At 37.3% G+C, this 144,179-nt stretch overlaps 4 protein-coding genes across 7 annotated transcripts in view; 1 reads left to right on the plus strand and 3 right to left on the minus strand.

Moving 5' to 3' along the window:
• Positions 1 to 6,258: 6,258 nt before the first annotated feature.
• On the minus strand, positions 6,259 to 49,938 carry GFM1 (G elongation factor mitochondrial 1). The gene is made up of 18 exons (XM_036122404.2): positions 49,716 to 49,938; positions 48,325 to 48,477; positions 47,282 to 47,414; positions 46,639 to 46,843; positions 44,584 to 44,700; positions 41,674 to 41,824; positions 37,677 to 37,834; positions 36,990 to 37,074; positions 33,912 to 34,049; positions 32,271 to 32,372; positions 30,631 to 30,687; positions 27,384 to 27,521; positions 26,412 to 26,494; positions 15,816 to 15,978; positions 13,663 to 13,807; positions 8,268 to 8,428; positions 7,452 to 7,505; positions 6,259 to 7,306 (listed from the first exon to the last, which is right to left on the minus strand). The coding sequence occupies exons 1-18, from the start codon at positions 49,803 to 49,805 to the stop codon at positions 7,175 to 7,177; spliced, it is 2,265 nt and encodes a 754-aa protein (XP_035978297.1). The 5' UTR covers positions 49,806 to 49,938; the 3' UTR covers positions 6,259 to 7,174.
• On the plus strand, positions 19,955 to 26,384 carry LXN (latexin). Of its 2 annotated transcripts, XM_036122422.2 has the most exons (6): positions 19,965 to 20,313; positions 21,643 to 21,705; positions 22,831 to 23,008; positions 23,287 to 23,423; positions 25,751 to 25,813; positions 26,089 to 26,384. In XM_036122422.2, the coding sequence occupies exons 1-6, from the start codon at positions 20,185 to 20,187 to the stop codon at positions 26,203 to 26,205; spliced, it is 687 nt and encodes a 228-aa protein (XP_035978315.1). In that variant the 5' UTR covers positions 19,965 to 20,184; the 3' UTR covers positions 26,206 to 26,384. The 2 variants fall into 2 exon arrangements, with proteins under 2 accessions (XP_035978316.1, XP_035978315.1); XM_036122423.2 differs by lacking the exon at positions 25,751 to 25,813 and having other exon boundaries at positions 19,955 to 20,313.
• Positions 49,939 to 57,523: 7,585 nt separating the features above from the next.
• Positions 57,524 to 88,922, minus strand: MLF1 (myeloid leukemia factor 1). Of its 3 annotated transcripts, XM_036122415.2 has the most exons (8): positions 88,740 to 88,922; positions 72,408 to 72,555; positions 68,218 to 68,259; positions 64,594 to 64,677; positions 63,334 to 63,462; positions 61,235 to 61,394; positions 59,319 to 59,457; positions 57,524 to 57,820 (listed from the first exon to the last, which is right to left on the minus strand). In XM_036122415.2, exons 1-8 carry the CDS (start codon positions 88,784 to 88,786, stop codon positions 57,715 to 57,717), a joined length of 855 nt encoding a protein of 284 aa, XP_035978308.2. In that variant the 5' UTR covers positions 88,787 to 88,922; the 3' UTR covers positions 57,524 to 57,714. The 3 variants fall into 3 exon arrangements, with proteins under 3 accessions (XP_035978308.2, XP_035978311.2, XP_035978313.1); XM_036122418.2 differs by lacking the exon at positions 68,218 to 68,259 and having other exon boundaries at positions 88,740 to 88,920; XM_036122420.2 differs by lacking the exons at positions 68,218 to 68,259; positions 72,408 to 72,555 and having other exon boundaries at positions 88,740 to 88,913.
• Positions 88,923 to 113,465: 24,543 nt separating this feature from the next.
• Positions 113,466 to 144,179, minus strand: part of RSRC1 (arginine and serine rich coiled-coil 1) — a 406,629-nt gene continuing 375,915 nt past the window's right edge. Inside the window, exons 8-10 of the mRNA XM_078069970.1 lie at positions 122,719 to 122,825; positions 114,774 to 114,926; positions 113,466 to 114,117 (exon numbers count right to left, since the gene is read on the minus strand). Of these exons, the coding sequence (XP_077926096.1) occupies positions 114,025 to 114,117; positions 114,774 to 114,926; positions 122,719 to 122,825 (353 nt within the window). The 3' untranslated portion in view covers positions 113,466 to 114,024. The remainder of the gene's footprint in view (positions 114,118 to 114,773; positions 114,927 to 122,718; positions 122,826 to 144,179) is intronic.

Consider the following 144,179-nt stretch of genomic DNA (forward strand, 5'->3'; position numbering starts at 1 on the left):
TCTCTCTCTCTCTGCCCCTCCCCCCACTCATGCTCTCTAAAATAATCTTTAAAAAAAAAAGTCCACCTATCATAATGAGCACTGAGTATTGTATAGAATTGTTGAATCACTATATTGTATACCTGAAACTAATATAACCCTGTATGTTAACTATACTGGAATCAAAATTTAAAACTTAATTAAAAAAAAAAAAAGGTGGGCTTTAAAGACTTCTAGAGTTGCATTTCTGGTTTTGTAATGCTTTGTAAGACAAAGACGGTTGTTTCCAATTTCCCCAAAGAAATGGATTATAGACTGAATATTTATGGATTGCTCTGCCTTTTTAATTAAACTTATTTTTTTAAAGATTTATTTATTTTAGAGAGAGCATAAGAAGAGGAGGTGCAGAGGGAGGGGGGAGAGGGGGAGAGAGAGAGAAGCAGACTCCACGCTGAGGGTGGAGCCTTGTGATGCAGGGCTCAACACAGGGCTCGATCCCACGAAGCTGAGATCATGACCTGAGCTGAAACCAAGAGTTGGACACTCAACCGACTGAGCTACCCAGGCACTCCAAAAACTTTTATTTTTTTTATATCAGGGAGATTTTCAACTAAAAAAGGAATCAAAAGATTTATGCCTTTGTAAAATCTGTATCAAGCATTTTAACAAAAGTCTTCTTTTCTGAGTACAGAATTTAACCTTGGCTTCCGTTAGTGCCTGAATATTGGCCTTCCCCGGTTCATTTGTAGGAGGGCTAGGAGACATTGTGGTCTTGTTTTCACTCTGTGAAGGGAGGGTTTCTCCAAGGGCCTGTCTGGCCAAATAACCACAGTATCATCATGGGTGGAGAAACTCACCTTAGCAGCCAATCAGGGTCTCTGTGAGTGGGCCTGGGAATAGCCATTAAGCTAATTCTTCTCTGAATTTGGTGGGATCTTCTGAAAGTGGAGGAAAAAAGGCTTTTACAAGATCTGCTGCTGTTCAGGAGACATGGGTTTTGCAGTGGCGGGGTCTAGGACACATCTACGAAGGTACTGCCCACAAATTCCTGAAGCTGAAAGGGCCTGATTACAGCAAAGCAAGCCCTACTGCCTGTCCCAGGTGCTTCTGCTACATGCACTTTCTGGCTTTCAGAATGTACATGACTAGCCTGAGTAACCTGTCTACTTTGAACTGAGAGACTAGACCAGAGTGTTCTCTGTAAATCTTCCAGGGAAAGTTAAAATAGGCAGATGGGGCTGGATTTTAAGAAGGAATTTATGTTAGATGTGGACATTAAGTCTTAGGTCTATTTTTTTTTTTTTTTTCATCTCATTCGGGGCATCCCTAAGTTTAGTGATTATACTAATCAGACAATTGAGAGCTCTCCATGTTTCCTTGCAAATACAGCCAATTTAAAGGACCTCTCTTCCAGCTACTGACAAGTAGGATCTTATTAATTCCAGTAGCAACTCAAACCAGTAAGCCCTTTGATGGCGTAATCCAAGACGCAAGAGGTGTCCCTAGAGAGGGAAGATAGCGTAGCCGCTATCATACAAAAGTTTCCCTCCAAAGACTGTCTAAGCAAGCAATGGACTTTGTTGCATAGGCCATAAGGATGATGTAGCGAAAACGGTGTTGTCAGTCTCCCACAAAAGTAAGTAGACCCGCTAATCTCTGACAGCTGCCAGACACTACTAGACTGGGACTTTCCAACACTACCAAGCAATGACGGATAGCTGACGAAGGCCCCTTATGGGCTAGGACCTTTTATGACAAACTCCCTTGAGAACTGGCATGCCCAGACGAAGCGGGCTGCTTGTAACTGCAGGTCTTGGAACCCCAGGCTCTTTGGCCATCAAGTTGCACACCAGTAAGTGTACCGTCCAGAAGGTGAAGACCAGAGAGAATATTCTTACTGATCACAAAGCCAAGCTCTTAGGACATATGACAAGATGAAAGGAAAAAATCTCATCTGGTTTTTCTGATGTACACATTAACAGCTTTAGCTATCTGCTGGGTCTCTCAGAGCCAAACTAATTAATAACTACGAGGGATGTGCCGTGGGTTGCAGATTGTGTGGTGCTAGGCAGGTGACCTATTGTTAATCTAACCTGTTCTGTGACCAACTTATCCTAACAAGGGAGTCACTGAGTTAGGCAGTAAGCACTCTAACAGCCTTTAAGTGCTCACCCCATGCCCACCAGTTTTAGGCTCTGGCTTCCAAGATTTCCCATGGCAACAACCTTTACCTCATGTGCACATTAACTCACAGTCAAGTTTGTCTGAGCAGACACCAGTCTGACGAGAGCCATTAATTCATCAGTCTGTGAGGCTGGCTCAAACAGGGGGCTTCTAGAGCCTACGCCTGCTTTCTGCCCCATGGAAATTCCTTTTTATGACAAACAACACAAAACACAGAGACAAAGGAAAACAAAGACCATCTCTGGGAGGAAATGGATCACTAACAGTACTCAACCACATTTTTACCAAGACTTGCTAAGTCCAATGTATTAGTTCCACAAGATTGTCTCTTGCTAATCTAAATTTAGAGAGAGGAAAAAAAAAAATGATTCTCATTACTCTCACTCCACCAGATTCTGCAGACATTCTGGGAGGCAGACATGGAAAGAAATCTTACCTTCTGCTGGTTGTATGTCAGACGTCCCAATATCTTAAAACTGCAGAATCTTCGGAGTAACTATCCTGTGGAAGCTGATCCTGCAAATATGCCAACTATAGGGGAGGAATCTAAATTTCATTCTACCCATCAAGGTTCTTCCAGCTAGTCTAAGAATTAAATTGATAGGTGACAGATTTAACAAGAGAAAAAAAAGTTTTATTATATGTGCAGAGAGGCCCAATAATGCAACTGAGACCTAAAAAAATGGGTAGTTTTTATACTTTATAGACAGAGACAATCTGTGAGGAATTGACAGGACAAAGAAAACTTAACTTTGATTAACCTTCAATTAGTAAAGAATTCTAAATTAGTAACAAGTTACAAGGGTTGTTTATACAGCTTTCTTGGCTCTAAATTTCCTCTCTCTGATAATAAGGATGTTTCTTTACCTTGTGGTACAGAAAGGGTGCCTTTTCACCTCAGAGATTCATTTCCTGCTTTCAGGGGCATAGAGGGTGTGATCCAGGTGTCCTTGTGCAGTCTTGTCTCTTATGCAACTTTTATTTAAAATAATCAATATACTGAAGTGGGACATTTTGGGGTGGCCTGCCCTTGGCCCCTACACATTTAATGGAATGCTTATGTCAGTGTCTCAAAACCGTTAACCAGGATCCTTGGCCAGTAACTGGTTAGGAAGCATCAGCCTTAAAATATCCCAAAATATTACTCTTAAGTCTATACTGTAAGAAAATTAGAAAAGTTTATGCTGAAGAGAAAAATTTTACAGACATGGACTATTACAAAATAAAAATGAACAGATACTTTTTAGATCTAGTTCTTATATATCTATTTTAAAGCCCTTTGTTTCATCTTCCCAATATCCACCTGATTTAAAGAACTGTTAAGCATCCTGAAGCACTGGAAACAATCATTTAAATGAAACACCAGATCTCCCACCTACGTAATAACGCAAAGAAAATACTTTTTCTAAAATATCCATCTACAATGATTAAATTATGTCAAAACCAAGCAATAAGCTCCTTTAAATGAAGTTCCCTAAATAATCTTAATTTAACCTTAACCTTAATTTAACCTTAACCTTAATAAAAAGGTGCCAAGAGCATTATAGTAATAATGTCAATGTCCTGTGATCTTTAATCAACTTTTTAGTATCACATTAAGGGCTAGAAAAGGGTTTCAGCTTTCTACTGTCACTTATCTCAAAGTCCTCTTCCTCATGAAAGCCTTTTTTAATTAATGAGATTAGGCTCACAAATATGACCATTATTCAATTTACAGATTTATTTCAGTACAGTAGATTATGAAGAGGAATTCTACACATAAACAAACATAATTGTCTAAATTTATAAAACTCCCAAAAGTTAAACCAAATATTTCTCACTAATATCACAATAAGAACATCTTCTCTAGCACAAACTCTAAAATTGCTGACCTGATTTTACTAATATTGATTTTGCCAGCTAACAGCAGAGAAAAATTACTTCATCAGCTTTGACATAAAATGAAAACTCTAAATTCCCTAAGTCTTCTTTTCATTAGGAGCCTAACTTCTTCTCAACCACTGAGCCAACGGCAGGTATATATAGCATCACATTTATCTTCCTAATCTCTAGAAGTTTCAAAATTTTAAGACATACAAAATAATACCAGGATTTTGTCTGCATCCCATTGCCTTCTGTTTCATTTTTCCTACCTGAATTATGAATTGTTAGAAATTAAACAAATTCTTCTCAAAGTCATTTGGAAGTTTCTATATTTGCCCTTGAATGATAGTTCTTCATGAAATGAGTTTATTCCACCAATTTCTCTCAGCTTAGAAAATTCTATGACCTGTTCTGTGACCTTGCCTAGCTTTCAAAGTGCTACAACCACCTAACTTGCTGCCTGGCACTTATTTGAATGGATAAACGAATAAATGAATGCTCATAATAAATTGTAAATACAACAAACTGTTTCAAGGGTGCATTCCAGTGTTATTTATTTGAAGACACTTTAAGCAGCAATTAAAGCTCTCATTCACCAATTACAGTTTTAGCAATGCAAACAGTTGTCTTCTTACAAAGGGATATACTTCTACATGGTCACAATTTACTACTACCTGATGGCTGCCTACTTTCATTGGCATCAATTTTAAAACTCATCCAGATTTCAAAAATATTAAAATATGAAAAATCCTAACACTTCAGGATTTAATTTTGATGATTTTACAACTAAATAATCTAAGAGTGAGCAGGGAGGAAAAGGAATAGACAGAAAACTGACCCTATTTCTTTAAAGACAAGATTGTCAAACTAAGAACCCATATAGCCCAACTCTAACATCACACAAGAGAAAATGAAAAATGTGACACAAATAAATAAATCTTCCATTTCATGTCTTGGAGGCGCAGGGAATACTGCTCTTTAAACTTTCCTGTATATTAGAATCAAGTGGAAAACTTTTGATCTTGATCCAAAGAATCCAAGCATCTAGAGACAGGACTGGGCAATTCTTTTTAAAGCTCCCCATGTGATTTTTAAAGTGCAGCCAGAATTAGTGGGTCGGGAATCACTGCAATACTGCCTGCCTAGTGCTGTTACTTTTCTCCAACACAATACTGTCTTTCTTTAAATTAGCCAACAATTATCCTTCGTAAGAGTAATATAAAAAAATCCTCACTTATGAATATTCTCGTTAATTTTTTCCTTGCTACAAACCTTGGTTGCTACGTGGTCTTTACCAGTTATAACCAAACTAATTAGCAAGAGATGGCAAGAGATGCAGGTTCTGGTCCTCGATCTATCCCTGTGTCATCGTACTCTTGTTACTCCCACCAGCCAGGCCTGTGTTTTTGCCTATGAAATGCTGGTGTTGGATTAAATATCTAGGTTTTTTTCTGATGCTCTGTCTTTATAACCAGAATGTTTAACAAGTTAAAAACACATCAAAACTTACCCGTCTTAGTTCCAATATTCCTAACTGTTGGCAATAGCCAGAGAAACTGTACTAAATTCTGGGAAGGTATTTCCTCATCAGGAACAATTTTCAAAGTCATTGTCAATAGCATGAGCTGCTGATGAAATGCCACAGCCAATATTATTCAGGCTGGATGCTACCATAGCAACAGACATATTCATGGGGAAAATGCATGCGGTTTCATGAATACAACTAATTACCAACTTGAAAATTTAACAAGCTGTGTGGTCTTGGACAAGTTATTTACCTTCTCCGTGCTTTTGCTTCTTCTATTTCAAAATGGTAAATAGAAGTGGCTAATAGTACCCACTTTCATAGCTTTGTGACAACTAAATTAAATGCACTTAAAGCATTTAGCAGATACTTCGAAAACATGCTCAATACTTCAAAAAATCTTTTAATAGAAAGCTTAAGTTATAAAAGCCAAACCTATAATCAAGAAAAAGAAAGGAATTTAAAACTGTTATTTTATCTCTATTATCCACTAAGAGAAAGGACCAGGAAATGCCTCTCCCATCAGATGATTTGGGATGAAGTAATCCTAAACAATATGGTAGTACCGGTTCAGGAAAATCCAACCTATTCTAGAAACAAAAACTTAACATTTGTTCTTTCACAATGTCAACGAATACAATATATGATATTCCAACAGACTCAAATTCAACTAGCGTTTACCAGGTGAATGAAACTGACCAGGCAGCAACTATGTAAATTATGTTTTATTATTCAGAGTTGCAGAAACATTAAAATGAACATAGGTAAGAATAGCAATATGCAAGGATCTGCTTTTCATTTTAAAATGTCCACAAGAAACTAACATAAAAATAGGCATTTACAAATTTGCAGAAGCCACAAATTGAAGCAATCACCTATACATAAAACAGCTAGAAATTTACTAGCCATATTACATAATATTCCAGTGAAGAATCTGAAAAATGTTCTCTATTAAGAACATGTGAAATCCACTCTTAAACAAAAGTCTTGTTCAAGTGTGTGTTGGTGGTACGGTGGTGAGCACAGCTGCCTTCCACAAAAGCCTGCTTATTGAAAGAGCACACTCCTAAGAAGTGTCATGATATAAGCAATTCACTTTCAAATTACTGTTCAGCAAAACAATAATTTGAAAAAAATTTAAATACAGAGGTATGAGACAAAGACAGATAAAGCAAATATGACAAAATAAATTATTATGTGATGAACAAATTGTTAACAAGATTGTTCATTACTGAGTCTAGATGGAAGGTATAGGCCTGCTCTCTGTACTGCCTTTTTCAGCTTTTCTATATGGTGAAAATTCTTAGCATAAGATATTCGGAAAGGAAGTTTACATACCATTCTACGCTTAGAAGTATAACTGAAATCCGTCTCTTCTTCCCTTAGATATTAAATGTATTTCAGTAATAGTCATATTTTATTTGATGTTTTTCAATGAACTGTAAAACCAATCCACAGAGTTGGGATACACATAGAATTATCTTTGAATATGACAGAAGCTCCTGAATAGAATAGGAAGGGCTTTTAAAATTTGTTTCAGCCTGAATTCATTCCACCAGAATCCATTAAAGTATATAAATCTCGCAGATTCAGTTACAGCTAGTCAACTTAAAGTGAGGAAAGTTAGTTCTTGGCTTTTCCCTTTTTCACAGGAAGCTGACCTGTAGCTTCTAAGTACTTATTGATGAGGTCTTCTTGTGCGGACGGTGAACAGGGCTGATATCTGCAGTACTCCATTGTGTATTCTCCCTTTCCCTAAGGAGTTAAAAAACAACAGATTTTGTTTGTTTTGGTACATCTACCAAGGAAAAGTCATGCAAAGACAGGATTTCACATATTTAAGCACTGTGTAGGGCGGTTTCTTAAAGAGCACTTGAATAAAGTTTAAACACCTGCTTACCTCTGTGCATGACCTAAGTTCAGTGGAATAACCAAACATACCATTTAGAGGGACCTGAAAACAAACACAGAGGATATTTTAGTATTGCTTATTGAAAAATATTTGAGAAAGTACAGAAAAGCCTTAGGCATTTAATTCCTTTAGTCTTAAGTTTCTACTAACTACTTTTGATTTAAAAGAATTAAAAGCCAGAGAAGTATATTTTTGCTTTACTGAACATCTTATTTAAAAATAATTTAATGTGACAGTCACAACTAGAAACCAAATCTTTCTGTTTCACAGGGTGGACAGCCCTGACAGCCTTCCCCCACCCCATACCTACTCCACACTCTGGCTGAAGCTCAAAAATGGACAAGTGCTTCTTCTGCGAAGATGTTAATACAACTTTCCTCTGGACACCTCAATAATATGCTGATAGTAGTGTCTTCTAGGAGGCCTTATGTAACGTGACAGACACTTTCTCCCATGAGATTTAAGTACAGGCAATGGAACTCAGTGTTACCCAGTAAATCAGAGATAACATGATAAAGCAGCTATACAAAGGAAACTTGTAACAAGAAAGAAAGATAACTTTTATACATCTAAGAAAATGACATATTCACAAAGGCCCACATAAATCTTATTTTTAGCTTTTACATTTAAGAGTTGCTCTGACAGCAAATTATAGAAACTGCCAGAAATACAACACTCAAATAGCTAAGAAAAGTGTCAATTTGCTCCACACTCTCCAAAACAAACTCTCCAAAAACAAAAACTAACTCTCATTTCCATCTGTGGTTACTAAAAGCAAGTTTGTCAGTGACCAATAGTACTTACATCTGCATACAGTGTAAAATAGTCCTCAATCCCATCTTGTCCTGTGATTACCCCATGGCGCCGGTTAATTCCCGCAATCACAGGTCCATGAAATTCATTTGGGGCTATAACTTCCACAGACATAATAGGTTCAAGAATACATAATGTTGCATTTGCCAAAGCTGGGTTAAAAAAAAAAGACACAAATCAGTTTATTAATCTTTAAACAAATGGGAAATCTTCCTTACCCAGATATACAAAAGGGAGAGTGCTCTCCAAAGGTACACACATGAGTGATGAGGTTAAAGTATTTGACCTGGACTTTTTTTTCTGGTAGCAGTAACAGTCACTCTCCTAAATGGAAATTCCAATAAGACAACACATGATTACAGTATTCATATTTCTATTACTATATTTTTATCCTTAAACATTACTAAGCTGCAGAGAATATAAAAGGGGTCTTCAAGCAACATTCAGTCAAGTTCTTTACCATCTAAATTATCCAGTTGAGGGTTACTTATTCTCCCTCTCTGAATACTTCGACGAGTAAGGACACTCACTGTTAAGTCTTTGACCAGGTAAACCAATTATTTCTGGTTGGTCCCTAGAAGATAGTTATTTTTAACTGTAAGAGAATAACTTTTATCATATATTTGGAGACAATAATCAAGTCACACTTGAGTTCTGTCTTTCCTTTTCTAGGCTAAGCAATTTCAACACATGATTAAGAATCAGAAGACCCAAGTTTCTAGTTTCTGTTCTGACCCTAACAAGTTATATATGCCTTTTAGAAAATCAAAATGTGTCCAGCCCTCAAGTTTCTTCACCTACAAAATAAGACACTGGATGTGAAGAGACATCTAAGCACGAAAACGTTGTGTGTCCAAACATCTTTAACCCCCTTAATACCTAACCAGAACACTTCTTATTGTGACAAATGCTGACTGAGGGTTATATTTAACAATGTGGAGAGAACAGAACAACATTTCAAACATTCATATTTAATTTGTATGTTATGATAGTGTGGAATAATATTTCAGCCTCAGACTGGATGAATTATCTCTAAATAAAGATTTTAAGCAAAACAGAGAAAAGATGACAAAGAAAATATTGTTTTAAGATAATCACAGCTTTCCAGGCATCAATTTGTTTATAATAAATTAATCGGCAATCATTCCTGTATATTCATTAAAGCACTTCTCTTAAAGACACTATTAGCCTAAGTGCAATAATTAAAGAACAGCAATTTAATATGCTTGGATTTCTTTGAAATACTTTCTAATTCAAATCATAGCTCATACCTTTGACTACTTAGTCTCAGTGAGTGAATTCTGTTCTAAAAAGAAAAAGAACTGAACTTTGCAGACTCCTAAGTTTTCTCAGTTAAGCCCCGAAGAACCCTGCACAGACATCTAAAGCAGCAGACTAACAATTCTGGACTGTAGGAACAGCTCCGTTTCTTGTAATGTCGTGGGTTATCACAATACCAGAGCTTCCCTGGCTCTAAATAAATGCAATCAATGCAGAAGACACCCAGACAGACAGATGTGAGCAGACATATTAAGATTTAGTACACATTACCTAGTGTTTTCAATAGGTCAGTAATATAAAAGAGCTAGATTGTGAAAGGGTCATATTTTAAAGGGAAGAAAGGGCCAGGTATACAGTGCCCATCACTTAATTGCTGAGGATGTTCTGTCCAGTTCTCAGTTTCATATTCTCTCATCCTGCTCCTTTCAACTCCCCCTTTCTCCCTAAATTCACCTCCTGACTCACTTCCAAAGAATCCTGTCCTTATCCATGCCTTCTTCTAACCCACTGTGACAAAACTCTGGAGAGAATTCACCCTGCCCTATTCAACAGTCACATGGCAGCCCACTCCTAAAAGCTAAGTTTCCTTAAGCAGATCCATGTGGTCTATGGCTTTTTAAGATACCAAGTAAAAATACCAACATCATCACAGGTACTCTTAAGCCTGAAGTGATGAGAAGAGGTGGTAACATTTTTATATCAGGCCACTAGGAATGACGTTGATAACACCAGGCCAGGTGTTGAAGAGGTCGTCTGAGGTGGTGTTCAAGGGCTAGGACTCTGGGCTGGGTTTAACTCTCAGCTCCACCACTATCATGTAATCTTGAGCCATTCAATTAACTACTCTGAGTCCTGATTTTCTCAACTATAAGGTCACTGTGAACATAAGATATGATAATTCATGTACTCAGCATAATACATAGCACATAAGTGATCAATAAATGTTATTATGAGCACTCTGAGACAAGAAGTTGGGAATGGTGGCATGGCACAGTACCAGGTCAAAGGTAATATGAAGGAAAGAGTGACTAGCATTCACTGCCCAAGTATGCATGTGCAAGTGTTTTCAAATACATTCTTATATTTAATTTTACATTCTCTCATATATTATTATGGAATTACTATCTCCAAGCAGCTTGGGGGAAATTCCTATGATTTGCACATTTCCACACAGTAAGTATGGAGCAGAGCTGGGATTTAATCTCCAAGCCCATCACATAACAGGGCAGAGATCAAAGGGGTGCTGTCAAGTTAAATGAGCTACCCTTTACTTCTAGGCCTTTATTTCTCTTATGGAATGGCTACAAGTTTGAGGTTTCTGGGGAGACCAAGCATAGTGCTCTAAAACCTGGCCACAGAAAATGATGGCAATGGTAACATTCGTAAGGTGAAACATGCCCAAACAGAACATTCAATTCTAGATTCAGTTTTAGTTACATCACTGATTAATCTCAGGGACAAAGTTTAAACTGTGACCCAACACAGTTCCAGTTTTCATTTTTTTTAATGAAAAAAATGAGAATCTGAACTATTTTTCTTCCAATTTTGATAACAGAGAATGGCTCATAAGTCTAAACTATTCTGATACTGGGCTCATTTATCAACATTTTCACCCCAAAACTCTCATATGGCACTCAACAGAGGCTTATGCATGAAAAGCTGATTTTCTTACTGAACTAAGGAAAACTTCCTTTCACCCTATACATTTCTGTCTTTCAATCCTGGATGACTGAATAACAGATGAAGAAACAGCAAAGTAATTCATTTTTCATGCTAGCACGCTGCTGTTTTGTACATGTTTATCTGGCAAAAAACAAAAAAAAATTCTCAATTACTATCTAGTACTTTTCCTTTGCACACCCACCAGGCAGTTAATCATACTTAATGTCTGTACACTTAAATAATTAAAAAGTAAATGGCACATATTCACCTGTTAATATTAGTAGATATACAGACTGTTTTCATGGAATCATATGTGTAAATTATGGGCATATACATCTACATTTAATTATATTTCATACAGGAGCAACTAAAAAAGATAATGAGGCTCTTTGTTAACTGACAACCATACCAATTGTCTGGCTTTGTGTAAACTCTATCTCCAGGAAAGCTACTAATTTCCAGTCAAGAACCAGATAGAACAATTGGTGATTTCTAATTCAGCTGTGCTTGTAGAAAGTATCATAATATATGTATATAAAATCATCACATGTACACTTAAAATATCTCACAATTTTGTCAATTACACTGCAATAAAGCTTTAAAAAAAGGTACAAAAGTGATTACAACTAATTTGTCTAGTTTAAGATTTACTGAAGTGGTAAACACCCTAAAGGGCAAAAGAGGCAGGTGTTTTAATGTGAATCATGCCTAAGAAAATCTTATTTTCTTTGTGACTTAACTTCCCTTTTTGCTATTAACACAATCTTCAGATTATGACAAAATTTCCAGATCACAGATTTCAACTGCATTTTTAACAGAGAGCTGGCATACAGAAAATGAAGGATTTTCTCTCCCTTTCACAACTGAGAAACTAAAACACAAATTACTAACGGTTGCCATTAGTTTAAGTAATAAAAAGAATTAGCAACCTGGTCAAGAAATGAGCAACCTTTTCCAACCATTGCCCCACACCTGATGACAGATGCAAACAGAAAAACAACACAAAGTCCAAAATTCATACAGAATCAATAAAATCGTGATTTACAGAATGCTTAAAAGATATGATTTATCTAATTTTTACTATCCATCTTGACCCTCTCTTTGATAAAAATGTTTCTGAAATGTTTTATAAATCATAATTCTTTTCTTTTCATAATACAATTCTCCTGTGTAAAGATACTTATGGACATTATTAATAATGAATATGGAAGACATGACAAAGAGAATACATTTTCTGGGTTCAGGACACAAGTTTCAAGTTCCTTTGTTGAATAACCCTGATGTCAAACTGCTGTGTTATTTGCTTTTCTCTTTTAAAAGCAATGAATCACATATACTTGCAATTGTTTAGGTTTCTGGTTCATCAGGGTTTTAATACACCGGTTATTCTGTGTGGAAAAGGTTGACAATTCCAGCAGTTTAGCAAGGGGTCTGTGCTGTAAATAAAGTTTACTGAGTTCCTTCAAAATATGTTGCCATCCTCAAAATGCCTAAAAGCCTACAATGTCATACATTACAAAAATTACTTACAAACTTATGGATTTCCTGGCATCTGAATAAGTCACTAAAAATAGCATGACTGTAATGTTTCTATAAAATATTTCTTAGTACTCCAAGCACATCTATCTTATTAAAAACACAACAGCCAAAATATGGAAAGAGCCCAGATTCGACAGACGAATGGATAAAGATGTGGTGTGCGCGCGCGCGCGCGCGCGCGCGCGCGCGCACGCACACACACACACACACACACACACACACACACACACAGGAATACTCTCAGTCATCAAAAAGAATGAAATCTTGCCATCTGCAACGACGTGGATGGAACTAGAGGGTATTATGCTAAGTGAAATAAGTCAGAGAAAGACAAATATCATATGATTTCACTCATGTGGAATTTAAGAAACAAAACAGATGAACACAGGAGAAGGGGGTGGAAATAAAATAAGGAGAAATAAGAGAGGGAGATAAACCATAAGAGACTTAACTACAGGAAACAAACAGGGTTGCTGGAGGGGAGGTGGGTGGAGGGATAGGGTAACTGGGTGATGGGCATTAAGGAGGGCACTTGAAGTGAGCACTGGGTGTTACATGCAACTGATGAATCACTAAACTCTACCTCTGAAACTAAAAATACGCTATATGCTAATTAATTGATTAAAAGTGGCAAAAAAACAGAACTTACAGATTATCTATAAATTTAAGCATATGAAAAATACTAGATAATTTAGGACACAAGGTAGTTTGTAAGAAAGAGAACACAGTAATCTACCCTCACTTCAATTCTATAAATATTTGCCCAAAACCTGCCATGTTCCCTGGTGGGCTGTCTAGTACTCTGGGGGGACAAGACTAAAACACTGCATTGCATTCTGAGTCTCTGATGGTCTATCAGGGAAAACAGACACAGTGTTGCAGCAAGTGCCAGGACTCAGAATACCTTGTTTAAGAGCACCTTCTCCTGCGCGGATGAAAGAGATTTCATTGGAATCCACCATGTGGTGCGCCCCATCTTGCAGGACAAACCGGAGCCCAGAGAGCTTGTGACCAGAAAGAGGGCCTTTCTCACAGGCATCCAAAAATCCCTGTTAATGAATAAACACAACTTCTGGAGTCAGTGGATTTCACTTGCACATGAATTAAGATGAATACTCACACATTTATACTGTTCAGAAGTTAAGCATTTTTACGAATACTACATTTCACCCCTCAAAAATAAGTTTTAAAAAGTCGAACAGCTTAACTACTTAAATTTTATTACTGTGGCATCTAGATGAAAAATCCCTTGGAAAAGCATATCACTTAAAGATGTGAGCTGGTTTGAAAGTGATGCTGAGAGTGCTAACACTTAACATCTTCAGGAATTACTTACCTCTTCTAACCTATTATACAGATGGGATGCTCTTAATTTTATAAGGAGGAAACAGAGGAAAGGCAAGTAAGAGTATCTCCATCGAACTTGGCATTGATTCAACAGCTATGTCTTGAGCTCCCACTATACACCCATCACTGCTTTGCCTCATGGCAGACCACAACATGATAGCTTTGGTGTTACACACGTCAGTAAGAACTGGAATTCAGAAGTAATTTCACTTTTCCTAATGCAGTTCTTTTTTAAAAAAACAGCTTCATTGATGTATGACTGACACACAATAAACTAAACATATTTTAAAAGTACAATTCTTTTCCAGTCCCTTCAACATTTGTAGAGCTCCCACAATTCAAGTTAGTATTTCTTGGCAAACAATCAGATTGCTGACATATAGTACAATATATTTCTGACACTGCAAAACTATAAACTCTGTATGTTGAAAAATACACAAGTTAGCCTTCACCTACATTAATCTTGGAGAATAGAAGATAACTTAAAAGTATGAGTGACAAAATACTGTCCTGAAATAAAGTATAATGAATGAAATACACTAATCACAAAAAATGCTACCACCACTAAAACCAAAATAATCTATTAGTAAAGATTTCTAAGTTAAAAGGGTAAATGAAAACCTAAAAATTTCAATGTATGAGAACAGACAGTTGCTGAAGGTTTACAACAGTCTTAAAGCCAGTGACCTAGAAAGCAAACAAAACACTAACCTCTTACATGTGCAAAGCACTTCACAATTTACAAAGAAATGTTACAGAGTATCATCTGATACTAAAATTGGTGAGGGGTTCAAGTTTAGTCTCCTATTTACTCATGGTTTACAAATGAAGAAACTGGCTCTGAACAACATGATTTACCAAAGAGCACATTAACCAGTAGCAGGGATGCTGGGAGTCTTGATGAATGATCATGCTACTACAATAGTAAACTTGAAACTTTCATAAATTCCTAACAACTGCTACATATTTTAATTGTTGATTGCAACCTACAAAGTAGGTTCAATTTATCAAAAGAAATAAAATAACTATGATTAAGAAACAGAATGAGGGGTACCCTGAGTGACTCAGTTGGTTAAGCATCCAATTCTTGATTTCAGCTCAGGTCACGATCTCAGGGTTGTGAGATCGAGCCCTCCATCAGGCTCTGCACTGGGCACAGAGCCTGCTTAAGATTCTCTCTCTCCCTCTGCCCCCTAGAAGAGTGCTTTATATATGAAAAGTGCTTTATAAATATTTGCTAAGTGCATGTCTTTAAAAAGCTGGCTACGATTTTGAGATGGTTGGACTATGAGAAAGCAAATAAGTCCTCTTAGAGAAAGAACTACTGCTTTGTTTTGGAAAAAAGAAACAAACAAACAAAAAGAAACAGAATGAATTCCCCCTCGTTGTCATAGTATATATTTATAGCTCTTCAACCTAATGCACGGAAGATTCTAAATCGGATGGAAAGTTTAACAATCAGATAAAGAAGCAAGACTGTAACTAAAATGAACCATGTAAGACAATGTGATAGAAATAGGATTTGAGGGGCGCCTAGCTGACTCAGTCAGAAGAGAATGAGACTCTTGATCTTGGGGTCATGAGTTCGAGTCCCACGCTGGGTATAGAGATTACTTAGATAAATAAAACTTAAAAAAAAAAAAAAGAAAGATGATTTGATACCTAATAAACTGGTTGAAAAAAATGTAATAAAGTTATTTTTGTTGTTACCTTTTCTACTGCAGGCACAAACTGCTTTGGAATATTAGCCCCGAATGTTTCATCTAAAAACTCCAACTTAGTGTAGTTCTCTGGGTCCAGAGGCTCCAGTACACCGATCACTTTTCCAAACTGGCCTGCACCACCTGACTGTTTTTTATGTGTAAATTCAAACCTGAAAGTGATTTAGGAGGGGGAAAAAACAATATAGCATTATGTTAATTCACAAAATGAAATAATTCCTACTGATTTAAATGAAAAACCACATTTCACCATTATTACTTGTTCCTTTGAATACCTTGCCATAAAATTTTATTGTAAAATTTATTTAAAAAGTAATTCTTTCTTTCATGTTTTTACTTGGAGGTGAGGGTGAGGTACAACACCAAAGTAATCCACGGTTTTCTTTAATTCTGCCAATTCTTTACTTCACAAGTAGAAAAGTAAAAGTGTTAAAAGTCAGTCTAAGGTTCGTGCTCTAGTAACCTACATTCCAAAGAGCTCACCCTCTTCTTTTGGAATGCCTCCCTTCCCCAGGACATAGTGTTGTTCTCTTCTTAAATCTCTACAACTAAAAACAGTTACTTGAAAACAGGAGCTCTGCAGTTAATTTATTCAGATCTGAGTTTACTACTTGGACTTTATGGAGTGATGCAAGATGAGGGAAGGGAGTTTCAGGTGGATTAATACCTGAAAACAGTAATGGCAAAGTGATGACTAACATCAGTCAGTCATTTAAATAGACACATATACAGACAGGTCAGTGTTTACTTCGAACCACGAATGGCAACATAAATAGAATAAGCACTTTATATAGATATTAAACATTTGTAAACATACACTATTTCCCTGAAGAAAACATTTCATGAGTGTCTACTACCTGTAAAGCATTTCTTCCTTTAAACCGAAACCTTCCTCAAGACCTCAAGAGGAAAGAGGCCAGCCACTTTCAAAATTAGCTCAGGTAACTGCAGGTAAATGGACATTAACAAGCCTGTTCCTACCTACAGATCTGTGCTAGTTTGGAATTAGTAAATATTCATTTTGGTAGGAGATGCCAGCTTGTAATATGCGGATTTCATAAAAAGCCTAAGTGTGAATGTGCCTGATGAGCTGCCTTTAAATAATCTTCCAGCTGCCAAGAGATTCAGGACCGGCTGAGGAAAACAACCGCTGAAAGGAGAACTTTCTCTCAGAACTAAGAGAACGAAAGTAGAAGGGAAACAACTGGCAAAGCGCCACAGAACGACTGCAGGGGCTCCACAACCGTGTCTGGTGACCAAGTCGTGGGTACGCGCAAGGTCTCCGAGACATTTACAGTTTTGTTTTCAATTTGACAAGAATAGAACATTGATACAAATACACGCTCCATCTGTGCTATCTCTAGGGTAGTCACTAACCAGGGACGTTTACATTTAAGTTAAAATTTTGAAAAAATTTAAATTCAGTTCCTCAGTTGCACTGGTCACATTTTAAGTGGTCAACAGTCAAATGGGGTAAGTGGCTACAGGACAGGGCAGCACAGAGAACATTTCCAGCACTGCCCGGCAGGACCAGTTCACAGACCAGTAAGTTTCAGGGGCCACGTCTGAGTCATAATCAAGTGGATGCTGAATAATGAAACACGTAGGTGCCAGGCTTGTGCTAAGCAGTTTTTATGGATCGTTTTGTTTGTTCTTCACCACAAACTATGATGTGTGTACTATTTCTATACCATTTTACAGATGAGAGAGTAACTGGCCAAACATGATGCAGGTAAGTGGCGGAGCCAGGATTTGCACCAAAACCAATGCTCTTCATCAAACATTTTTCTAGAAGGCTAATAAGAACATAAGCTGACGCAACCTGAAAATGATGATTTCACTGGAAAAGCTGTTAGAGGGCGGTACGTGAAGATAGATTTTACAGTCGTTTAGACAAAAGGTAGAAGAACTAAGACATGGCTTGGTAGGCAGCGAACAGGAGTGCTGGAGGTAAAAGGACCCGTGCCCCGGTCATCAGACCACTAGCATGTTGGAAAGGCAATTTCATTTTGAAAAAATATCACCTCTCACGATAAAACTAATGTTAATTAAAATGGTGTTGGGTTGTTGGTGGTTTTTTTTTTTTAGATTTTTTAAATTTATTTAAGAGAGAGTGTGTGAGAGAGCATGAATGGTGGGGAGGGGCAGGGGGAGAAGGAGAAGCAGACTCCCTGCCCAGCGGGGAGCCCCATGTGGGGCTTGCTCCCAGGACCCCAAGATCATGACCTGAGCCCTAGGCAGACACTTAACTGACTGAGCCACCCCGGCACCCCATAACTCTATTGGTTTTATCTCTATTTTGTAGATTTATTTTGATTTTATAGTTGTACCGAAGTTGCAAGCCACAGACCTTTTTAGTTTTATGTTCATGCAAGTTATATAAAATTATAATAATTTACCTGATCCCAGAGACCCGTAATAATTTTGTTACTTTAAAGGTAACCCATACATTATTCAAATTTGAGGATAACAGACTTTAGACTAACCATTCATAAAGCTTTAGTAGATAAGATTTCAAGGACTCAAGTATAGGAATAAGATTCTCTTAATGCAGTTTACTTAACATCTAGATAGGCAGTTAAATGTTTTAATGTAATAATTATACTTTGAAAAGAATATAAATTAATATGTGTGCTTTTAGTAAATGCCTAATATGTCACAACCTATTAACTAGCTTTGACCTACAGCGATGGTATTCATAAAGCTTCAGTGACTTTATCTAGGAAGCTCACATATTGTATTTCTAACAACTCTAACTGGAAATAACCAGGAGATGTTAACTAGCTATTTGTAAAACTTAAAATTTCATTATCAGCAAAAAGCTCTTTCAGCATCATCAGAAGGTACTCAGCCACTCTTTCCTGGACACTATCAAAGAAACACGTGATTCGAACAATTCACACACACACACACACAATGACAACCTACGAGGTTGGCTGATACATGAATGACTCACCCTCTCACGCCCAAAAAGAAAAACCTACCCTTTTTTTTTTTTTTTAAAGAAAAGCCTTAAGGGGAGAAACTAACCCCTTCATCCTCTTACTTGACAGTTGGTTGGCTAATATAACTAGAAAAGACAGAAATGCCTTATTCCTTACATTTAAAAAAAATATACTTACTCCAAATAAAGACTTTATTAGTAAATTAAAAATTTGGGGAAGAGAACACATTATAAATACATTTTAAGTTTATTTTTTAAATCACAACACATATGCCCACCCAAAGAACTTTCAAAAATCCATTTTGAGGGAAAAAAAAGTTAAGAAGCTCTATTTTTCCAAGCCAAAGAGCTAAAGGGAAGGTTTGGCCATACAGATAAAAAGGAACCTTAGCTTCCTGATCTAGAGCAAATCCAATGCCTAAATTATAGTCCCTTCAAAGGTAAAACGAGAAGACAATTAAGAAACCTGGAGAATGGAAATGCACTGCCTACTAAAAGTTTGTGCTTGCTTTAAGCAGCTTTAAAAACTCTTGTCTTTGTTAGAAGTTACTTCATGTAGCGCTTGAAGTTCAGTTCTTAAATATGTTTTAACTCTTAAAGTAAAAATTTCAAAGTGATTCAGAAGGTTAGAAGCTTGGTTTTTACAGCAAAACCTCATTTTTCTAAGATTAGTAAAGGGAGAGGGGATGAGGTGTATTTATTTCTCCTGGTCCAAATTACATAATCCTCCAAATTAATGCTATCCTTTGAAGTTTCTCATACCCTGATTTGGGCATTGGTCCAATCCCACAGAAAGGGGCATTAACCAAGCGCGTTTCTGCATCTCACAATGGGAAGGAGAAAGAAGTAACCAACCGACCGACTCACTATCTAGAGCTCCTTTGCACTTTGCCCTGTGCCTGACACTGCGCGGTGTATAAGGAAGGTGTGCTGCAGACTGCAGGTGAAGCAACCAGATTTCTTCCACGGAGAGCAAACTGCAGGCCCCAGAGGCACTCCATAAAGGAAAAAGCCAGAAAGCCCCTCCCTGCACTTCAGTAAAGGTTAATGAAAGGATGGATGAAGTCCCAGCCAACCTAACCCACCGACTCCCTCCCTACACCTCCACCCCCGCCTGCCGGAAAGGCCAGGGCTCACTCCTCGCAGGAACCGGTCGGTAAAGTGGGCGGCAGCAGGGCGGGGCCACAGGAGCAGCCGCGGGAGCCAGCGCCCCTGCGGCAGCTTCCTGATTCGGAAGGAGGGAAGGAGGAAGAGAGGAGGGTGGGAGCCGCGATCCCGCCTACACCCAGCCCGACCTAGGCGTGCCGACTCTGCCGACTCTTCCGTCTCAGCCACCCAGGAGGAGGCTGAACCGGCGGCGCACTGGTACCGTCTAGTCCCTTTCAACGTGAGCAGCCGTAAGCTCCCACCAAGAATGGAAATCCCCCCGACCCACTTCCCAGCCTCCAGGGCAGCCTCGGTGGCGGAGAACTGCATCAACTACCAGCAGGGGACCCCCCACAAGGTGTTTCTGGTGCAGACTATCAAACAAGCCAGCATGGAGGTGAGTCCGGCAGAGGGCAGTGGGCGGGAGCCGGCGTCTACTTGCTTGCCCTCCACTCCCGAGGGTCTCAGCCTCGTTCTCAGCGCGACTTCCCTTCCACTCCACCCTTGCCTGTTTTGGGACTCGCTGCTGACGTCAGGTCTAGGGAAGTTAACATTTCTGGGGATAGCTGACTCTCCGGGACAGCCAGGGCTGTTTGTTTTTTCTTGGAAAGGCAGAGACATAGACACAGTTTTTAATGGGCACTATTACAAAGAAATGGGAAAATGTTCTAAATGTGGGGCGGCATTTTACCCTTTTCTGAGTGAAACCTGTAGAACCATTCAAAAGAATCTCAAAACTGCTACTACGTTTCTCATCTACTACTCCAATCTGAACCAACAAAACCTCCCATCTTCCAAACAATACTTCTTTGCCTAAATTTTAGGAACAATCTTTATCAGACCCTTTGACCAAAATGAAGGGGGAAGCAAACAGACAAACTGACAACCAAAGTCAGAGAACAAAAGCATTGTGGGCTGAAGCTCTGCCTTAACTACCCAAACACCACGGCCCCTGACTCCTGTAAAAGATATGCTCCCTCTGGCAAAGGGTTAAATTAAATGCTTAAGGCTACAGCTGTCACTAACCAGGCTTGTTTCCGTTTTACTAAAATGTAAGATTTGAGACTGTGGCTTAGTTATCTGACATAAATTTAACAGTCTGTAAGAGCTGACAGGGAGTAGATGTTACTTCAAAACTGCACCAGATAATTAGGTATACACTCTTAATTATATCTTGATTCAAAAGTGAAATACCTAAACAATTGTCTTACAGTTACAAAATTTGTTAAAGTATCATTTTGCAGGTCTGCTAATGGACAAGTAAAAACAGTACTTAACATCTCTAACCACTTCGCAGTAATCTGCCCCCAAATGGAATTCACCTTCATTGAACAGTGTTTGGAAGGTACAAAGGGCTTTTTGAAAATGTTTTCAAAGGTATATCCTGTTTTTCGTCTTAGAATCAAAAGGTGTTTCACAATTTCTTTTGTAGAGAATTTAGGATCACAGATCCAGAGGTTGAAGTCCTCTAATGATTGAAAGTGAATTATAACCCATTTTATATATGCTTTTATCCCACTCTTCTGTTCTCATCCAAAATAAATCTCATAAAGGACCTCTTGAATTAGATGTTACATACATGGTGACATGCCTTTTTCAAGGTCTAAGGCTTTAATCATTTATCCTCACCAGTCAGCCCTCTGCCCCAACCAAATGAGAGTGTATTTTTCTAACAATGCAAAGAACCGAGTTATTCTTGTAATAACTCACCACATTTTCTTAATAGGATATTCCGGGAAGAGGACACAAGTATTGCCTTAAATTTTCTGTGGAAGAAATTATCCAAAAAGTAAGTGAAATGTCTTTTATTATGAAATAAAATCTGACTCTATAAATATTTTAGATCACCTTTGCTGATCAAGTCATAGGATTAACTTGTATTTTTTTTTTTAAAGTTGTGAAATCCCTGCCTTGAAAAAAAATAATGAACATACAAGGGTCAGATTATACGCTTTTAAAAATATATTGAGATACATGAAGTAATTCTATTGAGCTATTTAGAAGACACTACACATTTCAGTTCAAATAAATTCCCTTAAAAATGTTATATATTCTTAGGGCAGTCTGAACTTATGCCTAATATGACAAATGAAGTAAAATTTACTCTCCAGTCATCATTACTTTCTTAGGTCTGCCTTTCTCATTCTGTTTTTGATTTCTTTCATTTAAAGAAAGCCAGTGCTTTTAGATATTTATGAGCAATAAAATGACCAAATGATACCAACATGTTCAGAGGAATCTTTCAGTAATGGGGCAGGGAAATTTTTAAATATTATATACTTGCCAAATTATTAGTGAGACAAACTTTGAAAAAAAAGGAACTGCAGTCTGTACCATAACCATCTTAAAATTTAAAAAAAAGCTTGCCTTTTGTTGAGCATAATTCAGAAGAAACACAAGGCTAACAAGAGATTTATTAAAAGATTATCTGAGCTAGTAGACAGCCATCTTTCAAAGAAGAACCAATGCTACTATTTTCTAATTTTACATCTAGATACAGATTAATTTATCCGGGCTTGAGAATATTTCTGTTATTTCAGAAGCAGACGGTAGAGTAATAGACTTAAAAAGTAACCAAAGTCCAGAGGTAGTACATAAAGTCAGACTAAAATCTGGCCTTACAAATGGGACACCCCATTAACACTGAAATAATAAAGTTTTAAGATGAAATATAAGATTATGATACTTTATAAGTTATAAAATAAGTTACCTATTTTAGATACCTTCAAGAAAACTGTAGGCCACACCCAATTAGATACCTCTAATTGTCAAGTATGTCAAGTAATAGACACTTGGAAGTCAAGTTTGAAACACCGTTAGGGGGCCAACACTTTAAATGTTGTATCTCAAGAATGATAATTAGGAATGGATGGCCATTTACATGTAAAGGTATTTTGCAAAATGTTTCAAACAGCAAGTTACACTGAACTGCACAGCTGAAGTACTTTACCCTCTAATGGGACAAGATACTGCACCAGAAGTCAACTTCACATTTGAAGGAGAAATTGGAAAGAACCCAGATAAAGAAGATAACACATTTTATCAAAGACTCAAGTCCATGAAGGAACCACTTGAAGCACAAAATATTCCAGGTATATAAACATGGCATGGAAAACATTTTTTCAACTTTAAGATCAATATTAATTATCTGTGCTCAAAACTATTAGATGTTAACAATATGTTGGAAATACAATGGTTTTTGCAAAAATATTCATTACTAGTCTAATTCAACAAAAAAGGGCCTTACTTAAATTATATTCTGTACACATTTGAAGGAAACAAAAACAGGACTTACAATTTAGATTTCTCAAAGGTTAACACTGTATGTATAATATAATTCCATTTACCATATAAATGTTTCCCTCACCAGACAGTTTTGGAAATGTATCTCCAGAAATGAAGCCAATTCGACACTTAGCCTGGGTTGCCTGTGGTTATATAATATGGCAGAATTCTACCGAAAACACATGGTATAAAATGGTAAAAATTCAAACTGTCAAGCAAGTGGTAAGTGATTTCTATAAAATACACTATTAACGGTTTTATTTTACTGAAAGTATGATAATTCATAATTGGATAAACAGTGCCCCTTTAGTCATTTTATACTTAAAATAGTGAACCTGGTATTTTGAAGGAGAGGTCAGTTCCCAAGGCTAAAAAAGTTGAAGCTGCAGTTTCAAGAGAGTAAAGTATTGAGTTATAAACAATTTGGCATTCCGTTTTTGTGCTCAGCTTAATACAGATTATATCCTTTGGTGATCTAAATTTTGTATTCAAGTTTCTACAGCTATGCGAATTAAACTACCTGTGCTTTTTTTCCTCTATTGAAATGGTGGTGCCAGAGCTACTCAGAGACGGGGCTGGCATTTTTTTGCCCCAAGGATCAGCTAGAACAAATATCTTAGCATCTTTTAATCTTTGTGAAGCTTGCTGTATGTCATTTTCTTTTATAACCCATTTAGTCATAATCTACAACCTCATATCTCACTGCTAGCCTATTCTTTTAAGTCTGATATGACTGTTTAGAACCGCCTCTTTCTGGTCTTTAAAGACATAAAGTCAACTTCACATTTTAGCTTTATTAAGAGGTTAGAAAGAAAAAAAAAAAAGTCAACCGTTGATATCTAATGGATATGTAGAAAAACAGTGCAAAGAAACCACAACAAACAGTTTTAGTTCTATCAGAGGAAAAGACTTTCCAAATGACTTGTTTCAACTTTGCTGGAAACAAACAGCAAGCTGGAGCACCTTTACTCCACAGGCTTTGGCAACCACTTATTAGACACCTGCGGGCACTGGAGGGCAGGATACCCAATCACAATAGTTAGAATATGAGGCCAATACCTAACATAAATACCATAACAACATTTTAAGAAACAGAGCCCTTTTTTTGTTTTTTAAATTTTTAAGTAGGCTCTGCACCCAGCGTGGAACCCAACACAGGGCTTGAACTCACAACCCTGAGATCAAGACCTGAGCTGAGATCAAGAGTCAGATGCTTAACAGTCTGAGCCACCAGGTATCCCAACAGAGGATTTTTTAAATGCATTTCTGTAGACATCAACTTTGGTTACAAATTCCTATTGGGGTACTGAGGCTCAAATAATCGAGTAACAGGGCCAGATTACAGAGGTTATACAATCATAATCATGGTTTTCAAGGCAAGACTTTGTAGCAAAATATGCTCAAGACAGTGCTAGAAGTTTTATGACAGAAAACTCCTATAACCCTTCATCAAAGTTTTAAAGCATTATTAAAATTTCAGCGGAAAGGTTTACTGCTGTTAACCAAAAGGGCCACAGCAGCTCATGCTGCCCCTCGGAGGCCAGGGCTTGTTGCAACACATTGATTATAAACCTTAAAAAACCTTGTACAGCAAATCTCTGGTGAATGTAGTTTTAAACTATGTGGATACAGGGGCGCCTGGGTGGCTCAGTTGGTTAAGTAACTGCCTTCGGCTCAGGTCATGATCCTGGAGTCCCTGGATCGAGTCCCACATCGGGCTCCCTGCTCGGCAGGGAGTCTGCTTCTCCCTCTGACCCTCCCCCCTCTCATGTGCTCTCTCTCTCTCTCATTCTCTCTGTCTCAAATAAATAAATAAAATCTTTAAAAAAAAATAAAATAAAATAAACTATGTGGATGCAGCAGTTCTGTGGAGCTGGTGGTATAAATACTTTATATGCCCAAAACAATAAGCAGCACAGATGAAAGCTTTAATTGTAAAACCATATAACTACACTCATTATGTTTTCCTACTTTCAGTTTTTAAAAAGAGAATTTCTATTATAAAATTGGTTCCTTTAATGTAAACACTCATTTCAGTAGTTTATCCCTTAAAATGATGCTTTTCTGAATAATGGAAACATTCAGGAATCTTAAATGACAAACTTTAGATCATAATGCTCTGAAGCAGCTATCACAACTCAGAACCTAAAAAGGGTACACAACTTTTAGAGTAACAGGTGAAAAAAATCACGATTTTAAAATGTAGTTTGAAAGAAAACTTTTTTATAAGAACATAGTTTTTCTTTTTTGGGGAGGTAGGAAGGGCAGAGGGAGGGAGAGGGAATCTCAAGCAGGCTCCATCTCATGACCCTGAGATCATGACCTGAGCCAAAACCAAGAGTTGGACACTTAACTGACTCAGCCACCCAGGCGCCCCAAGAACACAGTTTTTCTGATCAGGCTAAATAAATTATAACATTCAATTTTTGTTTTTACTTATTAATTGGAAGTATTATCATCTAGTAATGAAAGCTGAATTTTAAAATGAACCTATCATTTTTGCCAAAGATACTAAGTTTCAAACACCAGGTTTTTATTTTTTATGATAGCAAAGAAATGATGACTTCATTGAGTTAGACTACACCATTCTACTTCATGACATTGCATCTCAGGTAAAGTATCATTTACCTTTATTTGATGACACTTTGAAAACTGAGACGTATTTTATAGCCACAGTGTATGCCTTATTAATTTTGACTCTAAATCAGAATTCATATAAATTAATATAGACACCAGGTTGAAGTGTATTATACTGGTAGCCATTTAACTTCTTTTTTGCTGTTCTTTGTAAGACTGTTTTGTCACTAACAAAATCTAAACCCAACGTTGTTTTCTTAAATGTTTTCTCAATTTTATCACAGCATTAGTTAGTTTCCTTTACTTGCAGGAGATGATTCCTTGGCGAATGCAAGTTCTCTGGCATCCACAATATGGTACTAAAGTCAAATATAATAGCCGTCTGCCAAAGGAGGCACAGCTGACGAGTGAACATGCTTATCAATGATGTGTGTATGCCGATCTTCATCAATACCTAGTTTATGGGGCCGAGCAAATCCCAAAATGTCACTTTGTATAAATGTCTTCATTACAGTATAGAACGATACAGATTCCCTAATAGACACTATCATGATGTAAAAGTGGTGTGTATATCCCATAATAAAAAGCTTCAATTCCGGCCTCACAGTATGTTTAATTGTGTTGCATACTTACGGGACGGGGGCAGTAATGGTCTCTCTGAAAGCAACTTTTGGCTTTCCTGTGACACAAGGACAGCCATATTCTCTTTCCATCCTCTAAAAAGAAGAGGGGAGATAATTTTTTGGTATACTTAAAAAAAATAAACTGAAAGAAGAAAAATCATAAGAATCTTAACTACCTTTGAAGCACTCATTTAAATATGATAAAAAATGATAAATCTTCAATCATTTAAGTATCTTACAAAGTACCTTAAAAAGGTTAGATATATGATATCAAGTAATATAAATGACTTTTAGAGATTTTATATAAATGAATTCTAATTTAGACTGTTTAACTTACACTTACCTCTAATTTATCTATCCACTAAAACTTCACCTTTATTTCATATTATTACATATTCTCTGGAATAAGTTTTCTACTATCTTAACTTCAAAAATATGATCACAACCAGAATTTTTAATCATAAGTCAAATAGCTTTTGTTTTCATTCAGAGATACAGAAGACCTTTCCTAGGGAAAATACAGCCCATCTACTCTTTCTATTATCTAAATTCTAATGATCTTCAAGTACTGACTTGAGAAGAAAACAGGCAAGAAATGGCCTCAAGAGTTGGGCACTGGTGGGCCAACTTCCTCAGCAGGTCTCTCCCTGCAGGTTCTCTCCCTAAGGTTGAGACCAGGATTTGCTTGACCCAACTAACCACTACCTAGGGATGGATGGATGATCTTATTGCAAATACTTGGGAGTCTTGATTCTAGGAGTCTGCAAATGTTTTACAAATAAAAGGATTTAGAAATCAAAAATAATTAATTTGTAAGAGACCGTAACATTTGTAACACAGTATGCCACATCTGGATATAAGCCAGAATGAAGTCTGAAGAACCACTATTAGTTTACAGTCATTAGACTGAGAATTACTGACTTGTAACAAAACACAGACATAAATAAAATGAATTTAAGTTAACTTCCTTGTTATTCATTACCTGAGCATAGATTTCTAGGTGTAATTCTCCCATTCCAGATACAATTGTCTCTTTGCTCTCAGTGTCGAAGTGGACTTTAAATGTGGGATCTTCTCTTGTAAACCTGCCAATACCTTTTGAAAATTTTTCCAGATCATTCTGGAAAAAACAAAGTCATTACACATTTTAGTAAGCATGGTAAGCAATGGGATTGTTGAAAGAACTTTACTAAATGAAATCAAGTACATTAACGGTTAGGAAATAACAATGATCCCCATCTAGTTCCTAGGCCATACATACCCTTTCAATATGTGAGCTTGGACACCACACAATCAAGAGAGCAGGGAATGGTTGGCTGACAGAATTTTCTGTCCACAGCAAGATACAAAACAAGAGTCTAAGGCTTAACTATGCCCTTTCCTATTTTATTCTTGGATATACATAGAAACTGTCCATTTGTGGAAAACTATCCATTTGTGGAAAACTTTCTCCAGTGAAGAAAAAGAATCCTTGTTACTCTATTACATTTTAGAAATTCTATACATAATCAAAGGAATCAGCACGTTTACCAAGATTTGATTGTAGATTCAAGCAGGACAGTTAAGACCAAGAGTAAGGCAAATGTCACACTGAGACTTCTCCCTTTCAAAACAACCTGCTTGGATTTGATTGCATTCACCTTTATTCTCCTTAGATATAATTCCATATGTGGTAAGTAGAATTATGGTCCTCTAAGGATAAGCCCTAATCCCCCCAAACCCGTGAATATTACTTCATGTGATGAAGGGGATTGTGCAGATACGATTAAATTTATAGACTCTGCGATGGGAAGATTACCATGAAGAATCTGGGTTGGCCCAACGTAATCACATGGGCCTTTAAAAAGGAAGAGGAAAACAGAAGGGTTAAGTTAGAAAGATGGAACGAGGGAAGAAGAGGCAGAAGATATATGAAGCACAAAAGGAGTTGACTGTGTGGTTGACAGCACCGAAGACAAGAGGAGGGGCCAAAGCCTACGAAAATGGACAGCTTCTAGAAGCTAAAAACAGGCCCCAGGTGACAGTCATCAAAGAAATGGGGACCCCAGTCCCAACAGCCACAAGGAGCTGAATTTTGCCAACAATCTGAGTAAGCAAAAATAAAATGTCCCCTAGAGCCTCCAGAAAGGAACAGTCCTGTCAGTCCTGTCAGTATCTTCATTTTAGTCGATTAAGAACTATGTCAGATTTCTAACACTGTAAAATAATACATTTGTGCTACTTTAAGCCACCAAGTGTGTGGTACTTTTTTTTTTTTTTTAAATATTTTATTTATTTATTTGACAGAGAGACAGCTAGAGGGAACACAAGCAGCGGGAGTGGGAGAGGGAGAAGCAGGCTTCCCGCTGAGCAGAGAGCCCGATGTGGGGCTCGATCCCAGGACCCTCGGATCATGACCCGAGCCGAAGGCAGACGCTTAACGACTGAGCCACCCAGGCGCCCCATGTGTGTGGTACTTTCTTATGGCAGCAACAGAAAAAAACGAACACACCCTGAATCACCAGTATTTAACAGTTATCACGTGTGCATGGAACTGTGCTATATACATGTTTTGAATATGTACCTCAAATTCTAACCACAATGCTGCAAGACAGAATTATCCACATTTCACAGGTGAGGAAACTAGGTCTAGAAACGCTGACTGACCTGCTCAAGGCCACAGAGCTAGTGCATGGCAAAGCTGGGACTGAAACCTCAGTTAGTCTATCTCTTAAGTTTTTGCCTTTTCCCTACATTAGCCAGGTACTCCCAACTTACTAGAAGATCATCCCTGCCCCCACTATCGAGATTCACAGCTTTATGCAGTGACTTCATTATTTGATTTAAATTAATTTACTCCAGCAAACAGACAAGCCTGAAACACCAAAAAAACCTTTTAGATATTGATGCCTTTGATTTTCCTCCACTGTTGTGAACTATCAAGAGTTAAATATCTTACATAAACTCTGAATTAGGAATGAAGAAGCACAGTATCTTTAACTTCTTTCCCTGATTATTCAGAAGGGAAAAGCAAGCAATTTAGCAAAGCACCTGGAACTGTGGCATTTCGCTGTGTGGTAAGATGCAAGGTTTGCCTTTCCTCAAATTTCTGAGATGGTATGACATAATGTTTCTTGCTCCCTAAACATTCTCTTTTCTATACTGAGAAGGGTCTGGAAAAGCTCATTTCCTCAAAATAGAGGAAGAAGTACCTGTTAATGTATCCACAAGACAATACATCAGAGTATGTTCTCTAAACAGTAGTTCCCAGATGACAAGAGGTCATAAAATATTCACTCGATGCATGAATGAGTCCATTTCAATTTACCATACTAACATGACTGTTATGAATGTCAAAGCAATTTAAGAACTCAAACAATATGGCATTAATACAAACGAATTCTAATGGCAGTAATGAGAGTAAGAACCTATTCAAGGAATTCTGGTTTCATAAAAAGCAAAATGACATCAAATCCAACCATAAAACTATTATATTTGAAACTGAGAAAGGGGTGCCTGGGTGGCTCAGGTGGTTAAGTGTCCGACTCTTGATCTCAGGGTTGTGAGTTCAAGCCCCACATCCACACACAGCATGGAGCCTACTTTAAAAGAAAAAAAAAGTGGAGGGGCACCTGGGTGGCTCAGTCGTTAAGTGTCTGCCTTCGGCTCGGGTCGTGGTCCCAGGGCCCTGGGATTGGCCTCGCATCGGGCTCCCTGCTCAGCGGGGAGCCTGCTTCTCCCCCCTCCTCGTGCTCCCTCTCCCTCTCAAATCAATAAATAAAATCTTTTAGAAAAAGTCTAGTTTGCAGGCTTTCCATGTTATAACCAGACATATACTTCATAACTACCACAAATCCAGAGATGTAATATAATCCATGAGGCAATTAATCTATGTAGTAATCTAATGTACCTCAGTGAGGTTTTACTACAACTTAGGATAAATGTCCCTGTTTCCCCTTTTCCACTCCTTTATGATCTGAACATAGGAAAATATTCTTACCACTTTGGAGCCAATGATATTAGAAAGAGTTAGAAAGCACAGTCTTGTGCCCATTTTAATACCATCAATTTTTTCAGGTATAGTGAAAACTAATTACTACCAAGAGACTGGTAGTTTTAGAAGGTGATCTCAATACCAAAAGAAGAAATAGAGACCGTAAGATTGCTGGTTACCACAAGATACTATGTGCATTGTGCAGAAAGATGAAAAAGAGCTCAAGTTTTTATTTGGATTGAAACCAAACTCCTACCTTGTTAGAAGGCTTCATTGCTATTGAAATGACAGGATCAGGAACATGAATTGACTCCTAAAATATTTTTTAAAAGAACAGAGAAGAATTCAAATACAGCACTGTTTGGGTCAGGGATGGATTACTTTTAATGTGGTACTTACAAAAGAACAGAGGACAAATACTAGTCAACACATTTAGGCTAGACAATATATATCTTGGTCTGTTTTGTATTAAATATATTAATACATTAATAAATGCATACACTTACATGATCTCCTCTCCCAAAATAACAAAAATAAACTGTTTATTAACTGTTTAAGACCCTCAAGTTGATTGACACATTCATTTTAAACATAATCGTAATGAACCCAAATGCCAAGATTTGAGTTCTTATTGGCTAGTGGCGACATGTGCTATTGCTGTCTTTTGATAAGCTATTTAATCAAAATATGCCATGACTGATAAAACAGAGAAAGGACACTAGATTCTTTACACATACGATACCTCATTTAATCAGTCACAACTCTGACAAGCAGTTATTATTATCCCCATTTTACAAATAAAATCATTAAAGTCTTGGAAAGACAAAGTAACTTGGCAGAGGGGAGACTGTAATCAAGGTCTATTTGCTTCAAAGCCTAAGCACCTCCCACAACCTCCAGTCCCTCATACACTAATTACAAGTATTTAGAGAAGGCCTTATCAACAATATCTGTTTATAAACCATGCCCCTTCTCTAGACCCCCAAAGACCTGTATAGATTTTGATTTTTTGTAGTATCTTAAAGCAACATGTAAAACCATAGACATTAGAGAATATCTTATACAGAAAAGCTAAATTGTAAAATTATAAATTCACCACATAATACAGGGACTACTACAGTGCTCATCTGCTAGGATTGGACCAGTTCTTATGTAAATGACCCACTGTAAATTCCTTCACCTCAAATTACCCATCCCCCTATGTACTCATATTCTTGCTTTACTGAAGTCAGGAGAGGGACCACCCTCATGAACAGATGTCATACTGTCGGAGAGCCTATTCTCCTACAGGGGCAAAAAAGGGAAGTGAACGAAGGGGATTCAAAGGCAGGAAGTGCCCAAGCATGCTCTTCCCTTTGGGATCCCTCAGTCATGAAAAGGGACCTCTGAGTTCCACAGGGCAGGCTGTGTGCGCTAAGTCAGACTGTCTAGTTGCACCTTGCCTTCGAGCAAGATTCCATTCTGTTATCCCTAGTCTACATGTTACAGTTCTCTGGGGGACTGAGGCAAGGGCCCACTCTGGCTGTTAAGTAAGTGGCCGTCCACCAGGATTAGCCTGATTCTGGTGACAGGAATTAGAGAGGAATCGGCAATGGGGAAGAAGATCTCAGAGTAGATGAGTCAGAGCTACACAGTTCAGGTGTATCTAGTGAAGATTTTTCCCTCTATGCTCAATCTTAGAGGACTGTGGAATTATTTTACTAAGAAAAACCAGGTAAGTTAGGTCACACGGCGCGTTTGTCTAACTGACATCCAAAAAGCCACGACAAATCTATACTGATGCCTGTGGCAATAAATGAAAACTGTGACTGTTTTTCTGAAGTACTAAATATACTACATAAAAACAGACTTCTAAAACCCAAGTGCTATAAATAGCTTTGAAATTAAATGACGTACCATAGAAAGGCCACTACTATTTTTGTTTGTGAATGTGTCTCCACTAGCACAGTCAATGCCAAACAATGCACAGATGTCTCCAGCGTACACTTCCTCAACATCCTAAAGAAAGAACACAAAATAATACTTGCAAATAATACAAATCAGGACATGCTAGCTGAAAAGTAATCACACAATGAGCACGTTGTACATAAACGAACATGGCAGAATCTCACCATGAATTCTACAGAGAATGAATTAGCTAGAACAAATGTAATACCAATAATCAACCAAGGCAAGTATACCTTGAATAGGGCCTTTATTTAAACCACATCTCAACTGACAAGATTTTACTTTGTACGGAAACTCAGAGCTATGGCATCATTAAGTTGGAAGATCTGTAGTACCGACAGAACACAGAGCCGCACACTTCTAAAGTTATTTCTCTGGATTAAAAAGGATATATTATATGTGCTGCCACAGTCCAACAATGAGATCTGTATGACAAAGATGTACAAGGAAAAACTGCAAAGGAAGTTTTGAAAACAAAGGCAGGAGAATTCAGCCCATTGTACTTAAAATAATCTTAATTTCTCACCGTGCAAGCAGTCAAATAAACACAGGAAATCTAAGAACAAAGCACTGGTGCCTCTTAAGCTTCCTAGGTTTTGTCCATTTATACTGACAGTTCATTCATAACAGCTGTGGCTGTGAATGACCAAGTGTGCCTGAGTCTTTAACAGTTCCACAGATGTAAACATCTCATAGCCTCTGGCCCATAGAAACATGTGTGACAATCACTAATCCCTGTATTATGCCCCCTGCTGCCTATCTCACAAAACAGCAATAAGATCCAATTTTGAAAGACTGCTTATTCATCTTTCAGAAGAGACCACAAATTTCTGAATGTCATAAGATTTTGCTCAGACTAATAAACGTCTCTAGGAACATAGAGCTGACTGGGGAAAGAGCGGGAGTGGGAGATAATACCACACGTGTGGCATTTCTACTAAGGCCTAACCCTGAAAGGCCATATAGAAGGCTAGAAGGGATTCAGAGCCAATTCAAAAATTCAAGCCGTAAGCCAAAGTTTATTTCCCAGATATGACCTTGAAAGGTTCTAAATCTTCACATGGATTCTAGCACCAATATGGTCCTTCGGGGGGTGGGGGGGGGGCACTGGTTCTATAACAGGAATAAAAAACTCTAGGTTAAACAGGGCTTTCACATGGGGCCATACTTGCGAAAGTAAATTCACTGAATAATGTGGGACACTGTGTGTGAATTGATTACTCTCAATTACCTTTGAGAACCACAGTTCCACTGTCCCAACACCTGTTATACTCTTTGTAATGACAGCTCTTGAGAAAGGTGCTGAATCTTGGGTTCTAAGTCAAGGAACTGTCTCTTCTCCTTAACCTTGGCCATTGAGGAAATACAGCTAATCACAAATAGTATATAAAATGTGTCCTTAACATCTGCTAATTTAGCCCATACCAAAGAGCTACATCAAAATTATAGCACATCTAAGTAAAAAGGAAGAAGCTAGTGAAACATTCAAATAAAAGTGATTTTCTTGTGGGGCTCGGGGTACCAAGAAGGTAGATCTATCTCACCTGCATTAGAGAAATTTCTGATCTGCCAGGAAGGACCCATACTTGCCTCCATCATGTCGGCATGCAGGCGAACCAGCCGCTGCACCCGCACTTTCTTTCCTGTCCTCGTGTTATAGATGGTGTCACCCTTCTTCAGCTCTCCTTGATAATTGCGGACATAAGTTAACTGTCCAAATCGCCCAGCCTAGAAGTCAAGATGGGGTAAGGCGGAAAGATGAAAAAGAAACGTAAGAATCAAAATTAAGAGAAAAACATCAGGGTGCCTGGGTGGCTCAGTTGTTAAGCATCTACCTTTGGCTCAGGTCATGATCCCGGGATCCTGGGATCGAGCCCCGCATCGGGCTCCTTGCAGAGCAGGAAGCCTGCTTCTCCCTCTCCCTCTGCCTGCCACTCTCCCTGCTTGTGCTCTCTTGTCAAATAAATAAATAAAATCTTTAAAAAAAAGAGAGAAAAACTTCACAACATCCTCCAATCATTCCCTATCAATTTTAGTAGTACACTTTATACACATTTTGGTTGACGGTCTAAAATACTTAAATACTAGCTTTGAATATATATGAGTTAAATGATTGTTTTTGATCTTTCTGGTACTACTTCTGATTCCTCTGAAATAAAAATTAGAAAATAATTTTAAATTGTGTATGCAATAAAGAAATATCCTTTTGCCTTCTATTATTATTTCATAAGTTTGGTTTAATACAATTAAGATATAAAACACAAATAAATTATAATTATTGGAAAGACAACAAAAATATAATTAGAAATGGTAAGAATGTACATCTAAAAAAAAAAAACCTTTGATAAGCACCTGGAAAGCTATATAAATAAGCATTCTTTAAGGTAACTGAATATAAAATAAATAACCAAGGATCAATTCCTCCTCAATACTAACACTAACCAACTGGGTATGTTTTAAAAGTTGCCAATTCTTCCCATATTAATTTATAGGTTTAACACAATAGCAATAAAAATCCCAAGAGGAATTTTTAATGATTAATGATTTTAAAGTTCATTTAGAAGAATGGATAAAAATAGAAATTTCTGAACTATTATGGCAATGAGAAGAAGCTAACCATGACTGATATAAAAACATTAAATACTCGAAACTTAAAAAGTAAAGAAGTAGCACAAATTAAACTGAATAGCACACAGAGTAAAAAAATATCTAAAATTCAGAATACATTTGTCAACAGACAATGCTGACAAAAGACATGACAATGAAAAAGTACAGCATTGTTCAAAAACTGGGAGCTGGACAACTGGTCCTCTATTTGGAGGCAGAGGAGATACATTTAGAGTCCACCTCACAGCACACAGCAAAACAAATTCCAGCTGGATTAACAATGAAAAAAAAAACCATCATAGAAAAAGTAGAAAACATTTATGAAATATATATAAAGAAGAGGATTTCTAAGGTTAAAAAATGAGAGAACTAAAAAAGACTGATACATTTGACTATAAATTTAAACTGTTGTTGTTTTAAAAAATAAGATTAGAGAAAGATCATTTAAATAAATAAACACTTTGACACTAATTTTTAAAATAAGAAATGAGACATTTGCAAAAAAGGAATTATAACTGCATAATCAATATATGGAAAAATGTTCTCTACCATTAGGAATTAAAGCAAGGTATAAAATAACATTTACAAAAAAGGAACTAAAGCAAGAATTATTAACTTTCACTTATAAAACTGGTAGTAATTTTTAAATAATACTCAATGCTGATAAAGATTCATTGAAATAATTTAATACATTAACTCTGAGAGTATGAAAGAAATCTGGCAATAAACCCATTAAATATTAAAACATTCTATTCCTTTAATTCAGTAATCACCATTCCAGGAATCCTAAGAAGATATTCCTAAATGTATACTTTTAAAAGCTTTACCCATAAAAATTGTCACCACAATGTTATTTGTACTTTTTAACTTAAAATTATGTTTTTTAGGGCGCCTGGGTGGCTCAGTTGGTTAAGCGACTGCCTTCGGCTCAGGTCATGATCCTGGAGTCCCGGGATCGAGTCCCGCATCGGGCTCCCTGCTCGGCAGGGAGTCTGCTTCTCCCTCTGACCCTCCCTCCTCTCATGTGCTCTCTCTCTCTCAAATAAATAAAATCTTTAAAAAAAATAAAAATAAAAATAAAATAAATAAAATAAAATAAAATTACGTTTTTTAGAATAAGTATATTGTAAAAATTTTTAAATAAAAACTAAAAGCCCCCAAAATATAATCCCATCCCAGAAATAACCACTTTTTTTTTTTAAAGATTTTATTTATTTGATAGAGACAGCGAGAGAGGGAACACAAGCAGGGGGAGTGGGAGAGGGAGAAGCAGGCTTCCCGCAGAGCAGGGAGCCTGATGTGGGGCTCGATCCCAGGACCCTGGGATCATGACCTGAGCCGAAGGCAGACGCTTAATGACTGAGCCACCCAGGCGCCCCAGAAATAACCACTTTTAACACTTCTAACTTAGCCACCTTCTTTCCCCCTTAAAATAGTATGAACAGCAGCAACAACAACCTAACAAAAAATACTCCCAGGTACCCAAATCTTGATTTCTAATACCATTCTCGGTTAAAAGGAATGGAACCAAGGCACCTAGAGAAGTGACTGGTTCTAGGTTCTAGCGTGGAGGATCCTGCAGTGCCACAAAGTCAGGAAGGATTCAAAAGAACCAAACATTGCAGAATGTCAAAAGGACCCAGGAGCAACTAAAAGAGCTCCAATGGCCAAACCTGGCCAACCTGCACAACAAAATAAATAACATACTACTCATTGTAACAAAATAAATATCCATGAGGCCAGGCTGATATAAAGAAATGACTGAATAAAAAGATAAATGGGGGAGAGAAGACAACTCTCCCATATAGAAGAATCCCAAATAACTGAATAGTAGATACTGCTCCCTCAAGGGGGTGGAACATAATTCCCCACACCGTAAGTGTGGGCTGCATACAGTAACTTCTTTCTAAAGAGGCAGTATGGAAAGAGGAGAAGGGAGAGTAACTTTCAGCAGAGAAATTCGTAACAAAGTCATTTTGTAATAGGAAGAACACCGTAAAAGAACACCGTAGAAGAAAAATTTCCATGTACAGCAATTAAATACATTAGAAAGCAACTTACCTCCAGTTTAAAAGCCAGGCCTACAAATGGGTGGGAACTGCTTCTCTCGGAGTTCATTAAGATTTTGTTTTTCTCTTTTGAGTCACTTAAAAGAAATATAAATCTGTGAGACACATTATTTGATATTTCTTTTATAGCAATTTGTTTCATCAGAGTATTATCTGAGAAAAAGCATATACATGCTAAACATTTCTGACCTCACATAAATGAAATTTCACTGAAAGAGATTAGTAAGAATAACTTCTCAGGGCTTAGTTACTACATTAGGACAGGACCAGAGCAGACTAAAAACACAAAAATGGCAGAGAAAGAAAAGAAAAATAATCAATGAGAACTTAAAAAAAAGTCTGTGTTTCAAAGTTTAAGGGTTTTTTGTTTTTGTTTTTTTTTGGTGTGGCTGAAAACAGCTGGTCCCAAATGAAAAAATTTACTAATGATGTAAACCTTGGTAGATAATAAATCATACTTCTAACTTACAAACAGGATATGGCAAGTGGTATAATAAATAGTTTTCTATATGTCAAAAGTGTTACCCAAACAGAAACTGGCAACTGATTTTCATAAATTATGGGGAGGGAAAAACCCCACAAACACAACTTAATCAAAAGAACCATTCTTAAGTTCTTTCATAGTGCATAAATGTTAAAGTATTTCTGCATAAACTAAGATTCAATTTCCAAGACTTACTCCTCCTGATTGAGAATAGCATAATTTTGGACTTCAGATGGATTTGGGAGGTATTCTAAAACAGCATCTAAAAGAGGCTGAACTCCTTTGTTCTTCAACGCACTTCCCAAAAGGACAGGAGTAAATGACCTATTTAGAGTAGCTCTTCGGATTGCACACTACAAAAGAAAAAAATTTAATAATTACTTAACCTTAAAAAAAGTTTTGTATTTGAGATCAATTACAAACCAATAAGTGAATAAAAGGAATTGACACTTTTTTTTTTTTAAAGATTTCATTTATTTATTTGACAGAGAGAGACACAGTGAGAGAGGGAACACAGCAGGGCGAGAGGGAGAAGCAGTACTCCCGCTGAGCAGGGAGCCTGATGTGGGTGCGGGGCTCGATCCCAGGACCCTGGGATCATGACCTGAGCCGAAGGCAGACGCTTAACGGCTGAGCCACCCAGGCGCCCCAGGAATTGACACTCTTTGGAGGACAGGCTATAGTGGAGACTAGAACCAGGTCCTCTATAACTTAACATCAAAATACAAGAAAAAAAATCGGTTCCTTCTTCAGGGCTAGGAAGCTATTTACTGTATAACTGCTTTCGACACTCTTGGAATGTCACTAATTTTCAATATGACAAAGAATATATATACACATAGAAAATAGGCACACACATAGAAATGTGTAAACAGTAGGCTAACAATTACGTAAAACATAAGGAAAAGTAACACACACACACACACACACACACAAAATGTCTGGAAAGATACACCAAAAACTATTAACTGGTAACCTGTTTTAGGGAGGAGGCAGAGAACTAAGCAAATAGGAGACACACAGGCGATTTTTTTCCTTATTGTGTACCTTCGAATACTTTTAAATGTTTAAAACCTATGAAAATACCATCTATTAAAAAAACACATTAACGGATGTTTTCTTTTTTTAAACAACACACATACAGGAGCCAAGTAGTACAAATCAGTCATAAATTAAGAGCCATGAGAGTAACAGGCTCTAAAATACCGACCTCCAGGCCCCACCCCAACCCCGGTGCAAGCACTATGAATGCGTCCCAGCTGCGTGCCACAGGTGCTCCTCCTGGCTCAGCAGGTCCGAGAGCAAGCAGTGGCACTTCAGGCCTTCACAGTGGGCAGAGGTCAACAGCAGCGCCGTGGCCACAGCCTGCCACAGCAGCAGTAGGGAAGCAGTGGACAATTAGTTCTCTAGAAAACTAGTTATCCTTAAAAAAGCTTAAAGCAAAAACTTACAACCACAATTTCGAAACATCACCACAATGAAAAGTAGAATAACAGCTGCACACAATAAAGGGAGTATAAAAAGGAGGAAAATGTGCATGGCAAGAAAGCAATTACTATTTGAAATTATCCTGAAAGCTTGCTGTTGCTAGGATCCAGAAATGGCTAGGTCACCAACCACTTAACAAGCTACCTTAAGCCATAGGACCGCAACTCTGCCTTACCACCCCTCCCTTATATGCAGGTAGGGACATAAAAGAATCCTACCACACTTACTTTACAATAGAAAAACAGGAGGGTGGTAGAAACAGAAAAAAAAAAAAATTACAACTATCCTAATACCAGCCTAACAAAAGCTTTATTTTTCCAAAAATTTCCCTTGTTTTCAGAAGAATCATTTTCACACTTCAAAGGTGTTGCCCTTCCACTGTCCCTAATGATATATCCAACAGTACAGAAAGTACACCCATGTATCCTCCGCAGAAAACAGCAGACACAGCAGCACTGAATCGGCCATGCTCAGAAACGCCTGTTTACAAGGTTGGCCCCCTGGCTGGTGTCTGGGAACCTGGATTTCAGGAGGGTTCCCAGCATTCCCAGAACTGAGAATGGTTCACTGTGCCTACAGTCTACACAATGAGGTGGATGCTAACACCCACTTTCCTCCTGGGAGTCTGGAATCTGGGTACATGCTAGGCAGGGATGTCTGGGACTAGCCCCTGACAGAACCAAGGGCACTGAGTTTCTAATAGATGAGATTCACAGGTACAGTCACAACTCACTGCTGGAGGAACGAGGCATGCCCTGCCACGACTCCACTGGGAGAGGACTCTTGGAAGCGTATACATGGTTTCTTCCAGACTTCACCTCATGTGCCTTTTCCCTTTGATTTTGCTTTGTATCCTTTCACTGTAATAAATCATAGTCAAGAGTATGAAAATGTGTTGAGAACTCTTGAGTGATCCTTGTGAATCACTGAACCTGGGAATGGTCTAGGGGACCTCTGACATATGACCTTTAATAGGTTAAAAACCTAACCCCTGTTGTGGTTCCCAGGACACAATGCTTGACCAAGACCCTCCTACATAGTTTGTGAAAGCTAAAGGACTCAAGTTATGAGATAATATTAGTAAGCATCCTCAGCTTGGACAGGGTTCTTTCCTTGTGCATTTGACCTACTATAGACTCCATTGTGCAAGGTCTTACACACAGTAATCATTTATCTGATCTCTGCTAAGTGTACCACATGGTTTGGCAAAATATCAGTTTTTTTAATGGTAAAATAAACATAAAATTTATCATTTTAACCATTTTTAAGTATACAGTTCAGTGGCATTAAGTACACTTACACTGCTATGCTACCGTTACCACTATCCATCTCCAGAACTTTTTCATCATCTCAAATGGCAACTCTGTACTCCTTAAACTCTCTATTCTGTAACCCACCCCTCTGCCACCACCCCTGGTAACCACTATTTCTGTCTGTAAGAATTATGACCATTCTGGGTACCTCATGTAAGTGGAATCATACAGTATTTGTCCTTTCGTGTCTGGTTCATGTCATTTAGCATGTCTTCATGGTTCATCCACGCTACAGCATGCAACAGAATCTTCCTTTTTAAGGCTAAATCACAGTCCTGTGTGTGTGTGTGTGTGTGTACTAATTTTGTTTATCCATTCATCCATTGATGGGCATTTGTCTCCAGCTTTTTGCTACTGTGAAGAGTGCTATCAACACAGGTATACAAATACCTATTTAATTCTTTTGGATATTATCCTGAAGTGGAATTGCTGGATCCATATGGTAGTTCTAGGTTTAATTTTTCTGAGGAATGGCCATACTTCTTCCACAGTGACTGCCTCATTTCACATTCCCATTAGCAATGCACAAGAGTTCCAATTTCTCTACATCTTCACCAACACTTGTTATTTTACTATCAACAGGAAAAAATTGTTTTTTTAAGTAATAGCTATCCTAATGGATAAAGTGAAATCTCATGATTTTGATTTGCCTTCCCTAATAATTAGTGATGCTGAGCATCTTTTCGTGTGCTTATTGGCCATCTGTATGTCTCCCATGGAAAAATTATCTATTTGAAAAATAAATACCAGTCTTAAGCAGAGATTTTTTTATTTTTAAAGAGCTAAATGAACAGGGACGCCTGGATGGCTTAGTCGTTAAGCGTCTGCCTTCGGCTTAGGTCGTGGTCCCGGGGTCCTGGGATCCAGCCCTGCAGCGGGCTCCCTGCTCCGCGGGAAGCCTGCTTCTCCCTCACCCACTCCCCCTGCTTGTGTTCCCTCTCTCGCTGTGTCTCTCTCTGTCAAATAAATAAAATCTTAAAAAAAAAAAAAAGAGCTAAATGAAAAAGTGAAGAAATCTATACAGGCTTCTAAACAGTACAAGTATCAACATTTAGTCTGTAAACATTTAGCAGCCTCGTCACTTAATCTATCTTACTGCTCTAACACTTGTGTATTTATTTTCTTTCTTCTTAAGAAGATATACCCAAGAGGTTGGATATTTAAATATCTTTTTTTTTTCTTAGAACAAACTATAACTCCTTTCCCATACTTAAAAAGTAATATGCCATAGCAAGTATTTTTTGAAAAAACCAACAATGTTAAATAAATTTACTCAGATTTCATTAATAAAACCCATGCATAAAAGCATCATGTCTCTTACCCACAAAAAAAGCAAACAATAAAAAACCCCACCCTCTTTTCTTGTTATGTAAGACTTATTTTGTACTTGCCTTTAAATCGGAAACTGAGGGGATTTTTTCCTCCAGGAACATCTCACCAAGCTGCTCATCTGAATTGGCAACACATTCAATCAGCTCTTGCCGGTGGTCAGCTGCTGCTGCCCTGAATTCTGCTGGAATTTCCCCATATCGAACAACCTGACTAAGAAAAGAAATGCTTTATTTTACTACTGTAAGGATATCCAGTTAAACAGTATAAAGCACCAATGAAAAAGATAATCCCTAATGGCTAAATTTTTTTTTTTAGATGAGAACAAGCTCTGATATATTTGCATTAAAATGGCAAGTGAGACTAAGGTAGATCTTTAAAATGTAGACAAGAGGGCGCCTGGGTGGCTCAGTTGGTTAAGCGACTGCCTTCGGCTCAGGTCATGATCCTGGAGTCCCGGGATCGAGTCCCACATTGGGCTCCCTGCTCGGCAGGGGTCTGCTTCTCCCTCTGACCCTCTTCCCTCTCGTGCTCTCTGTCTCTCATTCTCTCTCTCAAATATATAAATAAAATCTTAAAAAAAAAAAAAAAAAAAAAATTAAAAAAATAAAATAAAATAAAATAAAATGTAGACAAGAATAGCGGGCAAAAATACTTAAACAGGCAAAGCAAACTGCCAAGGTTATACCACTAGTAAATGTAACAGCCAAGAGTCAAAGCCAGTCTGACTCCAAAGCTCATATGACTCTTGAACATTCTATTAACCAAATTTATCAGAATATCACAGTCACTAACAAGGAAGAATAGAGATCTGACTCTATTCCTTTCCATTAATAACAAACCCAATCACACAATTTTAACACAGAATACTTAATAGTAAAAAAGGTTACTAAATATGACACACTCTTCAACCTTAACCCCAGCGCTCCATTTCTCTAGGGGCTAGATAGGTAAGAGTTACAAATAAAATATACACAACTGAGAAATGGGTATACTTGATATTTAAAAACATCAGTCTTGGGGCGCCTGGGTGGCTCAGTCAGTTGAGCGGCTGCCTTCGGCTCAGGTCATGATCCCAGGGTCCTGGGATCGAGCCCCGCGTCGGGCTCCCTGCTCAGTGGAGAGTCTGCTTCTCCCTCTCTCTCTGCCTACTTGTGTTCTCTATCTCTCTGTCAAATAAATAAATAAAATCTTTAAAAAATAAAAAAATAAAAATAAAAAAAATAAAAACATCAGTCTTAAAGGTTTCAAAGTATTTCTTTAAAAATGGAAACTAGTATCAAAAAAATAAGCTTTCCAGAAAACACGTTCCTAAATTAAAAAAGTAAAAGAAGCCAACTGCACATATTCAGAAAATAATTCTTATTATCCCAAAAAGTGCTCTTCACAGCCTTCAGATCATAATTTCATCCTTCTTGTCAGGCTCCCTGGTTCTTAGCCTTTTATGTCAGAATCAGCTGTGGGTCCTTTTGAAATTTATATACCCAGCGGTCTAGGGCTGGGAAAGGGGGCAGGTATATTAAGAAATTTCATCTGTGGTTGGGGCATACAACAAAGTTTAAGAGTCTTTACTTTAGAAGACAAATGTGTGCCCTGGTAACTTTGGGAAAGTGGATTTATTCATTCATTTACAAATATTTTTTGAGTCCGTATTGTGTACCAGCAAATTCTAGGGCTGGGGACAGCACTGAATAAACTTGATAAAATATCCATATCCTCTTGGGCCTTACATTCTAAGAAACAGTAGATAAACTATAGTCACTATTGTCACACAAAAAGTGAGAGAAACACCTCATCCACAAGACAGCCTACATCCTTTCCCTGCCTACAAGACAGCTGATGAGGGGCGCCTGGGTGGCTCAGTCGTTAAGCGTCTGCCTTTGGCTCAGGTCATGATCCCAGGGTCCTGGGATCGAGCCCCGCATCGGGCTCCCTGCTCCGCGGAAAGCCTGCTTCTCCCTCTCCCACTCCCCCTGCTTGTGTTCCCTCTCTCGCTGTGTCTCTCTCTGTCAAATAAATAAATAAAATCTTTTAAAAAAAAAAAAGACAGCTGATGAGGATAAATGATGGTTAATTGAACACAACACCCTTCACCCACCTGCCAGACTAGCAATCCCAGTTTCACAGCAGAGAAAGGAAACCTCTGAGGAATTGCCTCTGGAGAAACGGCTAGGCTATTGAGGCCACTCCTCATAAGGAAGGGTCATTTATGACTTCCCACATTGTCTAAAACAGTGCCACTCAAAATATGGTCTGTAGATCTACAGTGGCCAGCATCACCCGGGAGCTTTCCAGAAATGTAAATTCCAGGCTCCAGATGTACTGAATCAGAATCTTCTGGAGGTGGATCCAGGAATGTGTTTTAACAAGCTTTCAGGTAATCTTTCTGAATGTCAAAGTTTGATAACCGCTGGGAAATTACAGTGTTTTGTATGTAGAAGTCACTCAAAATTGATTGATGGATCAAATATCATGTCATAAAATTACCAATTTGCTTCTTATATTATCGAAACCACATCTGTACTATTTAATTGCTTTTACATATTATTGTTTTTCTCTGTAATCTCAAAGTAGATAGAGCAAATATTCATGATCCATATTTTCTTCCAAGTTTTTATCACCATACCCAGGACATAGTAGCGGCTCCATAAAAGTCTACAGAATGAATCAATAAATAAATGAACAAGGAAAAAGAGATACATTATTAGCCCAAGCTGATGGCCTTTTACCATACCATGCATATCATAACATGATCTAAATTACCCAAAAAGTAACACACTCTCCCTTGGAATGAATACCAAGCAAAATGGGAAGCAACTAGCATTAAAGGCATTAAAACAAAATCATTTTGAAGTATATTCCTCCAGCCACATTTTAAAAAGATGTTTTCTCTATATTTAAAGAAATCATCCTTTTTCTTCTCTTTGATGCTTTTTAAAATGTAAGATATTAAAAATATATTTTTAACTTACCCAAAGTCTCCATCAAAATAGATGGCTCGTTCCTCAATAAGATCTATTATACCTCTAAAATCACCCTCCAAACCAATGGGTATCTGCATAAATGCTGCATTATGACTCAGTTTAGACCTGAAAAATAAAAATACATATGTCCTCCCTAAATCCCTTTGAAATGACAAAAATAAATCAATGGCAGATGTTGTGGAACTGAGAGGGGTATAATCAGGAACTCAAAACAGAAAACATAAAACAGCTGGGAACAACCAAACTCACCATGCTCAGGAAGCCAAAACCCTATTTAGGAAACAAAAGAACTCTAAAATTAGTGTTTTCCCATCAGATCCCCAGAATATCCTGGATCAAAACATAAGGGGGAAGAACAAATCAAGGGTAGTTGGTCAGGAAATTTTTAAAGGACAGTGGGATCACCTTGCCCATCTCTCTTTCTTAGATCAGCCAACTCTAGCAAAGCTGAGTACAGCTATCTGAAGAGGAAGTTCTTACAGGAGAACTCTTAGCACGCACGTTAAAAATCAGACACTCATCATCAGCCTGTTCCCTCAATCAGGCACAATCAGTGAAGGGATTCACTGACAAGAATTCTCACTCAAAAAGAAATATGCTCTGGCTACCACTGTTTAGTCTAGACTCTAGGCCTCCATCTATAACTATGGATAGATAACTAAGCATCACCAAATATTTGAAGGTTACCAACAGCCTGAAAGAGAGGTGTGAGCTCCAGAAACAGTATTAACTTCCAAGTAGAGAGTTATAAAAAAAAAAAAAGTAAAGATCTGAGAAGTAACTACCTCTCTATTAATGAAGACGTTGCAATAAAAGAGAAAGTTTAGGAAAGCAATTACATAATGGCAGAAATTAAAAAGAAAAAAAAACAGCCTAAATTAATAGAAGGGACACAGGTAACTATCAGATTAGTGAGCTGGAAGACCGACCTCAAGAATTCTTTCATTACCCAGCCCAAAATGAGAAGAAACAAAATGTATGAGAGTGTATGGTAGAAAAGTTAATACACGGAGATGAGATCCAGAAGTTCTAAAATCTGTTTAATAGGAGTTACAGAATGTGGATAAAAGGGAGTAGAGCAAAAAGAGAACTGCAGTAGTCAAATAAATGCTAAAAGAGAATTTTCCTGGAATTCAGTCAAAGACTTGGTGGAAACAGTCCATCCACTGCCAAGTACAAGTAAAATATAAATAAAAAGGACAAAAAGTGAAAAGGTTTTGTTTTGCCAAGAAATTATTAAAAGCACCGAATAAAGAAAACTTTCATGCTTATATTCCCAAATACATCACTTCTGTCAGTGCACACAGCAATACTGTCGCTTGAAGTTCTTCAACACCATATCCTTCGTCATCGGGCACATCACTCTTGGTCTCTCCACTACCACAAACTTTACTATTTTCATCAGCTCTGCCCTGGGCAATGTGAATAGGAACCTGATAGCTCCATTTACACATCTACCAAAGCTAAAAAGTGAAACTTCCACTCTTTTCAAAGGCTATGTAAAATATACAGTATTGGGCAAAGTGTAAAATGCTACAACCAGACTTAGTTACATCTGGTACAGAAAGGGAGTGTTACTGTTGTCTTAGCAAGTATGTTACCATATGAACTCAAGGGAATACACCATACTCCTTAAGGGCATTAATTAAAATTCCTTAAGTAAAGGTTAAAACAAAAGGTGATCCTCTAGGTTTGTCTAAACATATAAAGTACTTTTAGAATCCACACTAGATTATTACTTCTCCAATCACAGCAAAGCAGTGAACTGCCAGATTGTTTTCTGAACTCACCTTAAACCTCCCTACAATTTCAGTCACATTTTCCCCATTTTACAGAGAAGGTAGCTGATGAGATCACACCACAAACCAAATACTGACCTCAATGTTTCTTTTACTAAGACAAGTCACTCACATAAATAAATTTTTTAGAGAAAAAAATTTTTTTTAGGAATAAAGTTAATGACACTGAGTTAATTGTCCTTCTGTATTAAGGTTTCTTATCCAAATCATCACAGCCCCTCATGTTCTTTCTAAGGCTCAGTACCTCATTTGCTGCAGGGCCCTGGCGGGATTGGAGCCCATTCGGTCCAATTTGTTAATGAAAGTTAGAAAAGGAACGTTGTAGCGCTTCATCTGACGATTAACAGTCATGGTCTGGCACTGCACCCCTCCAACAGCACACAGAACAAGGACTGCACCATCCAACACTCTCAGGGCCCTTTCCACTTCTATTGTGAAGTCCACATGTCCTAAATGAGACAAAGAAGTGTGTGAGGGTCTCAAAGTATGAATTTTTATAACATGCACGATTACAAGCTTTTGTATCTCTGCTCATGACATAAGTCTTCTAATTAGAATGCAGATTTCTTAAAACACCATACTGTTTACTCACCAGAAGGTCCAGGGGCCCATCTCTTCAAAAAACTATGACGGCATGGGCACCTTTAAACCAGTGACAGTTTTCAAGAGGCAAGAACCTTCCAACTCACAATTTCTTTACACTATTTTTTAAGGAAACCACATAATGATGAAGTGCTCTAGGTCCCAAGTCAGATTTCTCCAAAAGGAATTCACAGTCACACTTTTGAGTATCATCTGACACTCAAAAATGAGCTGGCTCATAGTGAAGAACTAAATGTGCTTTTGTCAAAACAAGCTGCAACAATAAAACCAAGAATTCAACTCACCAGGAGTATCTATAATGTTGATATTGACATCTTTCCACATGGTGTAGGTGGCTGCTGACTGAATAGTGATTCCTCTTTGTCTCTCTAGTTCCATGGAATCCATAACAGCGCCAACTCCATCTTTACCTTTCACCTAAACACAAGCACAGCAATTCAGAGTCCCCCATCCCTGCATCCCAAGAAGGAAAGAAATCTTTACTGAGATGGAACTAGAACACAGATAGTTAACTGATGCAATTTCCAGAGAAGGCTATCGTCAGACCATACCATATCATCTTGTGAAACAGAAAAGTGATTACAAGTTTTGCCCTCTATTTACTGTCTAGCCCTCTTTTCATTGCTGTTCCCAGCAACAGCTAACATGGAGCAATCACCTCCGTCTTGTTTCCTCTGCACTGTTCCTGTCCACCAGCCTTGTGGTAGCCCATGAGCAGAAGCTCAAAGAACAGATTTTCTCTGCTCTATGACATGTGGATTTTGAGGCCTGGGTGGGAAGGATTCAGCTTTCAAAATATGTGATTTAGCAGATGACCTTCATCTGAAGAGTTAAGTTACTCAATGATATGGTAATTTCTTTAGAAGACTTTCAAGTTAAAAAATTTTTTTCCTGATACATGTATTTTGTAACTATTAACATCATACTATAGTTTTAAAACCCTTTTCCACTTAACATTATAAACATCTCTACATAATATTAAAAAATATGTAAATAACACTTTAACAGCTGCTTAAGAATATATCATATGAATTAACTTTCTAATTGAAGTATAATTGACAATGTTATATTAGTTTCAGGTGTAGACTTACCATTCCTAAAAGACAATCTACTGAGGATACTCATAGTGATGGTTTCTAGAAAGATTCCTCACAACAACACTGCAAGCCAATTTGAGCTATCTACCCCCTTTGTGATATGACTTTGATAAAGATCCACTGTAACCATTCTTTTAATCTTTCAGGTTTTGTGATGTTTATTAAATCATAACTACTAAACAATTAAAACCAAGCTCTAACTAGCTCGGAATCAACCATGAACCTCATACCTCATGCATCTTTGCAATTCTGCCAGTGTAGTAGAGCACTCGTTCTGTTAATGTGGTTTTCCCAGAATCAATGTGAGCTGAGATTCCAATATTTCGTATCTTTTCATTCGGAATCACTCCTGATGAACACCATCGGTGGACTTTCCAATTAACCTGAAAAAATAAGAGATCAAATCAATGCACTTTTTATAAGAGATAACAGGCAACTAGAATTGGTTTGGTTGGTATCCTTCCACCAACGAATCTCAATGGACACAAAACATGTGAAATAGCCTGGAAAGGCAAAAGAGGGAATGCCTCAACCTGCAATTCCTGTAACTAAAGCAGAAACTGCAAGAGAGGGCAGAAAGGACATACACAATCTTAAAAATAAATAAATCAGAAAAATATATTCAAATAAGCTAGTTAAATAAAAGGGAACAGATACTTCTCCGAATGTCACAGGTTTGAAAATATATGCTGAGGCTGATAAAACCAGAAAGACAACTTCCAACAACTACTTTAATAGGAAACACAGTTTTTGTTTAAATTTCACTCCACCCCCCCCCCCTTACTGTAGTTCACAGCTAGCAAGGATGTTTTCAAACACTTATGCTCTGTGCTGTGGTGCGGATAGCTCTGAGGTAGCCCACAAAAGGTTTCCAATTCCTTCTGCACAAAAACAATCACTTTTTAAAAAACTATTTCATTTTGGTGGAGGTGGGAGAATCTTGCATTTTACGGAATCAAGACACATTATAAACTTCTCCCTATTGGACTGCACATCCAAAATGTACTGCAGCACTTCTGGGGAAAGGGACACAGAAGAACTTGGAAAAGGTGGGCAAATACTAAATGGATTCTAGCGGACAGGCACTTAGATGAAATTCCATGAATACCAGCAAGCAAACGATGCCTGCATACTAGCAAAGGCTCAACTCCTACCCAAACCTACTCCACTCTGCAACCCCCGCAAAAGGAGAAATACGATCAAAGAAAAGTACAGAGAAGTTCGAACGCCAAAACAACCCAGGGTTTGCCCAAAGAGGGCTGTCCAAAGCCCAAGGACACTGTGCAGTAAAAAGAGCACTTGATAATGAGTCAGAAGCCCTGGGTACAAACCCTGAACACACTAATTTTTCAGCTGTTCTGACCGTCACTCCAGTCACTTCCCAAAAAAAGAGGCTGAACCATAAATTGGTGGCCCGTCCACTCTCCCAAGGCACCGAGACGCAGCTCATGAATAACGAGAGGATGTGCAGGTACCGAAAAACTTTTCAGCACTGAGGAACATCTCGCATCCGGAGCTGTCAGGAGGTCCCACGGAAAGCATCACTGTTCCCTAGCCCTGGAGGGACAGCAAGGTCCCGCATGCAGTCCCTGGTTCGTCTCGCCTCGCCGGGCTCTAGTACCTGCTTCCCCTGCCAGCCCAGGGCGGCGGGGACCCGCGGGAGCGGCCCGCGCCCCAAAGCTGCGGCGGCGGCTGCTCCCAGCAGTCTCATGGCAAGCGCAGAACGGGCGTAAAGGTCCGGTAGCTGTGGTTCTGCTCAGCAACCCGACCCACCCCTCGAACCGTTCAAAGTCACGCCGGCAATCAGTGCGGGAAGAGCGCTTCCGAGTCGAAGGACGCGGGAGAGGAGAGAGGAAAGAGGAGGGACTTCCGGACCTCAGAGCAGAGCAGACCTGTCCGCTGCTCTAGCGCCGTCTGTGGACTTGGAAGAGAAAGTGCAGTCGCTTTGGCGAGCTAATCATTTGTATGCTCCCGGAAAGATGCAACCTTTTAAACGTGGTTATTTTGCGTATTCATTGTTGCTGTCATGTCTACTTTTGTGTAGGTTTAAAATTTTTCATAACTTTTAAAAAATCTGAAATGGCTTCCTCTCCCCTTCAAAGTGCCTACGAGGCCCTGCTTGAACAGCCACACCACTATAGCAATGTAGAGAAATGTTTATATCAGAATTTAAGTAAAAAAAAAAGAAAAAAGAAAAATTGTTATCTGTGTTATTACAAATAGGAAAAAAATAATTATAAGACATGACCTGAAGGGCGCCTGGGTGTTTCAGTTGGTTAAGCAACTCCTTCAGCTCAGGTCATGATCCCAGGTTCCAGGGATGGAGCCCCACGTCCGGATCCCTGCTCAGTGGAGAGCCTGCTTCTCCCTCTGCTCTGCCCTCTGCCCCTCACCAACACCCCAGCCGCCGTGCCCCGCTCATGTTCTCTCTCTCTCAAATAAAATCTTTAAAAAGAAAAAAAAAAAAGACATGACTTGAAAAGAATATGGAAAAATGATCAATTATAAGTGTTTTTTCTCATTTCAAAAAAGTTCATTGTTCGATGTTAAACGTAACATATTCAGTCCATATGGAAGACAGCAACCTTGAGAATTCCAGTTAGATCTCAAAGTCTTTGGAACTCAGTATGTCCAAAATGGAGCTTCTCATCTTCCTCCCCAAAACCTTCTGCAGTCTTTATTTTGAAAATGGAAACTCCGTTCAAGTTGCCCAGACCAAAAATGTTAGTGACTTCAACACCACTCTTGGACACCTCTGGTCGAATCTGTCGGCATATGTTATAGGCACCACCTTCAAAAATAGATCAGGACCTGCCCTTCTCCTCGCCTCTCAACACTGCCATCTATTTCCTTTATTTTCAATAGCTTCATCAATGAGATGTTCCCTAAACAACTTTTCTAAACCAGCAGGTTCCTCCCTTTCTATCTTCTCATGCTGTTTCATTTTCCTTCAGAACACTTCTTAGATATATCCAGACATTTCACATACCTGTTTATTGTCAGGCTTTCCCAATGGGAATGTAAGTTGCATAAGGAGACTGATTTGGTTTTGTTAATTTCTGTATCCCTTTGCATGTGCTAGGTGCTCAATAAGTATTAAATGAATGTACGAATGAGGACAAATTAATAGAAATCAAAGTACAAGGGACAAGAAAAGAAAAATAAAAGTTCAATGATGAATTTCAAATTTACTTTTTGTATGTCATCCATGTATTAATTTGCAATAAACGATTTGTAAACTGATTTGAAGAATAAAGCCGTTAATGTTGAATATACCCAATAAACTTTTTTGCTAATAGACTTTCAAAAATTTAATCTTTATAAGCCTGTTATGTATTTGTTTAAAATATATAAATATATGATTATGCAAATGATAATAAAATTAAGATTACTTTAATTTTAAGATATAATTATGTCAAATAAAACAGTATATCTACTACACTAAAATCACCACTTTTTTTTAAGATTTTATTTATTTATTTGACAGAGAGAGACACAGTGAGAGAGGGAACACAAGCGGGGGGAGTGGGAGAGGGAGAAGCAGGCTTCCTGCGGAGCAGGGAGCCCAATGCGGGGCTCAATCCCAGGACCCTGGGATCATGACCTGAGCCGAAGGCCGACGCTTAATGAACTGAGCCACCCAGGCACCCCTAAAATCCCTTTAACAAAGTTTCCTTAATTAAAAACTCATGCTCATTATCTTGTGTGTATATATTCATATTTTTCTGTAATTATTATGAATATATTATTTTTATTAATCACTTTTAACTTAAGTAATCCATTTTTCTTTACTCCAAAAAAAACTGGAAGACAGAAAATCAAGAACTGTCTAGCTAAATTTTTATGAGTACATATTATAGATTATCTCTGTTAAGGTTTTGTGTGTGTGTGTGTGTGTGTGTGTGTGTGTTTAGAGAGAGCTTGCTGGGGGCACAGAGCAGAGGGAAAGAGAGAATCTTAAGCAGGCTCCATGCCCAGTGCAGAGCCCTATGTGGGCTGGATCTCACAACACTGAGATCATGACCTGAGCCAAAATCGAGTCAGACACCCAACCAACTGAGCCACTCAGGTGCCCCTAATTCTGTTAAGTGGCAAAATACACATATACAGTATCATCCAAAACATTTCCACACTGTTAATTCATAGTCAGTCATTTTATAATCTCTAAGAAAATTGGAACTATCTTCGGTGACCAAAATCTTGTACCAGTTTTTACTTAGAAACTGTCCAAGTATCCAAGGACTAATTTAATATTTTCTAAGCTCTGGAAAAGTTAACTAAGGATTTGAAAAATTACAATTTTAGCTAACACATTTAGTCCTTATAATTAATAGTATTATCATAATCTTATAAGATTAAAACCCCTTTTTTTTCTTTTGAGAGAGAGAGAATGAGTGGGGGTGGGGCGAGAAAGAAGCAGGCTCCTCGACGAGCAGGGAGCCCGATGCATGACTCGATCCCAGGACCCTGGGATCATGACCTGAGCCAAAGACAGGTGCTTAACTGACTGAGCCACCCAGGCACCCAGATTAAAACCCCTTTAAAAGACATCTGTATTTCAATTTTATTTAGATAAACACCATTTTATATTCTGTAATCTTACACAATTGATGGAGTCAATAATAAATTATTTGACCCATAAGATATAGGAAATTTGGAAAGTTTAAATCATGAGAAGTTCAATCTTAGTTTTATATAAACTAGATTTTATTACCATTAATTTTATATAATAAAACCTGGAAGAAGACATATAGTTATATATTCATTCCTTTACCCAAATCCACCTATTTATCAGAAATATTTCATAAAACTTTTTAAAAAATACTTCATAAACTTTATATTCATAATCATTAAATCATATTTAAAAGCTCCTTTTATCTTGAAACCTTTCTTCTTATAATCATACTAACAAAAGCTATTATTTAAATGCACTTGTCCACAATTTTATGCAAAAAAGCACAAATAGTTTGACTTTTTCTCTTAGACATTTTAGACTATTTGGACTAGATATTCTTAGATTACACATATGCCAAATGACTTTTTTCTTAATTCATCTTTAAAATTTTTCAAGTGCGGGGTGCCTGGGTGGCTGAGTGGGTTGAGCATCTGACTCTTGATTTCGGCTCGGGTCATGATCTTACAGTCTTGGGATAAGCCCCATGTTGGGTTCTGCGCTCAGCTCGGCAAGGAGTCTGCTCATCCCTCTCCCTCTGTTCCTCCTCCGACTCACACATGTTCTCTCTTAAATAAACGAACAAATAAAATCTTTAAAAATTTTCAAGTGGGAGGAAAAAATTGGGAGGAACAGGAAAAACAGTGAGCTAGATTACATATTAAAAATTTTGAGTTTGAGGGGGTACTTGGCTGGCTCAATCAGTAGCACATGTGATTCGATCTCAGGGTTGTGGGTTTGAGCCCCACATTGGGTGTAGAGATTACTGAAAAAAATTAAAATCTTTATAAAAAAATTCCAGTTTGAGGAAAAATCGATTGCAATCAGGCAGTGGCCAAACAGGAAGTGGTGGTTAGGGGGTCTCCACCAACTAGAGCTAAGGGAGACTTTTATAAAGAAGAGGCAGAAGCAAAGCAAGGAAATTATTTGATTATTTGATTGGCTGGCTATAGCTTAAATGGTTGCCTTATATGGGAAAGCCTAGTTGGCTGTTTGTGATTGACGTCTTTAGGTTTCAATTTCTTAACCTTGAGGCATAACAGGCTTGTTTTGGTTTGTTTACATGGGCTACTAAGACATTAAAGCCATCTCAGTCTAATGGCTTCCTTAATTAATTATACAAATATTAAAGTATTCCTGTAAAAGGCTAATTACCTTCCCCCTTTCAAGAAGGGAGGAGAAAGTTTAAATATAAACCATACAGTTACAAAGCTCTAAAGTATGGGGGCACTTGGGTGCTTCAGTTGGTTAAGTGTCCGACTCTCAATCTCAACTCAGGTCTTGATCTCAGGCCTGAGTTCAAGGCCTGCATTGGTCTACACGCTAGGCATGGAGCCGACTTAAAAAAAAAAATTCTAAAAAGCTCTGAAATATGGAAATAAAAGACAGAGAGTCTTTTACATAAACAAAGTGGTCTCTTTTAGACAAATAACACAAAGGCTCTCCTGAGGTTTTGTTTGTTGTTTTTTGGTGTTGTTCTTCCAAGGTGCCTCTCAAGGCAAGTGCCTTGTTCAAGTGCAAGTTTTTTTCACATCCAAGTTCCCCAAAATGGTCACTACAATTCCTTGCTAAAGTTGTGCCAGGAGGTAGTACAAGTCTATTAGCTGACAAACCCATGAAAAACTGCCTGATGTTCTATCAAATGTAAAACACTGACTGCTTCTGTCTGTCTCAGGCTTTAACATTAAGCCACATGACTACTGACCTGAGACACATGTGGTTAGAAAGCAACATGGGTAGATAGAAGGTCTCTCCCAAAGCAAACTTCTCATACAAGTGACAAGACTGAGGAAAGTTTTCACAGACAAATAATATAAGATGTTGGGCAAGTAGTCAGAAGATGGGAGATGGTGCTTAAAGTCAAATTCACCAGAGGACACCAAAGTCTGATCAGAACTCCTAATCCCCAAGAGAAAATAAGCATGATCCTGGGGACAAAGAAATCATCAGAATGCAGATTTACTGCAAATTCCATGTAATCAGGGACAGAGGGGACTCAAGAGGTCTCAGATATGTACATTATTACTAAATTGAAGATCCTAATTCACTGCAGTGAGGGTCTATGTCACACTTCAGTAGAATCTCTAAATTTTCCTAGCCCTATCAGCCTAAGACCACTGTCTTAGTCCATTCAGGCTGCTATAGCAAAAAAACCATAAACAATATAATGGCTTATAAACAATAGGAATAGAAAGGGTAAGGGGGGGGACACCTGGGTGGCTCAGCTGATTAAGCATCTGCCTTCAGCTCAGGTCATGATCCCAGGGTCCTGAGATCAAGCCCCATGTCAGGCTCCCTGCTCTGTGGGGGAGCCTACTTCTCCCTCTCCCTCTTCATGCTGCTCCCCCTCCTTGTGCTGCCGCTCCCCCTGCTTGTGCTGTCTCTCCCTAATAAATAAATAAAGTCCTAAAAAAAAAAAAAAGGTAAGGGAGCTCTCTCTAGTGTCTCTGTTATAAAGGCACTAATCCTACTCAGGAGGGCTCCACCCTCACGACCTAATCACCTCCCCAAAGCAACATCTCCAAATACCATCATCATCATATACCACATTTAGGGGACTATCTGATTCTTTTTTTTTAAATTAACATATAATGTATTATTTGTTTCAGAGGTACAGGTCTGTGATTCATCAGTCTTACACAACACACAGCACTCACCACAACACACACCCTCCCCAATGTCCATCACCCAGCCACCCCATCCCCCCACCCCCCTCCCTCCAGCAACCCTCAGGTCCAATGTGCTCCTGCCCTTGCCTTGTGACATAAGGGATAATGGAGTCATAAAGGTAGAGTAACGGAAACCTATCACTGAGACTGCCAGGTACCAGGAAAATCTCTAATGTAGCAAGGAGTGTTAAGTATGCAACTTGGCCTCATTGCCAAGGCCACATTCCCCAAATTGTTACTATCTTCCCATTCCCAAAAGATCCAGGGTTCCAGAAAGATCAATGGTTGTCCACAAAGGAAAAATAATATGAACTGTATACAAGCTACAGAGAACCTTCTTTCTTATATGGTTGACTTCAGCAGTATGGTAAAAATAATTCTGAAAAGAGACAATTTCAGCAACATTGAATATGAAGAATTGACATTTAATCTATGTCACGGTTTTATGAGTGTCCCCTTATGAAGCACTGTGGAATAAGAAGAAATATATATTTAATTCAATTTTTATTTACTTTCTATGGTAAATAAATTGGGAGAAAAAATAGCTGTAAATGCTCTAACTGCTATATGATGAGTAGAAGTTATACTGTTTTAAATACAATTATTTATTAAAGTATGTTTTCATATTTGAATATAATGATTCAAATTATCATCAGTGTAACAATTTAGGCAGAAGAAGAATATTGTCTATTGGGATTTTGCTCTATCAAGTAAATTTATGCAAAAGTATTATTTAGAATTTATGCCTTATGACAACTTCCCAATATGTTATTAGTATATTAAAGTATGCATAAGAGGAAAATGTTAACATCTTTAATTAATACGTGCTCAATTACTTTTTCTTATAAAAATAAATTGACATGTATGTATCTTATTTTGGTAACTAATTACAGGCATGAAACACACTGACTAATAAAATTAACAGGATATAATATGGAAAATTAGGAAAGTATAAGCACAATAACATAGTTCTATTTCCAAAGTGAAGAAAGCAAGATATTAGGATTATAAAGTGATAGTGGATTTTATGTTCTTTTTCCTCCTGTAAGGGTTAAGATTTTATATTCTCATAAACTTTAAACTTTCTAAAAATGGATTAATGCTTGAATTCTAGAATAAAAAAGCTAAAGCTGAATTTTTAAATGGTATAAAAGGAACAACTGAATTATTAAGTACCTTGCTCAAACACACATATCACCTGTCTAAGAAATTTTGAGACAATCAATCATTCAGGTTTACAGAATACCAAATGCATTTTTCTAAATGTCACAAAAAGGCTGAGCAGAGTTTCTCCAAGGACACTCCAACTTTAGAATGTTAACTGTGGAGACAGATTAAGCTGTTTGTGGGAAAGGAGAGGAGAAATATACTACCTTAAGAAGTTAAAGAGAAAGGTCAATGTGAAGTCTGATGAATGTTAAGAATGTAATATGGAACAAAAAATAATACAGTGTATAAAGAAATTATAAAAAATAAAACTCATATATATTAGCAATTTAAAATCTCCTTAAAATTCAGAATTATTTGATTATTCATTATTACCAAAATAATAACTAATTTCTCATAAAATAGTACTAGTATAATTTTGCTTTATTTTTTTTTAATCTTAAAGCTAGCTGGCTGGGGCACCTGGGTGGCTCAGTTGTTAAGCGTCTGCCTTCGGCTCAGGTCATGATCCCAGGGTCCTGGGATCGAGCCCCGCATCAGGCTCTCTGCTCAGCGGGAAGCCTGCTTCTCCCTCCCCCACTCCCCCTGCTTGTATTCCCTCTCTCGCTGTGTCTCTCTCTGTCAAATAAATAAATAAAATCTTAAAAAAAAAAAAAATAAAGCTATTGGCTATATAACACATAAAATCTGATTTAAATAATTTTATCTTTATTAACATCACTGTAGTATTGTGTTAGTGAAAACAGACTATTTTTTAACATTTTACTTTCTTATAACTAATACATATGATAAAACTAGCTCTACAATCGAATATATAAAAGAAAACATAGCCAACAGGAAGATAATTGGGAAAGCAAAATCAGCTTTAAAAATTAGTATGTTTTAAAGAAAAGAGTTTTATAGAATGTTTAGCAACTTAAGTTGTTGAAAATCAAAGTTTTATTCCTAAAGTATGGACAATATAAAGCTAGCACTTCCAAGAACATTCAGATATCAGAAGAAAGTTAAGTACAGTACTGATTTAACAAGAGATTGGTCTTATGTGTATTACCCAGCACCATTACTTTCTCTGTTAAAACAATCAAAACTAAACAAATCAAATGCAAGGCTATTTATTTTTTGTTGATTTTCACAGGTGATCCTTTGATGTTGAGTTTGTCCACAAAAACATTTGATCTTCTTCCACGTTCAATGGCTGGACTTTGATGAGGTTTCTCCCTGAGAAATATAAAATGAACATAAATACCATTTTTTAAATGGCCAGTAGTTTACAAATCAATACTAACATGATAAAAAAAAAACACTGTAATTTATGGAGAGTTTTATCTAAAACTTCCATAATAGCTTTGAAAAATATATGGGAGATTATTTCATTAACATTTAAGAAAGCAACAGCTGCTTTCCTGAGATAGATTTAACTGTTTAACCATGTCATCCAACATGGCAGCCACTAGACACATCATTAACACTTAAATTAATTAAAATAAAGTTTAAAACTCAGTTCCTCAGTTGCATCAGCCACATTTTAAGTGTGGTTCAATAGCCACATGTGGCTAGTGGCTGCCATATTGGGCAGTATAGATACATAACTTTTTCTTTATTACAGAAAATCATTCCAGAAAGTTCTAATGGACAGTGCTGGTTTATAGAAAATGCCACTGATAGGGCCACAGATTTACAGATCATCTATAAAGAGCATGCTTTTTCTAACAGGGACCTGGATTTCATAGTCAAACTTAGCACTGTAAGGTTTTTTATCAATAAACTTTTCAAAGATAAATATTGTCTAAAAGTAATACAGAACCTAATTTTCTACAGAAATTAGGCTTCTAAGTTCCTAAATAAGTATTTTAAAATAAAAGATGCTAGCTCATGAAATTCTGCACAAGGCTTCTGATTTACTTGACACCCACTTGTCCACCGCTGGTTCTGTGAAGGCTTCCACCTTCTGCAGCAATCCTCCACTCTCTTATGGCCTAGAACAGATTTCTGTTTTAAGGCCTGGTGAGGCCTCTCTCTCTCTCAAGTGTAAACTTAATAGGAACTAGGTATTGTTTTCCATTTTTACCCCAGAGAACCAAATTAAATTCCAACTCTAGAATATACATTAAATGTACAAAAATCTCTATAATCTTTAAGATGTGGTTTCAGCACAGCTATTCCAAAGGTAATCTCAAAGGAGGCTAAAGTTTTAGAAAAAGTCTTCCAAAATAGCTAGTATCTAATGCCTAATATAGGTGCAGATAATGTTATATACTATACAAGTATCTAAAAATGCATTTACCATTGACTTATGAGGAGAGTTTTGTTAAGCCTTTCAAATAGAGCCCCTCTCTCCTTATCATATCTCTAGATACCAATTATCTTTACCTGGCATGAAATGTATGCCTACTATATCCAGATTAAAACCCGCTTTACAAGAATAACTACATTATGGTATTTCACTTTTCCTTAGAAGGATTTTAGCCCCTATCTTTTGAAGCATAATTTGCTAGTGAGTTACTAATCATACAATCTTAAAATATTATTTGTTTTTAGATACAGATTTAAATTTGTGTGGAATGCTCAGATACAATGTAAAATCATTACATCCTTCACAAAAGATACTGTTGATACAATGGATGTTAATAAAAACTTCCTGATACAGAAGTAAAATTATGTAATTTTTCTCCTAATTCTTCTTAAAAAACACAATTTATTTTAGAAATAACTTTACCTTCTTTTAAGTTCTCGGCAGCCTGAATTCTCATGACCAACACTTCGCATCCTAGGGTTTTCTACATTGCGCCAAGGCCCCACTGGTTTGTACTTCAAAATCTCATTTTGCCACTCATTGTCAAAAGCATGAGCATCACCTACATGAAATATCAAAATAAAGGGGCAAGTATTAAGATATTAACTGTCAGTAACTGCCTTGGCTCCCACATACTTGATTTTGGCCTTGTGCTTCCATCAGCCTAACCTCAAGACAGAGGCAGGGAACTGCTCCAAATATAAAGGTCTTTGATTCAGAGTAATATTTCCTTTTTTGTCTGTTCCTCTTTTATTCCTATTGATAATTTGATTATTGATGATCTGGTTTTTCATGCACCTGCTTGGATATCATACTATTCTATCCAATGAACCCTTTGACCCAATTACACTTACAGTCTTTCCTCCTGGGTCATCTTCCTGGTGATCATGCTTTTCCTCGGTACTTGGGCACTTCTACTGTAACTAACACGTCCTATTAACCTCACCGTTTTCCTACATAATAACTTGGCCTACCTCGCAAGCTTCTGTTGTCAATTTCCTAAAACAGGTTACTCAACTGTCAATTTGTTATGAAGTAGGCAATCTAATTTCAATAACAATAGGTAAATGGTAATACTTGTTCTATCAGATGGCCTTTATAATAATAATGTGCTTCCTCACTGAATTTTTCTTCAACATGTTAATTATTGTGAAGTACTCTGTATATATTTAACTATGACAAAACTACAAAGATTAAAATTAAAGAAAGGTTAAGATGTTGTAGCTTCCATCTCATTGCATAAAAATAATTTTCTCCAAGCCAACCCTAAGAGAATTTCTTTTTCTGAAATGATATGATAATTTAAACCATTTCCATTTAAATAATTTAAATTTAAAATGACAAACACTTTTATTCAAAATACTTTTTGAAAGTAGGAGATGAATATAACCCAAAAACTACAATGAGAAGAGTTAGGCCACTGGAAGGACTTAAATGCATTGAAGAATGAATATAAAACCTAGAAAATGGAGGGGCGTCTGGGTGGCTCAGTCGTTAAGCATCTGCCTTCAGCTCAGGTCATGATCCCAGGGTCCTAGGATCAAGCCCCACATCGGGCTCCCTACTCAGCAGGAAGCCTGCTTCTCCCTCTCCCTCACAATCTCCCTCTCTCGTATGTCTCTATCTGTCAAATAAATAAATAAATAAATCTTAAAAAAAAAACAAACCTAGAAAATGGAAAGACATACTTGATACAATACAATACAAGAAATTAAAATCTTATCTATACAAAAACTTAAGTGCCCAACAATACAGAATGATTTAAATAAATTACGGCCCATTCATGAGAACTTTTAGGTAACCATTTAGAATGTTTTTGAAAAACAACATCATAGGTGACTGTTTTCACAGTTATAATGGTGAATTAAAATAGGCACAATATAAACTAGATAGTAAAATACTAACTGAGAAAAAGTATATGTGTTAATATATACATAAAACTATTAGGAAGAAATACATTAAAACATTAATAGTTATTTTGGGGTGGGATTATGGATAATTTTAGTTTTCTTTATTCTTTTTTATACTTTTCAAATATATCTTAGAAATATTTAAAAACTCATTTTGCCTACTGGCAGTCTTACTAAATGACAATTCCAAAAGATTCCATTTTCCATGTATAAAACAAAAAATAAGAAACATTACCAAAAATCACTATAAAAAAACAAATCTACTATGAAACAATGAAACCACAATTTTATTACTTTGATAAGGTAGTCCCTACATATTATTCATAAACTACCTTGAAATGACATCTTATGGAATGTTTCTACAAAAAACATTCATCAAGTTCTACCAGTATTTTAAGAGGAAGAATGCTATTTTCTGTGACAACTTACTTTCATTCATATTGATGAACTCTTGATTGACCTCTTCATCTCCAGTCTTGTTGTTCTTTGACTTTTTAATGACATGAGCTCGGTCATGAAGATGATGACCAACAGCCATTTTTTCTAGTCCACTATCAGAATCTCTCATCGCTTTCCTAGTTTCCTTTATCTGTAAAAATGAAGAAAATAAAAATTAGTTATTATTTAAATATATAGAGGATGGATGTAATTCTCAACTCCTCAGGACCTGTTTACTTATAGAGGTAAGACCATAAATCTACAGCTCTAAAAAACTGGGTACTCAGGTCCACTACCAACTTGCAGTAAAATTGTGGTAATAGTTCTCTTATATTTTAAAAACTGCTTAAAATTAAAATGTCTAGGGCAAATAGAACCAATACAATTTAAACTTTTTCTAAATTGTAATCAAATGGCATAACAAATAATAACCTAATTATATAAAACTTAGTGCCTTCAACACTGTCCTTAATCGTGTAATAGTTGGGAGTACATCCCTCTAAGTAAGGGCAACTGATTATTCAGCAGTCATGTTGATGGCCTTGAATCTCATGGCTCCTACATATCAACTCTATGGGTTATGAGAATATTCATGATAGCCAAAGACTATTAATATTAGCATGGTTTGCTGTGGGATGTCAACAATTAAATTGTTTACATTTAAGATGTATGTTACTTATAGCAAGTTAAAATGAAAATGTGTGCACTATGGCAAGAGCATCATTAAAAGGTATGTCTTTATATGTAAAAACTAAAAAATGGACTATTCACATGCATTAAACAGGCAAACCTAATTTTTTTTTTACTATAAGTACTAATGAGGAAGCGTAGAAATAGGAACTCTCATACTAGACTTCATGGGAGCTAACTGTTTCAATCACTGTGTGATAGTAACTTAGTAATTTTTAGGTAAAGATGAAGACATCCACCTCCTACAAACCAACAATACCATTCCTAAACCATTTGCACAAGGAGACATGTACAAAGATAAATGAAAAATTAGAAATACCTAAAAATCAATCAACAGAAAAACAGATTAAAAACTGTGGTGTATCCATATTTTGGTTAATCTATAGAAGTCAAATAAACAGAGCTGTATGTATAAACTTGAATAAATCTCAGAAACATTACTGAGCAAAGTCAAGTTGCAGAAGACACATGCAGCATGAAACCATTTATATAAAGTTTAGAAACCCATAAAATAATTCATTATATTGCTTATGAAGCATACATAAATAATACAATTATAAAGGGGGCCTGGGTGGCTCAGTCGTTAAGCGTCTGCCTTCGGCTCAGGTCAGGATCCCAGGGTTCTGGGATCGAGCCCCGCATCAGGCTCCCTGCTCCGCGGGAAGCCTGCTTCTCCCTCTCCCACTCCCCCTGCTTGTGTTCCCTCTCTCGCTGTATCTCTCTCTGTCAAATAAATAAATAAAATCTTTAAAAATAAATAAATAAATAAAATAAAATTATAAAAACATACATAAGAATGATAAGTTCCAGATATAGGAAAATGGTTCTTTTGTGGGGAGGGAGTAAAAGGGAAAAAAGGAACCAGGGAGGGAAGAGTGCACTGAAAGCTTTAACTGCATCTAATATTTTTGCTTAAAAAGAAAAAAAAATAAGGGACAACTTAAAGCAAATAGAGAAAAATGTTATGAGTTGACTAAACTGGGTGGAAGAAATGTGGGTATTTATTACATTATTTTCTGTATCTTTTCTGTACACGAAGTATTTCATGAGTTAAAAAATTCATTTACTTCAGATACAAATTAAAAATAGATATTTATTTCATGAGACAAAGACTTCTTTTAATGTCTACTTACCTGGTCAACATGTAAAGGTAATAATAAACATCAATAGATATTTACATGAAAAAAGGCATCTAAGGTGGAGGGGGAGAAAAAAATGCCTTAAACTAAGTAAATACAGTTAGCATTATTGTGTTTCACAGTGATATGTGTCTTCTTCCCTCATCTCTACCCGCAGAGTACCAGATCAAGCTTAAATAATTAAAATCCGATATAGGTGATTGATAAGATTTCACATTCCACAACTTTATAAAGCTCCAAAAATGCTCAGAAAATACTTACTCCTCCTGGAGCCCTACGGGTTTGAGTTGAGGCCTGGAAAACCTTTGGTGGTTCATCTCCTACTTTGGAATAAGTCATAACTGAGGAAGAACTAAATGAATGTCCATTTGGATCCACTGAAAGGTGACCCTAGAGATAAATATAAATTGTCAATCCAGAGAGTTTAGTCAAATATGAAGAATTGACTTTAGAGGATTCAAATAAATAACAATACTAGCTAAAGTTCTACTAAGGATACCATACTATCAATATGGTATATCCAAATGGCACCCCCAGGAAGGTCCTCACCTCCTTCCATTTTAGGTACCAATTCTCACTCTTCTTGTGAGGAATAATAGGAAGTGACTCACTCAGAGATCCTTAAGTCTTTGTGATCAAAGACTTGCAGCTTAGATTTAAATATAGATACTGTGCCCTGAAGCCTATGATGCTTTTATAGTCAGTGGTTGACCCTTGTGTGCAATTTTGCCAATGCTGAGCCAATTAGCCATATACCAAGAAGTTTTATACCTCCTGTGGGTACCAGATTGCTAGATTATGAAAATCATTAATAATGCCCTAGATTTGGACATTCTGAAATGATCCTTAGATTCTAAACTGGATGACTAAAATGAGTCTTCTTCATATTGAATCAAGTTAATTTTTTAATGTTAATATTATGAGTAGAAAAGTAAGAGTATTAGCACTAGTTTATAACTATTTGGACTTTATGGATCTAATCCAATGCCTAAACATCATTCCTGAAATTTCTGTTTTCAGCTTTTTTTAAGAAAACACTAAAACTTAATTTCCTAGATGCTACAAATCCTTTTAAGTAGACAAGCTAAAAATAATTAAAAAGTCTAAATTCATATAAAATGTGCATTTACAATAGTGACCTTCAGCAGGATAAATGTTTTTGAGGTTGTGTTTTTTTTAATTTTGAAAGTTAATTAATGCAAACTCATAGGTTGTGAAATCAATTCGGTGGGTTGTGACTAGGATTTTTAAAATATGAACTAAAATAGAAAATATAAGCACACACTGTAAATATGTGTTATATTTATACTTACTATTTACAGTATGTAAATAGTATGATCATTTTCTCACAAAAATTGTTTCAGGTTTATTTACACAGTACATAAGTATTATGTACTGGGTCATACTGTTAAGATATATTTTCAACCACTGTGGACCACGATTAAAAAAAAGTTGAAAGCCACTATAATACAGGGTACCAATAACTGAAAATAATGTTCTCATCAATTTTTTAGTACTTACAAAGTTTCTTTGTAATTCCTGCATACTGTTTCGCATATTTAACATCATTCGGTCCATTGCCTGAAAAGGGTTGACATCTGTACGCTACAGGATATTAGGAAGTACGTTATTAACTATTAGTACAACACAAAAGAAGCAAATCAACCTTCCCAAAACAGCTGAAATTTTTTTCTTGATTTATGCAGTGGGAGCTCATGCAGCAATCGACCAGGCAAAGATAATTTAAGGACTATACAAAAAAGCAATTTGTTAAAGAAAAAATGGAAGTATATACAAAATCTCAAACAGTCAACATATAAATGAGTAGGGAGTTGCAACACTATAAATACATGCATACATACATGTGTGTATATACACACATATATACATGCATGAACATATAAACACATTTATCAACTTTCTCAAAACACAATTTAGTTAATATTTAAATACTGAATGGTGTATTCTGGGCTGGGACAACTCTAGCATAGACTAGTTTTCAAGTTTTTCCTTCTTTCCTCTCAGTAGAATCTCACCATGCAAATCAATAAAACTTGGGTATAAGATACCAACGTCACTTCCACCAGTACGACACAGCTGATAGAAACTGCCTCTGAGATCTTCAGCTCTCCTTTACATAAAAGGATCCAAGTGAGAGAGGTTAATTCACTCTACTGGTAGGCCTGGAATTTGCTGCCTACCACAGAAGGCTCAGTAGAACATTCCCTTGAGGCACAGCATATGCTTCTTTAGAAGAATAGTTAATTCTTCTAGAACTGTGGTTTCTTAGTCACAATTGATTTTGACTCCCAGGGGACATTTGTTCATAATTACATGCATTTTTGTGTGTCACAACTGAGGAGGGTGTATGACTGTCATCTGCTGAGAAAAGGTCAGGGACACTGCTAAAATCCTACAAAGATTGGACAGCCCCCCTAGAACAAGAATTATCTAGTCTAAAATGTCAATGGTGTCAGGGGCTGAGAAGCTCTGCTCTAGAAAAATCTCCTATTGATTTTAAGTTTTACCATTAGAACACTCAGGAGAAATTAAAAAGTGAAGCACACATTTTAGTGTGCCACCTGATGCATTGTTTACTATTATAAAACAGAAGGAGTGTTTGATTCAAGGAACTCCTCTACTCAAACAGGAGTCTTTTGAATCCTGTAAGGCACTGTAGTTCAATGCCAGTATTTCAGCCCCTCTAGAGATTCTTTTGCTGTATGCCAAGCTGGGACTCAATAAAGAATTATCAAAGGCCTGTCTATGTCTCTGCCTTCCAATGGGTTTTTATTACTTGTAACAAAGGGAAACAGATGGGAAAACCAAATTCTCCTTTAGAACCTGCATTTAACACCACAGGGAACAACAAAGGCACATTTAGGAGATACTGATAAATCTTTGGGCACACAAAGGACTGCAGTAGAATTAATCTGCATTTCAGAGATTCAACCCAATTCAGGAAACATTCTGAACACTTTGTTTCAACACCAGGTTGAGAAATCAGGGCTATATAAGAGATACAATTCATGAGAGTTGGAAGGGCTAGCCCAAATAAGAAGAGGAGAAAGACAGAAGAAAAGATCAGATGTTTGGGTATATTCTGCCCTTTTCTCAATTCACTGTCAAATCAAAATGTATCTGTACTTGCTGTGGGGTGGCCCAACACCTTGGGGTGACAAAAAGTGTGGGTACAAATTAGAGGTAAGATTCCAGTGGGCTCCTAAGGTCTTTGGGAACTTTGTACACATGCTCTTCTCTCTGTATGAATGTTTTTATCCTGACTCTCAGCGTAGTTTCTTCTCATCATTCCAGTATCACCTCCTTAAAAAGGCCACCTGCAAAAGTAATCTCTGCTTCACCTCCTATCTGTCATTATATCTTGCCCGGCTTCATCTCCTTCAGAGTACTTTGAAGTACTTTATCTGAAATTATTTTGTTGTTTATTGCCTGTCTTCCCACTCTGTAGAAATCATCTTTGTGAAGGCAGGGCTATCTTCTCTGTCTTATTCACTACTATATTCTCAATACTTTTAAAATAATTCCTGGCACATAAGGAGGGCTCAATAAATATTTGCTGAATGAATGAACAAATTAGCTCTAGCTCAGCTCAAACCCATATATTCAATTGTTCACCAGATAAATCCACCTGGACATACTATGGATGCCTCAAATGCCCAACACCCCAAACTGAAATGATCCTTTGACCGCCCCTGCTCTCATTCTGTATGAATGCACTGTTCCTTAGCTCAGTGGCATTACCATCTAGCTAATTCCTCATGCCAAAAAAATGGGCATAATACTTTCCTTTTCCCTCTTTACTTTCCTTTCAACCCAGTAAATCCCAAAGTTTTACCCGTTCACCTCTTTAACTCTCAAATGAGACACCACAGCCATTGCCCAAGTAGAAGCCATTACTAATATTTCCCAGAACACTTTAACAGCCTCCTGGCCTCCCTGCCTCAACTATGGTCCTTCCTAATCTCTCCTTCCCTTGAAGGCACAATAATATTTCAAAAACGAGAACCTGCCTCTATTACCATTTTGGTGAAAATTCATCAACTGCTTCCCCTGTTCTTAAGATAATGTCCACAGTCCTTACCAGGACAAAAGAAGTCCCTGGTTACCATCCATCCCATCTTTATCTACTCTCCAACTCATGCTCCAGGGCCAAGTGATCCTAACATCTTTGAGCTCCCTAGCCACCAGGTCTTTGCACATGCTGTTTCTTCTGTGTTGAACACTCTTTTTCTCCTCTCCCTTCTTTTCCTGGCTAATTCCTATTCAACCTTAAGGTTCCAGAAATCTTCTCTGATTAACCTCCACACCACCACCCTAATACATCAAAAGGTCTGGGTAACAGGTTTTTTTCTATCTGTGCTTCCATAGCATGTGGAACTTCCTGATCATTTTACTGAGAACTCTGTGCTACAACTGCTTTTTTAATTTGTCATTTGTCCCACTGAAAACTCTGGTCAGAAAGGACAAATGTGGCATGTCAAACTTTAAGGAGACAAATGGCTTAAGTCTAACACAATAAGAAGAAACTTTTTCATAAGAGAATAGATGCATCCATAGGAAATGTTCCAAAGTCATGTTATTCTCTGCTACTCCTCAGGCTGCTGCTTTTAAGTGTATTAGAAACTAGCATCACAGAAAAGAAACAGGAGTGGGAGGAACGCTAGTTGTAGAATAGCCATACTTAGATGTGGGAACGGAAAAGCAGCATGAACAAACTAACTTTAGAGTCCTAGAAAAAGCAGAAAATCTGAGCTTCTCCAAATATGCTCCTCTAGCTACAGTTTGGTGCTTTATCATCTTTTGGAAAGTCATCATAAGCATGTGGAAGTGTCCAAACTTTCAAACAAACTATGGGGATCCCTTTTGTTAATCAAGTGAATATTCATCTATTAAACTGTATTTTTTCTTTTTTGAAGACTGATTTTATATATGCTGATATGACTTAGTTCAGAAAAAAGCATGCCTGAATACTCTAAGATTAATACATAAACAGGTTTCACTACAAATTCTAAAAAGCTATTTTGAAAATAAGTGAAACTGCATGCCAATTCACTTTGCTTGAGTTAATGAAAAACAAATATTTGTCAGAAAATATTGCTAAAATGGTTTGTGTCTGATACGAACCATACCACCAAAACTGCCAAAAGGCACAAGAGAATTCATTGCCTAGAAAAAAAAATCCAGTTAATTTTGGTTATGATATTTATTATATAGTAATCCCCAAAAAAGAAAGAAATACTCCCCCAAAAAGAAACATAGTTCAGAGCTGACAAAGTTTTAAATCATTTAATAAAAAAATCCTCAACATATATTTTAAAAACTATCCACTTACTATTCATCATAGAACCTGACAGGAGCCTGGCAGACAAATGGGGAGACCATATACCACTTTTAAATATGACTACTGTAGTATTTACCAAAGGTAGTTGAAAGAAAAAGTCTTTGCTATAGATTAATACAAACATTTCTCAAAGGAAATGCAAATTCACACCAAAATTAATTAAAACATAAGGTACAATGATTAAGATCTCATCTTTCCTTTGCTCAACTATTCCATATTTTTAAAAGATGAGTTAAACTTATTTATAACTGATTAAAAATAAGCAATTATCTACATTAATAACATTTCAAAAGTAGAGATATTGGGCAAAAAAATTAATGAATACCTCCTAAGAACTAATACATGGAATAAAAAAAAAAAACTTCAGAAAGGATCACACACAGATTTAAAAATATGTAGGGTCTTTTTTCTTTTTTTAAAGATTTTATTTATTTATTTGACAGAGACACAGCAAGAGAGGGAACACAAGCAGGGGGAGTGGGAGAGGAAGAAGTAGGCTTCCCGCGGAGCAGGGAGACCGATGCAGGGCTCAATCCCATGACCCTGGGATCATGATCTGAGCCGAAGGCAGACGCTTAACGACTGAGCCACCCAGGCGCCCCTGTAGGGTCTTTGATAGGCAAAAGAATGTTATAGAATTATCTAATAGTTCACAAATTGTATTCCTCAATAGGTACAGATAAGTAAAAATAAAATTTTAGACAAACATATATACAAATTAAAAACTTTCATTACTTGGAAGTTTCAAATATTGAAAATAAAATTTAAATTTTTGGGTAAATGGTATATATAAAATTTTACCATCATTCAATGATAATTTTCTCCTTGTGTAAATTTTGTTGAAAAAGAGAGAAAACTGTGTGTTTATATTAAATTTTATAATAAATTATATCAGATGATATAGATTTATACTACATATTTAGAACAGTAATCTCCAAAGTGTATTGGACGCATCAATACAATTTCTCTATTTCTTTTCACTGAAAATAAAAACATTGTAGATTGACTCTGGTGCCATCACTCAATCTAAATGTTAGAAGGTCGCATGTCATACCTTGAATTATAAACTGCTTAATATATTTACAGATTAAATTAACTAGTTTTAGGGGCATCTGTGTGGCTCAGTTGGTTGGGCAGCAGAGTCTTGATTTCGGTTGGGGTCATGGTCTCAGGGTTGTGGTATCAAGCCCCAAGTCTGGCTCAGCACTCAGTGCGTAGTCTGCTTGTCCCTCTCCCTCTGCTCCTCCCCCCTCTCATGTTCTAACTCTAAAATGAATAGGTAAAATCTAAAAAATTTAAAAATTAAAAAAAAAATTATCTAGTTTTAAACAAAACTAATCCTCCCAAAATGGACAAGTGGCTTAAAAATATCCCCATAAAGAAATCGTGAACTGAAGAAAATGCTAATAATATAAACAAGAAAATAGCATAGCTGATGTTTCCCCTACTTTTGTAGGAGTCTTTGTTTTCCTTCATAAAATGGCTGACAAAGATGACAAATGTCAGAGGGCCTGGGTGGCTCAGTTGGTTAAGCATCTGACTGTTGATTTCAGCTTAGGTCACAATCTCAGGGTCATGAGATCCAGCCCAGCACCAGGCTGTGCGCTGGGCGTGGAGCCTGCTTAAGATTCTCTCTCTCTCCCTCCCCCCCCCCCAAAAAAAGACAAATGTCAAGTAATGGGCCAAAAATAAAGAAAAAATTATCAAGATGTCTATCTGAAAAAATTTTCATCCACTATGCTTAAAGTCAACAGCATAATGGCTCACTGCTTAATCAAAACACTCATTTAAAAACTTGTAGCTTAGGGCACCTAGGCGGTTCAGTCGGTTAAGCTTCGGACTCTTTCATTTCAGCCTCTTCATTTCCACTCAGGTCATGATCTCAGGGTCCTGGGATCCAGTACCGTGCTCAGCACCAGGCTCCACACTGAGTCTGCTTAGGATTCTCTCTCTCCCTTTCCCTCTGCCCCTCCCCACACTCACGCGCACACTCTCTCAAATAAGAAAAATCTTTAAAAATTTTTAAGAAAACTTTACAGCTTCACTGGAGGGAGAAAGAAGCTTTCTATGAATTTTTATTAGTTTAAATGGACTAGAACAGCTAGCATGCAAAAAAGCCTATTGTTCTCTTGGCTGTGCTCTTTTCAAATAGCGGCAGTCTTTCCATCTTCTGCAGTCAATTTCTAATTTCTGTTCCTACTTTCACATCTAGTTATAAAACACTGACTTAGAAAAGTTCAAGTTGGCATAGAGGTCTTTTGTTGCTATTGTTTGTTTGTTTTTTTTGTTTTAATTTATTAAAAAATTTAATTATTATTAATTTATTTAAAAATTTTTATTTATTTATTTTTGCTATTACATTTAGTCTTTCACATTTAGACATACACATATCCCATATCACACCCTATGGGATAAAAGAAAAGCCATTTCTCACCAGTATAAATTATAAAATGAGTTTTGGCTAAAAGAGAGGCTGCATGTTCCTTGGAAAATCTGCTGTAACTCTGCCGTAAATCTATATTTTAAAAATTATTACTGCCCTAGGACAATACTCAGTACTCTTGGCTGGCAAAGGGTTTTCATACAGCTTGAACAAGAAAAAAGTGCATTGGTGTTAGCATTCTAAGATAGTTGATAAATATAATGTCTTTTTTTTTTTTTAAGATTTTATTTATTTGACAGAGAGAGAGACAGCGAGAGACGGAACACAAGCAGGGGGAGCGGGAGAGGGAGAAGCAGGCTTCCTGCCAAGCAGGGAGCCCGATGTGGGGCTCGATCCCAGGACCCCGGGATCATGACCTGAGCCGAAGGCAGACACTTAACGACTGAGCCACCCAGTCGCCTCTAATGTCTCTTTTTCCATTGGGAATAAAATTGTCACTTCTTCCTTCTTCCACAAAAGCTACAAGTAGCTCATTTACGCACATAAATACAAAGTACTATATAGAGCCTTACTTCTGCCCTGCTATGGTTATAGCAGACAGACAAAATATTTCAATGCTCATGTGAAAGATAACATTTCAGAATGTCTTTATAAGTGATATTTCTGCCCTTGATAATTTTTCCTTAGATCTTGATTTTAGACTTTGGAAATTGATAGCCCTAAATGTAAAAAATATATATATATATAAAAATACCACTATTCACTAATTGAAAGAAAACAATTGGAATATGAGTAATACATATTGGAATAATAAGAAAAAGAATGTGAAAATTTCATTTATATGATAAATCTAATTTTATCCACCAAACTTCTTAGGAGTATTTGAAATATTCAGCCTCTCTTTTAGCCAAAACTTATTTTTTTCCTGTATATTTATAATTTATAATGGCGAGATATGGCTCACCTTTTCTTCCCTAGGTTGCAATACATATGACATATTTATGTCTAAGTATGAAAGACTTAGGTAATAGCAAAAATTAATTAACTAATTAAGAGAAAACAAAACCAGAAACTCCTGTGGATTTTATTCTAGAACTGCCATTCCTGAGGCTGAAAAAGCAAGAGAAATAAAATGAAAAGAAAAGAAAGTAATTAAGATAATATTAGCATCCTGGATTTTTTTTAGTTGAATATGCTTATAACCTTCTAGTTTTGCTCTCAGATAAAACTTACGAAAATATTCTGTAGTTATGCAAGGATTTAAATACAGTTAAAAGTTAATCTAAGTTTTGAAGGTCCAAGGTAGCCATGTAGAACAAACTTACAGACACGTATGAAAAATAATGCTTTAAGTTTGGCTTATAATATATAACTGTATGGTCCTAAAGTTTTGGTAGTGCAGTGGAATTTCATACAGCTAACAATTCATTGTTAAAGGATTCAGCTTTCCAACAAGTCCACCTTTTTATATAATAGTTATTTCTATAACATAAGCATTATTCATATCCTAACATCATAGATATATTCTTCTGTAATAATTTTCTTCAAATTCTATAGGACCTTCTCACTAACTTAAAATAAAGAACTTACAGTCAAGGAATTTTCGCCATCATCGTGTCTCATATGATTATGAGCTCTTCCTCTACCATCAGAGATGCTGAGCAAGTCTCTTCCAAAAGGTTCAGAAAAACTTCTCATCATCTGTCGCATACTTTCTCGGTGTGCAATAAAAGAATCACTGTTGAAAATACATATAATCATCCAAGAGTAAGGGTTGGAATTTAAATAATAAGTAGGCAGCTAAATTCTACAAAGAATTATTTTGGGTTGATATGCTTGTTAAAGAGACAAAAGAAGAGTTTAGGTGAATGGAATTATCTCACAAAGACCCATTATTCATGAATACAAAAACTGTTTCATTTGCTATCTACTATAATTAATCTATGTATAATAAAAATACACCTTTATTTATCCCTTACTGTATAAAAATGACAAATACAAAGTATCACATCTCAGGTAGCTTAAGCCAGCAGTAAGGGAAATGGCAAAAAAAAAAAAAGGACTGAAAAATACTGCTACCAGGTAGAGGTCATTTTAGGCAGCCAAAAATATAAATTCTAGTAAGAACCAATAAAGAATGCTAGCTTATTTATTTTTTAACTCTTATTTATGGAATATGAGCATTGTATTTGTTATTTGTTTCATTTCTCTTGCGTAAAATAACGAGGAGTGGGATTGTATGATTAACTTTATAAAAAATGTGAACTAAGAGTTCTAGTTGTGCTACATTCTTACTGATAGTTGGTATTGTCAGTCTTTTTAATTTTAGCCATTTGAGTGGTGGTGTAATAGTATCTCATATTTTGTATGTCATTCATAGATCTTCTTTGATAAAATATGTGTTCAAATTTTTTCCCTATTTTAAAAAACCGGGTTGTTTGTCTTATTGTTATGGACTTATAAGAGTTCTTTATATATTGTAGACATAAGACTTTTATCAGATATTTGTCTTGCAAGTATTCTTTTCCTAGTCTTGGTCTTGCCTTTTCATTTTCTTAACATCAACTTATTCAGCCACATAGCTATGGATCTTCAGTTTTCACCAGACTATGACCTTTGTGTAGTAGTTTTATTTCTGAGTTTTCTCTTTCATCTTTGTTTAATTTCAATTCTTATAACATTTTACATATTTCTATAAGCCGCTTTCAATTGTTTTTAGGAGATTAGGGGAAGTACAATTTTTAAAATGAAGGGACAAGTTGGAATAGGAAGTCAGAATTAGACAATCTGAGGGAAGTATGGTTAAAAAAAAGTAAATTGTGTTATTTTAATGTACCTTCTGAATTTACCCTGTGAAAGTTAAAAGGCTTCCATTTTTATTTTATATCTTCTAATGTGAGAAATTTATTTGCGGTTTCCTCACAAAATGTTTGATATTATTAAATTTAATTTCAGTTAGGAATATTATAAACATGATTATCTAGTCTCTGGTAAACTAATGAACTCACTAATTTATATGTGTGGTAGCCAGCTTCTAAGATGGCCCCCAATAATCCCCTTCCCTTAAGTATGGGCTGGATTTACTGACTTGTCTCTAATAGACTGTGGCTTCTGCTTGGGCATTGTCTTAGCAAGATGACTCACTCTGGGGCAAGCAGCTGCTATGCTATTAGGCAGCCTGGTGAGGCCTACGTAAGTCAGCTTAGAAGCAGATTTTTGAGACCAGTCAACAACCACATGAAAGAACTTGGAAGTAAATTCTCTCTCAGTCAAGCCTTGAGATGACTGCAGCCTTGACTCACAACTTGATGCAGCCTCCTAAGAAGCCCTGAGTCACAACCACCCAGGTAAGCTGCTCCTGGATTTCTAACCAATAGAAATTATATAATAAATGTTTGTTGTTTTAAGCTACTAAATTATAGCAGCAATAGATTACTAATACATATTACATCCCAAGGAACAATGCATAACACATCTAAAACTGTTCCCATTCTAAGTCTTCAATTTTACTGGTTTTTATCTAAAGACTGGGAGGGAAATGAATGCAAATCTTTAAAAATCAGTAGTTTATCTGTAGGTCTGTTTCAGCATTGTGAGAAAAATTTTTTTAGATTTTCACCAAATTTTGAGACTGTTTGGGATGGTACAAATTAAAACATAAGCTTCTATAAACTTCAGGAGGATGGGGTTTCTCAGACAGGTAGTCTTACTTTAGAGCAGTTGAAACTAAGGCACAAGAAGCCCATGAAACTGTTGATTAGAAGATATAAGTCTCATGTATTAAAACACTTGAGCCAGAGAAAACCAACTGGTTTAAATGAGTACCCCTTCTCCAATCAAAAGTCACTAAGGAAGAGGTTCAGAACTGCAGGTACTGATTGCAATGCAGCTGCTTCTCTATGTAGCATGTACCCAGGTGAGTAGAGACTTGAAGAATGGCAAGCAACTCTCCCCAAAAATGATGGAGAGACCATCTGATATATAGAATGGTTCAAATTCAATAAACATTTATCATGTATACTGTGTGTCAAGCACAGAAGGTGATTACTGGTCTAGAGGAACTTATAGTCTGACAGAGAAATGAGACATATGTTTTAAAATTAAGATTATAAAACTTGGATATTAATTTAGCTAATGTAAGAAATTGCCATAAATTTAGTGATTTAAAACAACAAATTTACACTTTTACAGTTCAGGGGGTCAGAAGCCCAGAATGGATATCACTGGGCTACAGTCAAGGCGTTGGCAGGGCTGGTTCATTCTGGAGGCTGTGGGGGAAATCTGTTTCTTCCCTGCCTTTTTTCAAGCTTCTAGAGACTGCCCATATTCCTTGGCTTGTGACCCCCCCTTTTTTTTTCTATTTTCAAAGCCAGCAGCATAGCATCTTCAAATCTCTAACTCTTCCACATTTAAAGGACCCTTGTGATTAAATTGAGTCTCCCTGTGTACTCCAGGTTAATCTCTTATTTTAAGGTGATTAATAATCTTAATTTCATCTGTAACCTTAATTCCTCCTTGTCATGTAAATTAACATTCACAAATTCTGGGGATTAGGGGATTAGGACATGGTCATCTTTGGGAGAAGGGGAATTATTCCACCTACTACAGATATATTCCTAAAATCACATTATTTAAAGCAATTTCCAACTGTTCCTCTCAGTCTGCATAAAAGTCTTAGAAGATTGAAATGCTATAAAATACAGCCTGTGATTAACCTGGCACTAGAACACTGAATGGGATTTCTATGACTGATGATTAAAACAGTAAAAAGAACATAAACCTATTTTACGACAAGCCAAAAGAGATCTTGAAAGCATCAGCTCCTGAAGTATCCACCTCAATGGCAGCATTCCCTCTGCACTAAATGGCCTGATTTGTAACCATTATTTCTTCTTATAATTCAAGGTGACTTTTGAGATCCTTTCTTAGAATGCTAAATGATTACAAAGTTAAAAAAAAAGTAAATAAGAACTTACAAAATCCATACCAATGAAAACTACTTTCTGTTCTTATGTAGCAAAGTAAGACATCTGTTATACTCCCCATCCCACCAAACCCATTTCCCGACACTCTTTGAGCTACTGTCTCCTTCCCTTTAGCAGTTAAAATCTTCCAGTAGTCATCTATACTTGTATCCTTTATTTCCTTGGAGTACATTCACTTTATTTTACAAATGCCCCTTTCCTTCCCTTCACTTCTGCATTAAAACTCCAAGGATTCCCTCAACCTTCCAATTACTGAAACCCAAAGTCATTCCTGTTCCTTGAATACTCAGCATCTCTAACTTTGGAGCAATGTACCGTTCGGAGCCTTGTTTGATAAATGCCTCCTTTAAATTCTCCTTTCATTGTTCATTCTCCTTTGATTTCCTTCTCACCCTTGACAGAGCTTCCTGAGTGTCACAGATAGATAACTGGTGCGTCAAAATGTTGACATGCTCAGCCTTGAAGCAGCCGGTTGGGGCCTGAGCCAGCCAAAGCCCCTGGAGCTGGTTACTTCTGTCTTTCCTTCTTGTACCCCAAGGTGCTTTGCAAATATTTTCTGTGAGTGACATTAAAATATTAAAAAGTACTGTCTCCTAAAGACATACAGTCCCCAACTTACAATGGTTTGACTTACGATTTTTGGAATTATGATGGTGTGAGAATGCTACACATTCAATAGAAACTGTACTTGGACTTTTGCACTTTGATCTTTTCCTGGGCTAGCAATATGTGGTACCACACTCTCTGGTGATGCTGAGCCGCAGCAGCGGCTTCAGCTCCCACTCCGCCACGGGATCATGAAGGCAAACAGCCGATACACTGATAACCTCTGTGCCCATACAACCATTCCGATTTTCATTTTCAGTACAGTAGTCAATAAATTACATGGGATATTCAACACTTTACTGGAAAATAGGCTTTATGTTGGATGATTTTGCCCAACTGTATAGGCTAATGTAAGTGTTCTGAACACGTTAAGGTAGGCTAGGCTAGGCTAGGCTAAGCTATCATGTTCAGTGGGTTAGGTGGATTAAATGCCTTTCAAATCACACAATTTTCAATTTACAGTGGGTTTATCAGGATGTAACTCCAACTTAAATTGAGGGAGATCTGTTCTTTTTCTGGGCTTTATGCTTCATCTGTTCTTGTTTTACCTGGCCTCTGTAGGGCTGATTCCTTTTAACTTGAACATGCTTAAAAATCACCAGAGGCACTTATTAAAATTCAGATTCCTGAAACATACACCCAAGGATTTTTGATTCATTATATCTGGGGCATGGCCCAATTAATCTGCATTTAAGCAAGCATTTCTATTAACCCTAATGCAGACATTCCAAGAACCTCACATGAATAAACACTAATCCTCTTCAACCATTTTGTCAGGGACCTCTAGTTCAATTTCTGCTTGTTTTGATACAAACGGTCTCCATTTATTTAACAAATATTTAACAAATATTTACTGGATACCTATGTAAAAGGCACTGTGCTAGGAAGTGGGAATGGAGTCCTGATCTTACAATAGAAATTGCAATACTTTCTAAAATACTCAGAGTATAAGTTACAAATAACAATAAAGTAATTTTTGGACATTTGCCTATTACATTGTAGTAAGTCCTTAATCTAACATTTCCAACACTGTCTGTTTCCCTAGCCAGCTCTTCCTCTTTATGTCTCTTTTTCTATTAAGGGCACAGCCATTATTCTCCAAGTTATCCAAACTCAGAACTTCAGGAATGGGCTGGATGTTAATTGGGTTTTAATCTGTCCTGTACTAGCTTCAAGAGAGGAAACAGGTGAACTCTGGTTCCATGGGAAGAATAAAGGAGATGGCAAGTGCTCTAGTTCAATCTCCCTCTATCAAGAAAAGCTGAGGTTGGTTTACTTCTGAATTATCATTACTTCTTATATCTTATTATTTCTTTTCTGGATTCTAACATCTAGTAATTTGAGCAGAGTAAATTTTTAGTAATCATGTCTAAGTTTCTTTCACACCCGAACTGAAACAGTGGCTTATCTGGGCATACAATCCTAAATCATTTCTCCTCACTATTTTGAGGATCTATATTGCTTCATTATCTTCCTTACTTAGTGTTAAGAGAAGAGTGATGACAATCTGGTTCTCATTCTTTCTAAAGAATCTACACTCTCAGGGCCCCTGGGTGGCTCAGTTTAATATCTGCCTTCAGCTCCGGTCATGACTACAGGGTCCTGGGATCGAGCCCTGCATCAGGGCTCCCTGCTCAGCAGGGAGTCTGCCTCTCCCCTTGCTCATGCTCTCTCAAATAAATAAATAAAATCTTAAAAAAAAAAAAAAAAAGAATCTAGACCCTCTGGAAGATCTATGATCTACGATTCTTTTCTTTTTAATGTGTCAAAATTACATTATTATGCATCTAGGTATAGAATTAAAAAAAAAATCCTGACAACCCTCAAATTTCCCTTTCCAATGTGTGTTCTAAGGATTTCAGTCTTTGGTTAGTTTTAGAAATTGTTCTGAAAATATTTCTTTGCATATTTACTATTCTATCTGTTCCTTCTTTGTAGAATTTGAACCCTCTGTGATTTTGTCCTACATATTGGAAGAAATGCCTTGGCTCAGTTTCCCAGGTTACTATTTTAGTCTTTGACTGTGAAAATTCTACTTAACTCATTTTTTTTTGTCATTTTAAAATCAAAATTTTAATTTCTGGTATCTCTGGTTAGTTTTTTCCAAAATGATTGCACTATCCTCCGACATCTCTGAAGTTTTTCACATTTAATCCATTTCAATCTCCTTTCGATGTGACTTTCTACACTGCAGACACTAGAAAGTTTAAGATTTAGTTTCCTAGACTCTACTGCAGCAAAGTTTCTGGATTTAGATTCTGCCAGTTATGGACCATTATTCGAGAATTGGAAAGTAGAAGTGTGGCAGAGTCTGTAAGTACTATTACTTCTCTTATTTGGTAAGCATGATCACAGAGGTACACAGTCGTTCTGCAGCAGTGCTATCGGGAGTCCATCACTAGAGCTTATGGGTACTGGGGGCCAGACAAGGGAAATCCATTTTGCTGGTATGGGTCCCCACAGGTACACCATGACTTTAGAGCCAGCAGCAGTAGCAGCAGCTTCCCAATTCAACAATTCCTAGTGAGAGAAGTGGCCACTGCTCCCTCCATGGTCTGGACCTCTGATGTGGCTTTGGGAGTCATTCCTGAAAGTTCAATCTAGAGTCTGTTTCTTAGGCCATCACAAAGATTCTCTAAACTGTTTAATGCCCTGTAATAAATTCTTTTCTGCCTAAAGTCAGTAAATTTTGTTTTCTGCAACTGAGCCGATGTAAGTAGGAAAGTACACATTTACGTTTGTCAGCTTTAATCCCATTCCAGCACTTTTAAGTAGTATTGACTATTCAAACTATTTTATCATTTTTCTTTTAAGTACTCTTCACTATCTTTTTTTTTTTTTTAAGATTTTATTTATTTGACAGAGAGAGACACAGCGAGAGAGGGAACACAAGCAGGGGGAGTGGGAAAGGGAGAAGCAGGCTTCCCGCCGAGCAGGGAGCCTGATGCGGGGCTCGATCCCAGGACCCTGGGACCATGACCTGAGCTGAAGGCAGACACTTAACGACTGAACCACCCAGGCGCCCCACTATCTTCTTTTCTACTTTCTTTTCTTTCCCTCAAAAGGAAGGCATAGGTTACCATTATTGAGAGTCAAAGGGGACATTTTTTAAAATTCAAGTTAAAAATAGTCTTGCTATTGACTATTGATAATAAAATAGCATACAGAAAATATTGTCTTTTCTGTTAAATTAAAAGCTTCTTGAAGAAAAGGAACATATCTCTCTTGCTCAATCCACTACCCAAAATTAGCGTGCAGATGTTTCTTGACTGACTGATGGAACAGTAACTAAAAAAGGATAAGAAAAAAGCCATTAAAAACTTTTCAGCACTTTTAAAAGAATTTAAATGGAATATTATGTCACCTTTAAAACAGCAAGGCAGATGTTTATGTGCTGACATGGAAGGATTAACAAGATATATAGTAAATCTCCATCTGTGTAAAAAATTCATGTATATATGCTTATAAATGTATAGAACATATCCCTAGGAAACTACGTAGCAAACTGGTCACCGTGGTTGCATTCGGGAGGGTACCTAGATGGTTGAGGGCTAAAGGTGAGAGGGAGTCTTTTTTTGTCTCAATAAGCTATTTTATTGAAGTATAGAACATACAGAAAAGTGTACAGATCATAATCATATAACTCACTGAGGTTTTTTCCCATCTTAAGCATTTTTAAATGCACAGTTTAGTGTTAAGTATACTCACATTGTTGCGGAAAGGGAGTCTTTTAACCTCTTCTGTAGGTTTTGTTTTTGCCATAAGCATGTATTACATATTCCAAAAACACACTTTTGAAAATGTAAAGTACCTTGATACCTTATAAAATAAGGTATTAATTACCAAATATTGGATGTTACTGAATTTTAAGATTTAAAAAAATTTTTTAAAGTCTTCTAGTGTACATGTAAATATGGAAAATTGATATGGGAAAAGAGTTCTGGAATTCCAAATCATATGCAAATGTTCACTCCAGGCTGTATAAATGTGTTTTTCTTTCTTAATAGTAATAAAGCTTATCTCAGCAAATCCCACTAAAATTATGCCAATTTATCTTATTCTGTGAAAACCCTAAAGTATATTAGCTTGTCAAAGTTTGTGGTGAGATGCTACTAAATTTTATGTTTTAATAAAGTAATATTTCCCAACTGTTATTAATTAGGCATTAGTTTTAAAAATATGCTAAGGCAGAAACTGTACTCCAAAAACACTGTGTAGTTCTGAGGCCTTATTGCCGTGATTAAACTTGGAACAAAATTCCTGAGAACTGAATGTAGAAATTTGTTTTATTGTTTTGAATGATTGTGTCTACCATATATGGTGCAAAGGTGAGTGTTTTTAACTTAAAGACTTTCTTTAAACTACTGTGGTTAACTAACACTGCTTTACAGTTCAGAAACACAGTATCTCAGCAGTAAAGTTTTACTAAAAATAAAGAACAAGGTGTCAATAGTTCCATCAATCACAATTTAATCTCAGAAAGCAGTGCCATTGCCCAGGTACACTTGATGATATTAGAAAGTACTCAAAAATAAAAAGATGGGTATTCTCTAAATAAATCTCATAGGGAGGCTGTATATGAGAGCGTTTCTAGACTGCTTTATTCTATAGATCTGTTTATTCTTGTCCAATATCAATTGTTTTAACAGAAACTGTTAAATAGAAAAATGTAGTTAGGGCGCCTGGGTGGCTCAGTTGGTTAAGTGACTGCCTTCGGCTCAGGTCATGATCCTGGAGTCCCGGGATCGAGTCCCACATCGGGCTCCCTGCTCAGCAGGGAGTCTGCTTCTCCCTCTGACCCTCCTACCTCTCGTGCTCTCTCTCATTCTCTCTCTTGCAAATAAATAAAAAAAAATAAATAAAAAAATAAAAAAAAAAAAAGAAAAATGTAGTTAATAATGACTTAAATATAAATAGGTCACCTGCATACCTGACCGACGTGATAATTTCCAACCACCTCCGCATAAGGGCCACTCTGGTCTGGATGATTGATAACCACTTTACAAATCACTTGTTTGACAAATCCATGTTCTAAAAAATTGTAACATGTCAGTACTCCCACTTCTCCATTTGCACTCCTGCCGTAACTCTCTTGTCCTCTACATACCAACCCACTTAGGAACACTGCTGTACTTTCCAGCCTCTGTCCTGCTCACTGACAAATTTTATGCAAAGTCATAAAAGGAAAGTGCTCTCTCCAGTGTGGGTGCAGGTTGAAGATACTCTTATTGCAATTGAATACAAAAATTTCTACAGGAGGGTGCCTGGGTGGCTCAGTTGGTTAAGCGACTGCCTTCGCCTCAGGTCATGATCCTGGAGTCCCAGGATCGAGTCCCGCATCGGGCTCCCTGCTCAGCAGGGGGTCTGCTTCTCTCTCTCTGACCCTCCTCTCTCTCATGCTCTCTCTCTCTCTCAATAAATAAATAAAAATCTTAAAAAAAAAGTTTCAGAATCACTACTCTAACAGAATTGTAGGCAACTAGCATTATAAGGAAGTTGTAACAATTTAAAAATTAAATGGATCAATGGCACAGAATGAGCAACTTAGGTTTGAACACACTGGAGAGCAGAAAGGGAGTTGTTTTATGCTTCCGAAATCAAGATGTGAAGATCAAGTTAGTTTATAATTAAGGAATCAGAATTTGGTGTCTGGATCTCCCACTTTTTACTTAAAGGAACAGAATTTCAAGTAATTCCAAGACACATAAAGAGTTGTCTAAGAAACAATTTTTTAATTCTTACCTCAAAAACTAGATTATTCCAAAGTATTTCATATCTAGATGATACTTAATGCCAAATGATGCCAAGCAATTGGAATTATTTTAACTTTTATTACATGTGATATGGTACTGTGGTTATGTAAGATAACCATATTTTTTCAGAAATGTATTTGGAAATACATAGGGGTTAGATGACAAGAAATCTGGGATTTGCTTTAAAATACATTTGAGATATCAGCAGAAATAGAGATGGATAAAACAAGTATAAATTTTGAAATTCTGGGTGACAGATACACAATTGTTATACTTTTGTAGTATATGAAATATTTCATTAAAAAGTTTTAAAGAACAAAAAGAAATAGAACTATGTGGAGTTAAAGGATTTCATACCACCTGATATTTTATTTTTTTAATTTTTTTTAAAAGATTTTATTTATTTATTTGACAGAGACACAGCGAGAGAGGGAACACAAGCAGGGGGAGTGGGAGAGGGAGAAGCAGGCTTCCAGTGGAGCAGGGAGCCCGATGCGGGGCTCGATCCCAGGACCCTGGGATCATGACCTGAGCCGAAGGCAGACGCCCAATGACTGAGCCACCCAGGCATCCTCACCTTTTGCTTAGAGCTCCATATTCACTGGACATTTATAGTTTAGAATATGGGTAGCAGTGTAGAGATTAAAATGTTCATTCTTATTGATATGCAGTCACTTAAGAAAACCAGTCAACTTTCCCTTTAGATACGTGGATGAGATTCAACTGCAAAGAAGAAAAATACTTCAGAGAATACTAGATTTTGTTCTGTGAATAAGTGAGTATTCAGCAGCTATTATTTTCCTATAGAAACATATAATTTAGTGAGATTTATTTTTCTGATTGCATTATAATTGGGCTACAAATTCAACAACTAAATGTGGCCCATTTACTATGTTGCCCAGGTTTTTTCTTTATTTAAATAGAAGTAGGTATATATTTATATGTAGAACAACTGTTAAAAACGTTTTTATTTTTTGAGTGACATGAACAAAAGGCTGCTTGTTGGAAAAAGCATTAAGACAAAATTGTGCTCACAGTCTGGCTTTTGCACCTGTCTAAACCATTCAGGAAGAAATCTGCCTGGGCCCTGAAGTAAGTTCAATTCTTGTCTACCCAGAACAGCAGCTGCTCAAAGATAAGACTAAAATTTCTCTAGTTCAAGCTTGAATTCTTTTTTATCAAAGCCAAAAATCTCTTGTGGTAGCAAGGAACAATTTTATTATTTTTAAAATTAACCTAATGCAGAGTTTCTTTTCTCGGGTGAGAAGTCAATCATTTTTATATTTTTCTACCTATTCATATTATTCTCTTGAAAATTAATGTTTCATTCTAGGAAAATAAATTGGAAATATGACTAGGCTTTATAAGCTTCATACATTATATACTGGTCATTTCATATACATAAACTAAAGTAATAATTTGAAATGTGGTTAAAGATTTAAATGAAAAATATTCTTCATACATCCACAGTATGCAATATTTTGCAGACACTAAACTCATACTTTAGAGAATATCTAAAGACTAGGAAAATGATTGTCGTATATGTAGAGGAAAATAGTATATTTATGATCATAAAGCTTTGTTCTGATTTTAGAAAATATTTTTCATATAAGGAAAATGGAAACAAAATACACCGAAATGATAAAATCTTGGTTGCATGATTTCCTTTACCAAACTTTCTATAGTTTTCAGATTTTCCATGAGGATGCATTTTCATTTAAATCAGAAAAAATTTACTTATGCTATTATGATAGCCATACTATCTCTTGCAGGATTGCTGACACAAACCACAACCAAACGGAATGATTATTTGGCACCAAATGTACCTTTTCTACTCCATATTATTTATCTATCACAAGCTATGAAAAATAAAGTTTGCCCCCCCACCACCAAAAAAAAAAAAAAAAAAAGAACTTAACTCTTAGATTGGGGATAATTTCAACATAAAAGGTTTTTTTTTTTTTTTTTAAGGGATAGTAAGCTTTACTTCCAAATAAGGTCCTGTTTTTAAGACTCTCTCAAATATATAAATATATTGACCAGTTACAATTTTATTTGGCCAGTACAATAAAGTAAAAAGCAATTTATTCTTTATACATAAGGGTCTCAGATAATTGACATGGCATTCCCAGTCATCAAGAGAAATTCCTTCCTTCCACTATACATAGTGGTGGCAAAAAGCTTATCAGCAGATTGTTATGGCTTTCTTGATCATAAAGAAGTGTTCTTAGTTCCAATGAGGTGTAAAGGTCCATGAAGAAAATACATTAGATGATCCAAGTTTTGACACTAGAAATAATGCATATTACATTCATAAGAGAATCTTGAGGGCATGGGCCATAACTTCTACAAATTTATAATAGAGTCCACAGCATTAGGCATATAATAGAAACTCAAGAAATATTTGAACGAATTAATTTCCACAGGCAATTCTTTATTTCCCCACTGTTTAGAGGCACAGTTTAAAATGGTGGTGTGGCAGAAGCCTTTTATATTAAAAGGGTTGTAGGAATGACTATGGCCCCCTCTCATCCTATAAGCACTCCCTTACTTTTTTGTGGATATTTACAATGTTTAGTGATAGAACTAAGCATTTTATGATTAGGTGCTACCAAATGGCATTCCTTGATCCAGCAACTATGTCATACTCATGCTGTGCTCCTTGGCTCTGAATTCAATGGTTTATACCTACTGAACCACAGAAAGCCCCAAAAGTCTACCTTAGAAATTCTTTCAGTTCATAGTGCCTCATTCTATCAAATATGATCTTGAAATCTGCAAAGTTCATTTATAAGAAACATATACATTAAAATATTTCTGAGAACAAATTTCTAGGTGCTAATAGTCACAGAAGCTGTTAGGTGTCTTAACATAAAATGGAATCCTGAAAATCAAAACCTTAAATTTTAGGTGAGTACTCTCAAGCCACCTTTATTAAATGATTAAAATTGGGAGGTTTATGTGGAAGAATACTAATTAGCACCAAACTATGTCATCTTGATGGAAGACCCTACCTCAGACTTTAAGTCTGAAAACAAGTATATGAGTAACCCTGAACATTTCATTGTTCACAAAAGCTTATTTAGAAAGGTGATTTTATTTCCTGTTTTATGACAATATTCTCAATCAAGAAAATATCAGTCAAGGCCTGTCTTGTACAAGGAATATATTCACTTTCAACTCAGTCAGTGAGTAAGTCAAAGCCAGTGTCCTTGAACTACCTCCAAAGGGCAAAATAATATTTTTTAATTTAAAAAGATTATAGATACGCAATTTTTAGCTCCTGCTAAGACCAAAGAGATGGAAAAGTAACATCCTGTGAATATATGTAGGGGTTCTTTGACCAAAGACTAGTCATCATACATAGGTTGCCCTTAAGGAAATGTTAACGATTTATAATTAAAAATAAGGCTGATCGATTTGCCAACCTGTTTCTGAGCCTTTAATATCTAATACCTGATATGTGGTAACATAGCTATTCTCTGCAGCTTGCATGATCAGACTTTCATTTCTGCAGGTCAGAAGATTCAAAGTTCATATTCTGCACAAAGTAGAATTTAGACTGTACCAGATATAGGTAAACTTTAATACGAAATAATCAATGTTTTTAGGATATAGGATAGATGTCAAAATCACTTGAACTTCAAATTAATTTTCCTGCCCATACATATGTATTTCTATTTCTTCTTAAGCAAATATAAATGGGAAGGGAAAGTAGTGTTCTTGAGAGTAAACTGCATGCCAGAAGTGCCAGCTTTTAGCTTTTGTGTCTTCAACAAAATTACAAGTATTATTTACTTAAGAAGGTATATATGAGGATATACTGTATGGCAACTTTCACTGAATTTCAGCTCTGCAACATCAGGTACAAAAAAAAAATTCTAAATATATAATAAAACACTAAACTTCAACATATCACTTTTAAAGTTTCCTTTTAATTTTCTGATGAAACATTTGAGGTACAACATTTACAGTAAACACTGAAAATGAACATATTTGAATCCAAGACTATAGATTTTAATTGTTTTTTTACTCAAATTTTTTAAACATCTGACTATTTGATTACAGTATTTTACATCTCAAATTATTTAATAATTCTAATTTTATATCCGAAAAGTATTTGTCTGCTCACTTTAGAATAATTTGTAAATTAGTAGAGTGTGCTTATATTGACATCCTTGATATACTGAACTAATGGTTATTTAGACAATGGTAGTGTTCAAATTAGAAAGTGTCAACATCAACAATAGCATATGTTGAGTGCAAATACTTTCAGCAATTAACTAAATACCAAATTAACTACAATACAGAGTGTAAAGGACACCAGATTATCATTGAACAATATTTACTGAATACTTTCTAAATGTCAGGTATTAAGTTAGCAATAAAGGAACCCAATGACACATTATGTTAGCAATAGGGCTAATATTTATACAAAAGATGGTGGGCATGGAACCCTTCTGTGTTCTTTAAGGTCAATGAATGATTTGATAAGGAGTCTGTAACCTTTAAGAATTTCTTATGTTGGATTTATGTTAAGTAATGGATACTCATTTTGTTTGGGGTTAGTCAAATGACAGATTACTTGAAATAAATAGAAACACACATTCTCTTTCTTCCTTACTCCCCCCTCCATCGTGTTTACTCTCTAAACAGTTAATTGTGGAGCAACGAAATTATAAGCATGCATCTGTTTTATAAAGTTAATTATAATAATTTTATCCTAAATTTTTATGACATGGCTGTCTGCATTTGAAGAAGGCTACGAAGAGTGATGACTGAAAGACCCACTGACATATAACTGACGGTCCTTTCCCTCCTAAGCACAGGGAAGAGTGTTCTTTGATGTATGCCTACTATTTGTGGTCTGTTACTATTTCTGATCCTGACTCTTGGGTTCACTGCCTTTGCTCAGACAGTTACCCAAGAGTTTAAATTACACTTTTGCTAGATGTTTTTAAAAAGGTACTAATTATACTCTCACAGTTTAGTTAAGGCCATTGCTGTTTTTGATATATTGAGGACATAATGCAACTCAAAAGTTGTCATAATCAAGAATTCTTAACTATTACCCACTGTAGTGGTCACAATTACATAAGAATCATTTCAACAGCTCAACTAATCCCTACTCTGAGACTTTTAAAAGAGCAAATCGGAATACAGCACAAAATTTAAAATTTGTTGAAATGGCATTAATTGTAAATGTCCCAAAAGCTCCTAAACAAGTTAACTAAAACAGCATAATAAATTTGCCTGAATCCATATACCCCTTAATTGTAATTTACAACCTTTAGAATGAAATGTTAATCATTTTATTTTTCTATGTTAATTATTTCATCTCTTTTTACCATTAATTATCCTTTCAATTGTTACTTTTATGTTATTTGGTTTAAAAATAATACTAACACATGTAAGCCAACACAGTATTTTCCTTTAAAAACAACAATACTATGTAGAAAACTGCTGACATTTTAAACTTAAAAAAAAAATGTCTAGGAGTTGCATAGATGGAGAATTTAATCGATCAAAATAAATTAGGACACCAAGTCAAAGTTCAAACTGGCAAAACACTTGGGCAAAAAAGTAGCACAAAGCTTCGCGTCTTAGGAATCCAACTAGTTTGTAATCATTTTTATATAATCGCCAAAGCAAGAACTAAAAAAAACAAAAAAACCCAAAAAACAAAAAAACACCCACACCCCCACACAAGAAAACTCGATTATAATGAAGCAACTAATTAAGTTCTGGATGCCTTCTTCCTAAGGCATCACGTTAATTCACTTGGAACTGTCCACAGATCTGACATCTGTTTACCTGAGGTGTTAAATGCACCCACTCTCTGCTTCCCTGCCCTATTTGCACTTCGGAGAGAGGAGTCCCTTTACAGACAGGACTAGCTTTGTAACAAAGCAAGCAAAGAAAACAAACAGTGCACTCGGCAACCTCCAACCACTTCGACGTGACAGCACAACTCTCCAACTTGCTGTGCTCTCAGAAGTGCGTATTTATGAAAACGCTGTTTTAAAAATGTGTTCCTTTTCAAACAGTTGTCATCTTAGAAGACATTCCCTGCCTCTCATTTGGAACTGAAACAGGTGTGGAAAGGGTCCCGTAAGCGTATTTCTCACCAGAAGTTCCACCTGGAGGGCAGTTACCGTCACCTGCAAGGCTCTGCGGCTGCGAAGGCGGGCCTCCGAGCGCGGGAACCAACCCGGACACCCGAAGTCCGGCCAAGTCGAGAGCAGCGGGCACTTGGGTTTGTGTGCGGGGGGCCGGCTCGCACCTCTCCCCACCTCACGCTCCCAAATCCTTCTCTCCCCTCCCTCCCACACCCCTAAATCTTCCTCTCCCTCCTCAACCCCCCAATCCTTCGCTCCCCTCCCTCCCACACCCCTAAGTTCCCTCCTCCCTTCCCTCTCACGCCCTCGAGTCCTCTTCTCCCCCCAAGCCGCCTCCTGAAGTTACTCAAATTCCCCCTCGCCTTCCTCACAGTTTTCTCGCACTTTTCCCTGAAAATAGCTCCCTTCAAGATCCCTGAACTCCCGCGCGACCGCGGGCTCCCGTCCCCCCACACTCACGAGAAGAAGGGATCATCCTCAAAGCTGCTGCTCAGCATCCCGAACATCGTGGCTCTGTCCCGGGCGGCGGCGGACGCGGACAGATTGGAAAACGATGTGACTCGCCGCGGCCGCGACCCGAGCCAGCCTTCCCCACGCAGTCACCGCCCCCCGCCCGGCTGCGAAGGCGGCGCCCGCCGCGAAAGGCGATGCGTGACGCCGAGCTGCTTTCCCATTGGGCGCTGGTCTCCTGGCGTCACTAAGACGAGGCGGGGAATAAAGCGCCGCTGCCATGGCAACTGCCGTCAACAGAGTGGAGGCGAGAGGTCTGGCTTCCCGCCAGCCAGGCGACGAAGCCTTCTGAGGGACGAGATAGCTTTTTCCCGGGGCTGCAGGAACACAAAAATTAGACCACCTCCTGCGTGACCTTGGGCAAATCGCCCTCGGCCTCGAACCCCAACTCTCTTTTCGGGAAAATGGAAATGGGCCAAGATTTGGGCTAGATGGCTTCCAAAGATCCATTCATATGCCGCATTTTGTGATCCACGGGCAAGAGTCTTATATCCAAAACGCTTCCGTGGTAGTTGGTCAAAAGCTGTGCACAAATACTGAGAATGAATGTGCAACAAGTTTTTGAGTACAGTTAATAATGTACTCAGTGCTTGCTTGAAGGAAATGAGGCTTATAAAATTTCACAAACTTCTTTGCCTATGTGAGTCTAAAATTCAAAGCAATATTTCCCAAAGTGAGAATGCTTAAGTTTTATATAGACATGATATTTAAAAACAAGATGAGCAAGTTGCTCTCTTTTTGGTCCTCTTTCCAGTCTCCATTTCAAGGAAGAAGTCTCACTTTGGTGCCAGTCCGTCTTTAACACTTCTCCAGCATTCCTTAACCTAATACAGTAGGACTCAGACCGAGGCCTGCACCATATCCAACTAAAATTCCATTACTATATAGTTTTGTTTTAATTATATTTATGTGTGAGCCTTCTGTTTATGGCAAGTGAAAATTGTTTTAAATTTAAAGCAGTGCTGTACATCAATAACTAGTCTTTACAAATGTAAGTGAAAAAGTGAGCTAATTTAAGGAAATAGTACAGGTGGGATTTGGACATAGTGTGGGGGAAGGATATATGACAGTGGTACTCATATTAATAAGTTTTGGAAAACTCTGTCCTGAGGCCTTCTATTAGTCTAAAGGCAGGTGGAGGAGAAGGCAGAAGAGAGGACGTTAAAGAAAGAGAAGAATGATAAGAGTATAAGAAGAGAGAAGATGCACCTTGTATGTCTACCTTTAATACAGTGGGCTCCCCAGCTTCTCTAGGGGGCTGTCCTCTGGAGACAGGGGGCCATCCCAGGGCTCCACAGGGCCTCCTGGGATCGGGCCAGAGAGGTGGCACTCTTCCAGCATGAAGAAGCATGCAGGACCTGATTTGAGGTGACAGGAGTACTCAGAGGTTATTTTGGGAGCTGGAAATTTAATCCTTTGGACCTCTTACCTCCACACCTTTAGCCAAGTTTGCTGGCAGCCTCCTTTCCCTGAGACTGGTAGTGTGAGGTAGGGCAGATTTTATACTGTCCAAGTTAAGATAGCATAGCCTTTCCAGGGAATAGGCTATTTTTTTCTCCTCTGGCATCAGAATAAGTTCAGAGAGCATACACATATTAGGGATCTCTAAATTAGTTTCAAGGCAAAAAAAAAAAAAAATAGTTTTAGAAGACTTGAAATTATTTTCTCTTTAATAGTACAACTCAAGATGTTGAGGGTCACATTGTTTAGAAACTAAAAACAGGGGTGCCTGGGTGATGCAATTGGTTAAGTGTCCAACTCTTGGTTTAGGCTCAGGTCATGATCTCAGTGAGGTTCCTGAGATCGAGCCCCACTTCTGGCTCCACGCTGGGCATGCAGCTTGCTTGCTTAAGTTTCTCTCTCTCCCTCTCCCTCTGCTCCTAACCACCCCCTTAAAAAAAAAAAAGCATCCTTAAATGAAATGAGGTAGATTATTGGTGATAAATGACAGTATTAAAATAGCTTTGGGGGCGCCTGGGTGGCTCAGTCAGTTGGGTGGGTGCCTTTGGCTCAGGTCATGATCTCAGCGTCCTGGGATCGAGTCCCCCGTCAGTCTCCCTGCTCAGTGAGGAGCCTGCTTCTTCTCCTTCTGCCTGCCGCTCCCCCTGCTTGTGCTCGCTCTCTCTGACAAATAAATAAATACAATCTTAAAAAAAAATAGTTTTGGATTAACACTAAATAAAGCGACTTGTAAGGAAAATTCCACCCCCCCCCCCCGCCCGTTCCCATGGAGATTTTTCTTAGACCCACAGTGCTGAAACCTGAAAGCTTTAGTCCAGGCACAGGTTAGTCACAGAGTTACCTGGAGATCCCAAAAACAATTTGGGTCTAATAGCAAATGCTTAAAAAAAAAGGCTTAATGGAAGAAAGAGGAGAGTTGAAGTTGAAGAGACAGCATAGTTTCAGATCTGATGGGAAATGAAAGAAGAGGTAAGAGAGGATGAATACCCCAACAGGGAGCAATAGGGTCCTGGATTTGGCTGTAAATAGAATCACAATAGCTAATATTTATTGTGTGCCAGGCACTGTTGTAAGGTCTTCATGTGCATTGGCTCATTGAATCACTCCTAAGATTTTGTGGAGGGGAGATGGTTTTTATCTTCATTTATAAGTGATGCAAACAAAACACAGAGAGGCTAAGTAAACTTCCAAGGTTCATACAGCTAGTTATTGAACAGGGTTGGAGGCCTGGAGTTTTCCCTGGTGTGGCTGGTTGCATGGAATGTGGGTGATGGGCCACACTGAAAGATGCAGGATGAAAGCAGGTAATCATTTCTCAAAATCAAGTTGACGGACTAAATAATGGGTCCAAACTAAAAAGCATGAAATTCAGTGGGAATATATTCCAACTAACAATTCAATTTTACAAATATTTATTGAGTGCCTATGTTGGGTCAGGCACTGATCTAGACACTAAGGTGTTGGTGAACAAAACAGACAAAAATCCCTGTCCTGGAATTTATATTCTTGTGAGTGCAGAATAAAAATAAATGGCATAGGGCGCCTGGGTGGCTCAGTTGGTTAAACGACTGCCTTCGGCTCAGGTCATGATCCCGGAGTCCTGGGATCGAGTCCCGCATCGGGCTCCCTGCTCAGCGAGGAGCCTGCTTCTCCCTCTGACCCTCCCCCCTCTCATGTACTCTCTCTCTCTCTCATTCTCGCTCTCTCAAATAAATAAATAAATCTTTTAAAAAAAAAAGGTATAAAAAATAAATGGCATAGAAAGTAGTAGGTTAAAAGGTGATAGGTGTTGGGGGAAAAAACTGAGCAGGGTAAGGGGGATGGACTTGTGAATTATGAATGGGAAATCCTGTGTAGCCTACTTTGAGAAGGTAAATCTGAGGAGATTCACTGGAAGAAAATGGACATCTGCTGGAAAACATTCCAGATCTAATCAAAGATCCTGAGGTAGCATGTCCCTGGTATATATAATATACAGTCTATTCTTATGTCCTGAAATTTGCCTTCAGAGGAAGGAGATGTGCTAAGTAAAGTGAAAATTATATATTGGGATAATACTTTATATATATACTTCCTATGTTCCAGGCATTGCATTAAGTGGTTTACATACATTTTCTCATTTAATCCTTATAGCAATCCTGTATACTAAGATGTTTATCCCATATTACATGTGAAAAAGCTGAGGCCCATCGAAATTTGTCCAATCAGTTCAAATCCAGATAGTCCTACCCCAAAGCTTATATTCTTGCCACCACCCTACTTTGCCTCCCTATAAACAAGTAACCATTTGCTGAGCACCTCTACGTACATATATAATCTTTAACTACACCACAACTTGTCTCATTTGGAAGATCACTGCTTGAGTTGAGAAAATACAGAGAAAAGCATGAGACCCACGTCAACCTTACAACTCTATTCAAAACACCAAGAGTTCAAGTGTCAATGAGTCCTCTTTTCTTTCATCTATTAATACATCATCTATTTATTAAGGACCAATTATATACCAGGCACTATTCTAGGCACTGAGGGTACAAAACTCCCTGGCCTCTTGGAGCTTGCATTCTAGCGGGCAGCTCTTTTAGCAGCTAATTCTGCAATTACCATTGTTACAGTACTTCAGACTTTTCAAAATGCTTTCAAAGACATTATCTCAAGTGCCCAAGAGAAATAAACAAGCTCTTAATGATAGGATTCATTTTCTTCTTAGTGCTTATCTTCTTTTCAGCCGGCCGTCTGACCAGTCCTACAATAGGTTTGCATTATCCCCGTATGAAAGGTGGGGGGATGGTGCATAGTGATCCAGTGACATCTAATAAGAGCATAGATCCCAAGGTCTTCAAAATCCCTGTCAGGGCCACCTCTAGTCTTTATGGCATCATTGTCCAAATTAGTAAAGGTGTCCCTCTCTCAAGATACATTCATCAGTGGTAAAATTGTTTCATAAACATACAAATCTACAGTGTGTATGATATGACTGGCATTCCCTTAGGTGTTACACATTTGCCCATGGCAGCCCCACTCTCCAGCCTGAATGCTTCCCACCAGACAGGAGTTAATGAGTACCAAGCTCCAGCCGCATCCTTGTAAGAAATGTCGATTTATTTTCCTGCAACTAAACTTAATTTATATTCTGGGCTCCCATCCCATTGGCACTGACCGCCCCCACCCCCCAACCAGGGAGAGGATGCCAGGCTGTAGTTGGTTGCCAAGCATGCTGCATCCCTGAAGGGGTCTGTATTCCCCTCATTGGGTGGAGCCAAGGCCCCTGAGCATCTCAGAACGTGCAACAGCACAAAACCCTGCAGGGAAGAATTGTCGTGCCCTAAATGCCCATAACGCCCTCTCCCTTTGAGAAATACACTCAGGTTTGTCTTCCAGTGACCTAGAAATTCAAAGCAACTTTGAGTTTACAGAAGCACTTTTCCAATATTAACTTCTTTTTAGTGCCTGCTACTGAGGCTAGGGCCTGGAGTTTTATTCACAACTGAACTATAAACAAGCAGCAGACTTTCTCAGTCATGTTTATTTTCCATCTCTGTGGACGTGTATGTTCATGGCTGGCTGTTTATTTTCCACAAACCATAACTGAGTTATTTTATTTGGAAAAATGTAGAGAATATGTCACCTTCTGGGATTTTGGTAACAATAATCTGCCTTTATGGAAAGATGCTTTAGGCAGCCTCCTGGGGGCAGAAGTGGAAGCTCTGGGCCCTGGAGTGGGACTAACCTTCAGGTGGCTGACAGGGAGTTCTGGGGAGAAAAGCAAAGGAATGTTCTGTTGTAGTGATGGAAGGCCAGAGAGGATGGAGATATTAGAATAGGCAGGGGAGGGAGTGAAGACTCACTGTAGGGTCAGGGCTGAACCAAAGATTATACTATTGTTAATAAAAATGGGCAAAAGTTTTGGCTTTTCCTGCATTTCTTAGATATAAATCTTTGGGGCTTGGATACTTTGGAGCATGTGCCATGCTCTTTTTAAAATAAACACTTAGAGGGGGCGCCTGGGTGGCTCAGTCCTTAAGCGTCTGCCTTCGGCTCAGGTCATGATCCTGGGGTCCCCACATAGGGCTTCCTGCTCCGTGGGAAGTCTGCTTCTCTCTCTCCTGCTCCCCATGCTTGTGCTCTCTCTCTCTCAAATAAGTAAAAAAAAAATTTTAAATAAATAAAAATAAAATAAAGACTGCTAAATGCTTTCTTTTATTTAGCAATAGTTTCCACTTAAAAAGTGTGTACCAAGAGTTTTACAAATTTTCTGTCACAGGATTCTCTCAATAACCCTATGAGGGAGGAATCGCCTCCATTTTGCAGATAAGAACACAGAGATTCAGGGAGGGGAAGTGATTTTCCAACGTCCTCTAGCTGGCGACCGGTGGAACAGGGATTCTGATTCAGATCTAACCATTTCAAGGCTATTTTCTTACCCCTGCACCCATAGCCAACTCTCATACAAAAAAGGACTCGATGATATGGAATTATGGAGACATGAGGCTTCCAGGATTGTTCAAACTTGACATAGGTTGTTTGGTTTAGATACACGAAGAGACTTTTTAATTTTCCTGAAAAACAGCAAAAATGTTAATTTTTGAAGAAGATTTATGTATGAGAGAGAGAGAGACCATGCTCGTGAGAGTGAGCACGAGTGGGAAGGAAGGACAGAGGAGGAGGGAGGGGGAGAAGCAGGGAGCCAGCAGCCTGTCATGGGGCTCGATCCCAGGACCCCAGGATCATGACCTGAACCCAAGGCAGACACTTAACTGACTGAGCCACCCAGGCCCCCCCGAAGTGTTACTTAATGAATAAAACAAAGACTGTTACTCCAAAGACAAAGAATTTTAATGACAATGTAAAATACAAATATGTTATATTAATTTTTTTTTAGTGACAAAACTGAAACTTTCTACAGAGCCCATAAAGGACCCACGTGTAGTTGATAAACACATCCAAAGCCTGATTCACTTTTTAAATTTACTTTTTAATTGAGGTATAATTTAAATGTAATAAAGTCCACTAATCTTAAGTGTACAGCTCAGTAAATTTTTATGTACAAATAAACCTATGAAAACACCATCTGGCTGAAGATATAAAGCATTTCCAGTGCCCCAGAAAATTCCCTCAAGCTCCCTCCCAATCTCTCTCAAAGGTAACCAGTATTCTGAGATTTGTTTCTTTTGCTTAACATTATGTCTGCAAAATTCATTCATCTTGTTACATATAGCAGTACTTTATTCTTTTTCATTGCTGTGTAGTATTTTATTATATGAATTTACCATAAGTTACTTATCTACTATTGATCAATTTTTGTTGCTTTTCTTTGTTCCTTTTTCTTCCTCCCTCCCCCCTTTCTCTCTAGCTTTTTTTTTTTTTTTTTGGCTTTTCAGAATAAAGCTGCTATGATCATTCTTGTCCATGTCTTGATTAGTTTTAAAAACTGAATGGAGCACTGGGTGTTATACGCAAACAATGAATCATGGAACACTACATCAAAAACTAATTATGTAATGTATAGTGATTAACGTAACATAATAAAATTAAAAAAAATTAAAAAATTGATTTAACATTCAGCTATTTTTTAGTCTTATTGTCATTGAGATTCGGAAAACTTTTCTCTACAGGCAATAATTTCACAAGGAGGATTTTCCTATTGAGTCAACAGTTTCATGTTCGTGACTGTCTGTTTCTTTTGTGGATAGAAGAAACACTTTTTTGCTTCTTCTAAGAAATGAAAAATTTTAGAATCATTGAGCCTAAAACAAGTTGAAGAGTAGAAAGTATTCTTTAAGAAATACTGTTGAGGTCATCTGTTCTCAGACACTGTTTAATGTGACTGTCTACAGTGCTATTTTAAAAGTTATTTTTAAATCTTTGATAAGATTTGGAGAGAATTCAAGCTGTGGGTGGATGTCCCGCTGTGAAGGCAATGATTTGAGAAGTCTGTCTAGGGGTTGAGGGATTATTTTGGAAAACATTAAGAACTTGAAATGCCTTCATCCCTTTGTCATATGCTTAGATGCTTTTTTTATTTGAAATGTAGAAAAAAAAATCTGCTTCCATCTTAGAAGAATTGTTTTTTATTTCAAGGCCATGCAAGTTTTAATGCTATCTGGGGTATATATTTGGGGGTAACAATATAAAGGGGCAACAGGGGGTTAAGTTATGAGTGGCTCCAAGCTATACCTGGTTTTCTCCTAATTCATATCTCCCTTACCTGGCAACCCCCGTGGGACACAGTCTCCAGCGAGGCTCATACTCCTGACTGGCCCTGGCAGCCCACTGGGAGAAACTGAGTGACCCAGGCCCAGGGAGGATGCTGTGGTCTGCTGTTCTTAATAATAAAAGCTGAAATGCTGAAACCTACTATGTGCTACGCCCATTGATTCATGACAGTTCCATTACTATATTACAGAAGTAAGTAAACACAGGCTTTAGAGAGTTAAGTAATCTGTCTAAGGACATAGTGCTAGGAAGTAGTGGAGTTGGGGTTGAAAACCAGCTTGTCTGGGGGCGCCTGGGTGGCTCAGTCGTTAAGTGTCTCTTCGGCTCAGGTCATGATCCCAGAGTCCTGGGATCGAGCCCCACATCGGGATCCCTGCACCGTGGGGAAGCCTGCTTCTCCCTCTCCTACTCCCCCTGCTTGTGTTCCCTCTCTCGCTATGTCTCTCTCTGTCAAATAAATACATAAAAAATTAAAAAAAAAAAAACAACCAGCTTGTCTGACTGTAGACTCTGGGCTCTTATTAATACACCAGGCGAACCTGTGCTAGCACTTAGTAGGACTGTCTCCTTTCCCTCCAGTTGAGGGCGGGGCTATACCTAGAGCTGGAGTCAAAAACAACAGAGGCCAGGCAAGTAATACGCATGAGGGAAGTGGGATCGGTAAGATGCTAAGAATTAATAATCAAAAGAACAACAGACGTTTATTGGTTGCCACTGTGTGTCTGGCAACTCTAAGTGCTTTACATGTTTTAACGCCCTCAATCCCCTGAACAATCTCATGAGATGGGCACTATGATTATGGCCATTTTACATGAGAGGAAGCTGAGGGTCACAGAAGAGGAAGGGCTTGCTCAAGGTCACACATCTAGGAGTCTGGCCCAAGGACCAGCATTCTTGTCCCCATGCCGGATAGCTATGGGTTCCTGCAGGGGTGCACAGCGGGGCACTGGTGGGACATGCTTCCAGCAAAGGGGGAAACTGCTATTCAGCTCCAGATGATTGCGCTGCAGAAATTCATGCCCACTGGTAATAATGGAATTTCACACGAAATCTCCCAATTTTTAAAAGTTAGCAATTAATTAAAAACAAAATACCTGAGCGGGGCAAACAAGACAAGCCTGTGGGCTGAATCTGGCCCCCAGGCTTTGGTCTGTGATCTAGTTACGGAGAGAGTGAGTTTTCATGGCATGAAAGGATACCCGAGCACAGTGACATCCGCATATTGGCTTCTGAACGTACCTCAGGACTGTGTTGACAGTGAGTCCTGTGTGGTGAGAGCTGAGAAGTGTCCTGACTCCTCACAAAAGGCCTTTGTGAGTGGACACCAGTCACCACCGCATCGCTGGCTGTCCGGATCTTAAAATATCGGGGCCGTGAGGCAGTAGTTTCCTTCTACAGGATATTTAGATTACAAATTAATGTTTTCATCCGGGTTGTGAAAGTCTAGCATAAATTTATCAGGTTCTGGATGCTATATTACCTTTCTAATTCTGTTCAGTCTTAAAGTGGACCTGAAATCATCTTGTCTGTGCCCTATCCGCTTGTATTCCAATTTTTTATTTATTGAAGACTGTCCTCCCTGTACTGCTTTGGAAAAATTGGAATCTAGCAATGTATGTAATAAAATTTCAAAAACCCATTTATCCATATAAAAATAATCTGGTAAACTAAATGTGATTGGATGCTTCCAAGATTCTTTTCCCTCTTAATATTTGTCACCGGCCAGCATGTATAGGGGAGCCATAGCTTGCCTTCATTTATTTATTTATTTATTTTAAAAATTTTATTATGTTATGTTAGTCACCATACCTTACATCATTAGTTTTTGATGTAGTGTTCCATGATTCATTGTTTGCGTATAACACCCAGTGCTCCATTCAGTACGTGCCCTCTTTAATACCCATCACCAGACTAACCCATCCCCCCACCCCCCTCCCCTCTAGAACCCTCAGTTTGTTTCTCAGAGTCCAGAGTCTCTCATGGTTCATCTCCTCCTCCGATTCCCCCCCCTTCATTTTTCCCTTCCTACTATCTTCTTCTTCTTCTTTTTTTTTTTTAACATATAATGTATTATTTGTTTCAGGGGTACAGGTCTGTGATTCATCAGTCTTACACAATTCACAGCGCTCACCATAGCACATACCCTCCCCAGTGTCCATCACCCAGCCACCCCATCCCTCCCACCCCCCACCACTCCAGCAACCCTCAGTTTGTTTCCTGAGATTAAGAGTCTCTTATGGTTGGTCTCCCTCTCTGGTTCCATCTTGTTTCATTTTTCCCTCCCTTCCCCTATGATCCTATGTCTTGTTTCTCAAATTCCTCATATCAGTGAGATCGTATGATACTTGTCTTTCTCTGATTGACTTATTTTGCTTAGCATAATACCTCTAGTTCTATCCACATTGTTGCAAATGGCAAGATTTCGTTTTTTTTTTTTTTTTTTTAAGATTTTATTTATTTATTTGACAGAGAGAGACACAGCGAGAGAGGGAACACAAGCAGGGGGAGTAGGAGAGGGAGAAGCAGGCTTCCTGCTGAGCAGGGAGCCTGATGTGGGGCTTGATCCCAGGACCCTGGGATCATGACCTGAGCCGAAGGCAGACACTTAACAACTGAGCCACCCAGGTGCCCCTGGAGATTTCGTTTTTTTGATGGCTGCATAATATTCCATTGTATGTATATACCACATCTTCTTTATCCATTCATCTGTCGATGGACATCTTGGCTCTTTACATAGTTTGGCTATTGTGGACATTGCTGCTATAAATATTGGGTTGCACGTACCCCTTCGGATCACTACATTTGTATCTTTAGCGTAAATACCCAGTAGTGCAATTGCTAGGTCATAGGGTAGCTCTATTTTCAACTTTTTGAGGAACCTCCATACTGTTTTCCAGAGTGGCTGCACCAGCTTGCAGTCCCACCAACAGCGTAGGAGGGTTCCCCTTTCTCCACATCCTAGCCAACATCTGTCATTTCCTGACTTGTTAATTTTAGCCATTCTGACTGGCGTGAGGTGGTATCTCATTGAGGTTTTGATTTGGATTTCCCTGATGCCGAGCAATGCTGAGCACTTTTTCATGTGTCTGTTGGCCATTTGGATGTCTTCTTTGCAGAAATGTCTATACATGTCTTCTGCCCATTTCTTGATCGGATTATTTGTTCTTTGGGTGTTGAGTTTGATAAGTTCTTTATAGATTTTGGATACTAGCCCTGATATGTCATTTGCAAATATCTTCTCCCATTCTGTCAGTTGTCTTTTGGTTTTGTTGACTGTTTCCTTTGCTGTGCAAAAGCTTTTTATCTTGATGAAGTCCCAATAGTTCATTTTTGCCCTTGCTTCCCTTGCCTTTGGCGATGTTTCTAGGAAGAAGTTGCTGCGGCTGAGGTCGAAGAGGTTGCTGCCTGTGTTCTCCTCTAGGATTTTGCTGGATTCCTGTCACACATTTAGGTCTTTCATCCATTTATTTTTTATTTTTAAAGATTTTATTTATTTATTTGACAGAGAGAGACACAGTGAGGGAGGGAACACAAGCAGGCGGAGTGGGAGAGGAAGAAGCAGGCTCCCCATTGAGCAAGGAGCCTGATGCAGGGCTCCATCCCTGGACCCAGGGATCATGACCTGAGCCGAAGGCAGACACTTAACCAACTGAGCCACCCAGGCGCCCCAAGCCATAGGTTTTAGACAAAAAGTTTACTAGGCATTATTTTTAGAATTTTCTTTCTTTTACTTCATTTTTTCTCCTTTGGGCCTTTATATTCATTCTGGGCATATATTCTAGGCTCTTAAGAAACCATCTTTAAGGGCTGTTATAAGTTTCTCAGGGCTGTCATAATGGAGTACAACAAACTGGTTGAAAGTGCATACCTTTATAAACTTTACAGTAGGCTTTTTGGGTATTAACCTGATTCCTTCTAACTTCTTCCTATGTTTTCTACTCTCATTCCCTCCTTTGCCCTATTTTCTTCATCGATTTGTTAAAATTTCTCTTTTATCTTGCCATATTCTATGCATTTTTATAAAACACCTGATGATTTTCTGGAAAAAAAGAATTGTAGCAATAAAGAAAATAATAAAATAGCCACTGTTAATTTGATGGTAGGGTTGAGATATTGGCCTCCGTTTGAAAACAAACTCATTATGCGATGCTTCCCAACGTGATAAAATGCCAGTGTAGATCTCAGAGTGATGTCTCTAATTGCCTAGACCTTTTTACATTAGGTATCTGCATGAGTTAGAACTCCTTTGTGAAGATAAAAAGGCTGCTGCAAGAAATTGCCCCAGTGCTGTAAGAGCTGTCAGACTGGAGGGCATCTCAGATGAGATTAATGATGTCTGCCTTAATATAAGAAGATTTAGCATAACCAAGATTATGGATTCTGCAGAAACCTGTCAGCACTCATTTATTTGGAATAAATATTATTTTTAATTAAAGTCCTAAGGTAGGTTATTCCTGAACTAATGAGATCTACAGTGATTTCCTTTGGGAATTAATTTTCTTTTTTAATTCTCATTTTGATGATTATGGTTCATTCAATCTTCTGCATGGCAGTCAGTTTTACAGGACACGCTGATTTCTAGCTAAGCGTGCTAAATAACCCTGTATTTGTTTTTACATGGCACTCTCATTTTCTTTTTTCTTTTTTTTAAAGATTTTATTTATTTATTTGACAGAGAGAGACAGCGAGAGAGGGGACACAAGCAGGGGGAGTGGGAGAGGGAGAAGCAGGTTTCCCACTGAGCAGGGAGCCCGATGCGGGGCTCGATCCCAGGACCCTGGGATCATGACCTGAGCCGAAGGCAGACGCCTAACGGCTGAGCCACCTAGGCACCCGCACTCTCATTTTCTAATTATATTTATCATTTAACCCAAACACTCTTATAGGTTTGTCTGTCCGACTCAGCTGTATATGGTGATATGGTGAGGTGGCTTTTATAGGATAATGTCACTCACAAGAGAGTAAAGCTTCATTCTAAGTGAAATGACACGGAACACAAAATCAGAAAATTATAGCATTGCAATTTTAAACTATTTTTTAATTGATTCTAGTTCTTTGGTAGGCACTGTGCTGAGTGTTTTACATACAACTCTAATCCACACAGGAACTTTGCAAGATAAGAATTACCATTCTGGGCTTTTTTTTTTTTTTTTAATCTTTCTTTCTTTTCTTTCTTTTTTTCTTTCTTGAGAGAGAGGGCTCACATGCATGCGTTGGGGGAGAGGGGCAGAGGGAAAGGGAGAAGGAGACTCTCAAGCAGACTCCACGCTGAGTGCAGAGCCCCACTGGGGCTCAATCTCACCACCCTGAGATCATGACCTGAGCTGAAACCAAGAGTCTGCTGCTGAATGGACTGAGCCATCCAGGCGCCCTCCCCAATCCTGTTTACTAGATGGTGGAACAGAGATTCAGGAAGTAGAGTCGATTCAGTAGACAACACAGGCCCATACCACGTCACGCGGCCTCAACAGCGGCAATCAGCCAGCTTCCAGCAGACCTGCATGTAAAGATCCGTGCTTACCGCTGTGCGGTTCAACCAGATTTTCAGTGGCTCCATAGGGTTGGTGTTCTGACTACTATTGCTGTGCAACAAACCACCCCCAAGCTTTGTGGTGCAAAAGAGCCATTTTATGACACTCATAAAGTCCATGGGTAAGGAATTTAGACAGGGGAATGATGATGGCTTACCTCTGGGCCTCAGCTAGGGAAACTCAGAGGTTGGGGATGTCTTCACTCACATGCTGGGTGTTGGCTGGAACCTCAGATGGGACTGTCAGCCAGAACACCAACCTGGGGACTCTCCATATTGCCTGGGTTTTCTCACAACAGGGCAGCTCCTGGGTAGTTGGTCCTCTTCTAATGGCCGCTCGGGGCTCCAAGGGTTAGGATCCTGAGAAGTAGGCATGGGCCTTTCTTGAACCAGCCTTGGAAGTTATGCTGGCCACTTCTGATGCATTCTTTTGGTTAAAAGCAAGTCACTAAGACTGACCCAGATTCAAGGAAGGGGACTTAGACCCCCCACCTATCAATGGGAGAAGTATCAAAGAATTTGCAGACATGTTTTAAAGCCATCACAGCATATAACAAATAGTCTACTACCTACTGCTATCTCTGGCTTACATGTTGGAGTTGAGGTTCTCATCTATCTCTCTTGTCATCCCCTTCTGCTGACTCACTTGGTTCCCCGAAATATAAGCAAGGGCATGCTCCAGGCAAATGTACCTCTGTTACTAGTTGGGGCTTCTGCCCCTAATTTCTAGCTGATCTGCTACCTTGATACAAGCATTAGGAGACCTGTTTTCAACCATTTCTTCTAACGACAGAAAGATGCAGACTATGCCTCTCATTTACCTTAGTTTTTCTTGGCTCCTCAGGAGTAAGAGCAGGCTAAAAAATTCAAATTTATTGCTTCACTCACACACAATCATGCACCTGGTTAATTCAATCTTTAGCAAATTAAAATATTTGTTGACAAGCCCCTGCTGGTGAAGACAGAAACCACTGATCAAAGGTTGCTTGGTAAATGTAGAATTAGAATTGAATTCAGCATTTTCCATGTGCTTACAATATAAGATGAATGAAAGGGTCTTTTTTCCCTTTCCTTTAAAGGAGACAAAGTTGAATAAAGACATGGGAACTACTTACACGCATAAAGAGGTGGTCAGGCACCAGAGAGTTACACTGATGACTTGGTGCCTCCCCGGATCCTCACCCAAGAGATCATAGCAGGACGACATAAAGTCAAGCTGAAACATGTGTGCCACATCTCTCTAAAGGTGATACATGCAGGCTCAGAGAACCACCCCTAACTGATTAGTGTCAGCCTGGAATAAAGCTAAAGAACAGTAGTGATTAGGAATTCTCAGCATCTAAATGCCACTCACGTGGTGTTTGAAATGTTTACATATAAACTATTGCTGTTCCTGCTTAATGTAACTTCATGAAAAGGGTGTCTAGTAGCCTTTGGAGAGCTGGGAAAGGGAACATGCCACCCAGCAGTATTCCTTGAAATTGTTTTCTGAATTAGTGGAAATTTGAATGAGTAGCTGGGCTATGTAGCTGGGTTTCTTCAGGATTTTGCTAGCTATATTTTTATTTTTAATTAAGTTTTCATTATAATTCCAGTATAGTTAACATACGGTGTTTTATTAGTTTTGGGTGTACAATACAGTGATTCTACAATTCTATACATTACTCAGTGCTCATCATGACAAGTGCCCTCCTTAATCCCCATCAGCTTTTTCCCCCCTCCCCCACCCGCCTCCCCTCTGGTAACCATCAATTTCTTCTCTAAAGTTAAGTCTGTTTCAGGATTTTACTATATTTTTAAAGGAAATATTATCTTATGACTGATTCATAATTATCAGGGTATTTTCTGCTCTGACGAGCTAAAACACTACATTTCCCAAACTTTTTTTGCAACAGGAGAGCAGTCATTTGATTAAGTTTCAGTTGGTGTTGATATAAACTTCCAGGTCTCTTTTAACTTCGTCTTTTTTTTTTTTATTAAGATTTCATTTATTTATTTGACAGAGAGAGACACAGCGAGAGAGGGAACACAAGCAGAGGGAGTGGGAGAGGGAGAAGCGGGCTTCCCGCGGAGTAGGGAACCCAAACTGGGGCTCGATCCCAGGACCCTGGGATCATGACCTGAGCCGGAGGCAGACGCTCAGCTACTGAGCCACCCAGGCGCCCCTAACTTCTTAGTCTTCTTAGAAGGCAGGGAGGACATCCTTTCTGCTGCCTGGATTGTGGGCATGTGGAATGTGAGAATGCTAGCTACAGCCTCAGTCAGACTGAAGCACGTGGTAGTGGCCATCGACCGAAGATGGTGGAACAAGAGCCCCAGTCCCTGACGTATGACTCCATCATAACTGCTTTTAAATGTCTTTTCCTTGAGAGAGAAACATTTTTCCTCTTTAAGCCATTGTTTGTTGCTGCTATTGTTGTTATGCTATTGTTATGAAATGGCTATACTTAATTAATCCTAATTGATACACTGCCCTTGAAGATAATTTTATCAGCTTTGGTCTCAGCAGGAAACAGATGACATAGGCAAAAACGTTTAATGAAGGTATTAAATACAGGGATGTGGACAGGGTTAAGGGCCCCAATCAGGGAGCAGTAGCTATAGGAAACTTCCAGCCCCCAGGTCTGAAGGGGCCGGAGGAAGGAGCTGTGACTAGAACATGATGAGAGATGCACCCTTGGGAAAGGGGTTAGCCTCCTAGAGCTGTGACTTTAGGAAAGCAGCTACATGGCCCAGCAAAGGTACAGATACCCAATTCTCTCTGCTCCTTCCTCTGACTTTCTGCCAGTGCCGCCTATTGGCTGAACCCAACCAAAGGCTGGAGGGCAAGGGAAACCGGGTGCTGCAGTCTATAAAGGTCAGCCTCCTGGGACACTGTGACCAATGATTTTAGGGGGAATATGGAGGGAACTGGCTGCATAAAATGCATCCTAATTATAAAGTGACTTTTTAGTTACTAAATGATTTGAAGAAGAGAGTGATGCAATCTTAACTTGCATAAAATCATCTGATTTGGAAGTTTATTTACTGTGGCTACTGTAGTATAAATACAAAAGGTACGTACGCTACGGCTTAGCAGGTCCACTGTTAGGAAATCTATGCAGCCGTTCAAAAAGAACGACGCGCACAGATGTACAGCTTCAGAAAGTTATCCAAGGCATAATATCAGGGGAAAAAGTTAACTGCAGACCAATCTGTTTCCATGGTCTGGAAAGAGAGCCCATATGTCAGTATCTCTACAGAGATGTATTTGTTTAAACATAGGGCAGGGCTGGGAAGGACTGTTAATAATGACCACCTGGCAGGGAGGGGCAGGGCAGCAGCCTAACAAAAACTGATTGCATATGGATGACTTGACTTTCCTGGTTTTGTTTTGTTTTTTTTTAATTAATGAAATAAAAACCTCAAGTCACAAAAATGTTGAAGATATCACTTAAGAAAAGGTTAATTCTTGATACAACTTCCATTACGTTATTCTTTTTTTAATTTTTTAAAAATTTTATTATGTTATGTTAGTCACCATACATCATTGGTTTTTGATGTGGTGATCCACGATCCATTGTTTTCGTATAACACCCAGTGCTCCATGCAGTACGTGCCCTCCTTAATACCCATCACGGGGCTAACCCATCCCCCCTCCCCTCTAAAACCCTGTTTGTCTCTCAGAGTCCATAGTCTCTCATGGTTCATCTCTCCCTCCAATTCCCCCCTCCCCATTTTTCCCTTCCTTCTCCTAATGTCCTCCATGCTATTCCTTATGTTCCACAAATAAGTGAAACCATATGATAATTGACTTTCTCTGCTTGACTTATTTCACTTAGCATAATCTCCTCCTGTCCCATCCATGTTGATGTAAAAGTTGGGTATTCATCCTTTCTGATGGCTGAGTAATATTCCATTGTATATATGGACCACATCTTCTTTATCCATTCATCTGTTGAAGGGCATCTCGGCTCTTTCCACAGTTTGGCTATTGTGGACATTGCTGCTATGAACATTGGGGTGCATATGGCCCTTCTTTTCACTACATCTGTGTCTTTGGGGTAAATACCCAGGAGTGCAATTGCTGGGTCATAGGGTAGCTCTATTTTTAAATTTTTGAGGAACCTCCACACTGTCTTCCGAAGTGGCTGTACCAACTTGCATTCCCACCAACAGTGTAAGAGGGTTCCCCTTTCTCCACAACCTCTCCAACATTTGTTGTTTCTCTCCCTGTCCATTTTTGCCATTCTAACTGGTGTAAGGTGGTATCTCAATGTGGTTTTGATTTGGATTTCCCTGATGGCTAATGATGATGAACATTTTTTCATGTGTCTGTTAGCCATTTGTATGTCTTCTTCAGAGAAGTGTCTTTTCATATCTTCTGCCCACTTTTTGACTTGATTATTTGTTTTTTGGGTGTTGAGTTTGAGAAGTTCTTTATAGATCTTGGATACCAGCCCTTTATCTGTAGTGTCATTTGCAAATATCTTCTCCCATTCTGTGGGTTGCCTCTCGTTATTCTTTTATCAGGCTGATGTTGCCTGTATTTATACAAGGCTAGCAAATGAGCACATTTAATAAATTCTATGTGACCATTTGCTAGCTGGCATATTTAAATTATATAATTTATAGAGAACATATACATGAAGATTGAGTACACTTTGAAGTATTGTGAAACAACTAGTTTAATAAAATAGTGGCCATTCACATTTAATATACACATTGCACATTTGAACTAGAAACCAATATTTAAATCTCCTAGTGACATTTAAACATTAGATTGATTTTTTAACTCCCCAAGTAAAAACACATTTTATTTTATTATTATTTTTAAATGAAAGGCCATTTTTTTTTTAAGATTTTATTTATTTGACAGAGAGAGAGAGAGAGAGAGAGAGAGACAGAGAGCAAGCACAAGCAGGGGGAAATGGCAGGCAGGGGCGAAGCAGGCTCCCTGCTGAGCAAGGAGCCTGTTGTCGGGCTCGATCCCAGAACCCTGGGATCATGGCCTGAGCCAAAGGCAGCCACTTAACCAACTGAGCCACCCAGGCACCCCTAAAAACACATTTTAATGCTATGCTGTCTTTGCTGGCAAAAGGACAGAAATTTTTTATCATAAATTGTGAGAATTTTAAGGTAGCTTTTAAAAAAATAAGAGAAAAAGCATATTTTAATAACTGTTCCAAAGCTCTTTAAGGTCTGTTTAAATGCCTTTTTAAAAAAAAATTTATTTTATTATGTTATGTTAATCACCATACATCATTAGTTTTTGATGGTGTTCCATGATTCATTGTTTGTGTATAACACCCAGTGCTCCATTCAGTACGTGCCCTCTTTAATACTTTAATACCAGGCTAACCCATCCCCCCCACCCCCGCTTAAATCCCTTTCAAAGGGATTTAGAAATTAATCGAACAACATCTCTTGGGAATTACATTGCACAGTTATTATAGCAAGATGAGAATACTTAGAGATTGGAATTTCAACTTAAGGACAACAAATAAAAATGGAGTCTCTGGTATTTTCTAAGCTATGGTGAATGCTAACATATTCGTTACCCTCTTATTAATTATAAAGAAGGGAAGTTAAAAGTCTCTGAGCATCTTTTTTCTGAAAGCAGCCCACATGACCTCTGAAACACAAGCGTGGTTGTAGGAACAGTGTTAATGTGAATAGGTATTCCCCTTCAAGTGTTTCTGGTGGAACAGCTGTTAAGTAACACAGGACTTGGGGTGCTGATTATGCTCTATGGAAGGTCCACAAATTTTAATGAAATATTTTAAACATGCAGAAAACTATATTTATGGGAGATGATCATTTTGGATGACTTTCCATTTTCACCTCACGTACTGAGATTGCAGCAGATTCAAATACCAGCATTTTGAAAAGAGTATTTTTTTCAAACTATTAATAGTATGAGTTTTCTTCTCCAGGCCAACTAGACGTACTATAGCAGAAAGAGAAGACAGAGAAGCTACAATGGTGCTAAATAAATAATCCAGTTACGGGATTTGTTTAAAAAATCTAGGAATTTTTCACAGTAGTCATTCATTCATCGTGCTGGTATTTGGAAAACATTTATTTCTCATTTATGTTTTCAATTCCATTTTAATTTATGGCATAATTCTTGTGGAACATTCACAGGTAGATAGACTGTAGTTATGGAGTTTATATAAGACATGGGATTTTAGCAGTTCATTTTTAAAAAGATTATGAAGGGAGCCTCCACTCTATTACATTTTTTACACTGTGGGATTTCAGCCCACGTATCAAGTTACAAGATGCTAAGAGAGGGTCAGTTCAGTTCATCATTCTGTCTAAGAGCTGTAGCAGGATCATTTTGCCATTCCTTCTCAAGACCTAAAAATAAAATGGTACACTATTGAGTTTACAGTGGTGTATTACTATCCTGGTAGCCTTTACTTCTTGAACACTGGCCTATAGCTTGCAAGGACAGCAATCATAGGAGCCAGCGGACCCTTAATGACCACATCCACACCATTTGAAATATTATTTAAGCAATACAAAAAAATTACACCAGAAAGTCTGGTCTAGTGTAGAACTAGTAAGATCCTTGCTTAAACTCTACCCCACTGTTGCAGCCCCAAACGCAACAGAAAGGCACTATGTACTCCGTACTTACCCATGACATTTATTTAGGATAGATTTTTTTTTTATTGTGGTAAAATACACATAGCAATTACCATCTTAACCATTTTTATGTCTACAGTTCAGTGTTATTAAATACATTCACAGTGTTGTGAAACCATCACCACCATCCAATCCCGTAACTCTTTTCACCTTATGAAACTCAAACTCTTTACCCATTAAACAATAACTCCCTATTTCCCCCTCCCCCAGCCTGCGCAACTACCATTACGCCTTCTGTCTTTGTGAGTTTAACTACTCTGAGTAACTCATATAAGTGGAATCATAATAGTTTGTATCTTTTTGTGATTGGGTTATTTCACTTAACATAATGTCCTCAAGGCTCATCCATGTTGTAGCGTATTGCAGAATTTCCTTCCTCCTTTTTTAGTTAACATACGGTGTTATATTAGTTTCAGGTGTACAATATAGTGATTTAGCAATTCCATACATCACCCAGTGCTCATCAAAAGTGCACTCCTTAATCCGCATCACCTGTTTAACCCATCCCCCCCACCCCTCTCCTCTGGTAACCATCAGTTTATTCTCTATAGTTAAGAGTTTCTTGGTTTGTCTCTTTCTCTTTTTTTTAATCTTTGCTCATCTGTTCTGTTTTTTAAATTCCACATATGAGTGAGATCATATGGTATTTGTCTTCTTTTTTTTTTAAAGATTTTATTTATTTGACAGAGAGAGACACAGCAAGAGAGGGAACACAAGCAGGGGGAGGGGGAGAGGGAGAAGCAGGCTTCCCGCCAAGCAGGGAGCCCGATGCGGGGCTCGATCCCAGGACCCTGGGATCATGACCTGAGCCGAAGGCAGACGCTTAACGACTGAGCCACCCAGGCGCCCCGGTATTTTTCTTTCTCTGATTGACTTATTTCGTTTAGAATTTCCTTCCCCTTTAAGGCTGAATAATATTCCATTGTATGTATACACATTTTATTTATCCATTCATCCATCCATGGACACTTGAGTTGCTTCCATGTTTTAGCTATTGTGAATAATGCTTTTATGAATATGGGTGTGCAAGCATCTCTTTGAGACTGTACTTACAATTCTTTTGGTATATACATAGACACCTATTTATTTTTTTATACTGGCTCCAAATAGCTTAAGTAATTTAAATAACCAAACTGTTAAATAGACTGCTCATTCAACATGGGCAAATTCATTCTTCTTTCATTGGAAAATATTTATTGAGAGCTTTCTTTGTGGTCAAGAATGGGCTAGATCCTGGGGGTACAATGATAGCAAAAATAACTTGGAAATACAGATGATAAGAGCATTTTCTTTGATTTAGGAAAAAAACCCCACCAGTTAAATATATTGACCAATGTCAATCCCTGTAATAAAAGGTGAAGATGATTAGAGAATTCACAAAGTGTTCTTTCTTACCTTTATTTTTACTCCTGTTCTGTGGTAAAGACTCAAGTATTTTCTTGTGAAGATGACGTGCTTTTTCATTATTCCATGACGGAGTTCCAAGGAGTCAGGCTTACATTTAAAGGATGGCATTTAAACACTTTCTAAATAATTCAAGTACTGTATCAATTGAGTAATGGTCAAGAGCTGGTTTAAAATTCCTCTGTAGGGGCGCCTGGGTGGTACAGTTGGTTAAGCATCTGACTCTTGGGTTTGGCTCAGGGTCATGATCTCAGGGTCTTTGTGCTCAGAGCAAAGTCTGCTTAAGACTCTCCCTCTCCCTCTGCCACTCCCCCCTGCTCTCTCTCTAAAATAAATAATTCTTCAAAAAAAAAATAAAATCCCTTCTGTAATACTCAACAATGAATTGGGATAGGGAAAAGGGGGAAGGAAGGAGTAACATGGGGACAAGAATTCCAGACAAATTCATCCATAGTTCAGTGATCAAAAATGTTACCTGTCTTGTTTCATTTCCAGCTTTTGTTACTATCTTATTTGTTCACTTTCGGATTTTCACTGGATGCCCAAACGAAAGGAAAAATTTGGGGTAGGATCTAACCACAGACAGGTGGACTGTATATTTTAGTTCCAAAATGATGCTTTCTATCACAGTACCCAGTGGAAAAATAAAGAGGGCCGGGGAGCGCCCAGGGATCCACAAAGCTGTGCAAGGCCTTACTGGCAGGTGCAATGCTTTCTCAGAGGTCCTGAAAGTCTCCTTTGAGTTACCTTTGCACGTCTCGGCTCACGTCATCTTCGTGGTGATACAAGACTGTTGATGCCTGTGGCCAAATGAAGGCTTGGCTTATTCATCCAATTCTCCACCAAAAGGAAGAAATGGTCAGAGAAAGCCAAAGCGTAACCAGGAACCTCAAATTTTGCCTGAACTTTTCATAAGATTGAGAGGCAGGGCCACTTGGGTCTTTCACAAGAGGGATTCTTCTCTGGATTAGAACTGTGATAGTTCCCAACCTTCTAGGGCAACTATTAGGAAAATGGAGGAGGATGGCTGTGAGTCTTTGTGGCTCCAGGAGCCATCTTATCCTTCAAGTCTTCATCAGTTGTGATTTCTTCCATGAAGTCTTCCAAATTTTCTAACTTGGAGTAATTTCTCTTTTCACTGCAACAATGTCCTCTCCTCTGCCACTAAGTAGTGTATTTCTTATGTTATATACATGTCTGGGCTTTATAACTAAGCCTCTTGGAGGCAGGATCCCCACTAGATTCACCTGTGTATACCCAACTGCACTTACGGTGCCCAGCCCAATCTTTAAAAAGAAAAAAAAAAAGAGATTAATGAATAAGTAGGTAAATTTGAAGAAGACCTGAGATCCTTCAAGTAAGTAGAAGATATAGGTCATTAACTGCAGAGAAAATAGGGTTTCCTGTGTTCCTGGCAGGGAGGGAGATCAGGGAAAGCTGGGGACAAAGCTGGGATGGAATCCACTGACCATGGCATTTCAAGAGCATACATAACGAGTACGCTGATGTTGGGGTGCAGCTTTTCAAACCACTACCCATGCAACTATTTGTTCCATATTTCATTAAGATGGCTAGAATGCTAAAATGTTATCTTGGCATAAAGGGAATACTTTTTCTATGAAGGGCATTCTTTTATGTTATTTTGCTGAAAAATCAAAGAAGGCAGGTCCACTCTTAGCATTTTCATTTTACAGGTGAGGATGCTGAAGTGAAGAAGGTTGAATGACTTAATGTTCTTACTCCATTTTCCCTAAGAATGTAGTCAGAAATGAAAACCCAACTTATATTATGAGCACTCATTATTTTGTATGAAGTCAACATTTCAATAAACACCAAGGTCTTATGTAAGTCCAAATTGTTATCATTAGTCAAGTGACATTAAAGGGATTGTTGTGTTTTACAGACTCATTATATTAGGATATTAAAGAAGGCCAGCATGCATCACCTAGCTTGAGTATGGTGATATATTTGATAGTATTCTCTGAAGTCTTTCTCATTAAATTTGATTTGGCTTGTGTGGTAATATTGTAGTCTTCAACAGGAATGTAGGCAAATGAAGTTAATAATACATTAAAATGAATCATACTGGAAATCAGGAAGGAGGGGAATAGTTATTGACTTCCTGCAGGGACTAAAGTTTAATTAAAAAAATAACTTGATTCTCCATCTCTGTGAAAAACTTAGCTTTAAAATACAAATCAACTGTAATTTAAACTTCTGTATTTGGGCTACTTGCCACAAAGGAACATGGGTGTTAAATATAATTAACATAGATCACAATATTTTCACTAGTTATAGGTAAGGAGGATCAGGCATACTGGAAAAAAATGCCTACTCCAGGTTCTCTGGAGAATAACTAGTGGCCCAAATGACAACCCATATTCTTGTAAAATACACTTTCCAAAAGAGTGAGAGTCCTTTTACTGTTTACAAGTTATACAAAGAATGAAATACAAAATATTTCCCTTTTTTAGTCACTAAAAATGTGTGTATCTATATTAATGATCACATAAACCTGAGTTTATGCTGGGCACTTTTACTTACAGCTAAAAAAGAAGAGAAAAGATAAGAAAAGAAAAGACCACTAGCACCTACTTAGAATGTGAACCATGTTTATATGAAAACAAGTATTTTGTCATCAGTCTATTTTCCATACCTTTTGCAACTGGAATCTTTATATTTAAAAAATTTTTATTTATTTTTTAAAAGATTTTATTTATTTATTTGACAGAGAGAGAGAGAGAGAGAGGGAGAACATAAGTAGGGGGAGCAGGAGAGGGAGAAGCAGACTCCCCACTGAGCAAGGAGCCCAATGTGGGGCTCAATCCCAGGACCCCGGGATCATGACCTGAGCTGAAGGCAGATGTTTAACTGACTAAGCCAAGCGCCCCTATTTTTTAAAAATTTTTAACAGAAATTAGAATTTTAGTAGTTCCAGAAATATAACAAAGATGGCTTTAAACTGTCCTGTATATTGATAATCTTCTCCTAAAAACTTTTCAGGTTTATCTTGTATTCCAAGGCACAGTCTTCATAGAGACCAAATTAGAGTGAGACCAGACAACAGAACAAAAGAGAAGGGAAATATTCATGTCAGCTGTTGAAAACTAGTTTTGTAAGGCAAGGCCTAGAAATCTTTATCTCTGGCATGTTTAGTATGGAATGCATACTTGATTTTCATTCAGCTACTAGAGAAAGATATTCTACAATGACAGATAGCTTTATCAAAATTACAATTAGCTGGCTTCCTCTGTAGGGAATAGCAGTTGGGTAAGTAAGACTGAAGTGAGAGCTCTTACCAGCTTTCTCAGAAATGATTTCCCCATCATGGGTATTTGGTCAACTGATGAGGTCTACCATGAACATATGGTTTCTGGAGGAATGAGCTGGGATCTGCTAACATTTTTAAAAGGAACACTTAGTAAATGCTGATCTCTAAGCAATAAATTGTCAATTTATTTAATTTTCAAGAAACGTTTTTCAAAAAATATTTTTTTCCTCTAGGATTAACATGCTCATTCTACTTAGATTGTTTACAGTGCTTTTTATTCTGCCTAAATTTTTACAATAAGGTGAAATAAAAGATTCAAAAATGGTTTCATAATACATGGAAGATGAAATCTCACATGGATAGCATATAGTTTGATTCTTACATATGCATGATTAATCAAAATTGTATCCTTAAATGACAACTTGATATTTTTCCAATTTTACTCAAACACTACTGTGTACCATTTATTTTACCACTGATATTTTTAGGATTAACTTTATTAACAGTATGATATTTTCATGCATTAAATTTTACACTAGTTTTAATATTCACAATGTTTGATTAAGTTCAAATCAACAAATATTCAAGCCTACATGAGAAATGAATGAAATATTACCTTTTCACATAATCAGCTAACCGCTTTTTAAAAGTAAAAAGTTAATATTGGGATTTAAAAACCTACATTTCCAATGTTACTGTTAATTCAACCATATATATATTACTTAGGCCACAGGACTGCCCATTAACCTTTCTTGTCGGAGAGCAATTAATCTCTTGAACCACTTTTCCTCAGCATCAGCTTTCTCAATAAATAACTGAAATAAGAAAAAGAAAAAGGAAAAATGTTATTGTTTGCCAATAACTTGGATTTGACCTTATGTAACATAAATTACCTTTACAGAATACATCTTTCAGCACAAGATTTGGATACTGTTTAACTTTTGGTGACTTCTCAACTGAAGATAATCTATTTGGAATCAATAATGTTCAGAAAGTCTTGGAGAAAAAGTGTAATAGCAACATTGTTTGTTAACAATTTTACGCCGTGTTTTGTGAAGTTTATTTCCTACGCTTTTTCTCAGAGACACAGCGGAATGACACGACTTCAGAGTAGATAGTAAAATACGATGTCCGTGACAGGCTCAGTTCAATGAACCAACGAGAGCTGAGGCAGAATTAGATCTTTTAGTGACAGATTTAAAAAACCAACCAACCTCTTCTTTTTGCCTATTTTTGTTAAGCATAGGAAGACTACTTCTAAAAGTCAGACAACATGATTTGGATAACACCAGATTCAAATCCATGTAACTGCTCTAAGGGATGGGGGTCAGCTGCCTATTTCTAGCAAATAGGAATATATGAATCCATTTCCTCCAACAGTCTTTTTGTCATCAGCACAAAATGACAATAGTTTGAATTCATTTCAGTCAAGTAGACTTCAGTGGACATTCTTCAGATCTAAGGATCTTACATTCGGATGGGCCAGAGAATTGTCATCTTGGTACTTGATGGCAGTGGGGATGCTGCTGGGGTCTATTTCTTTTTCACTACTGGGAGGGTCAGGAACTACTGTTGCTGGTCCCGATGTCGCAGCTGCATGCTTCACCTCACCAGGCTCCACGGACTGAAACATGATACATAAATGTTTTATTAATTAGATCACAATATATAATTAAAATTCTGCCTTAACAATATTTTTTATTTGGAATAGTAATTGTTCATTTAGTCTCCTTTGAGATAATACTAATCATAAAAAGACCCTGGGTGATGAGTAAGAAACAATTCTGAAAACAAGCAAAAAAATACAAAAACATGGAGAAAATGTTGATTGTTTTTTTTTATGATCAGCATGTTTTTCTTGAGAAATTGGGACTTAGGTGTCTATACTATAGAAAAACATATTTCATAAATCTAAATTCTATTAGTCAAAACAAGCAACAAATCTCCAGCATTCATTTGGTCTCTTTAGAGATGAAAAGCAAATTCAAAGGTTATTTTGTTTTTGTTTTTTATTTATTTTTATTATTATTATTATTTCTAAATATTTATTTGAGAGAGAGAGAGTATGAGAGAGAGAGCACAAGCAGGGGGGAGGGGTAGTGGGAGAGGGAGAAGCAGACTCCCTGCTGAGCAGGGAGCCCAATGCGGGGCTCGATCCCAGGACCCCAGGATCATGACCTGAGCTGAAGGCAGACGCTTAACTGACTGAGCCACCCAGGCACCCTGTTTTTGCTTTTTAAATAACAGCCTCAATGAGATATAATTCACATATCACAATTCATATAGCTTTTAGCATATCCACAGAATTTTGCGACCAACACCACAAGCAACCTCAGAACATTTTCATCCTCCTCCCACAAAACCCCATACCCATTAGCAGTCACTGCTCCCCATTTCTCCCAGCCTCCCCATCCCTATGCAACCACTCATCTATTTTGTCACTATGGATTTGCTTATTCTGGACACTTCATACAAAAGATCATACATTATGTAGTTTCTTGTTGTTGTGGGTTTGTTTTATTTTCTGTGACTGGCTTCTTTCATTGAGCATGCTTTCAAGGTTCTTCCATGAAAGGCTGAAGCATGTATCAGTATGTCATTCCATTTTATTGCTGAATGATAACATTCCATCACGGAATACTAAGTGCCAGGCGCTGGGCTCAGGGCTGCGGACGCGAGGACTGATAAATCATTGCTGCTGCCTGGAAGAAGCCAGTCGTGCTGTGGTCTCTTGGGCTATTTCCCATACTTCCCTGTCTGGGAAAGGAAAAGGCCAGGGAAGTGGCTAATCAGCAGCAAGGCTGCAGGAATGACATGAAATGGACTAGATGAAATCGGAAATTAAAATAAAAAAAACCAAGATGACTGGGAGATTAATTCCACCACTCGGCCTTTTTTCTACACCTACTGGTTCTATATGTGTACTTTTTGAACCTCCATTTTCTTTTAATGTAGCTACTTCTGAACATCTACTTCTCTGAGTGAAGGGTAAAACAGATGTCACTGGGAAAAACATCTAGAAAATGAAATCTACACAAATTAGTTAATCCTTTCTTAGAATGATTTATCTTAGAACTGGATATCCACCTTCAGTATTTATTGAGTGCTACTAACTGCTAAGCACTGGGTACACAAGGGAGAGTAAAATAGGTATGTTCCCTGTACCAAGTGGAGATCACATTTTGCTAATGGAACTGACAGATAACTTACAAATAGATATCAAAATAAAGACATAATCACACATTGTAACAAGGGACATAGAGATACTTAAAGAAATAACTGTTAAATCTGGCAGTTTTCTTCTTGTATTTTGAAGCCAATACTCCCCCCACCTCCACCCCAGGTGTCAAACCTTTCTATATTTCCAACATACTAGGCCTAGAAGGCCTACAGCCCTGTATGATATTATACTGACCCTTTATAAAATGGAGGACGTAGATCAGTAAAGCCCAACATTCTGCATAGGGAAAGGTGGGAAGTATGCTAATCTAATGACATCCAGACATCATTTTTTGGTAGTCTATGCTGCATGCAGAGAACAGAAGAGCATGTCATTCTGCCTGTCTTAGCCATGCTTTGATAGGGCTCAGCTAGGAGACTGGCAGTATTGAACTGCCTTGAAGAATTGTGGAGTGTTGTTATTTTAGTTGCCAAAGATGTGGATCGCACATATTCAGGCGGCAGAGATAACATTCTATTATAAAAGTGAACTGGTCTCGTTCTGTTTATACCTACAGTACATGGACATTTTCTTGGAGAAGTGCTTATGTACATTTCAGGTAAAGTTTTCAGAGATTAGGATCAGAGCATGGAAGTTATTATTTAAGTGGATAATTAAAAAATATATGACAGGAATCATCAATTGCTTCTTTATTTTTTATTTTTTTAAAAGATTTTATTTATTTATTTGACAGAGAGAGAGACAGCGAGAGCAGGAACACAAGCAGGGGGAATGGGAGAGGGAGAAGCAGGCTTCTTGCCGAGCAGGGAGCCCGATGTGGGACTCGATTCCAGGACCCTGGGATCATGACCTGAGCCGAAGGCAGACGCTTAACGACTGAGCCACCCAGGCGCCCTGCTTCTTTATTTAAGTGAGGAAAACTGTTGGAGAAATTTTGACTATAAAAAAACCCACAACATGGCCACTATCAAGTATCTGGCTTTGAGTAGCACTGCCACCTGGTGGTTCAGTTTGGAAAACTTGTTTTAAAATGTACTTCAAGTAAAAGAGTAAGTTAGACCCTGCTGCTTTAGGGTTATTTATCCTCTTTCTGAACATAGGGGGGTGTCTGCCAGCTACAACTATTTTAGGGTTGAATAACTGGCAATAAGCTTATTTGGGACAGAAGTTTGGAAACAAACTGCATCTTGGTTCTTGAAGATGATATAGCAGGAACTACCAATTATCTACTCACACAAGAGAGAGATGATTGCAGAGAGTTAACCTGTTAAATCTATATGTGTTGACGGAGACACAATGTCTAGCATGTTATTGGTAATAGCCACTTTCTGGTAACAGCTCCTTAGCTTAATTAGTGGAATTCACACAGCTGAAGAAAGACTCTATCAACTGAAGGGGTGGTTAGTATAGAGAAGCCTTTTTCAGAGATATAAAATTTATGCCAATGTGTGTAGAACTGTCCAGAAGAGAAAGATGTTGAAACCTGGGTCATGAGTAATTTAGTCCTCAAGAGAGTTAGTCTTTGCTGTGCATCAAGGATAGCTCCTATCTCCCCATGATCTGGATGAAATGGTCCTCAAGATAATTTACCTCCTTTTGCTAAGTAATCTCCTGATAAATAATTCAGCTTCTTGGGCATCCTGAATCGCTACCTTATATTGCAGACACAGACATTTTAGAAACTGGAAAGGGATACCGTTTTCTAAACTAATAAATTGGCCTTCTGTTTCATATTACAGTTGAGTGTAAATTTATTCACTGTTGGCCCATCACTGCTTTTCTGATCATTTTGAAATGCAGTGACTAATAAAAGTCCAGTGTTAGATGGCTAATACTTTAGACCGTTGTACATTCACCAAGGTAAATGCCATCTTCTTCTTTTTTTTTTTTAAGCATACTCCCCTGTTAGTGAATGTTTTCTTTATAACTTCAATAGGGAACGTGCACTGAGTTCACAATTATGAGAGACACTGGATGAGTAAAAACAAACATGGGCTCTGGAGTTGAATAAATTTTGTGTGGATGCTCTTTCTTGTCATTTATTAGCACTTTGACCATGGGTAACAAAATTTGCTGAGCCTCAGCTTGCTTAGTTTTAAACTAAGCAAGTTTAAAATCCCAGGTTACTGGGATTTTAGATAACTTACATATGTTAAATGTCTAGTATTAATGGTAGCTATTATTATTTTAGTCACTTTAAGTTATTTAAATATAAAAAACAAAATGGGGCTATGTTACAACATTGTTTTACAACATTTGCTTCATGCTTTAATGTTTCCAAATGCTGGGCTGAAACAAATTGGCCCAAAGCTGCTGTCTGTATACTAAACCAGTAAGCTACTATATAAAGCTGTAAAGTACTTTTTAAATTATTTGCTTAGGAATACAATAGGTCACCAAGCCTCCAATGAGAATTGTAGGGTCTATAAACCATAAAAAATTACATAAAACAAGCTGTGACCCAACCAAAATGAGAATCCTTGCATCTCCAATTCCTTTTAAGGAAGCCAGAGACAAATGCAGCCCTCAGCATTCAGGAAGAGGAAGAGGTGGAGCAGAAGCAGGGAGAGGAAGAATAATAACAACTTTTATTTCCTGAGTGTCAGGTGCTTGGCTAACTATTTTATGTAAAGTATCTTGCTCATCCTTATAAAAACTTCTGCCAGGGGTATTACCTCCCTTTTAAGATAAGAGAGCCATGGGGTCATCATGTGGTTTAAGGACACATAGCCAGTAAATGGCAGAATCAGACCTGACCCTGCATCTGTCTGACCCTACATATCATGCTTTTGACCACTGCTTCCTAACTGCTAAACCTAAGATTTATTGTTATTTGGTTTTAATTTTAGAGGAAAGAAATGAAAATGTTGGTAAAATATTTTAATTACATACATTTTTAAGTGGCTCAACTCACAGTGCTGGATTAATATTTCTAGGTTGCTTTTGCTTCTCCCTCATACTTATCCAATCTAGAACTAGCCAGCTCAAGGCCTTCCAGAATTGATTTTATTTCTTTGTGTGAATTATTGTTAAGGGCCACCTCTTTTAAAAGACAGCTGAAACAGTAGATGGGTTTTTCTTGCACAGATTCATGAACATTCCTTATGAAATTGAGAGGCCCCTGTTTCATCTTTTTTTAAAAAAGATTTATTTATTTATTTTAGAGAGAGCAAGAGCATGTGTTGCGGGGGAGGGGCAGAGGGAAAGGGAGAGAGAGAATCTCAAGCAGACTCCCCGCTGAGTGTTAGAGCCTCACGTGGGGCTCAATCTCACGACCCTGAGATCATGACCTGAACTGAAATCAAGAGTCAGATGCTTAACCAACTGAGCCACCCAGGTGCCCCTAGAGGCCCCTATTTCATCTTAATCCTCTCTATCCCTAATGGTGGCATCTGAATTAGAAGTGCAAGAAAAGCTATATTGAAGGTGAGTGAAAATTCCAACTTGGCATTGAACACTGAAACAACAGAAACTAGTTATTAAAATAATTAATAATGATGGTCCCTTTGATCAGAGATATAGGTGAAATTCCTTTATATTGGTCCCATGGAAAGCCATTTAACTATACAGGCTTTTATTAGAGATTTAGGAAGAAGACTTTTTTCTCTTGGATTTAGTCAGTTAGCTTAAGATTAATAACCTTCAGAGGTTAAGGGGAAATAATCTTTCAAAACTTTTCTAGGGGACACAATGAGGCGAAAACATTACTAATTCTGGAATTGAAATATACAGGTATTTTACATTTATACCTTTCAAAAGACTTTAAAGGTAAAACCAGATCTAAAGATTTTCTGTTTTCTCAGCAAGAGGTCTGCCTTACTGGTGAGCATGGAAACTTGGGGAATATTAAAAAATGTAAATGGGGTAAGGTGTTGATACTTAAGACAGACTGATCACCGGGGCGCCTGGGTGGCTCAGTCGTTAAGCGTCTGCCTTCGGCTCAGGTCATGATCTCAGGATCCTGGGATCGAGCCCCGCATCGGGCTCCCTGCTCGGCGGGAAGCCTGCTTCTCCCTCTCCCACTCCCTCTGCTTTTGTTCCCTCTCTCGCTGTGTCTCTCTCTGTCAAATAAATACATCTTAAAAAAAAAAAAAAAAAGACAGACTGAGCACCTACAGTAGAAGTTTTTAAGCACTATGCTTAGTTTACAGAATGTACTTAGATATAGAATAATTTAGGTGCTAGAGTATGTTATTTAAAAATAAGCATTTATGGGATCAAGAACCATGTTAGATATTTGATACTCATTATATTTACTCCTCAACAACTCCAAAAAGTAGGTATTATTGGTTCTATTTTATGGATTTGGAAATTGAAGGATGAAGAAGTTGAGAAGCTTGCTAAAGACCATAAATCATGGCAGGAAGTGTGAGAGTTAAGATTCAAACTCAGATCTCTTTGAGCCCAAAGCCCCATCCTCCTTCCTCTTTATCAGGTACACTTCTGATCAATTTCCTTGCTCATCGCTGGTTTTGCTAGTTATTGGAGGAGCTGCCAGTATTTTGGAGGAAAAACAATGGAATTAAAAATAAGTTTATTATTATTATTATTTTTAAAATTTTTTTAAAGGATTTTATTTATTTGAGAGAGAGATCATGAGCAGGGGGGGAAGGGCAGAGGGAGAAGCAGACTCCCCACTGAGCAGGGAGCCCGATCCCAGGGGCTCGATCCCAGGACCCTGGGACCATGAGCTGAGCCGAAGGCAGACGCTTAACCGACTGAGCCACCCAGGCGCCCAAAAATAAGTTTATTATTAATAATTAGTATCAAAAGGGAAAAAGTTGTTTAGAGGAAAACCTGGTATATTAACTAGAGAGGAATAAGTATTTCCACAGAAAGAAAATGCTGTTTATCTTGAGTCCAGTGAGAGCTGGAAAGTCAGGGTGAACCTCAGAAAACAAATATTAGGAAAGTAAATTTAAAAGTAAATTACAATTCTTTTGGGACATATGAATGACCTTTTAATATGCAAGATATTCAAGAGTAAGATATTAAATAAAATGAGCAACTATACTTATGGATGTCCATTTTACAGTTCCACCATTTTTTAGGAGTTGTGGTGGCAAACTTTTACAAAAAGTTCAAATGAAATCAGCAAATGAAGGCAGGGACCACGGGTTAACCAGGGATGGCTGGTGCTGTGCACCCAGGCACCAGCACATGCTCGAGTCACTTCTCCAGGAAGATTTAAAAAGTATATGGTAACTGAAAAGATGTTCATGTCACAAGCAACAAAAGAAATGCTAATAGGAAGACAAAAGGTCAATTTTTGCCTGACTACCTATCAGGTAAGTAAAGTGAAAAAGGACTTGGTGTTAACCATGGTGTGAGAGGCAGATCTCTCCTTGGACTTGTGGGCAGAATCTGGATTGGGACGTTAGTGGAGGATGACTTTGGGAACATGTGTAGAAATAAATAATATTAACCTTAAGCGAGTAACTCCATCTTGAAAAACTGATCTTATGGGGATAATAATGGATATTTACAAACATGTATTAATACTTTCAAGCTTACAACTACTTAAATTATCTAGTGTCAGAGGAAAAAAATAAATGAATTATGATAAATTTGTCAGCAGGATGCCATACAGTCGTTAATATATTTACAGCTGTAGAATATTTTTGAATAAGTGGTAACAATACCATGTCTTTATTACATGTCTGTTATTAAAGAATACATGTATCTCACGGTAGAATGCCTTTTCTGACTAAAGGAACAGATTCCTAAAGGTGGTCCTGATAATAATTGAAAGAATACATGCAATATTCAACAGAAATAAAATGCCAATCAAAACTCCTTTTACTGGAGTTGAATAAGTGATACCAATCTGGGCAAAGAGTGCAGACACATGTTACTATTTGGGTAATAATCGGATTGTTAAAGCTCTCTTCTAACTTTTCTCTAGCAGTGTCAATTCAGAAAGTAGATGTAGACACTTGAAAAGAAAACTATATGTTCATGAAATGCATATTACTGCTTTAGAACTGTTGACATTTTACTTTGTCTTCTCAGTGAATTTTAAAATAAAAAATGGCATCAGATATATTTTTACAAGTTAAACTTGAACTGCTTCTCACTGATTCATTCTCTCTCTCTCAATAACACGCTGACACTCGCTCACCCTACTTCATCTATCTGTTAGAAGAAGCACTTACATTTAAGTCAAATCCATTAATAAAGCATCTCCTCAGTGGGATTCTAAAGGCTTATTCATAATGTCTGGATGAAAACTTACCTTTTTGACTTCTTTACTTGATCTGAATGTCTGCTGAACAAAAGAATCACTTTCAATGGCTTCAATTTCTTTTACTCTTTTTACTTGTTCAACCAGGGTGGCTTGGTCTAAAAAAAAAAAAGGGTATGATGTCAGTGTATTTTGGTGTGTAAGCTTGTTAACAACAGTATTCTAAGCAAGGTTCTTTCTTTCTATGAAGTAATTTTATGACTTCTGGAATTTAACTGGATGAAAAGATGTTACAGTTAAGCTCTAATAAAAAACTATTTTCCCCTTGAGATCCACAAATACACATTCCTACACACCAAGTCTCTCACCTAAAACCTAATAAAAGATTGCTGACAAGGTACTGCTATAATGATGCAAGCTAATCTGGGCTAATCTCATGGGAGGGCTTTAAAAATTAAAAAAAAAAAACTTATTATGGAAATACATATAAAAGGAATTAACAGCACAATGAATCCACCTGCACCCATCACCAGCTTCTATAGTCATGAACTCTGTTACTTATTTATTGATCGTCACTTTATTTTTTTGGGTAGATCTGGAGTACTCAAAAGTACCTCCCAGACATCGTGCCATATCACCCCTAAATATTTAGTAGGCATTTCAGATAAGGACTTAAAAAAAACAAACAGTAATATAACTATAATACCATCTTCACATCCAACAATATTATCAATAATGCCTTAATATCATCTTATAGAGTCCATGTTTAATTTTCACTGATTGTCCAAAAATAATTTCTTTTTACAGGTAGTGTGTTTGAAACAGGATCCAAACAAGGTCCACACATTAGACTTGGTTGATAAGTATCTTAAATCCCTTTTAATCACTGACAGTCTTCAGGCCCTCCCTTTCATTGCCATTTATTTATTGAAGAGAATGGATCATTTATACTTGAAAATTTTCTACATTCTAGATCTGGATGATTTTATTCTTATGATGTCATTTAACACGTTCCTCTATTCCTCATATTTTGTGTAAACCAATAGTGAGGTGTAGAGGCTAGATAAGATTCAGGTTCGATTTCTTTTGGTCAAGGATACATCATAGGTGATGCTGCATCATTGCCATTACACAGTATCGGGACATGCTTCCCCCAATTTTAAAGATGTTAAGATTGATCAGTGGGTCCAAGGTGATGTCAGCCTGGCCCTATTATAAAGTTCTTCATCAACCATTCACTTAATGTTTTTGGCAGACATTAATGTTTGTTGATTAGATCCATTATTTCATGAGATGTTGCAAAATGGTGATTTTGCAATTCTATTGTTCTCCCTGCATTTATTAGCTTTGATTCCTCTGTTGTGAAGAACTTCCCTTGCTGACTGTAAAGAACAGTCTGTACAGGAAAGGCAGAATAAATGTTTAATTTTTACTTGTCAATTTTGATCCAAAGATGAGCATTATGAGTTCCTGAATATTTATATATTTAACATATTTTACTCCATGTAATCATTTTCATATTTTGTTGCTCAAATTATTCTGCCTTTGGGTGGTGGGGACCTCCTGAAGTTGGCCCTGCATCCTTTTGATATGATCCCTTATAATTAAGGGGTGACAAGAAGTTCTGGGCTCATCTTGTACAGTTCCTGCCCAAGACCTGAAACTAGCTACTTCTCCAAACGGCTCGGACTGCTTTTAGTGGGGAATGATGTTTAAAGACAGTAACTTGGGCACCAGGGGTTTCACTGTTCCTGGATTGTCACTGCTTCTCAGCTTTTTCAGTGGGTGGGACAGGAAATGCATATTTTAAGAAAAAAAAAGTAATACGAGTTCATGCTGATACTATCAATCAAATTAAAGATTAGAGGAATTTTAAAGTCTCTGATTTTGTATTTGTATTATCTTTTCTCTCACTTTAAAAATCTTAATGATATGATCAAAAGTACTTACTTGTTTCTCTTAATATGAGAGTCGAGTATGCATTAGTTTCAAAATAAAAAGATTAATATCACTATTAATAAGATGAATTAATACAGTTTAAAATTCCTTTATGGTTCTTTTTATCTCAGGAATTATTCCACTGATGAAATGTCAAAACAGTATACTCTAAAGTTACCTAAAATAATTCTCCATGTGATTATGCTACCAACTAGATATCTAGCTAGGTTCAATTTGTTTCAATTCATTTTTGATTTAGATCTTGGTTTTTGTTCTGTTGTCCTTTTGATTAATATTTTTTTATTTGAGTATAGTTGACACACAATGTTACATTAGTTTCAGATGTACAACACAGTAATTCAACAATTCTATATGTTATGCTATGCTCACCACAAGTGTAGCTGCCATCACCATAAAATGTTATTATAATACCATTGACTATATTCCCTATACTATACCTTTTGTTCCCACGACTTATTCATTCCATTACTGGAAACCTGTACCTCTCACTCCCCTTCACCCATTTTGCCCATCTCCCAATCCTCCTCCCCTCTGGCAACTGTCAGTTTATTCTCTGTATTTGTAGATATGATTCTGCTTTTTGTTATTCACTTGTTTTGTTTTGCTTTTTAGATTCCACATGTAAGCGATATCATATGGTATTTTCCTTTTTCTGTCCGACTTATGTCACTTAGCATAATAGCTTCTAGGTTCATCCATGTTGTTGCAAATGGCAAGATTTCATCCCTTTTTAAAACGGCTGAGTAATATTCCAGTGTGTATGTGTGTGTGTGTACACATACCGCATCTTCTTTGCCCATTCACCTATCAGTGGACACTTAGGTTGCTTCCATAACTTGGCTACTGTAAATAATGCTGCAATAGACATAGGGGTCATATATCTTTTTGAATTTGTGTTTTTGTTTTCTTTGGGTAAATACTTAGAAGTGGAATTGTGGAATTACTGGACCATGTGGTAATTCTATTTTTAATTTTTTGAGGAACCTCCATACTGTTTTTCCACAGTGGCTGCACCAATTTACATTCCCACCAAGAGTGCACAAGGGTTCCTTTTTTCTCCATGTCCTTGACAACACTTGTTGTTTCCTGTCTTTAATATTTGCTTTTTAGTTGCATAAAACACGATTCCAAAGTCAAAACACAAAACATCATTCAGAAGAGTCTAGGTTTCCTTTCCTATCCCGTTCTTTCAGTTCTTCCCCCAATCCATAGTTAGCCATTTTTATTAGGTTTCGGTTTTTATCCTTCCTTTGTTTCTTTCTGAAAATATAAGTATACATATTCTCTTCTTTCTTATACAAAATTAACATACCATACTTTATGTCTTCAATATCACCCTACCCCAGTATAGAGACTTCCCTATTCTATTTTACAGCTGTATAGTTATCTATTTTATGGTTTTATGATAGCTTTTTTCCACCAATGCCTTATAGGTGGTCATTTGAGTTGTTTTCAGTCTTTTGCTTTTCCAGTTATTGCTTTAAGAAATGTATTGTTTCATATTTTTGTTTTTTTTTCACATGCTAGGCTGGGAAGGAAAAATGCAACATTATGGTTCACACACTCACTGTTTAAACTCTTGCTCTAAGCTGATATGAATACATAGCTGAATTAGGAGCCACTGTATATTCAACAAGCACCTAAAAATTTTTGGGATTTTAGACTTCAGGGACAATAACTAGATTTACATTCTAAGAAACAACCATAAAAAGTGGTTTGACAATAAGGTAGTTGTTTGCATTAAAGTAATTTTTACATCTCTGCAGATCTAAGCTTAAAATGCTAAGTGTTATAAAGAGTATGAAAAGAAATTTGGTTTAATAATCTCAATAAAAATTAACAATTTATGAAAAATCTTTGTTTCAACTTTTGGCCAACTGCAAATTGTAACTATATAGACTTATGCAACCTACAGTTTATTTAGGGGAAAGACAGTCTTCTGGAGATGTGTCCCTGATAGCTCTAACCAGTCCTTTCTCATGTGAAAAATAATGCATGGAATGTTTGGAAGTAATCGCTGCTAGAGCCAACACTCCCAACTTAGGAAGAATATATTTTACAACATAAAAGCAAGTACTGTTAGAGTGTTATGGATGAGCAAATAGTTCCACATGCTTTAGAATAAAAGCTCCTGCGGATTTTAATTATGCAATGTACTAATTGAGCCTATAAAATGAGAAGATTCTTTGCCCAGCTAATTTATTAATATGAACATACTTATACCAGTGGATGATATTCTTTATTACTTATATGTATAATAGTGTTAATATGGCAGAGAAAAGTCATAATGGATACCATTCCATGTGATCCAACTTTAATTCGTCAATGTGAAAATACACTTGTTTGTATAGGTCTTAGTTAGTCTCACAATTATTTCACCATCATTAATTCCCAACCAAAAGATAGTATTTCAGACTTCAGGATGATGTCTCATATGTATCAACTATTTGAAGCCTTGGGTTTTTCTCAAACATATTCTCTCATTTGGATTTACAAAGCACATCATTAGTATTAAAAGTCAGAGGTGAGCTCACGAATAGTACTTGATGTCTAAAGCTTATAGTGTTTGCAGCTTCAAATATGGACATACAACCAGCTCCTAATACAAATAAAAGTATTATCACAAAAGCTGGCCCAAGGGCCAGCATGTTTAACAAAATAGCATTGGAGAAATTATAAAGGAAGGAAGGAAAAAGATTAGAGAAAACCAGAACGTTATCTTTGTGTTTCTTTAAAGATCACTTCAGGACTAACAAAGTGACAGGGCAGATAAGAGAAAGCCAGTTTGCCTGACTTACAATATGAAAATAAACCAACGTAGCTTTTACCTTTCAATGTGGGAAATATTTTACCAGTGATATTTAAATTAAAGAGTAAGAGAGATATTTAAGTTAAAATTTGAAAAATTCATGGGAGGTTTACATTTTTAGTCTTGTAAATAGCTCAGCTTCATGCTGTTTGAAAACAGGCATAAAACATGTTTTAAAGGGCTTCATACTCAAAATTCAAATATCAATGTCCACAAATATAGGTCTTGAATATAATCCTGTCATTTTGGGAAGCAGAATAAAACACATCAATAAGATACAGTAAATTGTTTTAAATTAAGGCTCTTAAGTTTTACATGCCAATTTGTCATTGAAAAATTCTTTACCAATTTTAAGAATAGGAAAAACGTGAATGAAAACTACTCGTCATTTATATGCTTGGCATGAATGCCTAGCATATAAAGTATCTTGTATTCACCAGCCGTGAGGTAAAAATAAAAACAAGGAACAACGTTACTGGGAGAAATCAAAATTATAGGATGTTTTTAAACATTAACATGGTAAACACGAAGGAAAGGTATCTATTAGCATTTCTGATAAACACATTATTGGTAAATAAAATGACTTTCATAAGTAGTTTGTACAATTTCAGTAGAAGGGATACATATTTCATAGTAAAATAAAAAATACTGGAGTCAGAAAGCAAAGTCACTACAGACTAAAAACAATCAATACTAACTCACCGCATGGAAAATCATTTTGTTCCTTTTGTGATAAAAAATTAAAATTAAACATTTTGTTCATTACTGTTGATGTTAACATACAAATTAGGTTCACCAACCATTTCAAGTTATATTTGAAATTTTACATGATACATCTGTTACAGACTTAAAAATATTATCAAATGATACACAAAGATTAGTTAGTACAGATGTTAAGGTCCAATATAAACCTTTTATTTGAAAAGGCAAAATTTTAATCTATATTCCATTTGTAGACACAAACTACTCTCTAAACTGGCAGCAATGCCAGGCTGAGAACAGCAGGTGGCACTATTACCCAAGATGTAATCATGGGATAACTGCCAACATGCGTTTCATGAAAGGTATCTTACACATGAAAATCTCATCTTCAACTGACTCCTTCTGAATATTAATATTTTATGAATTTCCCCAAAGTTAAAATGCATTTTATGTTACAAAGAGTTTGGGTCAGTTGGCCTCATAGTTATTGAGGTACTCATGCTACTCTTCCAGTAAAAAAATATTTATATACTAATAGTATGGCTATAAATACATGAATAATACAAAAGAATATCTTATTTTCAGTTTAAATTGACTCAAATTTTAGTCAAGAATGGAAACATCCATGAAATTTGTTTATGGTAAAATATCGATACTGAAAGCAAAATAGTCTTTGAAATGTAAAAGCATTTTCAAGTGCTGTTACAAGAATAAAAAAAAGCAAACAATGGATTTGGTCAATAAACAAAGACAGTTACTCAGTAAACTCTATACAAAACCTACCTGGAAAAAGCCACAAAGCTTACTTGAAATTCTAAAGTTACTGTAACAATTTCTCATGAACACAAATTTTAACAAAACACAGCCATTGCTTTCCTTCAAAACAGTACATGTGAAGTAAGTTTTTTTTCCATAAATCATGCAAAGCATATATTACAAATTCATTTAACTTCAACATTTTTAGGTTGTTCATAAGACCCAGATCCCGGGGCACAAATTCCTAGAGCCGATATCCACAAATAACTTGAAAGATGAGAAAACTTCTTAAGTAGAATGTGGCTGGTCTATTGCTGTTCTGGAAGCTGTTAATACAGGACCAGGTTATATATGTCAATGAGGCTCCTGAAGGCTCTAATAACAACCCTCCTTGGATAAGGTCCAAGACAGATTAATCTTATATTAAACTGCTTTCTATATCAAATTAAGTAGTAAGAATAATTTTAATGTGACTGTACTAGTGAAGAGTTTCTGAGAAACATTTTAATAAGTACAGGTGAACTGGGTATCAAACTAGGCTTTATTAAAAACAAAACACACACTGAATACCTCATTTAGCTCCTTTTACCTAAAATGCTCTCACCTTTTCTCAATCTTCCCTATCACCTTCTCTTGCCGCTGGTGAGGAAAAGGCCTCTTCCGTAATTCATTTGGCGCTTAGCATATGTTGCCTTGCACTGATATTAATCTCTTCATTAGTGAAAGCTTCCTGTCCCCAGCTAGAGGGGACGTAACTTTTTGTGTCAACTCCAGGACTCAGTGTTGTATGCTTTATTATTTAGTAAGCAGTCAATAAACTTTTGTTGAAAAACTAAAAATGAAAGGACATTAAAGTAACCATTAAAAAAAATAAAACTTCTTGGGGGGGGGAATGTCAAATTATAAGAAGTTTTTGTAACTTAAAAAATTAAGGATCTTTAAGTGGTTAGTTTTAATAGCTCTGGGTTCAGACTACTGGATAAAACCCTGTCTCTGCTATTTACTAGCTGTGTGATCTTGGGCAAGTGGTTCAAGTTATAATGGTCTCAGTGTTCTTCTCTGTGGCATGGGAATAAACATCATAGAATAGCTGAGGTTAACTCTCTCTCCTTCCCTCCCTTCCTTTCTCTCTCCTTTCAAATATTTGAGAACATTTAATGCATCAGGCATTGTTCCACATATAAGGGTTTAAAAACAAGTAGAGTTTCTTTCCTCATGAAGCTTATACTTTCATGGGAGAGACAACTAATAAACAGGTAAATGAACAATATAATATCAAGAAAAATAGAGCAGGGTAGAGGGCTAGAAAGGAGAAAGGGAGATATTTCAGCTGGGATGGGCAGGAAAATCCTTTCTGACACGGCGAATCCAGCAGAGAGAAGAATCCTGTGAAGGATCAAGCCAAGAAAATGTAGGAGATGATACGTGTGCTAGCACAGGGTAAGGAAACAGTAAAAGCACTTAATAAATGACAGACTAGTAATAGTACTAGAGTGCTAATTTAGTCATAGTAGTAAAGACATGGAAGTTGCCTAAAAAGGTTACAATTGAGAAACTTCTCAATTTCTGGCCACATGGTTTCAGGCTGGCAACCTTTTTTTGAGTTCAGCCAGGTAATACTGGCTTTAGCTCACACCTTTTGTGGCATCGCCTGTGGTGTGGCAGGGCCGGGAAAGACTGGAAGAGAAGGCACAAAAGGCCCAGCTGAGTTTTATCACAAGCCAAGACACTGGAGTCCATCCTGACTCACTGAAGGCTGCAGATTGAATGGGGGAGCAGTGTTTCACAGGCACATGGCCTCCCAGCTTCCAGTGATTCGAGATGGGAGGCCCTGCGGCTTCCTAATGGTGTCTAATAACACAAACTCCCCAAAATAGTAGTTGTGTGGTAGAAATGGGGTTATAAAGCAAACGTATTTTACTTTAGTGTCTGTAACTCTACAGACATTTTGTTCTCATCATCAATATCCTGGAATGCCTTTCCAGTGAGGAAGGTCACAAAGGCTAATTTTTCATTTAAATGGTTGTTGAAAAGGCCAGATGAGCTGTTCTGGTGGAAGGAGTAGTAATCCCAGCAGCAACAGAAGCTTACATTTATGGCACTCTGCACGAAGCACTTCACATGGATTACCTCAGTTAACTCTCATAACCATGACAGGTAGTCCTATTATTGTTCTCATTGTACAGATGAGAAACTAAGGCAAAGTAATGTGGTCAAGGTCACATAACTAGTTGGTGGTAGAAATGGGGGATCCAGTCACTGTGATCTAGTCATTAATTCCGCGTAAAATAAGTTCTTTACCCACACCTGTCAACAGATTATTTTTTCCCTCTTTTCCATCCATTTACTAGAAATAATAAGTGTTCTTGGGATTGTTCTTATTCTGCACTGTAATGCTTATTCATTCAATACAATCTAGCTTTATTTGTAGAGAAGATGCCATAAATATTATCTTGGTCTTCTGGCATTATCTTGAGCTAGGTTACAAACGATATTTTTAGAAGCTTACCCATTTGAAAAAGTTTTGAAAGAATTATGTATGTCACATCCCCAAAACTTTTATTAATATATTAAAAAATAAATTTTTAGAGAACCTGCATTCTTTCCCTTAAGTCTGAAAACAACCTGAGCAGTAAATTACCACTTTAGAGTTGTTATTGATTGTGTAGCAACTATTGTTGCAAAACACTAGAATGGCTTCTGTAAATTTGGCTAAACCAATAACCACTATAATCTACTACAAAGACCATTGCCTTATGCTTGTTTCAAGTGTAACAAACATGGGTAGTGAAATCCACTTTAATAGAGTGGTAAGAAATAATAACTCCCACAAAGCTAAAGCTACTGGAAGCTTTCTTATTTTAACAGGCCTGAAGAAAGGAATATAATTCAAGCATACCAGATTAACAGGGCAGAATACAGAATCTGAAGTCGCTGTTTGCTGTCCATTTTCATTCTAGAATTCTTATTGACTCTAATTAAAATTCTGGAGATGGAAGAGTTGTATGTTTCTAAAGAACTTGCAGTGAATGCTGTCTGCCAGCCATCTCCAAACACCCCATAACCACACACAACTTGCCTGTCAGGAGAGCTAATGCAGACATCGCAGGGCACACCACATTTGTCACTGTGGCTAATATCAGAGATACGCAGCTCTTTTTTCTTAGCACACAAAAGCAAGATATGTAATTCAATGTTCAATTTACCCTTGTCTCGCAGGAGATTTTTCCCCGCTAATTGATAGAAATTAAGCCATTAATCAAGCCACTAGCCATCATTCAAACCAGAGAAGATGAATACAAACTTTCATCATAACCACCTTCCCCATTTTAGTGTTCATTAGCATTAATTTTTAATGCAATTATGCTATTCTTTTACGCTGAGCTCATAAATTACTGCTCTTTTGTTGCTGGCTGGCCTTGTAAAATCCAAACTAATGCTTTGTGCTCTGATCTTAAAGGCAATTACTAGGTTCTTCTATCTTTTATATCTTTGCATCCCCAATAACCTTTATATATAACGAACACCCATGACTGACTATGCCTGTTTGTTTTTTTAATGCCTCTAAATAAATCTTTGTGAACATATAAATGTAGTCAAATGTATCTACAATAAACATATATATGTATACACACACACCACATACATTATAAAATATAGATGTTAATATAAAAATAAGATCTCACAAATTCATATGGTAGTTCAGGTTCAAATACAGTAAAACATGATTAAAATGTAATGCATCACTGTATTAAAGTTATAATTTATAAACAAATGAAAGAAAATAGGAACATTAATAGCAGCTGACTATTATACATATATGTAAGGGTCAAACAACTACTAAAAAAAAGAATAACTATGGCATATCAAAATCCCTTAGTTCTTTACCTAGGGTTAATGTTTTATGTTTAAATCCTTACTTAAAAAATTTGTTTTGAAACCTGGAAATGAATGAGATGAAAATGAAGAGTACTGGAAGATTAAAAGAACCATTTATCCAAAAGTGCGTTTATAATTGCATGTAAAAGAACTCCACAGTCTTTTATTTTGCAAAGCAGATGCATCAGTTTATATGAGGATGACACTAGTAAAAAGACAGATTTTCCAGACACAAATACTGAACCCAGAGGCAGCAATCCACTTCTTCCTCCAACCCAGAGAAAGTCAAAAGTTGTACTCCCCTTATGGTCCCCCAAAAGCACTGGTTATGCTCACCCCTAGGTGCAGAGGAGATAAAACAAACAAACAAAAACAAAGCCAACAAAAACCCTGCAACTCTCTTCTTATATCAACCTAGTAATGCCTTTGCCTTTGTTTGCAAGTTGTTATGTTCTGGCCGCCCACTAGCTAGAGAAAGGATGCATATGTGGCATTAAGATTAATGAAATAAGGGCGCCTGGGTGGCTCAGATGGTTAAGCGTCTGCCTTCAGCTCAGGTCATGATCCCGGGGTCCTGGGATCGAGTCCCGCATCGGGCTCCCTGCTAGGCGGGGAGCCTGCTTCTCCCTCTGCCTCTGCCTCTCTCTCTCTCTCTCTCTGACTCTCATGAATAAATAAATAAAAAATAAAAAATAAAAAAAAATTTAAAAATTAAAAAAAAAAAAAGATTAATGAAATAAAACTTATTGGGGGAATAAAACTTAATGGGAAAATATCAGAAGCACTGGTGTTGGTGCCAGCCAGTCACCTTCTGGAGTGGTGCAGCTGCTGCCTACCCCTAACACCAGGGGACTGGGATAGGGAGTAGAGAGAGTACTCAGGAATCTTCTACCAAAAAAAAAAGGGGGGCGGTTTGAATCATTAACATAGGATATCTTCTGTCTCCTCTCATGGCTAGTTCTTTATTTGATTTCTTCTTTAATAGAAAGTTACACATGGACTAGAAGCAGTGGGGCTTAAATCTGCAAGGACTTGGATTCTTTCCACCAAGGGACTTGCTCTGCCAGGATAAGCAGACAGTCTCAACTCAAGTCTTTTGTGATCTGTTCCTTTATGATGTCAGAAGCAAGTAGGTAACTAACATATTGTATTTGGACATTAAAGTTGTCAATAAAAAGTTGTGAGTTCTAAGACCTCTTCTTATAAGCATTTTGTGTTAGGCTTCATAAGCTTATAGAAAATAGTCCATGGCTCCACATGCCTTAATTTCCTTAACACATTAAAAAAAATGTTGGGGTTCAGAAACAAATTGAAATTAATTCAGCCAATATGTATTTAGTGCCTATATCTGCCAGGTGCTGGAGACTTTTGGCTGAAATGACATCTTTTTTTATTCTGAAACAGATATAATTTTTGGTAATAATATCCCCATTTTCCAAATACAGCATTTGATACTCTCAAAGTTTAAGAGGTACCAAAAGAGGCAGAGTTGGAATATGGAACCAAGTCTTTGTACTTCATATTCTATATGGTTCTTGTTGAACCAGGTTTCTTCTTAGCTTTTGAATCTGATAACCTTACATGATGAAGAGTTATGATTGTTTATGCTTATTTTACATGCTTATCAAATTTATATGCAATTTTGATCTTTTTAAAAAGATTTTATCTATTTATTTGAGAGAGAGAGAGAGAGAGGGAGCAGGGGGAAGGGCAGAGGGAGAGGGAGAGAATCTCAAGCAGACTCTGTGCTGAGCACAGAGCCTGGTGGGGGGCTCAATTCCATGACCCTGAGATCATGACCTGAGCCAAAATCAAGAGCCAGATGTTTAACCGACTAAGCCACTCAGATGCTCCTCAATTTTGATCTTTTAAACAGAGATGGGGTAGGGAGAATGGTAGTGAACAGTAGAAGATATTAATTTCTTTTTCTTAAAAGCAGAGTATTTCGCTATATTAATGAAGTGCAGCATATAAAATCATTGCATTTAAAGAAACCCAGTATGGGTTAGTCTGTATTTTCTAGAATTTCATACAAATGGTATACTCTTTCATGTCTGATGTTTTTCACTTAGGATGTTTTTGTAATATAGCTCTGTGTTATTGGGTAGATCTGTTGTTTGTTCCTTTCATCACTGGTAGAATTCTGTTACATGAATAATCACAAATTGTGATTGTGATAATCACAATCCATTAACCTGTTGATAGACATTTGGGTTGTTTCCAGTTTCTGGCTTTTGAGAATAAAGTTACTATAACATTTATGTAAAGTCTTTGTGTATTTTCACTTCTCTTGGGTAAATATATAATATTGGAATGGCTGGATTATATGTATTTCGATTATATTGTATTTCTCTGATGACTAATGATATTGAGCATTTTGTATTACACTACTGACCATTTATTTCTTTTTTTAAGATTTTTATTTTTATATTTTATATTTACTTGAGAGAGAGAGAGAGAGAACAAGAGGTGGGGAGGGGAAGAGGGAGAGAGAGAGAGAGAGAGAGAGGAGACTCCCCGCTGAGCAGGAAGCCTGATGCAGGGCTCGATCCCAAGACCCAGAGATCATGACCTGAGCTGAAGGCAGATGCTATAGACCGACTGAACCACCCAGGTGCCCCTGACCATTCATTTCTTTTTAAAATTGTTTCAAATCTTTTGTTCATTATTTAACTAGGTTGTCTGTCTTATTATTGAGTTACAATAATTCTTTATCTATACTGAATATAAATCCTTTGTCAATATATATTGCCAATATTTTCTTCCATTCTGTGACTTGACTTTTTGTTCTTTATGATGTCTACCCAAGAGCAAAACTTTTTTTTTAAATTTTTATTTTTTAAAGATTTTATTTATTTATTTGAGAGAGAGAAAATCCCAAGCAGACCCCACACTGAGCGCAGAGCCCAACATGGGGCTCAATCCCAGGACCCCGAGATCATGAGCTGAGTTGAAATCAAGAGTCGGATGCTTAGCCAACTGAGCCACTCAGGCGCCCCAAAGAGCAAAACTTTTTAATTAAAAATAGTCCAGTTTATTATTTTTAAAATTTTGTGCTTTTTGTGTCTATCAAACAAATATTTGCCTACCTCAAGGCTGCAAAGATTTTCTCCTATATTTTCTTCTAGCTCTATAATACATTTCAAGCTAATTCTTATGTATGGTGTGAGATAAGTGTCATTGTTTCTTTTCCCCATAAGGATATCCAGTTTTTCAGCACCATTTATTAAAAAGACTTTCCTTTCCCCACTGAATTGCCTTGGTAGTTCTGTTGAAAATTAATTGGCCATATATGCAAAGGTTAATTTCCGGTCTCTCTAGTCTGCTCCATTTATCTATATGTCTATCTTTACAGTAATCCACAGTCTTAATTACTGTAATTTTATAGTAAATCTTGAAATTAGGGAGTATAAATCATAGGATTTTGTTCTTTTAAAACACTGCTTTAATTTTATTTGCATTTTAAATAAAATTGATTCTTAGTAGAAACTTTGCATTTATTTGTTATTTGCATTTTAAATAAAATTGATTCTTAGTAGAAACTTTGCTCCTAACACTTTATGTTGAATTTTAGCATTAGGATGCAAAATGTAATATATAATGAAATTCAGTTTCAGGAGTAAGTTGAAATACAAATGATTAATAAAATCAGACACTCTCCAAATACTAGTTTGTTAGGTACAAAACTTAAAATAAAAAAAGAAAACAATTGCCAATCACTTAAATCAACTTCAAAAATAGTTTTTGGGATCAAGTTGTAAAAATGTTATTTATTACCAAGAGATACTGCAATGTTAAATTTTTATTTCTTCTGATTTTAGAGTAAAAAATTGAGCCACATTCATATTATTTTATAAAGGAGTTGCTACATAAGAAGAGTTTAAATGACTAAATGTTGATGGCCAAGTTTTTTGTTTTGTTTTGTTTTTTAGGTAAAGAATGTAGCCTGGAAAATGTATTCAGGTGGAACTGATTAAAGAAAAATCAGAAGGGAGAATAAAGGATGACAGATCAATAGAAGAGGCAAGTGTTTCAGGGGACTTGTAAGGAACCAAGGGTGAGTGCATGTGTTTAAGAGTCTGAACTACTTGGAGAAATTCTACCTGTTCAGGGAAAAGAAATGGGGCATCTAGACCGAAATCAAATGGATGAATAATCTCTACTTCGCAAACTATCATCCTTATAAGAAGCAACAAACCTACACATCCTAAACTGAACTCTGATGTCTGTAATTATAATCTTCTTTCTGTTTGGTCCATCATTTTGACAATACTTTGTTCTCCTTACAGTCTTACCCTTCAAATAAATGCAAATAAGATTCTTGGCTTTTAATTAAGAAAAGCCCTAACTGCCACATTATCTATATTATTTAAGTATAGGTAATCATAAATCTATATTACTAAAGTAAACTCTGTATGTTTCTGTATGTTCCAATACATACAGAAAAAAAAAAATATTCTGGTGAGATAGCCTAATGATTCAGTTTTTTTTTTTTTTAAGATTTTATTTATTTATTTGACAGAGAGAGACACAGCGAGAGAGCGAACACAAGCAGGGGGAGTGGGAGAGGGAGAAGCAGGCTTCCCGCTGAGCAGGGAGCCCGATGCGGGGCTCGATCCCAGAACCCTGAGATCATGACCTGAGCCGAAGGCAGACGCTTAACGACTGAGCCACCCAGGTGCCCATGATTCAGTTTTTTAAACTGTACTTTAAGAAAAAAGAGGGTAGCAAATATTTAAGTTGAAAAATCTCACATCAGTAATGATCATAACCTTGACAAAAATGGAGAAAAGTTTCCACATTTTAACCTGCTTCTAATACATTATGATTTCAATAAAGCATACCATAGCACAATTCCCACATTTGCCACATTAAATTGAGACCTATATAGAGCCATTCAGATCGAGGAGGAGCAGAGTATAAACAAAGAATTCAGGAATTAACAAATGGGAAATGAGATATATATTTTAGCCCATGACTCTACGACAGAAATCAGCTATAGGAACAAGGTCATATTAATATTAACCATTCATTTGCTTCTAATAGTATTTTTTCATGACAAACACAATGTTTTAAGTTATAAAGTTACAAAATAGTAGGCAAGTCCAGCTCTACTTACTGGTGAAGTAAGTGACTGTGAAAATTAGCACTGTAAGATCTAGCTTCACAACAAACTCTATTATCTTGGACAAGTATTCCCATTAAATTTCCATCTTCTCTTCCAAATTAAGGTATGGTATCTACTAAAGTACAAATATGAACTCTGGATAGAAGAAACACTTCAGCACAGAGAAGTTTATCATTCCATAGAAGAAAACAGTGCCCTGCAGGACCAATAAATTGGGGGAAAGGAAAAATCCAGAAGTATGAGGAACTGATGGGAAGATCAGGATTGTCTGGGAGCTAAACCTTGGAAATAAGGTAAGACAAGGGGTTCTGAAGACGTGTGCAAAGGGGGCAGGACAAGAAAGGGAAGGGAGATGGTGACAGAACATTTATAATAGTTCTGAGCTTCACATGCAGAGCTTTCAATTACAGCCCAGTATGGGAGGACAGTGGCTCTAGGACAAATCTCTAACTAGAGGAACATAATTTCTGAATAATCTATTCTTTATACATTTTAATTCTTATGGATCCACATCAACTACTAACATTTGATGAGTGTTCTAAAGATCTCTGATCTTTGGGAAAGGGGAGATGGCAGTGTTAGCGGCAATCAGTCTATGGTATCTCAAAATCTTGAGCAGAAAAATCTATAATGGTTCCATAGAAGTGGAGAAATTTATAAATCTAAGAGGTTTATAACCTTAAGAAGGTATCTGTGCCAGTTTGTAGCATCTGTAACTGGAATAACCAGGGCATATTATTTATGTTGGATGTAAGTAAACCTTAAGTAAAAAATTTAAGAATAAAATATAAACTTTATATACACATACATGCGTAAACACTTCCAGGCCTACTTAAACTCATTTAATAATCACAAAACTGATATTGTATAACAATATTAGTACTAAAAATAAACTTTGAAAATGAAACACTATAAATCCACAATTAATTTAAAACATTTCAAGAAGAGTTTTTACAGGCTGACTCAGGGCTTGATCCTGGCAGCCAGATGGACATAGGAGGTCAATAATCCAGAAGCAATGAGACAGTGATTAGTCAGACAGTAAAACAAGTCCCTGGAAGCAATTATTGTCCAACACGTCAGAAAGCTAATTGACCAAAATAGTCAGAAAATGGATTTAAAAGTTTCAGTATCTCCCTGCTATCCCCTTTCTAAAAATCTTTTTTAGTAAACATTCTATAAAAGCCAGTTACTACTTCAAACAATAATTACTCACTGCTAAAAGTCTTTGTTCAAAATAGACGACTGAAGAAAGGTCCCTCTAAACAAGCCAAGTTATTTGTTCCTAAATTCTTTATGTCTATCAAGTCAGACATACTGCAAAGCTGTAAGCTCTAAGAAAATCTCATCTGGTCCAAAAGGTTATCAATCATCCTCAAATTCTGCTACAAAACAGCAATGAACAGCACGAATTAAGGAATCAAACATTTTGTTTGAAAGTCTAACAAGAATAGTGTTCGGATCACACTAAGCATTCACAAGGAATCTAGTAGGTATTTATTGAATGGTCAGCTGAACACAGGCTACTGTAACTAAAGAATGTGGTTTTCCTATATTGGGGAAGGAAGCTCTTTAAAGATTCTCTCTTTCTTTTAATTTTGGGAAAATGGCAGATACTTGTTTATTGCTCTCAAGAATTTCTAGATAGTACTTAAAAGCTACTTTTTCATTGTCCTTGAAACTACTAAATGATGACCTTTATAGGAGCAGGATTATATTTCCATTTCTACTCCTACCCATCATTCATTATAAGTAACCACTTCCTTAGTCTTGATATATTTTTCATTTGGTTTCCATGACACCATATGCTCCTCATTTTCCTTCTCCTCAGTGGCCACAATTCTTCATTTTCTTATACTGGCTCGGTGCCCCAATGTTCAGTTTGGACCACTTCCTCTTTTTTCTTTTTTTTAAAGATTTTATTTATTTGACAGAGAGAGAGAGCACAGGCAGGCAAAGTGGCAGGCAGAAAAGCAGGCTCCCCACTGAGCAGAGAGCCCTATGTGGGGCTTGATCCCAGGACCCCGGGATCATGACCTGAGCCAAAGCAGACACTTAACTGACTGAGCCACCCAGGCGCCCCTCACTTGCTCTGTTCTATCTTTATTTTCTCTCTAGGTGATCCATAGCTATAAAAACCATTTACATGCTAACGACCCTCACATCTTTAGGTCTAGTCTTGACATCTTTACCAAACTCCAGACCTTGATTTTTCTCTCTTACCCCCTTTATTTATTTATTTATTTATTTATTTATTTATTTATTTATTTATTTTTAAAGATTTTATTTATTTTGAGAGAGACAGAGAGTGAGCGAGAGACAGAGCACAAGCCAGGGGGAGCGGCTGAGGGAGAAGCAGGCTCCCCGATGAGCAGGGAGCCCAATGCATGACTAGATCTCAGGACCTGGGATCATGACCTGAGCCGAAGGCAGAAGCTTAACTGACTAAGCCAGCCAGGCACCACTCTTATCCCCTAAATTTAAACTATCACTTTTCATTGGCTTCCTATCACATTTAGAATAAAATTCAAAGTCCATACTCTTACTTACAAAATCCTATAAAATCCTACATAATCTGGCTCCTCCTACTAAGTTCTTCAACCAAATCTCTAACCCTTGCCCTAGCCACACTGGCCTTCCTTGTGGTTCTTAAGCATTCTAAACTTGCTTCTGCCTTAGGATATTTATAGAAGCTGTTCCCTCCACCTAGAATGCTCTTTTCATAGCAAGTCTCTTCTTGTTCAGATTTAATTTAAATGCCAGCTCTTCAGGGAGGCCTTTCCAGAGCACTCAGTCCAAAGCAGTCACTAGTCATTCTCTAGTACATCAAGAGAGAGTAGAGAAATGACTCAATTGTGAGGCTATTACGGGAATTTAGGCAAAGCTGATGACTACTCCGATCAGGTGGGAACTGAGAGTTGTTTTAAACAAAATGAACGTTGACATGCTTTTTTTTAAAAAAAAGTCTCCAAGTCTGGAGTTCAGAAGAGAAAATCTAGGTTGAAGATATAAATTTGGAAGTAACAAAAGCGTATACAAGCACTTACTCCAATGGAAAATGACAAATTCACCTAGGGACAAAGGTTATAGAGAGAAAAGAACTGAATTCCAGTGAATGCCAATACATGCAGATTGGGTAGAAAGAAGAGACAGGGCTAGCCAGGACTGGCAGGAAAATCAGGTAAATATTATAATGCCATATAAAGTGAAAAGGACACATTTCAAGAAGACTAGTATGGTGAGTTGTGCTGAATGCTGCTGCAAGGTTGAATATGATGAGAAAAATTCCACTAGATCTGGCAAATTAGAGAGTATTGGTATTTTGAAAAAAAGGAGTTTTAATGGAGTGATGTGGTAAGTTACCTTAGAGAAAGATGATGTTTAAATAAAAACTCCTATTTCCTAGATAATGGAAGATAAGGTTCTCTAAATGATACTTGCGCTGAACACAACGAATAATACTAGACAGAATATTTTTAAAAATCAAATTAAATGTATTGTTGAGATCACATGAGGTAAGGAATCCACAAAGACCAAAAGTCAACAGTTCTAGTTGTCCTCTAACTCATAACAAAATTGAACCATTTGCAAAAAACTTTTTAATAAACACTAGGTTCAGGAAGCTTTACAGCAAAATTCTACCAAACCTTCAAGGACAAGATAATTTGATGTCACCCAAATTGACTTCCTAACTCATTTTATTAGGATAGCATAAATTTGCTTTCAAAACTAGTCAAGAACAGTACAAAATGGAAAAATTACAGAAATCATGAATGCAGATGCAAAAAGAGTAAACGAATGAAAACAATACACACACACATACACAAACATACACACATATAAATGTATAATTCATATATATACAAATGAAATCCAGGAATGTAAAAAAAGATAATATATCATAATCGTGTTGAATTAATTCTAGGACCGCAGATTTGGTTCAGCATTAAAAAATATGTTAATGTAATTCATAAAATTGTCTGATTAAAGGAGAAAAACTAAACTAAAAAACTAAAGTCTTCAACAAAATTCAACATTTATTTGAGATTAGAAACAAACACGGGAAAGGAAGGAAACATCTCTAACATGAAAAAGGGACTCTACTTCCCCCTCCCCCACTAAACCAAACCAAACTGAAAAAGGTTAAGGTTAATATCATACTTAATGGTACGATGTTAAAAAACATATCCTTATGTCCACAAACAGGATAAACATACTAGCTATCATCATTTCTATTAGGTACTGGTGGTCCTAGTCAGTGCAATAAAATTAAAACAAGGAAACAAATGATATAACAATTAGGAAGAAACATAAAGGTGACTATTAATAAATAAAATGACTGTCTGTAGAGAAAACCCAAAAGTACCTACAGATAATTTGTTAGTTAAGTACAAAACTAATTTTTAAGAATTGACTGCACTTGTGTACATCAGCCATGAGCAGAAAGTATAATTTTTTAAAAGATACTATTTTAATAGCAGAAAAATATAATGTAGACCTAAGAATAAATCCAAAGAGTGATACGCTAGTCCATTAGGGACAAAATTGTGAAAGTTTACTAACAGACACTAAAGAAGACCTGAGTAAGGGGCGCCTGGGTGGCTCAGTTGTTAAGCGTCTGCCTTCGGCTCAGGTCATGATCCCCGGGTTCTGGGATCGAGCCCCGCATCAGGCTCCCTGCTCTGCGGGAAGCCTGTCTCCCTCTGCCACTCCCCCTGCTTGTGTTCCCTCTCTGCCACTCCCCCTGCTTGTGTTCCCTCTCTCACTGTGTCTCTCTCTGTCAAATAAATAAATAAAATCTTAAAAAAAAAGACCTGAGTAAGCATGCAGAGCTATACCATGTTCAAAGATAAAAAGATACAATACCATAAAGATATCATTTCTTACCAAGTCTATGGATTCAACATAATTTCCATAAAAATCCCAGCATATCAAATGGTCAGTCTATTCATTTATCAATTTAGTGAATCTCAAAAAATACATTCTCAAATGTATATGGAAAAGTAAAGATTAAAAATAACCAAAATATTCATACAGAGAAAAATGAGCTGGGTGACTTGTCTTACCAGACATCATGATTTATTATAAAGCTAGTAATTAATACATACACTATTAGTGTAGGGATAATTAATTTGATCAAGCAGGACATACAGCAGGACAGAGAAGCCAGAAATATTCTACACACATTGAGAAGCTTGGTTGATGAAGGAGCTGGCATTGTAGTTCAGGAGGGAAAAAGAGAGAGTATTCAATAATGATGTTGGACTAAACAGTTACCCATATGAAAAAAAACTGGGACCCCTAAAGTGCACCATGAACAAAAATCAATTCCTGGTGGATTAAAGATTTAACCGTGAAAGACAAAATTTTTAGAAGACAGTGTAGGAGAATATGCGTAAGACCTTGAATTAGGGAAGAATTTATAGAACAGGACATAAAAAAGTAGAGAACATAAAAGGAAGGATTGATAAATACATAAAAACTAAGACCTACTGAGAAGGATATCTATAACACAATAGTTGACAAAAAATTTGAAATTCTGAAACCAATAGAAAAATGCATTAAAAACCTGAATAGGCATGTCACAGATGAAGAAATACCAATGACCAACACATACTTTAGAAGAAACTCAACTCCGTTGGTAATCTTGGAAATGCTCATTCAAACCGAGATCAGATACCCTTTTACAGTTACCACATTGTGGCAATAAGACCACACATTGGCAAGAATAAAGAAGTCTGTAAATACCAAGTATAACAAGGATGTAAAGCAACCAGAAATGACATAAAATACTTTTGTGAGTAAAGACTGGCACCAACCACTTTGGTACCAATTGGGCATCTGGTAGAACTGAAGACGTGTCTACCTTGTATCTCAGCAGTTCTACTCCTAGACATACACGCCCTAGAAAAAGTCTTGCACGTGTGCACCAGGAGAGAGGAACTATATCAGCAATGTTTGTGACTGCAAAAGATGTGAAACAATCCAAATGTCTATCAACAGGAGAATGAATACATTTGGGTATATCTGTAAAACCGAATAGTTTCCAACAGTTAAAATGAATAAACTACAACTATAAGCATTACTATGGATGTGTATAATAACACTGAACAGAAAAAGAAAGCAAGTCCTAAAAAACCACACTCTACTTTTTTTAATTTATAAAAAGCTAAAAGGCATCTAAAACTAAATGTTATATTATTGGGAATACACACAAATGTAGTGAAACACACAGAGCAGCAAGAGAATAACAGGCACAAAAATCAGGATAGGTAAGAT

Source organism: Halichoerus grypus, chromosome 1 (assembly GCF_964656455.1).
Source record: "Halichoerus grypus chromosome 1, mHalGry1.hap1.1, whole genome shotgun sequence".
In the NCBI taxonomy this organism is placed as follows: domain Eukaryota; kingdom Metazoa; phylum Chordata; class Mammalia; order Carnivora; family Phocidae; genus Halichoerus; species Halichoerus grypus.

What these genes read in the sequence shown, in the direction of transcription:
- GFM1 (XM_036122404.2), bottom strand. Translation starts at nt 49,805, where the DNA reads ATGAGACTGCTGGGAGCAGCCGCCGCCGCAGCTTTGGGGCGCGGGCCG. An exon ending in AGGGCCCTGCAGCAAATGAG is followed by an intron (nt 44,701 to 46,638) that starts GTACTGAGCCTT and finishes TTTATTTTTCAG; the next exon opens with GTCTAAACTGAGTCATAATG. An exon ending in ACCATTACTGCCCCCGTCCC is followed by an intron (nt 15,979 to 26,411) that starts GTAAGTATGCAA and finishes AATCACTTTCAG; the next exon opens with GTTTGAATTTACACATAAAA.
- LXN (XM_036122422.2), top strand. Translation starts at nt 20,185, where the DNA reads ATGGAAATCCCCCCGACCCACTTCCCAGCCTCCAGGGCAGCCTCGGTG. An exon ending in TGGAAGAAATTATCCAAAAA is followed by an intron (nt 21,706 to 22,830) that starts GTAAGTGAAATG and finishes TGTTTCAAACAG; the next exon opens with CAAGTTACACTGAACTGCAC. An exon ending in TGAAGCACAAAATATTCCAG is followed by an intron (nt 23,009 to 23,286) that starts GTATATAAACAT and finishes TTCCCTCACCAG; the next exon opens with ACAGTTTTGGAAATGTATCT.
- MLF1 (XM_036122415.2), bottom strand. Translation starts at nt 88,786, where the DNA reads ATGTTCGGGATGCTGAGCAGCAGCTTTGAGGATGATCCCTTCTTCTC. An exon ending in TTGGCAGTTTTGGTGGTATG is followed by an intron (nt 64,678 to 68,217) that starts GTTCGTATCAGA and finishes AATATCCTGTAG; the next exon opens with CGTACAGATGTCAACCCTTT. An exon ending in TGCCGAGAACTTAAAAGAAG is followed by an intron (nt 57,821 to 59,318) that starts GTAAAGTTATTT and finishes TATATTTCTCAG; the next exon opens with GGAGAAACCTCATCAAAGTC.